General features: G+C 37.0%; 4 protein-coding genes, 1 long non-coding RNA gene, 1 other non-coding gene and 3 pseudogenes across 9 annotated transcripts; 3 read left to right on the forward strand and 6 right to left on the reverse strand.

Annotated features, from left to right (window-relative positions):
- Positions 1–40,584: 40,584 nt before the first annotated feature.
- LOC143611985 (BAG family molecular chaperone regulator 4-like) lies at positions 40,585–46,150 on the reverse strand. The gene is made up of 4 exons (XM_077086076.1): positions 45,755–46,150; positions 41,945–42,195; positions 41,044–41,190; positions 40,585–40,954 (listed from the first exon to the last, which is right to left on the reverse strand). The coding sequence occupies exons 1-4, from the start codon at positions 45,978–45,980 to the stop codon at positions 40,751–40,753; spliced, it is 828 nt and encodes a 275-aa protein (XP_076942191.1). The 5' UTR covers positions 45,981–46,150; the 3' UTR covers positions 40,585–40,750.
- Positions 46,151–50,540: 4,390 nt separating this feature from the next.
- TRNAI-UAU (transfer RNA isoleucine (anticodon UAU)) lies at positions 50,541–50,614 on the forward strand. The gene has a single exon. It is a non-coding gene; the product is annotated as a tRNA-Ile (tRNA).
- An 8,961-nt stretch (positions 50,615–59,575) lies between these two features.
- LOC143611988 (glycine--tRNA ligase, mitochondrial 1-like) lies at positions 59,576–67,549 on the forward strand (annotated as a pseudogene). The gene is made up of 9 exons (XR_013149876.1): positions 59,576–59,986; positions 61,349–61,731; positions 61,827–61,944; positions 62,292–62,486; positions 62,577–62,801; positions 62,880–62,939; positions 63,017–63,097; positions 63,596–64,001; positions 66,790–67,549. The product of XR_013149876.1 is annotated as a glycine--tRNA ligase, mitochondrial 1-like (transcript).
- A 1,722-nt stretch (positions 67,550–69,271) lies between these two features.
- LOC143611981 (6-phosphofructo-2-kinase/fructose-2,6-bisphosphatase-like) lies at positions 69,272–77,304 on the reverse strand. 2 transcript variants are annotated; one of them, XM_077086073.1, is made up of 23 exons: positions 77,111–77,304; positions 75,898–75,961; positions 75,490–75,782; positions 74,841–75,077; positions 74,511–74,720; positions 74,296–74,385; positions 74,084–74,182; positions 73,949–73,978; positions 73,798–73,851; positions 73,447–73,500; positions 71,713–71,790; positions 71,544–71,635; positions 71,399–71,456; positions 71,238–71,312; positions 71,096–71,143; positions 70,879–70,976; positions 70,694–70,769; positions 70,549–70,611; positions 70,374–70,465; positions 70,196–70,264; positions 70,052–70,115; positions 69,522–69,587; positions 69,272–69,430 (listed from the first exon to the last, which is right to left on the reverse strand). In XM_077086073.1, exons 1-23 carry the CDS (start codon positions 77,294–77,296, stop codon positions 69,353–69,355), a joined length of 2,274 nt encoding a protein of 757 aa, XP_076942188.1. In that variant the 5' UTR covers positions 77,297–77,304; the 3' UTR covers positions 69,272–69,352. The 2 variants fall into 2 exon arrangements, with proteins under 2 accessions (XP_076942188.1, XP_076942187.1); XM_077086072.1 differs by having other exon boundaries at positions 74,296–74,388.
- A 13,830-nt stretch (positions 77,305–91,134) lies between these two features.
- Positions 91,135–91,551, reverse strand: LOC143611989 (pyruvate decarboxylase 2-like). The gene is made up of 2 exons (XM_077086079.1): positions 91,387–91,551; positions 91,135–91,302 (listed from the first exon to the last, which is right to left on the reverse strand). The coding sequence occupies exons 1-2, from the start codon at positions 91,549–91,551 to the stop codon at positions 91,135–91,137; spliced, it is 333 nt and encodes a 110-aa protein (XP_076942194.1).
- A 588-nt stretch (positions 91,552–92,139) lies between these two features.
- On the reverse strand, positions 92,140–93,425 carry LOC143611990 (pyruvate decarboxylase 2-like; annotated as a pseudogene). The gene is made up of 2 exons (XR_013149877.1): positions 92,745–93,425; positions 92,140–92,665 (listed from the first exon to the last, which is right to left on the reverse strand). The product of XR_013149877.1 is annotated as a pyruvate decarboxylase 2-like (transcript).
- A 6,188-nt stretch (positions 93,426–99,613) lies between these two features.
- On the forward strand, positions 99,614–100,077 carry LOC143611987 (uncharacterized). The gene is made up of 2 exons (XR_013149875.1): positions 99,614–99,799; positions 99,889–100,077. It is a non-coding gene; the product is annotated as an uncharacterized LOC143611987 (long non-coding RNA).
- A 3,513-nt stretch (positions 100,078–103,590) lies between these two features.
- On the reverse strand, positions 103,591–104,916 carry LOC143611991 (mitogen-activated protein kinase kinase kinase 18-like; annotated as a pseudogene).
- A 13,479-nt stretch (positions 104,917–118,395) lies between these two features.
- LOC143611979 (putative protein phosphatase 2C 25) lies at positions 118,396–121,297 on the reverse strand. Its single transcript, XM_077086070.1, has 3 exons — positions 120,879–121,297; positions 118,996–119,334; positions 118,396–118,902 (listed from the first exon to the last, which is right to left on the reverse strand). The coding sequence occupies exons 1-3, from the start codon at positions 121,251–121,253 to the stop codon at positions 118,561–118,563; spliced, it is 1,056 nt and encodes a 351-aa protein (XP_076942185.1). The 5' UTR covers positions 121,254–121,297; the 3' UTR covers positions 118,396–118,560.
- Between the last annotated feature and the right edge of the window lie 8,466 nt (positions 121,298–129,763).

Here is a 129,763-nt window from a genome sequence, read left to right on the forward strand (position 1 = left end):
TGAAAGTGATAAAAAAAAATTAAAGAAATTTTACTATTTATAGCCTTAGGATCACATAAATTCGTCGTAAAACGTGGAATATATTACCTAGTATCTATTATTTTGTAGATTTGATCAGATGTAAACCTGGTAATCTTCAATGTTCTAATCATAGTCTTACCGTAGGAGACAATATTAACAGAACTAGTAGCTAGAACTCGATCCTCAAGGCCTTTGATAAGAGGCTCTCGGTTTGTAAGACTTCGGTCCTTTTGGCATGGGAAGATTAACTCATTTGAAATTAGTGATGGAAACGTTACCTACATATTTTTTTTTGGAAAGACGGTATTTTATAAAAATAAAAAAAAACAGTCCTAGTAAGTAGCTAGAACAAAAAAAAACGTTACCTATATATTGTTTTCTCTCGTTTTAAAGCTTCTTGCAACATCATTGATCAATTGGAAGTGAGAAGAAGAAACTTCTTACACCTCTATAAGACGCAAACATAGTTCTTCTAACCAAATGACGGTGGAGATATAAAAATTAACCCGGTGCACTTTGGAGAAAGGTTATTTTGTCGTTATACTCTTCGTTTCAATTTTGGCCAACTCTTCCCCATTTCTAAAAAGCAACCGGGCACATGAAACACTGTGGCTAAATTGGGAAATCATTTCGCTTATTTGAATTCAATTTGGGCAATCTTATTTGGAAATAGAGATGGAAAAGATCTTTATCTAAAGCAGAATTTAGAGAGTTAGCGGAGTGCCTTATTTTGTTACAACATGTGGTTCTTAACAATATACCGTATCGTGGGTCTGGTCCATCGACTCCTCTGGATTTTTCGGTCGCCTTATGAAAAAATTGTTATCTGATGCTTCCGTTTTCCTCGTCTCGCTCTTTATGAGGTGGAATAGATGGGTCCCCAAAAAAGTCAATATTCATGCTTGGAAGACGGGAATGGATATAATCTCGACTCTCATGGAATTATCCAAACGAAATATTGAAGTGGACTCGGTTGTTTGTAAACTTTGCGGAGATTACGAGAAATCGAGCAATCACCTTATCTTGTCTTATCTTTTTCGCTTTGTTGATTTGGCAAGGTATTTGCAATTAATGTCATTTGCCCCTATTTATGGTCTCGATTGCAAATTTGCTCAAAATCCATGTATGAGCACTTTGGACCACCGAAAGAACAAGATCATATATGGGATTATTCTTATCGCTAGTTGGTGCATTTGGAAGAAAAGAAATAATCTTAATTTTTTACAAAAACCAACATTACTAAAACATTAGAGAACATTAAGTCGTTGGGGTAGGGGCGGACCCACATAGTGTGGATCGGGGTCCCGGGACACCAATATTTTTTAGAAATTTCTTGAATGCGGTATATTAATTTTTTCAAGGACCATATAATAATTAATAGATGGAACCCTTATTATGAATATCAACTTTGCTGTGATGGTAGCTCCCTCCTTTCTCAACTTAAAGTTAAAGGTCCTTTTTCAACTTAAAGGTCATGTGTTCAGCCTTACTCAATCCGTTTTTTCTCTTTTTTTCCTTTTTTTAAAAAAATATTCACTCCAATAGCAATTATAAACTGGACTATTTTTTCCCACAAGTATGGCATCAGTTGGGATGCAGATTAAATTGAGACAGAAGCATGCACAGTAAAAAAGATTAGCAAATACAATCTCCATGAAACACTTTAAAATTTAAATAACTACAAGATGGAATATATTAGTGGGTGCAAGTATTCCTAAACAACTAATATCAAGTTGGACATGGAATGATTAACCTCTTGCTAATTTTAAACAAAGTTAACGAAATTACAAATTACACTTGTAACAACGAATATAGCCATAAGGGATAAAGGAGAAGTTGGTTGTAGATTAAGACCATTTACTCCCGATTAGTTTAACGACTTTAAGTATTGGTTTGAGTATAGTGTAAAGACGAATAAAGTATTTTGTTTGCTTTGCTACTTGTTCAATAAAAACGGTCAAAAAGTTGCATTTTTAACCTATGAATATCATGGTTGGAAAAAAAAAGAGAGATTGGCTGCTCATGTAGGTAAGCAATATAGATATCACACTTAAATTGGAGTATGGGACCTCGCCCCGACCCGACCGAACAATGACGACCCGAAAATTTTGAGCATCGGAAAACTGGGACCCCAATAAGCAAAAATCCTGGGTCCACCACTGGTTAGGGGTATCTTTGGATTAAAGTCCACTCGCCTTTCAATTAAATTAGGGTGTATGGCCCAGTTTGCACCCTCTTGGTAGTTGAACGCATGCGCAACCAAACTTTTGGGGAGACCTTTATCTCTAAACCTCATCACACCACAATCTAATCGGACGGTCTAATACCTTTTAACATGTCTATATTCTATAAACCAACCCATGAACTACACATTGCAACCTTATGTCTGTCTTCTAGCATGAAAGCAAACACATACATGCTACTTGCACTAACCAATTTGTTTCCATCCTCAATTCAATATTCACACGCAAAAAAAGAGACTTAAAAAAGACAAATATTGGACCATAACATTATTTATTCACAATTACTATATCAAGAAATAAAATAAAAGAACATAGAGGTGTGAAGAAGTTATGAATGATAACTTAGATGGGTACTAGTACTGAAAATGAAGTCCTAGGAGCACCCGTGATAGCTCCGGTTTATTCCGATAATATTGTCCATGATCGGCGGAGCTATGCTATTGACGGTGAAATCATGGCGCTTGTCGTTATTCTTGTATTCTCGGTCTTCCTTGTCTTCCTCATTCTAGCTCCTCATCTCATGAGGCTAAGAAAGAGTAATGGAGATTCGGAATCTAGGTAACGCGTAACATAGCTAGGAGCTTGAATTATGAAGAACACGCGCACGAGTTCATGTTCATATGGTCTTTACTTGTATGAGGTAATAGACAATATTGTTAGATCTATTACTTGTCCTGCTGGTGGTTTATGTTCATGGATGCTTCAGTTTTTCATTGGTTATTATTATATGTACACATTTGAAGTTGTATACATCATATTAACTAACTATAAAAAACTCGGTGCATTACATGTTTCCTTATACTTCACACATATTGAGTCTCTCTGACTTTATCTCTGCAACTTATGGTAAATCTCACACATGAATCCAAACCTTTGGTGGTATGTGTAAAACTTGGAGCAACACCAACTTGAAGGACCCGAATGGTTAATACGAAAAGTATAAGGATGGTACGGAAGATCTCAAGGAACGGTTTGGTGGAGATCCAAAGTTCAGGGACCAAGTAATAACTTGGTATCATAGTTATCTTTTATTTATTACTAAATAAATTAGAAGTCTAGTATGATTATGTTAATATGTTTCCTAGTTTGAGTAGGAGTATGGTATTGGGTGTTATATAAACCCATAATTAGTTTTCTTTTGTTAGATTAGAAAGTATTTTGCTCTTGTATCTATTAATAGAAAAGAGCCGCATAAACGTTTTATGTATATCGTGTTTGGTGTTCTTGGTTCACTTGCCTAAGGTTTAACAAGGACTCACATATATATAGTATTAATGTATTATCACCTTGCACTCTTGTAGTCCGGTGAATCGATCTTTAAGTATTGACACTAGCGCCAATCCCAACTTTCAATTTATTACTGATAACAATTTCAGTCCTATATATCGTGAACTCCGTTTATCTATGATGATGTGATGTGACAATTGTGTGAAAATATTATCTGGTAGAGCTTGAGGTCATAAAGAAAAAAAGAAATACAATGGTGTAGTGTTAGAACTCGAATGGCTTTTAACTAATTTCACATAGCAATTTTTTTACATATGCCGTGTTATTTATGTAAAATTTAACCAAATGTCTTTTAATAATTTTTAAAATGTTTTTAACTCACCTTAACAAACCGAATCAATAACGACTGAATTCCCGTTGCAGCACGTAAACCGCGCTACCTCTAGCTTTCATACATGTTCGAGTCCCGGTTGACCCCACGTGAAGCGCATAGGAAGTTTCCTAGTATCCATCCATTTTCAAAATATTTAGAAAATATTTAAGTGGGACCCAATTTGCACCCTCTTGATAGGTGAACGTGTGCACAACCATTGGTCTCTATCTAATCGGACGGTCTAAAACCTATTGACATGTCTGTTTTCCATAAAGCAACCTCATGTCTGTCTTGTAGCATGAAAGCAAACACATAGATGCTACTTGCACAAATAATTTGTTTCCATTCTCAATTCAATATTGACACTAGAGGTGCACAAATCGGTTTTTTTAAAAAAACCGGTTCGGTTAATAACCGGACCGGTTTTTCTTGGCCTGGAAAAAAACCGGTTTTTAAATAACCGGACCGGTTTATTAACCGGTTTTTTTGGTGCAAAACTCGGACCGGTCTAACCGGTTAGGACCGGTTTAGAAACCGGTAAGAACCGGTTAATAACCGGTTTTTTTAATTAACCGGTTTTTTTTTTTAAATAACCGGTTAATAACCGGTTTTTTTCATAATAACCGGTTTTAAAATTAACCGGTTTTTTCCGTAACCGGTTCAGTAACCGGTTTTTTCTCTAGAACTTGTAACCGATATACGAACCGGCGGTTACTAAACCGGTCAAACCGGTTTTTAAATAACCGGTTTTTGTAAAAACCGGTTTTCGGTTTAAACCGTTGAACCGGTTCACCAACCGGTTTTTTTGCCCATCTCTAATTGACACCATTGGCTTTTGGGGTCCAAAAAAGACAAATAAAGGACCATATTATTCTTTTAACGAGTACCATATATATTACAAGAAATAAATAAAAGGTGTGAAGAAATCAAGAATGATAACTTAGATGGCTACTAGTACTACAAATGAAATCTTAGCAGCACCCGTGATAGCTCCGGTTTATTCCGATATTGTACATGATCGGCGGAGCTATGCTATTGACGGTGAGATCATGGCGGTTGTCGTTATTCTTGTGTTCTCGGTCTTCATTGTCTTTCTCATTTTAGCCCCACATCTCATTATGAGGATAAGAAAGAGTAACAGAGATTTGGAATCTAGTTAACGCGTTACATAGCCACATAGGAGCATGGACTATGAAGAACATGAGCGGACGAGTTCATGTTCTCTTCTTGTACGAGGTAATAGACAATATTTTTATATCTATTACTTGTCCTGCTGATGGTCTTATATATGTTCATGGATGCTTCGGTTTTCCCCAACTAATATTCAGTTGACAGCCGGTCTTTATATGATCATCATATTTGTCATAAATTTCATTTGGTTATTAGTATATGTACCCATTTAAAGTTGAATACATCATATTATTAACCATTTAAAGGACTTGTTATATTAAAATTTAAACTAAACGTTATTATTAATTATAAGTGTAGGGGTCTCGTTGTAATTATTATAATTAGTAGGGTTAATATGTAGTTAATTGTTCTATTAATAGAGAACGATGCCAGACAATTTGTAATCGTATTTTTCAGTATTGTAATTCAAAAATTTAGTTTGTTCATCATTCAATCATGTTGTTCTATTTTATTGTGAATTGTGTGAATTGCCCTCATGATTACCAACATGTTACATGTTTTCTTATGACAAATTTGATATAAAGTATAAACAGCAAGTAAACCAATCCGTACTTCATAAGTTGTTAGTATTATTTTCTCAGTTTTACCAATTTGTATTATATGACTCTTGTCCTACATTGACATGTAAGTATTGACTTATTTGAAACATCATATATCTATATCTATAATATATATAAACGAAAGCTCAAAAATCCTACGTTTCACGATGTGGTCGCTCCTTACATTATCTCAAACCACCAGATTGCATTATTTGTAAATGGAGTCTTCTCATGCATTTGACACGAATTCACGGATATGGGTTTTACCAAACCCAGATATTCCTTAAACGGGTTATAGCATCTCATTAAATTAAAAATTATGTTCACAAAATATTTGATGTAAAAATCCTATAAGATAGGGATATTAAACATTAATATATGATTATTTTTAAAATATATATTATTATAATTAAGAAACAATTTTATGGTAAAAGGGTCTTGGGTCTCACCAAACTCATATAACTTTTAAACCGGGTTATAACATCTCATTTATTTGTGAAACATCTTATCATCAAATCATAAGTATATTCTTAACTAACATACAATAAATAAAATTTAGTTTTGACGGTTTAAACTATTTTTATATTTTATTATTTTAAATTCTCTAGTGTTTTTTTAAGAGATTATAATACATACACACAATGACATTAAAAAGTAATAATAAATGTTAAACAGCCGGTTCCAGGTTTCAATCAAATAAAACTAGTATAACCGTCAAAACTGAGAAAGGAAACCCTTTGGATATGAAAACGACCCCTTTGCTTTAGTTTAGATTTTAGACAATTCTATTGATTTCAAGAGTTCATGAACACCTTACTTCCATATAGATGTACTTTCTAAGCAACAAACTTAAGTCCCTATCATGTTAATATCATGCTTTAACAACCCCTTGTGTACTATTCACCAACATGCATTTTACAATTATAGTGATATGAAAAAACTGTTGGTCATCAATACTTGTTGTTAATAAGAAAAAAAAAAAGTACTTGCTATTGTCTTTTATTGATGTTATCTAAAACATTTTCATATGTGATTTCCAATTTACCATTCAAATTGATCGATTGTTGGTGCAATAAGATTTATATCCAAAAATCCTAACTTTTTTCATGAAAAATTGGCTTTGGTACTGCACATACCCCGCTATGTATTATTACTTTTTATCCACTTAAATTCACATTAAATTTTGAAGTCTCAAAATCAAAGTAGAGTCACACTAGATTCTAATTGAAAAATGTACATCTTAATCAGAGTTATGGTTATGGTTGGTTTTATACTATTAGACCATCTTCAACGCAACGTGCGTCCTTAGGCGCCCCTTAACTGTCACATTATCTGCCACATAAGAGCATTCACAACTCATTCCCTACCGTATAATCACTGATTTTCTCTTTCTTGTTTAATTAAATAATACATTTTATACCTGTGTCATTATATTTTTTCTCTCTTATACTCACAGTCACTTTCAAATAATATTAAAAATTATACGGTATATACAGTGAATTCCCAAATTTAACTTTCTCATATAACATTTCCTCTCTCCTCTACTCACAACCACTCATAACCATACCATATAATTTACAATCGCTCTCACATTATTTTAGGGAAAGGATTTCAATTTCATCTTCAACTCTACAAATATCCTTACCCTCTTTAATTTCCACCTTATCGCATACCCACTACACACAACAATTAAATAAAAGTATTTATTTATTAAGTTTGACACAAGAACGTGAACAATTGGGTGCAAGGATATTTCTTCCCTTTGAATATGCTCCAATGGGGCCTGAAAATTTGGGCACTTTCCACATCATCTTAGGCAACCTCATGGACATTGTGTTGGAGTTAGTCTTGTTATGTACGAGTGCTTCAGAGAAGCCATGATAAAGATAAAAAGAACAGGCGTAACAACTTATATATAATGATAACCGCAAATGTTTTATCTTTTGCAAATAAGATTTCCATAATATTAATTGTACTTTAGTCGCTGGGATAAGTCAAAATAACTTAAGCAGATGTAGATATTCGTTTAAGATTCTAACAACCAAAAATGGGACCCGTATACACAACCCGAAAAAGATTAATCACATAATGAGTTCATAGTGGGTTAAGATTCTAAGGCTTGTGTTGTGGAATGTGGAATAGTATGCAAAAGCTAGTTATCGTACCATGTTACTGTTACGTATGTAACTAGCCATCTTGTTAATTTAAATGTTGTGGGTTAACTAGCCACTACTCTATTAAAATAATAACTAAACTATTTAAAAGAAAAGAAATAACAAAAAAGATAATTTGTGATTGGTAGTCACAGGGGTGGATCCACTAGAATGTTTGCGATGTGCGGTTTAGCACTTGGCGCTTGGCCTCCATGGCGCCTAAAGTTGGGGGGGGGGGGTGTTCATGGTGTCATCATGCCCATGTGGCATGGATGCCGCCTCCACAACCCGACAACCAAAAAACTGACACGTTGAGACAACCCGAATAACACCCTACAATAGATTAAGGTTCCGTTGTTTTTTTTAGAGATTTAAGTCTGAATCTGAATACCACATCTGAATGTTAAGAGGTGGTTCAAATGTCTGAAATCTGAATCATTAAGAGGTGGAGGCTAGAGACGAACCTCTAGTCGTCGGAGATGGAGCCTAGTCTCCGGGTTAGAAGTTAATGGAGGCCGGAGACAAGCGTATGTTTTTTTTTGGGTTAAGAGGTTTTCAGACCCACTAAAAGCTCTTACTGGTTCAGATGCTATTAAGACGCTGAACCTCTTAATGCCAGAAAAAAAACAAACAGCCCCACGTTTGATTACGTCTGACCGAATCAGACGTTTTCCTTTATTAAGAGAAAAGAGGCAAAAACAAACAGGACCTAACATTCTAATAGTTGGAGAACCCAAAAGCACAAAAGATTTGCAAATCCCCAACTCAAACCCATCTAAAGTTCTAAACCACAATTCTATCAAATCGATGGCTTTACCAAATGCAACAACACCTTTTGCAAAATATGAAATCAAATATGACCAAGTATGCTGATGACGGGGGTAGCCCAAGGAAATAATAAAATGGCTGAAACACGTTATGTGACATTCGTCAATTTCGGGTCACTTTTGTTATGTAAACCCGACCCGTTTGTAACCCGAACATTTCAAATATATAACATTATTGGATCTTGTCATTTAAAATATATAAAATATTGGTTTTTTTAATATTATGCATTGTTTGACCATTTAAACATACCCATTTTTATGCAAACCATAAAAGAATCTTTATACCCAACCCTTCACTCCTTCCCTATATATACACACCCATCTTCTTCATTTTACTCTTGCTACATCTCCAAAAACTCTCTCAAAACTCCATAGATTCAAGGTTGTTATTTCTTATGTATTCTTGAAGTTTTGACTTCTCAAGTCAAACTAACTATAGTCTTTCATTCTAACTTGTTCATCTAACATTACTAACTCTTGAATATGGTGGTACAACATATATATAATACACACCCCTTGTTTCCTTTATTTGTTACTTCACCGACTTTGGTTGGTTAAGTTTCGAATGTCATAAGGCAATGCTTCATGGAGAACTTCGTGTTCTTGATATATATTTACACACACATAACTTATTATACATATCACTTATGACTAACTTCTAACCCTTTAGTTTGTTCATCTTATTTACAAGTTCCATGGTGTGGGTTTGTATAAGACTAACCTCGGTTTAACTGAAACTAGTCCAAACCGGAAACCGAACTTTTGTTTACTAGTTTTGTTAAAATAGTTGTTTAAACATGTTTATTGCTAGATTTGAGTTTCAAAAATCATTTTTACAAGTTCTTTGATATTAAGCATATGGAACCCACCTATGAACTCGTTGGGAGATGGAAACCGAACTAAACCGAAACTTCTGCTTAAAAGACTTGTAGTTAACTTTTTTTGTTGTAAAATTTAAGTTTTCTTCATTTATAAACCAATATACAAGTTCTATGATATTTGGGCATGTAGAAACCATCTATGAACTATTTGTGAGATGGAGACCGAACCAAACCGAACTATACCGACTTTTACTCGCTTAAGACACACAAGTGTGTTTTTAGCTATCAAGACTTATATATTTCTTTAAAAAAAAGTTTACAAACTGATTTTAATTATTTTCTTAAGTACTTGGAATAGTTGGATCCAACTTGATCTCATAACATAGTTTGGACCGACAAAACCGAACACTCGCTTAACGTGCGTTGTTAGTTCTAAACAATAGATCTACATACTTGGTTAAGTGTTAGTATGTTTTAATGAGTTATCTCATAACAATTAATATTTTGGAAAGTTGAATTTGGGTTTGACCATTTGTCAAGACCCGAACCGACAACCCGAACTGTGACATCTGACCCGATCCGACCCGACCCAGGTACCCGTTTCTCCGATCCGATCTCTTTCTTTTATGATTTAATATTTATTTATACTTATACTTTATTTTTAATAATAATAATATATTTTCCTTCCCGCCTCTTCCTCTCTTTTCCTTCCCGCCGTCCCGTCCCTCTTCTTCTCTCTTTCCGCCTTCTTTTCCCTCTTGTCGCCGTCCCGCCCTTTAGCCTTGAACCCCCCTTTTTCTCTTAACTCTCCTTGTCCTTTGTTTCTTCCCGCCTAAGGTTGTCTGCGCAGCTCCACGCGCCAGACTCCTTACAAGGAAGCCTGCGTGATGACCAGCTGTTCCAGCGATACGCGAGACGGACTCTTCTCGCAGCGCGCTAAGAATTGTAATCCTTCTCGCAGCGCGCTAAGAACGGTAGTTCTTCCCGCGACGCGCTAAGGATTTGTAGTTCTTCTCGCAGCGCGCTAAGAATCGTAGTTCATCCCGCGGCGCGCTAGGAATTGTAGTTCCTCCCGCGGCGCGCTAAGAAATGTGATTCTTCCCGCGGCGCGCCTTAGCCTTCTCGCGCGCAGCTTTCTCGCGCTAGACTTATCTTTTCTTCTGTTTTATCCAGCCTGTTTGCTTTTGGGATGTCTTATCTTCTGTGCTGTTGACCTGACCTATTTTATGTCTGAAAAGTTACTTTCGGCGCAGCATGCGCACCAACCCCATTGGTTGACAGAAAAAGTGACTGACATTATCTTTTGAGATCTGCTTTTCCATGCTTGACCAGTACCTTTATCTGACCCGCCCATGCCTATTTACTGTTACCTGTCAGCTTTTCCTTTGTCCCCTGCAACTGCCATATCTTTTGATATCTTTTGCTTTTGGAATCTTTTGCTTTTTGAGATCTTTTCCCCTTTTCTAGGGATTGTGTTCCCTAGGGTTTCCTATAAATAATAATCTTATTTTCTTTCTAACACATCACACACAAACACTTAATTTAACCTCCTCCTTGCTCTCTCTGCCGCCTCCCTCTCTGCCTCCGTCTTCCTCCCTGTTCTGCCCTGCTTTTCCGGTAATATATATTATATATAATAATTTACTTATTAAATATGCTAACTTATAATCAAGACTTAAAACCAATCATTAAAGCAATAATCTTATTTATAGGTTAACTTGTGCTTGTTTAAAGTTGATTCTTGCTTTATCTTACACTGCATCGTTTATCAAGTGAGTAATCTCGTACCTAATCCTTTTTTTATTTTTAATGTTTTGGGATGTTCATGTGTTCATACAAACTTAGAGTCTTAAACTTGTTTATGAACTTTAGTCGCGCAGTATCCCATGTGTTGAGGACGTAGACTTGGCTGTTTATTTGTATGTGTGGATCATTAACCGTCTTGTCGGTCTATTCCGCAGTTCTCATGGTACCATTAGATGAACACGGGAGAACAATCGTTTATGATTTTCTCTTTTGTTTACACTTGCACAGTCTTTCTTGTTTGTGAGCTCAATTGTGAGCACTGGCAGTCTATGAATCTTAGAGTTGGTCCCGATCAGATTACACCCTTGTTGAAAACCAGACATACACATGTTGCGCGCAGATTTATTGTTATCTATGTATTGTATTAAACTTGATTTCTCACCAACACGCAAGTGTTTGACGTTTACTTTAACACATGTTCAGGTTTGCTGTAGCTACATTTGGAGCTTGTGGACACGTAGGACGTTTTTACTTTTGGACCTAGATTAAAATGTATCAAGACAAGTTATTGTTGTTCGAATATTTTGCCTTATAATATATTGATTTATGTTGATTTATGTTATCTTGTGTTTACGTTGCGCATGCGTGAATGAATATATTTATTAAATATTGACACCAAATAGTGTCACGAGTAATGAAACAATATGTGGCGCCCCGATGTATAATCCGCCTTTGGTCGGGGTGTTACAGATTGGTATCAGAGCTCGTTGACTTTAGGATAGGTGGTTAGACGTAACGGCCTAGAATACCTAAGAGTCCCTTCTCGCGCATGAGAGAAATCTCATGTTTGCGCGCTTATTGTTAATTACTCGTTATTTATAAATATGCTTGCGCAGACGCAGTATATGATTTTATGATTTATTTCGCGATATTTCGATTTTTGCTGAATTTCGATTTTTATTGATTTTTCTTGCATATTCGTTTGTTGGGATTGAAAATCCGAAAAGTCATGGTGATACATGAATAGTTGATTTTCAATCTCCATTTACGATTATGTTCTGAGGTTGGAGACTTGAAAAGTCATGGTGATACATGAATTGTCAACCTCCAATACTCATTTTCTTGTATATTTTATATTGAGGATTGAAAAGTCATGGTGATACATGAATCATCAATCTCCAATACTCGTTTACTAGTCATTTTAAATTGAGAATTCGGAAAGTCATGGTGATACATGAATTGTCGATTCTCGATTCGAATTTGTTATCTGTAATAAGTTTGCATTCAAATTCATGTTTTACTTTAACTGTTGATGGTATCTAACCCCGCGAAACCAAGCTTTATAAGATTATACTTTGCGCTAAAACCAAGATATTAACAAAAATTAAAACTTTTATAGAATGCCTCCGCTATCTCGCCGTCATCAGAGGAGAGAAGCCTCGCGCAGGCGTAGACAGCAACGTTCCCAGGAAATGGCCGCCGCAATAGCCCAAGCTTTGAGCCAAAACAATACCTCCAGTTATAACATTAAGTCCTTTAACGCGGGTAACCCTCCAAAGTTCACAGGTCTTGAAGGAGCCACCGTGATGCTCCAATGGCTCGAGAAGATTGAAAACACTTTCCTCCATACCCAATGCCCCTCAGACAGACGAACCCTATATGCCTCCAGTGTCCTGGAAGCAAGGGCGCTTACATGGTGGAATGGAGTAGCTCATGCGCGTGGCGCAGAAGCTGCTTCTAGCATGACATGGGAGGAATTCAAGGAAATTCTGACGCGAGAATTCTGCCCTCCCAACGAAGTTAAGCGCCTGGAGGAGGAATTTTGGAATCTTAAGCAATACAGTGGCGAAGCGCGCGAATACGCGACGCGCTTCCATGAACTAAGCCTGCTTGTCCCTCACCTTGTTACCCCTTCCCGCCGAGCCATCGAGAAATTCCTTGGGGGTCTCCCCATGGAAATTCAAGATTCTGTATGGGCCAGAAACCCAGTTACCCTCTCTGACGCCATCGAATTGGCCGCTGTGCTCAGCGACAACCATGTCAGAGCAGGAACCCTGTTCCTGCGGGGAACTGAGAAGACCAAACCCACCAAAACTGTCCCTGAACCCACAGAAACCAAACCAGAACCCTCAAACCATAACCAGAAACGTAGGCGCAGACAAGCCTATGCGCTTACCAGCCCGCCCATTGTCCAGCAACCCACCTATCAACCTCCAGTTTACGCGCCTAACCCACTGTCGACCTACCCAACACCTCCTATAGTCCACAACTATGCCTTAACCAATCCGGCACTCCCTGCCCCGCAACCTAAGAAACCTTACACAGGAACCCAACCCTTCTGCCCAACCTGTAGATTTCACCACCCACCTCAAGTCCCATGTCGACAATGTAACCGATGTGGCCGCGTTGGTCACTCAGCCGAATACTGTAGAGTCCCTCCCGCCAATCCAATTGCGCCAACACCACCAGTCTACCCGCAGAACCCACAACCAACCTACCAAAACCCACGACCCAGATCGTGCTTTAACTGCGGTGATCCCAGTCATTTCCGGAACGCATGCCCGAGGTTACAAGTTCAGATTACACAAGCAAATCCGGTGAACCAGATTTCGAATCAAGTGACGCGCGGACGAGCTTTTAACATAACCGCGCACCAAGCGCAAGCGAATAATGACGTAGTTAATGGTACATTTTTGCTTAACGGATTTTATGCTTCTGTGCTTTTTGATACTGGCGCCGATCGAAGTTTTATTTCTCGCGCGTTTGAGCAGAAGCTTGCGCGACCGCGCAACGATTTAAAAGAAAATTTTTCAGTTGAATTGGCTAATGGCGAAACTATTTTAATTAGCTCAGTGATTAAAGATTGCATGCTTAACCTTAACGAAAACGATTTTCTGATCGACCTCATCCCCATGCCTCTTGGAAGCTTTGATGTTATCATTGGTATGGACTGGCTTACGCATAATCGCGCCGAAGTTATTTGCGCCAAGAAGATGATTCGCATACCTCGAGAAAATGGTGATCTTCATATCTACGGCGAGAAACCCTCCAGTGGTCTTAAGCTTATGTCTTGCGCCGAAGCCCAAAGACTCATGCGGAAGAAGTGTATTGCATCTTAGCTCATGTGGTTAAACCCGATGAAGGAAGGAAGAAGCTTCGTGATATCCCTGTTGTGCATGATTTCCCTGAAGTTTTTCCTGATGATCTTCCTGGTATCCCTCCCGCTCGTGAAGTCGAGTTCCGTATTGATCTTGTCCCTGGTGCTTCCCCCGTAGCCAAATCTCCTTATCGTCTTGCACCCGCTGAAATGCAAGAATTGACAAGTCAACTTCAAGAGTTGACCGCTAAAGGATTCATTCGCCCTAGCTCTTCGCCCTGGGGTGCTCCGGTGTTGCTCGTTAAAAAGAAAGATGGTTCGTTTCGCATGTGTATCGATTACCGCGAGTTGAACAAACTCACCATTAAGAACCGGTATCCCTTACCGCGTATTGACGACCTCTTTGATCAACTCCAAGGTGCCTCTTGTTTCTCCAAGATTGATCTCCGCTCTGGCTATCACCAGTTGCGCATCCGCGATGAAGATGTTCCGAAGACTGCTTTTCGAACTCGTTATGGCCACTTTGAATTCTTGGTTATGTCCTTCGGTTTAACCAACGCACCCGCCGTTTTCATGGATCTAATGAATCGGGTGTGTAGGCCTTTCTTGGATAAATTCGTGATTGTGTTTATCGATGATGTTCTGATTTATTCTAAGACCAAGGCCGAGCATGAGCAACATCTTCGGTTGGTGTTGCAAAAGCTTAGAGCTGAGCAGCTCTTTGCCAAACTCTCTAAGTGTGAATTTTGGTCGGATGAAGTACAGTTTCTTGGCCATGTTGTTAACAAGATGGGTATTCATGTCGACCCGTCCAAAATTGAAGCAATCAAGAACTGGATTACGCCATCCACTCCTACCGAGATCCGTTCCTTTCTGGGCTTAGCTGGTTATTACCGGCGATTCATTTCGAACTTCTCAAAGATCGCTTTGCCTTTAACAGCTCTAACGCACAAAGGTAAACCGTATATTTGGGGCTCGAATCAAGAAGAAGCCTTTCTGACGCTCAAGCGTTTGTTGTGTGAAGCTCCTGTCCTTGCGCTACCTGAGGGTAATGAAGATTTTGTCGTGTATTGCGATGCATCCAACCAAGGTCTCGGTTGTGTTCTTATGCAACGAGGCAAGGTTATCGCTTACGCATCAAGGCAACTCAAGGTTCATGAAAAGAATTATACAACTCACGACCTCGAACTAGGCGCAGTGGTATTTGCCTTGAAGATCTGGAGACACTACCTTTATGGTACTAAGTGTATCCTCTACACTGACCATAAAAGCCTTCAGCATATCTTTGATCAAAAGGAACTCAACATGAGGCAACGCCGATGGAACGAACTCATCAGCGATTACGATTGTGAGATCCGGTATCATCCTGGTAAGGCTAATGTGGTAGCTGATGCACTCAGCCGTAAACCCAGCCAGCTTAACTGTATCTTGCCGCGCACGCAGCTTCACTTCGCGCCGATCCAAAGCAACCTTGAATCGCGCATTCGTGACGCGCAGCGCGCATCCATCAGTAATGGTAACCTTCGCGCCGAGTTAGCGTGTGGCGCGGAAGCGCACTTTGTCCCTAATCTGAGTGGGATTCTCTGCTATCTTAATCGCATCTGGATTCCCTTTGATGAGAATCTTCGCGCTGATATCCTGAGTGAAGCGCATAAATCTCGGTATTCTATTCATCCCGGCGCTGATAAAATGTACAAGGATTTGCGCATTACTTATTGGTGGCCCGGTATGAAAAAGGATATTGCTGTGTTCGTAGCTAAATGCCTGACATGTTCCAAGGTAAAAGCTGAACACCAACGCCCATCTGGTTTGCTCGAACAACCAGAAATTCCTACGTGGAAATGGGAATGTGTAGCGATGGACTTTATTACCAAGTTACCTTTGACAGCAAGCAAACATGATAGCATTTGGGTAATAGTGGATCGTTTGACTAAGTCTGCTCACTTTCTGCCCATTCGTGAAAACTACCGTGTTGAGCATCTCGCGCAGCTTTATGTCAAGGAAATTGTCTGCCGCCATGGTACTCCTTTGAGCATCATATCCGATCGCGATGGCCGTTTTATATCTCGCTTTTGGAAATCTCTCCAATCTGCGCTAGGAACTCGCTTGGACATGAGTACGGCATATCATCCTCAGACTGACGGTCAGTCTGAGCGAACTATTCAAACTCTTGAGGATATGCTCCGATCTTGTGTTCTTGATTTTGGAGGAAATTGGGATTCGCACCTGCCTTTGATCGAGTTCTCTTATAATAACAGCTATCATTCCAGTATTGGTATGGCCCCATTTGAAGCACTTTACGGTCGTAAGTGCCGCTCCCCGATTTGTTGGAGCGAAGTGGGTGAAGCCCAAATCACAGGACCCGAACTTGTTCAAGAGACAACCGATAAAATCGCCAAGATCCGTGATCATCTGCTGACTGCCAGAAGCCGACAGAAGAGTTACGCAGATCGCAGGCGAAAGCCTCTCGAATTTCAAGTTGGTGATCTTGTTCTCCTCAAAGTGTCGCCCTGGAAGGGTGTTGTCCGCTTTGGGAAGAAAGGTAAGCTTGCTCCTCGATATGTTGGACCATTCAAGATTCTCGCGCGTGTGGGAAAAGTTGCCTACAGACTTGACCTGCCGCCCGCGCTCAGTAATGTGCATCCAACGTTCCATGTATCCAATCTCAAGAAGTGTTTAGCCGACGAGAACCTTCACATTCCACGTGAGGAAGTTCAAGTTGATGAATCCATGCATTTCGTTGAGAAGCCTGTTGAGATTATGGATCGCGAGGTTAAGCAAACCAAGCGCAGTCGCATCCCTATCGTGAAAGTTCGCTGGGAGTCCAAGCGCGGAGCCGAGTTTACATGGGAAAGGGAAGATCAAATGAAGATCAAGTACCCGCACCTGTTCTCTGCGCAACCTACTTCGAGATAAATTTCGGGACGAAATTTCTTAAAGTAGGGGAGACTGTGACATCTGACCCGATCCGACCCGACCCAGGTACCCGTTTCTCCGATCCGATCTCTTTCTTTTATGATTTAATATTTATTTATACTTATACTTTATTTTTAATAATAATAATATATTTTCCTTCCCGCCTCTTCCTCTCTTTTCCTTCCCGCCGTCCCGTCCCTCTTCTTCTCTCTTTCCGCCTTCTTTTCCCTCTTGTCGCCGTCCCGCCCTTTAGCCTTGAACCCCCCTTTTTCTCTTAACTCTCCTTGTCCTTTGTTTCTTCCCGCCTAAGGTTGTCTGCGCAGCTCCACGCGCCAGACTCCTTACAAGGAAGCCTGCGTGATGACCAGCTGTTCCAGCGATACGCGAGACGGACTCTTCTCGCAGCGCGCTAAGAATTGTAATCCTTCTCGCAGCGCGCTAAGAACGGTAGTTCTTCCCGCGACGCGCTAAGGATTTGTAGTTCTTCTCGCAGCGCGCTAAGAATCGTAGTTCATCCCGCGGCGCGCTAGGAATTGTAGTTCCTCCCGCGGCGCGCTAAGAAATGTGATTCTTCCCGCGGCGCGCCTTAGCCTTCTCGCGCGCAGCTTTCTCGCGCTAGACTTATCTTTTCTTCTGTTTTATCCAGCCTGTTTGCTTTTGGGATGTCTTATCTTCTGTGCTGTTGACCTGACCTATTTTATGTCTGAAAAGTTACTTTCGGCGCAGCATGCGCACCAACCCCATTGGTTGACAGAAAAAGTGACTGACATTATCTTTTGAGATCTGCTTTTCCATGCTTGACCAGTACCTTTATCTGACCCGCCCATGCCTATTTACTGTTACCTGTCAGCTTTTCCTTTGTCCCCTGCAACTGCCATATCTTTTGATATCTTTTGCTTTTGGAATCTTTTGCTTTTTGAGATCTTTTCCCCTTTTCTAGGGATTGTGTTCCCTAGGGTTTCCTATAAATAATAATCTTATTTTCTTTCTAACACATCACACACAAACACTTAATTTAACCTCCTCCTTGCTCTCTCTGCCGCCTCCCTCTCTGCCTCCGTCTTCCTCCCTGTTCTGCCCTGCTTTTCCGGTAATATATATTATATATAATAATTTACTTATTAAATATGCTAACTTATAATCAAGACTTAAAACCAATCATTAAAGCAATAATCTTATTTATAGGTTAACTTGTGCTTGTTTAAAGTTGATTCTTGCTTTATCTTACACTGCATCGTTTATCAAGTGAGTAATCTCGTACCTAATCCTTTTTTTATTTTTAATGTTTTGGGATGTTCATGTGTTCATACAAACTTAGAGTCTTAAACTTGTTTATGAACTTTAGTCGCGCAGTATCCCATGTGTTGAGGACGTAGACTTGGCTGTTTATTTGTATGTGTGGATCATTAACCGTCTTGTCGGTCTATTCCGCAGTTCTCATGGTACCATTAGATGAACACGGGAGAACAATCGTTTATGATTTTCTCTTTTGTTTACACTTGCACAGTCTTTCTTGTTTGTGAGCTCAATTGTGAGCACTGGCAGTCTATGAATCTTAGAGTTGGTCCCGATCAGATTACACCCTTGTTGAAAACCAGACATACACATGTTGCGCGCAGATTTATTGTTATCTATGTATTGTATTAAACTTGATTTCTCACCAACACGCAAGTGTTTGACGTTTACTTTAACACATGTTCAGGTTTGCTGTAGCTACATTTGGAGCTTGTGGACACGTAGGACGTTTTTACTTTTGGACCTAGATTAAAATGTATCAAGACAAGTTATTGTTGTTCGAATATTTTGCCTTATAATATATTGATTTATGTTGATTTATGTTATCTTGTGTTTACGTTGCGCATGCGTGAATGAATATATTTATTAAATATTGACACCAAATAGTGTCACGAGTAATGAAACAATATGTGGCGCCCCGATGTATAATCCGCCTTTGGTCGGGGTGTTACACGAACACTCGTTAAAAACCCGTTTTAGTATCTTTAGCCTAATGGAACTTGCATTTTAGCATTTTCCCCACCTTATTACTTAACATTGGTTAAGTAAATATTAAGGTTAGATACTTTAACCCGGTTTTGAGCAAACTTACATTTTTTAAAAGGGTTATTATTATAAATTCTTAAATAGTTACATTTTAAACCTTGAACTTTAATTGATTAGTTTTTGCAACAATTATTTTATTTAAAGATCTTCAAGACAACCTTTCTAAATCCAAGACTTTCTTTTATTTAGGTTTCATACGTCAAACTCGTCGTTCCAGCAAATCTCCAAATAATCAATCTTTCAAGTTTATTACTTGAACGTGAGTAACTTCATACCCCGTTTCTATCTTTCATTTTGGGGGTGACATTTCAACTTATCTGAACTAAATGTTTTATACTTGGGTCTTAAACCACAAACGTTGTTGTATACCTTACTTGAATAATTGCTCGATTTGGTGTTCTATGCTTATTTGACTATGTGTTTATCGCTTTTGGATGGTGGAACTATAAATCCTAGACCATTTGGCAACCCCTCATGGCAAGGTGTCGTTAACGTAATGCAATTAACGATAACTATAAAATCCTAAACTATTTGGCAACCCCTTATAGTTGGATGTCGCTAACTTGTTAGCGATAACTATTTATCCAAGTTTATAGCTATTATTTATGGTTTTGTATACTTGTTTTGTGGCTTTTCATACTATATATCTATTGTTCAAACTTATGAATTGCTCACCAACCTTTGTATTGATAAACTTTATTTTATGAAATGTTACAGGTTTGCATCTAGGTTGATTTTGGAGTTCGGCGAAGAAAACGTACAAATACCGTTAGGATATTAGCAAAAATGAACAATATTTGATTTGCTATATTTTATTATATTTTGTTGTATTTGAGTTATGAATATTTGGTTATGTGACATTTTCGATGTTGTGAAATGAAATGAGTTTGTTAAACATTGTCGCTTTAAATAGTGTCATGCGCTTATGAGCAATCGTTGCACCCCGGCATGTTCCGCCGCCTTTGGTCGGGGTGTGACAGATTGGTAGCAGAGCCATGACAATTAAGATAGGTGGTTAGACGTAATGACCTAGAATTGTTATGCCTAGGGTCCTATACGTGTGTTCATACGTGTTTACTCTATCTAATTGTTCATATCGCATGTTTATTTATTAACTTGTTTAAAATTCACCAATATCCTAAATGATCACATATACACACTTTCATAGTATTTCCAAGGTATCCTTACCTTAAAACGCAAAAAGTAGATTTTCATTGTGTTTTATGGATTACAAGATTAACTTGGATTCCGTTGTTTCAAATCCCTTAAAGGTTGCGTTTATTTCGGGTTTGTAGCCATCATAGGAAACGAGAAATTATAAAATGACCATCTGACAAAAAGATTCCAAGAATCGAAGGTGATTTACTTACCTGGGATGGTTGAGTTATAATGCTCGTTTTCTAGGCCATAAATCGTGTTATAAATGTCAATACTTTAAGTAGTCGAATGCGAGCGTTCCGGTCGCCATCCTAATTTTCGGTGTTAAAACAATAGAACTACGGTGATTTCGTGGACTAGTGTTTTGACATGACGTTGTATCTCGATTTATTGTGTTATTATCGTTATTTGAGTCGAAAACATGAAAAAAGTTTCGGTGGTTCGTACACATGTTTAGACTCCAATATGTTGTTTTATAAAACTTTTTAGTGTTGGAATATCAAGTCATGGTGGTTCATGCACGATTTTTCCAACTCTATAAATCTCAAAATCTCAAATTTTTAAGCTTTAAATTCTCAAAAAAAAAAACCATTTACTATTGTTTTCGGTTTTGTTATTTATAAACAAAGTTTTATATTTTATCTAACACTAACATCTTCTCCATACTAACTCTAGGATTCACAAATCAAAAATCGAAATCTTATTTTATTTTATACACCTTTATATTCATTTCCTTTTTACCCAAAAACTTATCCCATTTTCTTTATAATTTTTTAGCATGACTCCGCTAAGACGCCAACCGGGCAAGAACTCCACTCGACGTATGGCCGCCATCATCGCCAAGCAAATGGCCGCTGTGATTCCCGAACTAATAACCCAAATACAAGCAAACCAACCCGCACCCGTTGTTGCACCTATTGAGCCCAAACCCGCATCCTACCCGCTTAAACAATTTACTAGTGCCAACCTGTCCGAATTCTATGGAACCAACTGTGCGACTACGTTGTTGCCGTGGTTCGAATCTGTGGAGAATGTGTTTTTACACTGCGAATGCCCCGAAGAGAAAAAGACAAACTTCGCTTCAAGCATGTTTAGGGGAACCGCCCTAACATGGTGGGGTAGTGTCATGCACCTCCAAGGTACGGATGTGGCCATGGCTCTTCCATGGGCCGAGCTCAAGGCGCTGATGAAGAAATTCTGTTCTAAACACGAGCTCCAAAAGCTTGAGGTAGAATTTTGGGACCTAAAACAAGAAGGTGGTGATAACGCCGCTTACTCACTCCGTTTCCACGAGCTAAGCTTTCTTGTACCTCACTTGGTCACCCCAACCGAACGTGGAATTGACAAATATATTGGGGGTTTACGGATGAAAATCCGGGACTCAGTCATGAGTAGCAAACCCGCGAACCTTGAGGAAGCCATCACGGTAGCCGGTTGGCTATCGGAAAATCACGTGAAGGAGGGTACCCTAACCCTCAAGAAAACAATCGAGAAAGCCAAAACCGAGCCCGCTCCCCAAGCCAAGATTGAACCCGCACCACAAGCTATAAACTACTCCAACTCCTCCCGACACAACAACAACAACAAGAAGAAACCCAAGACTAATTACCGAAACTTTTCCGTCACCCAACCTCAACCACCACAACAAGCCCAAACTGTAAGTCCCCCCGGGGCATCGCCGATCGATACGAGATCCGCACGAGGTCTAGGAGTGCGGAATCCTACTAGACTCGTTTATGGTGTAGAAGACGACGAACATGATTACACACAAACACATAACCGAACAAACACACGAATGGGATAAACACATCTGCAGATCTTTTATATAAAAATCGAAACACTTACATACCAAACATGAAAACAAATGACGGCCGACCCGAGGTGAGCTCTGCCTCGGGCCGTCCCACACGACTCTGCCTCTCGGTTTCTCTCTAGCTACTTGAACTGAACACACAATACTCTAACTTTCTGGATTCTCAAACCTAAACAAGACACGTATATATATATATAAACAACTTCACGGGCTTGGGCCTGTAGGCGAAGTTGTTACAACTTCGCCTAAGGCGAAGTTGTTCTAACTTCGCCTATGGCAGAAGTTGTTACAACTTCGCCTATGGCGAGTTGTTCTAACTTCGCCTATGGCGAAGTTGTCCTAACTTCGTACATCGTATCCGCTGATCAGAATTGCATAGCGACGGTCACAAAATGCACCAACAGACTCCCCTTTGACCGTTGCTCTCAATTCTAACAAACACAAAAGATCATCTGTTACAAACCATGCACCAACAGACTCCCTCTTAACTGATGATCTTCTGTTTGCTCTTCAACCAGCCGTGTTTGAAACTGTCTTGTAGCTTCACAAATCTACCAATCACCCAGCGTCTTCCATATCCGATCTCCCCTTCAGTGTAAGCTTCTCCGACTATATAGATTGAGGTCTTTGAAATGCATGCATCCCCGTGCCTAATTGATCATCTCAACCAATCACGTGAGTACTTCTGACTTCACCAACACGTGAAGTTCTTCTAACTTCACCAACACGTGAAGTTGGGCTCCCTCCACAACTTCACCAACACGTCGGCATACGATAAGGTTTAATCTTCAACTACTCAACATCAAGTGATCAATTTCATATCAAAACCACCTTGACAGAATCTAACACACATGACCATTAATTAATCCGAAGCATCTTCAATCACCAGGGATAACGATCAAGAACATAAACACTTTAATTCCCGATTAAATCCAACTTGTTCCAGAATTTTCACTTTAATAAATAAGCATCACGTTTCAGGATCAAATTCTCGAACGCCTTGAAAATAACATAAATAATATGCACTGACCGCAATCCAGTAATGACGAAAACCTTCAGTTCAATTTGACTTTCTTCAGTTGGTCAACCTCGAACAACAACTATTTCATTGCCCACAAACACCCAAATATGTGTCAATATCCAGTTTCAATCAATATCCCATTCACAAACTCAACTCCATATCCAGAGTTGACACGTATTTGTTCACACGTAAGACCAAGAGATAACAAGTTTCACTCGTTGACTGAACAACGTCTTCGGTCTCACAATAATCGTGTACACCTGGCCATACAGACGAAAACTCCAAACACTTTTTTTTTTTTTTTTATCTTCGCCTGAAGTCAACTTCGCCTAAAAGTCAACTTCGCCTGTTCTTAACTTCGCCTGGCAGATAACTTCGCCTGTGATAAGCGAACTTGTGAGGTAGGCGAAGTTGTGAATAACTTCGCTTACCTTATATCTTCGCCTAAACCCTAAAATTTAAGCGAAAACTTCGCCTGAACCCCATAACTTCGCCTGCGGCGCTGATCGGCCAGAAATACATCAGAAACGTGCCAGAAACACCAAAACGCAGATCTCGAACCATAGCATAAGAGCCAAGGCTCTGATATCACTTGTAAGTCCCCCCGGGGCGTCGCCGATCGATACGAGATCCGCATGAGGTCTAGGAGTGCGGAATCCTCCTAGACTCGTTTATGGTGTAGAAGACGACGAACACGATTACACACAAACACATAACCGAACAAACACACGAATGGGATAAACACATCTGCAGATCTTTTATATAAAAATCGAAACACTTACATACCAAACATGAAAACAAATGACGACCGACCCGAGGTGAGCTCTACCTCGGGCCGTCCCACACGACTCTGCCTCTCGGTTTCTCTCTAGCTACTTGAACTGAACACACAATACTCTAACTTTCTGGATTCTCAAACCTAAACAAGACACTTATATATATATAAACAACTTCACGGGCTTGGGCCTGTAGGCGAAGTTGTTACAACTTTGCCTAAGGCGAAGTTGTTCTAACTTCGCCTATGGCAGAAGTTGTTACAACTTCGCCTATGGCGAAGTTGTCCTAACTTCGCCTATGGCGAAGTTGTCCTAACTTCGTACATCGTATCCGCTGATCAGAATTGCATAGCGACGGTCACAAAATTCACCAACACAAACTCTTCCCCAAAACCGAAAACCTTATATTGGTAACTCCCCACTATGTAACACTTGCCAACTTCACCACCCAACGAACTCGCCGTGTCGCCATTGTACAATTTGTAACCGATTTGGTCACTTCCCCAACACATGCCGATCCACCCAACGAAACCAACCACAACCAACCTAACCCACCAACCCAACCGAGAAACTTTCCACAAAATGCCCAAAACCGCTATGCACCATACCCATCAAACCAACCCCAACAACCCCGAGCTTGCTTTAGTTGTGGTGATCCCAACCATTTCCGCCAAAATTGCCCACGTTTAGCTTTTGCCAACCAAGCTCAAACCGTAACCATACCATACTACCAAACACAAGCTTACCAAGTTCAAACTTACCAACCCCAAATTCCCCAACTCATTGCACCACTCATCCAACCCATCCAAACAATCCAAGCACCACCTCCACCTCCACCTCCACAACAAGCACATCAAGTCAACCATGGTAATCAAGGGCGGGCGTTTATGATGAATGCAAATCAAGCTCAAGTGGCAAACGATGTTGTGAACGGTATGTTTTTGGTGAACTATCATTTGGCTTCTATTTTATTTGATACCGGTGCCGATAGAAGTTTTATTTCTTTGAAATTTGAGTCGAAACTTGCGATGCCTCGAACTAAACTTTCCCGACCGTTCTCTGTTGAAGTCGCCAATGGCAATTCTATTACCATCAATTCCGTCGTCCGCGATTGCTCTCTTATTCTTTCTAAGCATAAATTCTCCATCGATCTCATCCCGATGCAAATGGGTAGCTTCGATGTCATAGTAGGCATAGATTGGTTGTCTTTGCACCGTGCCGAAGTCGTTTGTTTTGATAAATTCATTCGCATTCCGCTTGTCAACGGCAAGGTTCTTAAGGTCTTTGGAAACACAACGTCTCGAAGGCTAAATCTCATGTCGTGTGCTCAATCGCAAAAGTACTTACGCCAAAAGTTCGTTTCGTTTTTAGCTCTCTCGGTGACAAAAGACAAAAAGGAAAGGAAGATCCAAGATATTCCTATTGTTCGTGATTTCCTTGATGTCTTTCCCGATGATGTTACCGGTCTTCCTCCGGTTCGTCCGATTGAATTCCAAATCGATCTTGCGCCCGGCGCGATGCCGGTGGCCAAGGCTCCTTATCGTCTAGCTCCGTCGGAAATGCAAGAACTATCAAACCAACTCGAAGAACTTTCCGATAAAGGCTTCATTCGTCCAAGCTCTTCTCCTTGGGGCGCTCCTGTTCTCTTCGTGAAAAAGAAGGATGGTTCGTTTCGTATGTGCATCGATTATCGAGAACTCAACAAACTTACCATTAAAAATCGTTATCCATTGCCACGTATCGACGACTTATTCGACCAACTTCAAGGCGCAACTTGTTTCTCCAAAATTGATCTTCGATCGGGTTATCATCAATTGCGTGTTCGCGAAGAAGACATTCCAAAAACCGCTTTTCGTACTCGATATGGACATTTCGAATTTTTAGTTATGCCCTTCGGGTTAACAAATGCACCCGCGGTGTTTATGGACCTCATGAACCGCGTTTGTAAACCATTCCTTGATAAATTTGTTATTGTCTTTATTGATGTCATCCTTATTTCTTTAAATCCAAAGCCGAACATGAACATCATTTGCGTTCCATTCTCGAGCTCCTTAGAAACGAACAACTCTATGCCAAATTCTCAAATGTGAATTTTGGCTCAAGGAAGTTCAATTTTTGAAACATATCGTAAATGACAAAGGTATCCTAAACTATTTGGCAACCCCTTATAGTTGGGTGTCGCTAACTTGTTAGCGATAACTATTTATCCAAGTTTATAGCTATTATTTATGGTTTTGTATACTAGTTTTGTGGCTTTTCATACTATATATCTATTGTTCAAACTTATGAATTGCTCACCAACCTTTGTGTTGATAAACTTTATTTTATGAAATGTTACAGGTTTGCATCTAGGTTGATTATGGAGTTCGGTGAAGAAAACGTCACAAATACCGTTAGGATATTAGCAAAAATGAACAATATTTGATTTGCTATATTTTGTTGTATTTGAGTTATGAATATTTGGTTATGTGACATTTTCGATGTTGTGAAATGAAATGAGTTTGTTAAACATTGTCGCTTTAAATAGTGTCATGCGCTTATGAGCAATCGTTGCACCCCGGCATGTTCCGCCGCCTTTGGTCGGGGTGTGACACGTTATCGCTAAAAGGGTTAACAGGTTAAAAGCTTCGTTTCCCGCCCAAACTTATGTAAACAAGTACCCGCGTGCTACAGTACGATGTCAAATCACTGTTCTCCTCTGACCAAAGTACATACTCAGATAAAGTATTATTATTTTAAGCTATGGACCAACGGTCCAAGCCTTCCCGCCCATAAAGGTTAACTCTCTATGCAAACAAGAGGCTAACTAGTTTAGTTAACTGAACTAAAAGGCTTATATCTTCTTCATATAAATACATAACTTAGCCTTAAACACAAACACAACAGATTTGGGCAGATAACACCATCTCCCAAATCTTCTCTTCTTCCTTGAGAAATATGCTCTTAGCTTATTTCTTTCTTACTTCAATAACTTCATAGCTTCACCAAGAACATCATTCTAAAACAGATTCCAACCATCACGGTTCTTGATCCTCGGTGAGCTATACCAACAAACAACTAACTAGTGAACCTCCTTCTACGTTTTGCAAACGTAGAGGGACACCACGACCTGCGTTAGGCTAACATGAACCCTTGAAGCCTCTTAGCCTAACCAGTCCATTCACTATCATTGGTCTTATCTTTGTTGTAGCAACAAGTTGGCGCCCACCGTTGGGCTACGCCGCTTACTTTAAAGACCAGTAGTGTAACTCCATCACCATGTCAGAAGGTGGATCTCCTGGAGAAGTTAATCAAGTGTCAAGAACACCGACACCGAGTGCCGGCCAAGAAACTTCGGCAACTGCCTCGATATTTTCCACTCCGGGAGGAACTTCGACGGGACCTTTGTTCCTCGATTTTTCACCTTTTCGAACTCCAACCCCTTCACGATCTGGAGTTCCTTCTCCCCATGCAGGAGTCATAAACACCCCGGAACGCGTCGACTTGACGCTAGAAGGGGTATCACGGAATTTCTTGCAATTAAGACATCTCCTTAACCAACACGTGAGCCAAGAAAGAGAAAAGGGGATAAGAATAAGGCTAGATTATGACGAATCAGAGCCCTCATTGTCGCTCGGACGTCCACCTTCCCCTCCAACCAGCTCACGTCCGGCTGTTTCCCTTTTTGAAGTTGGTCCAAGTGTAACCTGTCAACCCTTTAATCCATCTTCCTACACCTACGGGAGATCAAGCCCAACGGCTTTACCTTTGTTCACCTCACAACCCCTTGGACACGAGACCACTCTCGACCAAATATGGTGGTCACCAGTTTCAAGTGCTCCTCCTACAGCCACTACGTGGGAGCAGGCCATGTCGGTCTTGCCCTTGGCTCGAAGTGCAGCGATGGGCACTTCCATGGGAGCAAACCAAACAACAGCAACACCCGAAAGCCTTCAAGGCTTTAACCTCATGCCTCAGATGATGGCTCAAATGATGGCACACTTCCCTTGGACCCAGCTCATCAACCAAGCGCTGGGTACTCACCAAGGGACAACAAGTCATAATCCTGCTGTGAGGCTAGATGAAGATCTTGCAAAGCCTTACAAGCCCGGTAACTTATCATGTTTCTCTCAAAAAATCGCCGATTATGATTTCCAAACAAAAATCAAGATGCCACCCCATATAAAAACGTATGATGGGACTGAAGATCCTGAAGACCACCTCCAAGTCTTCACTGGGGCAGCCAGAATTGAAAAATGGTCCCATGCTGAATGTTGCTTGATGTTCATGCAAACGTTAGTCGGATCGGCAAGAATATGGTTCAACGACCTTCCTGCACAAAGCGTTCGAAGCTTCGACGATCTGAGCAAAGGCTTCTTAGCCCACTTCTCACAACAAAGAAGGTTCGTCAAGGACGCCACGGTCATTTTTCAGATAAAACAAAAAGATGATGAAAACCTTCGAGACTTCATCGAAAGGTACAAGAAAGAAGGGTTACAGTATGTGGGAGCTGACGAAAAAATGAGGGTGGCAGGCTTCATGAACGCCATCACCTCCAAGCACCTCATAAGGGACTTTAACAAGTGCCTGCCTAAAACCCTTGAAGAAGCTCTTGAACGAGCCGAGGCACATATTCGAGGCAAGGAGGCCGTTGATTTTAAAGAGCAACGAAAAAGAGCTCCTAGTTGGCGAGGCAACAGCCCCAACCGAAAGAGAGGAAACTACAATCCCTATGATAAATATCCAAGAAGCTCAGATCAACGAAGGCCTGAAGGTCGGCACCCTCCAAGCAGGGAAAAGACTGTGAACTTCAAGCCTTAACCAAAACCCCTCAGGAGATCCTTGCTACCGAAGAAGTAAAACACAACTTCTGACCTCCTCGACCCTTGCCCGAGAGCAACAAGAACGAAAACTCCACTCAGTTATGTGAGTTTCACGATGAAAAAGGTCATCACACAAACGATTGTTTTCAACTCAAGAGAAGAATTGAGGAAGCCGTTAAGTCTGGAGAATTGGCTAATTTGGTGAAAGGGGTCAAAGACAAGATGGCTGAAAGAAAAAGCAAAGAAGTAAATATGGTGAATATAGACCAAGGTATTCCCCACAAACGACAACGCTTGGAAGCTTGGGAGCTTCAATGCATCTGCTTCCCACCGCCTCAAGGTAACTTACTCTCAAATCCTCTAACGGTGGAAGCAAACGTGGGAACACTCCAAACAAGCAAAGCCTACATCGACACAGGGGCGGCCACAGAGATCATGTATGAAAGATTCTTCAACCGGTTGAACAAGGAAGAACGTTCAAGGCTTCAACCCTCAGAGTCATCTATAAAAGGTATCGCCGACGTACCCTTGAAACCTTTAGGCCAGCTAACCCTTGATGTCTGTTTTAGTGAAGGCAGGATGAAGAAAACCAAACCACTTACTTTTGTAGTTATCAACACACCTTCCAGCTATGATGTAATCATAGGAAGGCCTGGGCAATGTGCATTCAACATGGTTGTCTCTGTTGGTCAAGGTGCTGTGAAGTTTCCCACCGACATGGGAATTGCAACCCTTCAACCTACCCAAGAGGTTTACGCGGTTGAAGGGGAAAGCTCTAAAAGAAAAGACGAAGAACAAGGCTTAATCATAAACCCTAAGTACCCTGAACAAAAGGTACGGGTAAACACAAGTCTCTCCAAAGAAACACTTTCACACCTTGAAAAGCTGTTGATGAACTACAACGACGTTTTTGCTTGGTGCCCGGAAGACATGACAGGCATCCCTCGAAGCATCGCAGAACATGAGCTGAAAATACCTCCCGATGTTAAGCCTGTTGTCCAAAAGAAATGGAGCCTGGCTCCAGAAAGAAGCCTGGCAGCATGCCAAGAGGTTGAAAAGCTTGTACAAGCCGGGATCCTACGTGAGGTCAAGTATCAATCTTGGGTGGCTAATCCGGTCATGGTTCGAAAGCCTGACAAGTCTTGGAGGATGTGCATCGACTTCAAAGACTTAAACAAAGCATGTCCAAAGGATTGCTATCCCTTACCCGAGATGGACCTCAAAGTTGACTCTCTAACCGGCCATCCTTTTAAGTGTTTCTTGACGCTTACAAAGGTTACCGTCAGATCCTCATGAAAGTGGAAGACGAGGAGAAAACTGCTTTCCACACGGATAAGGGTATTTTCTGTTACCAAAAGATGCCCTTCGGCCTACGAAACGCCGGTGCAACCTACCAACGTTTAATCGATAAAGCATTTGCTAGCCAAATTAGCAGAAACTTGGAAGCTTATGTTGACGATCTAGTAATCAAGAGCAAAACCGAGCATCAAATGCTCGAGGACATACAAGAAACCTTCCAAAACTTGAGAAAAATCAACATGAAGCTTAACCCGGGAAAGTGCTCATTCGGGTTCGAAGAAGGAAAGTTCTTGTGACACATTGTGGGAAAACAAAGTATAAAAGCTAATCCTAACAAAGTCAGGGCTGTTCTCGAAACCAAATCTCCATAAAGCAAAAAAGAAGTGGATAGTCTGAATGGAAGGCTTGCAGCCTTGAAGCGTTTTACCTCCAAGCTTGCCGAGAAGTCCCTACCCTTTTTCAAAACACTAAAGGGTTGCACCGACAAGAAAGATTTCAGGTGGACGGAAGAAGTAGAAGAAGCCTTCAACCAAATGAAGCAACACTTGGCTTCACTTCCAGCTATTGCAGCCCCTGAAACGGGAGAATTGATCTCTGTCTATCTCTCAGTTGCTGAAGAAGCATTAAGCGCGGTTCTAACCATCAAACGAGACAAAGTTCAGGTACTCGTTTATTTCTTTAGTAAAACACTAAAACTGGTAGAGGTCAAATATCCTCCTCTGGAAAAACTTGCTCTGGCCTTAATTCAAACAGCCAAAAGGCTTCGAATGTACTTTTAAGCACACCCTATACAAGTGGTCACTGACCAACCCATCAAAAGTGTGCTTGAAAAGCCGGAAAATTCAGGCCGATTGGCCAAATGGGGTGTGGAACTAGGTGAACATAACATTACCTATGTTCCAAGAAAAGCTATCAAAGCCCAAGTCTTGGCAGACTTTATTGTAGAAATTCCAAAGCAAGTCATTCCTGAAATACATACAACTGCCACTGAACCTTCTGACCCTGAAGCCTAGAAGCTTTTTACCGATGGAGCTTCCAGCATCGAAGGGTCAGGAGCAGGGCTTGTTTTAATCAACCCTGAAGGGTTAGAATTCACATATGCTCTTCGACTTGAATTTCAGACCACCAACAACGAAGCTGAATACAAAGCATTGATCGCTGGTCTGAAGATTGCCAAAGAAATGAAGATCCAAAAGTTGCAAGTATTCACAGACTCGTTGCTTGTTTCAAGTCAAGTCAATGACAGCTATATAGCCAAAGAGCCCAACATGAAGAAATACCGTGAAAAGGCAAAAGGGTTGATGACCACGTTTCAAGAATGCACCATCAAACAAGTCCCAAGATCACAAAACAAGATAGCCGATGCCCTGAGCAAACTAGCATCCCTCACTTTTGCACACCTCGCCAAGAAAGTACTGGTGAAAGTGCTGCAAACTCCTTCGATTCAATTGGAGGTTCAAGATGTAATCACTAAAGAAGGTCCCAATTGTATGACTCCCATAGAAAGGTTCCTCAAGAATGGTGAGTTACCTTTGGACCAGACAGAGGCTGAAAGGGTTCGAATCAAATCCAGGCAGTATGTGTTGCAAGGAGAAACGCTCTATAAAAAGGCTTACCTTGCACCACTATTGAGATGTGTGGGCCCCGAACAAAGTCAATATCTGATCAAAGAGGTTCATGAGGGTATATGTGGAGCTCATTTCGGGCCAAGAACAGTGGTTGCAAAATTAATGAACCTCGGATACTTTTGGCCCACCATGCACCGAGATGCAACAGAACAACTCAAGAAGTTTGAAGCTTGTCAAATTCATGCACCGGTTCCCAAAAGCCCTAAACACGATCTAGTCCTCATCTCCTCAGCTTGGCCATTTCACAAATGGGGAATGGATATTTTCGGTCCATTCCCACCGGCCAAGGGTGGGGTAAAATTTTTGCTAGTAGCCGTCGACTACTTTACCAAGTGGCCTGAAGTCAAACCACTTGCAAAAATAACAGGCAAACAAGTCATCGACTTCGTATGGGAAACCATCATTTGCTGTTATGGGCTGCCAGAAGTGTTGGTCACGGATAATGGAAAACACTTTGCTGAGAAGCCTTTTAGCACGTGGTGCAAAGAATTCAGGATCACTCAAGTCTTCAGCTCAGTCGCATACCCACAATCCAATGGCCAAGTTGAAAGGACGAACAGAACCATCGTTGAAGGAATCAAAACAAGGTTGGGAAGGCACGACAGCAACTGGCTTGAAGAACTCCCAAACGTTCTTTGGGCAATAAGAACAACCGAAAAAACAAGCCACAAACGAACACCTTACAGCCTAGTGTTCGGGTCGGAAGCTGTAATCCCGGCCGAAGTCGGAGTTGTGACTCAAAGAACACTCAACATGGACCTCGAATCAAACAACAACGAGACCATGTTGAATTTGCAACTCCTCGAGGAAATTCGTGATCAAGCTGCCATTCAAGAGGCCAAATACAAGCAAAAGATGGAAGCTTATTACAATGCAAGAGTGAAGCATGAACGCTTCAAGCCTGGAGACCTAGTACCCCGAAACAACGAGGCCAGCAAAAAAGAAAATCAAGGAAAGCTTGGCCCAAAGTGGGAAGGACCATACACAATCCTCGAAGCCCACATGGGTGGATCCTACAAGCTGGCCGACGCAGAAGGCAAAAAGCTTCCAAGACACTGGAACGACAGAACCCTTAAAAGGTTCCATGCCTAGTCAAAATGTAAAAATATATTTCAAGAGATGTACAATTCTCCTTTTTGTGAAACAACAACCTCTTGAATGAATGATAAACTTTTTGTCATAACTTGTCTTTACTATCCTATAATCAGGTTGAAAATCTAGCAAGAAACTCAATGGCAAGGGCCATGTAAGGGGATGAGCTCCCAGGCCACATCGCTCAATAGGTTCAAGGGTTAAATAGACCTATATAAGGGGTGAGTACCTATATCAATCCGACTCCATGAGACTTAGAAAGTTTTTCAACTAAAACTTGTCTCATAGACAGGTCTGAACAGCCTACACCAATTCGTTCCTTAAACTTCAAAAAAGTTTACGAAAATAAAAAACATACACTAAGTAGTGATATAAAGGATAGCCAACATGTGCTTTTTACCTAATGAAGCCTTGAAGCCAAAAGTGACTGCAACACTAAAACTTCTTAAGGAAATTTAGCTAAAATCACATAAAACTAACAAGACAAGTAATCAACACACAAATACATAGAACATCATAAGTTCACAAACAAGGCCATTCTAAAGCCATAAGCTAATAGCATCCATACATAATAAGCCAATTAATGCTAAAACAAGGAAACCACATGGATTCCCAAGAAAATGTTCAAGGGCCGTAAAGGCCAAACACAACCACAAGGCAGAAACTTTAAGAGTTCCATGCCGAACCTACATTGTTCAAGATTACATAACATTGTTTTAAAAAAGTGCTAAGAAAGCTACGAATAAAGTATTTAAACATCATAAACAGGCTTTGAGGTACTAGCCTTACCACCCTTAGCCTTCTTGGATTTCTTGACTTGTGGGACAACATCAGCAACAGCCGAGCCTTCAAGGCTTGCCACATGAGACCCGTCGCTTCCCCCAGATAAAGTCTCTTCACTATCGCCAGAAAGGGAACGTTTTTTCGACAGGGACTCAATCACCTCTTTGGCAACCTTCTCATCAAGGTCAGCCGGCTTCAAACCCTGCAAAACTGAAAGTGGTTTACCATAGCATGATGAAACTGCACCCACATAGGGGTAAGTAAGCATTTCCATCGCATGAACTGAACCGGTGAAAAGCTTGTAGACTTCAAGATTGAATAAAGGAGATTGTTCCATAGGCTGACCGGTTTCGTGATGATGGAAGCCTGTAATAAAACCTAAGTGCTTTCCATGGCCTAGCAGCTTCGTATAAACGTCACCCAGCACCGAGTTAAACTCCTTAGAATGAAGCAAGTAGGACACAACCTGCTGAAACCCATGCTCGATCAACCACTTGTTATCTTCAGAAGTCTGAGTAACCGAAGCTTTCAAGCGTTCCTTCTCCATCTCGAAGGCTCTCTTCTGCATCTCAAAAGCTTCACGGTCAGCACTCAATTTGGCCCTATCAGCCTCCATGGCTTTCTTCAACCCTGCCATCTCAATCTCGTGACCACGAGACAACTCGTCAATTCGCTTCACATACATCTTCTCCTTCTCAGAAAAACCATCAACATCTTTCTTCATGGCTGCCATAGAGGCCTTCATCTTCTCCTTCGTGTTCATAAACTCCTCATACTCCTCCATACCTTTCCTAAAACGGGTGACACCTTCTGCCAAAAGGGCAGAAACGTTGGAATAGTTCAATATCAACCGGGACAACAAGGAGTCACCTTCCATCTTGGAGATAGTATCACGAACCCCCGGAGAAGAAAAATGGGCTAAAGCATCGGCACAAACTTCAGGATCCTTGAAAGTATCCCCAACCCTGACACTACATTCGGACACATAAACGGCATTACCATCCAACCCTTGAACGACTGGCATCTCAACCTTCTTACCAGTCGGCTTCTTCTTCTTAGAAACCACCAACCCCTGTTCCTTCTCAACCTCCATAGTTGGACCCTGGTCCTCAGAGGCTTGTATGTCATCGCTAACCTCAACTGGCTCATGAGAGGATGAGGTAGCAACAAATTTCAAGAAACGTCGTGTAGAACGACGAGTGGAAGATTTTGGAACGGTGGTCTTGGTGAACCCTTTAACATTTGCAACCCCAGCATACGCAGCATCCTCAAATCGACCCTCTTTCCCTCGGACAACCGAATCCTCCCCGACAACAGCTGCAACATCAGTAAAAGCAACGTCGAAAGTATCATCACTCTTTAAGAAGTCCAAAGCATACATGACTGCAAACACAAAAGAAATCCATCAACAAAAAATCAACAAGGTAAACCAAGTGCGAAATAAACAAACGCATACCCTTATTATCCCTCATAAGCACAAGATCCCGATTAGGCTTATCCCAAAGTTTGCTAATTCCTAATAACACAAGAAGATGTTCGGGGAGAGGGCGAAAACGTGAGGACATGTTCTAATGGATTTCAAAAAAGCCTCGTTCAACTCAGACTCGGCCGGCTCCGGTTCATTTAAAACGGCTTCTGGTTGTCTCCAGACAGGTTTAAACGGAAGAATAGAATCAGAAACAAAGAAAAACCGGTCCTTCCAAGAACCGAGGGTCGTAACCGCCGAAGAAACCAAACATACATCAACCTTGGTATGCTCGAACGTGTACCAATCACCATTTTTCGCTAAGCGAAAGAAACGGCGAAAGTTCAACAGCGAAAGGTTATAACCTAGGGCTCTGCACAAAACTTCAAAATGCAAAACCCTAGCGAGCCCTAACGGATGGAATTGGCCAAAGGATATACGATAATACTCCAAAACATTAAGAACAAAAACCGAAAAAAGGTGTCGGAGGTTAGAAAACTCGAAATGACGGCAATATATAGCGATAAAACCCGCCGGACAACGATCGATGGAAGAGTCGACCGGCGGAGCAATCGGCTTGTATTTTAACCCTATCCCCCATTCAATACAAAACGATTCGACCTCCTCTTTGGTCAATCGGGAAAAACTAATCGGAAGATACTTTTTGGCAACCATAATTTCGAAAGAAAGATGAAGGATCGAGACTAACCTGGTAATGGATCGAAGGAAACTTGAAAGTGTTAATGGTGGAAAGTGTTAAACAAATCTGGAAGAAAGTGAATAGTTATTTAGTTAATAGATGAAAAGCAGTTATTGGAAACTGCAATCTGACAGTTACAATCATATCAACTGTCACATCAACAATTCAAAAAATAACCAAAACTGAACAAAGCTTCGGAGCCTTCAAGCCTTAAAGCCTTTAAGCAATAAACAAAACGTGTGCAAAAGTCAGAAGCCCTTGAACATACTCCTCAAAAACCTCTGACTTGTGGGGCTGATGACGGGGGTAGCCCAAGGAAATAATAAAATGGCTGAAACACGTTAACGCTAAAAGGGTTAAAAGGTTAAAAGCTTCGTTTCCCGCCCAAACTTATGTAAACAAGTACCCACGTGCTACAGTACGATGTCAAATCACTGTTCTCCTCTAACCAAAGTACATACTCAGATAAAGTATTATTATTTTAAGCTATGGACCAGCGGTCCAAGCCTTCCCGCTCATAAAGGTCGACTCTCTATGCAAACAAGAGGCTAACTAGTTTAGTTAACTGAACTAAAAGGCTTATATCTTCTTCATATAAATAGATAACTTAGCCTTAAACACAAACACAACAGATTTGAGCAGATAACACAATCTCCCTAATCTTCTCTTCTTCCTTGAGAAATATGCTCTTAGCTTATTTCTTTCTTACTTCAATAACTTCATAGCTTCACCAAGAACATCATTCTAAAACCGATTCCAAACATCACGGTTCTTGATCCTCGGTGAGCTATAACAACAAACAACTAGTGAACCTCCTTCTACGTTTTGCAAACATCGAGGGACACCACGACCTGCGTTAGGCTAACCTGAACCCTTGAAGTCTCTTAGCCTAACCAATCCATTTACTATCATTGGTCTTATCTTTGTTGTAGCAACAAATGCCATATAAAGAAAATCAACTTTTGTTGCACGAAAGCACAAAACTGAAAATATTTCCATCTCATCCCCCCCAAAAAAGCATAAAAAATAAAAAGTACAAAATAAAAAAAGAACTTCCAATTTGTCACAAGATTTAAATCAATAATCATACAAGCAAGCAAAAACCATTGTTTTATGATTATAAGTGCACTTCTACTTCGAACAAAAACCATGTTTTAGGTAATAATTGATAAACAAAACCGATCAAGAAAAATGAACTTGCATATTTAACGTAGGTAACATATTGGATCAAAACCAATAAAGCCCACTACGGTACGAGTTTCCTCCCTTATAAATAGAGGGGACACTCCCTCATTTGGGATCACTCCACTTGCATGGAACTAACCATGGCAATTCATCTTTTCTTACACTCTAGGGCCAAGTTTCTCCTTCTCCTTTATGCTAAGGAAGCAACATCAGGCTGAGGCATTGATATATCTTAATTGTTAAAATTAGTCGGTAAGTGCTATTTGTGATGAAGATGATCATGGTGTAAAGATTGTATAATTATATATGGTCGCCCTAGTTAGAATCACCAGTAAAATGGTATCTTTAAGAACGACAACTATATTATATGACACTATCAAGTAAGCAACTATGTAGGATGATACATCAAAATAAACTCTTGTGACACATTAATCATAAATTCTTGATAGTGTTGAGATACAATAGCCTGGAAACCTTCATAAAATCTTGATAGCGTTCCCCTTCAAAAAATTGGATATAATGGTGAAACCATGGTGAATTAATCATAGCGAGCACAATTACATAGTCATATCCAATGCCTTTATTTCACTACGAGAGCTTATACGTTGAATCTTGAAGGTGAATGGTGGATTATGTGTTTTAATGTGAAGACGAAAACTTTTATGAAAATACAATGTCCTCTTGTTCCGAACAATGCGTCGTTCTCAATGGATGCGTCCATATGTGTGTGTCGTATAAAGTAACTATGTATTCGAAGTAGGGGAGTCCGTGGAGCCTCAATGCAGGTGATGGTGGGTGGGTGAAGGTGGCTGATTTCAACGATCCAAACTTGGTTACAACACACTATCAGTATTTTCTTTTAGACGAGGAAAATTGACTTATCATTTTGGATTAGAAAAAGAATTCTTTCAGAAAAGTGAAGTCAAATGATATATTTTCTTTTAGATGAGGAAAATTGGCTTATCATTTTGAATTAGAAAAATAATTCTTTCAGAAAAATGAAGTCAAATGTTATATGTAAAGATTAAGTTAATCTGATTAACCTCAATTCTCTTTTGACTTTTTCCTTCTCCCTTAGCCTGAATCCCAACTAATTTTAACAACTCTTCGTGAGTAGCTCAGTCAAAGCTTCAACTTCCTTCTCCATAAACCTTGATCCCATTTTTAATAGTTGACTCAGTAGTTGCAACTTAAAAAAGCAGAAAAACACAAGCTTTGAAAAAGTCTTAGTCCTAGCCGTAAACGATGGATACTAGGCGCTGTGCGTATCGACCCGTGCAGTGCTGTAGCTAACGCGTTAAGTATCCCGCCTGGGGAGTACGTTCGCAAGAATGAAACTCAAAGGAATTGACGGGGCCCGCACAAGCGGTTGAAAAAGTTGACCTTTTGACCTGTTTGAGGGTTTGGTCAAAACAAAGATGGTTAGCTGAAATAGAAATCTGACTACACGTCGTTTTAAATATGTTTTTTTATCATAATCTCTGCGAGTGTGAATACAATTCAGGGCGTCTACTAAATTTATTTTTTTTAGTATGGTATCACTTAGGGGTGCCAATTGTGTTGGGTTGACGGGTTGACAGTTTGCGGGTTAACACATTGAAATGTGCAACGCGATTTTAGTCGGTATCAACGGTAATTAAAAAATCTTGCACATTGTCATGTCGATGCGAATTTAGTCGATATTGGGTCACACCATTAGAATAAAATATATCGTCAACACCCATATACAACAAGTTAACATATTTAAAACCACAAAAAAGTGTGTGTGTTGCAACGGCGAACCAACACAAATTAGACAGTAACAAAAAAAACACGTTTTGTGGGCGTCAAACCGACACAAATTTGGTATTTATCAATGGTACCGGTACTAAATTGCAAACATATGTTAATAAAGCCCAAGTTATAATAAAATAAATAAAAACAATATAAAAATAAAATTATAAAGTGGCAAGGCAGGAAAAAAAATTCTGAGATTGGCCTGATATTTTTTCCCGAATACCCAATTGATTCAGTTTATTTATTACTTGCATCGACACTAATATCAAGGGGTGTTTGGGATTTCTTATTTTTGCCTCCTTAGAGCATTCTTAATTCATTATCTAAAATTGTCAAACTCATATAATTTATGGTAAATTTTAAGAAAACCATCAAAATCACATCTCCAATCCATTCCCTATTATATGGATGAGTTATACGGCAACTAAAGTAAAAAAAACCTAAATATAGGGACTCACTTTTGATCCATACCATATAATATATCACATATCTCTCAATCACCATTTACTATATAACAAGACAAAAGAGAAAAAAAATAATAAATTATTAATTTATGTCGGGGTGTTTTGATGTCGGGGCGCCTTGGGGTGTTTTGATGTCAGGGGCGCTTCCCACAAAAGGCCGGAAGCAGAGAAGTAAGGATGATTTGAAAGACATCATTCCCTCCACCATTTTATTGTAAAACGCCCCTGTAATAACGTGACACAATGTGACAAGAAAAAGTCCATGCATAGGAGCTTCATTGAGTACACATGGGCAAAGTGGGGTAAAAACCTTAAAATAAGCAATCCTGAACTTATTAGATAAACACAAAGGGTACGTGTAGTGGATGTAAAATAAAAAATACCTCCTTATTTGCACAATTTGTCATTGGACGAAACCTTAAATCACGATGGAGAGCATGTCCATGAAACCCCACAAGAAGATGCAGATGAAACCCCACGTACAACAGCTTCCGTTTAGTTTGATAGAATCCGAGATACTAACCAGACTTCCTGCTAAGTCCGACGTAGGTCGTTGCATGTGCGTTTGCAAACAATGGAAATCGTTCTTATCCACACCCGCATTTGCCCGGATGCACCTCAGGCGCCACGGAACCATCAACGACTATAAACTCGTCCTATTCGACGACCAACTCCGCATCATTCCCCTCAACAACTATGTCCCTGACCCTAACCCCACCCGTAACTCGATATTTATTTTAGCAACTTTGCATGGATTGGTATGTTTATGTTCAACGGAGTCTAATCAGCTAGTGTTTTGGAATCCATTGACGCGTGCCTACAAGAAGTTGTCACCAGGCCCGACTTTATATTTTTCCAAGGCTTTTTCTCTCAATGCTGTCGGTTTCTATATGGACTCGTCTAATGATTACAAACTTGTATGTGTGATTGTGGCTAATATCTTTGGGGCTTATATTTATTCACACAGGTTGGACTCGTGGAGACCCGTTGGATTTTTGTTTGCTCGTCTAGAGCCTTGCGTTTGGTCTTCGGCTACTTTGTGTGGCCAGTGCCTTTATTTTACGGTGAGAGCTTATACGTTGGATGCTAAAGGTGAATGGTGGATTATGTGTTTTGATATGTTGAGACTCTCGTATCGCCCAATCCTTGATTGATTTCCTTTCCGGTATATTCGTTTAGTTTTGGCTTTCTGCAAACTGTCCTTTCATTTTGGTTTTGTTTTTAAGATGACTCATGTCAGTTTTGAGTTCATATTTTCATATATTCAGTTTATTTTCTCAATTTGTTGTTAACAGTATCATGCTAGATGAAAATATTAATAAATCCTGCAAAACTTTTTATTAATCAAATACTTTATTCAAACTGTATACCACAACAGACATTCACAAAGTATGATAAAAAAAAAAAAAAAAATCTTTCTTGAACTCTACCAGATGAACAGATAAAGAGTGGTTTACCACACAATCAAATCCACACCTTCTTTTGTCTATCAAGTCCCAACCTTTATTCACTTTAACACTTTGTACATCTTCCTACAATAACCATGTGACTATAAGCAAAACACGTTTACCATTCATTCAAACCGCTCCCAGTCTTTAGTTATTTTAGTCGAATTTTGTACATGGTTAGGTGCATTTAGGCTCCCAACTCCAGAATCAAATGTTTCCCATTTTGTCATTACTGAAACCGTAGACACGCTGCGTTTGTCAAACCGGTTTGTATTCATGGTCAACTTTAGACCGTCAAGAATGTCGGCAAAGCCTTGTACGCGATGCACCTGTGAAAAAACATCATAAGATTTTGTAAAGAATTTAACTTTCAACATAAGAAAGTAGTATGTTTGACTTTTATATAGTCAGAGTCAACCTCGATTCGCCTCTGAGTTCTTGCTTCTCCTTCAGCCTCAATCCTATCCAGTTTGAGCAACTCCTTCATGAGTAACTCAGTCAAGACTTCAACTTCCTTCTCCATAACCTTGACCCCGCTTTTAACAGATGTCTCCATGGCTGCAACCTATAAAAGCACAAATAGTCAAGCCTTGAAAAAGTTGACTTTTTGACCGGTTTGAGGGTTTGGTCAAAACAAAGATGGTTAGCCGAAATAGGAATCTGGATCCAAAATGGTTGCATATTAATAAAATTAGTTTGTTGAACGGTCCGTGAACCGTTTGGCGGGAAGTTCATTTATTTAATAAATGAACAAACATGAACAAAACTTTTTGCTCATTTAGTTAAACGAACATTAACGCATGTCTCGTCTATTCATTTATGTTCGTGAGCGTTTGTTTATGTTCATTCATTTAAAGTCATTTATTTGTGTTCGTTTATGTTCATTCGTTTACGTTTAAAATATGTGTGTTCATTTACGTTTGTTTAAGTTCATTCGTTTTCATGTTCATTTAATTTTTTCAAGCCCGTTACAATTTAGTCAAGTTTTATTATTTTTTAGGTCCTACTCTCCTACATACTGATGTTCATGTTTTATTTTAATTGGCGTTTGCTCGGTTATGTTCGATTATACCGTTCTTGTGTACAACTATGTTCGCTCTTTTATGTACGTTTGTGTTCGTTTACATTCACGAACAGTTTATTTATACTATTAACAAACGAACATGAACACGTACATTTTTTTAACGAATGAACGAAACAAGAAAACCTCGTTCGTTCAACTATTCGTGTTTGATCGTTTGTTCAGTTAAAGTTATACGAACACGAACATGCCTCGTTCGTGTTAGTTTAAAGTGATGTAAGCCACACGAATGACGAACCTTGTGTGAGAGCTCATCCACTTCGGTTCTAACTTTCATAACCGAGTCAAAGGCTTGTACATTAGCATTGTTCTTGCCGATAAGCTTTCTCTCTTTGCTAGCAGGATCTTCCAATAATATGACTTTTGACATGTCCTTTACACCAGCCATATCTAGGCGTTCATCATCGGCCTTTTCTTTCCCTCTAAATAATAATCTTTGATCCTTTGCTTCTAAATTGATCATACGCGCAAGAATCTTTTTTAGATCGTCTACATCATAATTAAACCAACATGTTGACTATATTAATAAAGATTCATATGACCATCTAAGGAATGAATGCAATATAAGATCAAGCAACTTTGATCTTAAAAGTCAAACGGTCAACAATCGGTACACAGTCAAGATTCTGATGCTAACTTGTGGAAAAGAATGCCATGAATGTTTGCAGGGTCTACGGTTAAAGCCAACAGTTACAACTTACAAGCACACCCAACTCTAAGTCAAAACAAGAAAAGTCAACAATAAAAAAATGAAAACACAGAATATGAGTAATGATCAAAGACCAACATCAACAACCATCATTCAAGATAGCATTTTTATTTAAAAATTATATAAATATTCAAAATCAAAAGAACCAACAACCGCAAACCTTATACAAAATGACCCAAAGATAAATTCTTTAATTAAAAAATTAGCATATTGCAGTACCAATATCAGTGATCAATCACAACTAATCCAAGATTAATCAAAGATGAAATCTTTAATATAAAAAGTAACATATTTCATTACTCATTAGATCATATTCTAGGGTTAAATTCAAAAACTACAAGCACAGCTAACTGTAAGTCAAAACTAGAAAAAGTCAACAAAAATGAAAAAAACAAAATATAATCTAAATGATTAACAATCAAAATCCAACATAAACAATCCGCAATTAAGATAACATTTTTTTAATTCAGAATCAAATGAACCTGATGCAATTTCGAAAGCGATCAATAGCTCGAGACACTTTATGATAATCAAAGACGATAATTGAACCAAAGGTTCCAAGAACAAAGTTCTTATTAATTCATAATCAATCAAAACTAAATAATGCATAACCTTAAACCCTAACTTATACTAAAATAAAATGAGATAAACTTGGAAACAAGATAAACACAAAATATTAAAAGATAATAAAAATCAAATTTTAAATAAGAAGATGCTCCTGCATCATACTCCCTATCTTCGAAAAACTCGTCCTCGAGTTTTGCCTTCGGACCATACCCGCCTGGATCAAAAGGAACATCAACCCGCTCCTTATCTGTTGACACCATGACCCGCCCAAACACCTCAACCTCATGGGTCGTCTCACCCGGATCTAAATTTGTACCACGTGGGTCTATCGGGTTCCCAAGCTTCTCCACCTCATTCTCCTCGGCTTCGAAAAAGACTCGTCCTCGAGTATTGAGAATGTCAAAACGATTAGCTACTTGGACTTCTTTTTTATTACTATGCATTGGATTGGACCCAAATTGGATTTTCGAAATTAATGGCTCTTTACTTGTATAGCCATCAAAATTATGAGAAAGTTTATTAGTAGCAATGAAGCATTTTCCATCAAATTGATAATCATATCTAAATTGAATTCCCACATTCGTAGGATTTAAAGGAGAATATTTTATGCAATCTATAATATTAAAATTATTAGCATTATTATCGGTAAGTGTACCCATAATTTTAACAACCTTCCTCTTCTCATCAATTTGAAAATTTGACTTCATGCCATATCCCATATTTTGCGACAAATTGATCGGACATTCCAAAACCCATTCCACACCCCTAGTAACCACCGGATCACCACCAGTAATTCCAGTTACACCACCAGTTGCCTCCTCACCACTAGTAGCCACCACCGAAGAGATTACCACAGACGGAATATGAGACCCGATAGCAGTCGCCGCACCATCTAGAACCATTGTATGAAATTCTTCCTCATCGCCGTAGTTATCAAACACGGGTGGCGAATCCCAGCTAAAATCACCACCGGAAGGATCCGCAAATAAACACTCATCTTCATCATTGTCGATTTCGTCTTCATCAAAGACAGGGTTGTCTCCCGACACACTTTCTGGATATATTGGTTCTAAGAACCAAGGTGGAGGATGGCTAAACGGCTGCTGCTCTCCATCGCCACCTTCGTCCCAGACGACGGTGCTCGACTCGGTTTCCGCCTTGCGCATCTCCCGTTGTAACTCAAGATCGCGGACTCGTTTTCGGAGTCGTTGAATCTTTTCAAGATCGTGGACTCGTTGGCGGAGTCGTTTGATCTTATTAAGATCTCGTGGGTCGGAACAAATTCCACCGCTGCCTCGGTCGGCGAATCTGCGAACAGGACGTTGATCTTCTCCACGAGCACATGAATAGAAACCCATCCTTTCGTTGCCTCTGTCGGCGAATCTACGAGGAAGAAAGTGTTCATCTTCATGTCGAGCCATTTGAGAACCAAAAGCTTTGATACCAACTGATGCAGTTTCGGAAGCGATCAATGGCTCGAGACACTTTATAATAATCAAAGACGATAATTGAACCAAAGGTTCCAAGAACAAAGTTCTTATTAATTCATAATCAATCAAAACTAAATAATACATAACCTTAAACCCTAACTTATACTAAAATAAAATGAGATAAACTTGGAAACAAGATAAACACAAAATATTAAAAGATAATAAAAATCAAATTTTAAATAAGAAGATGCTCCTACATCAGAACCAACAACCGCAACCCTTCAACATTACTCAAAGATGAAATCATTAGTTAAAAAGAGTAACATGTTTCCTTAATCACTTACATCATATCTAGAGTTAAAGCCAACAACTACAAGCACACCTAACTGAAAGTCAAAACTAGAAAAGTCAACAAAACATAAAATACAGGATACAATCTAAATGATTTATTATCAGAAAGACAGAAACCAACATCAACAACCCTCATCCAAGATGGTATTTTTTTAATTCAAAAACTATATTAAAGATTCAAAATCAAAAGAACCACCAACAACCATTATCCTAGTTCAAGATTAATCAAAGATGAAATCTTTATTAAAAAAATAATATATTTCAGTACCCATATCAGTGTTCAACCACAAACCAAATTCAAGATTACTCAAAGATAAAATCTTTATTAAAAAGTAACATATTTCATTACTCATTAGATCATACTCTTGGGTTAAAGTCAACAATTACAACTTACAAGCATACCTAACCTAACTGTAAGTCAAAACTTAAAAAGTCAACAAAACATAAAACATAATCTAAATGAGTAATGATCAAAGACAAACATCAACAACCCTCTCAAGATTACATTTTTAACTCAAAAATCATCTTAAAATATTCAAAAAATTAAAACAAACCTAATTCAAGATTACTTAAAAATTAAATCTTTAACAAACATTTCAGCACCCACATCAGTAATGAATCCAATTCCACAAAAGTAAAACTAAAAAAAAGTAACATATTTCATTACTCACTTAAATCATATTCTTGGGTTAAAGTCAACAACTACAAGCACACCTAACTGTAAGTCAAAACTAAAAAAAAGTCAGCACAACATAAAAACACAAAACATATAATCTAAATGATTAATGATTAATGATCAAAAACCAACATCAAATACCCTCAATCAAGATTACATTTTTAACTCAAAAATCATCTTAAAATATTCAAAAAATCAAAACAACCCAAATTCAAGATTACTTAAAAATTAAATCTTTAACAAATATTTCAGTACCCATATCAGTAATCAACCCAATTCCACCAAAAAAAAAAAAAGAGTGACCAGAAAACTTACCAAAAGTTGAAGTTGAAGGCAAAGAAATATGATGATGAAAAGAATCATGTGACACTATAATATTAATAATCTGAGCAGCAGCACAACCCGGATCCGACCCGGATAACCTCTTCTGTACAAGCATACCACCAGGTCTTACTTCCCAATCAATAACACCACCTTGAAGCTGTTGCACAGTTGGTGCTTTTGGCTTGCTTCTTTTTGAAACTAGTGTTGACTTTTTCATGGTTCTTTAGCTTTGACCACCAAAAAGAAATGGCAAAAAATAATATTATTATGAAAGTGGTAAAAGGTGATGAATTGAGAGGTGGAATTGAATGAGAATTTGGTTGAGGAAGAGAAAGTGAAAGTGCAGATGACATGAAAGTGACTTACCACCAGTCCACCACCTGGTTATTGGTTTTATTAGCGGTTGTTGGTCGGTTACTGTATGCACACTTTTATATATACTTCCTAAAGAAAATGATAACTAATAATAATAATATTATTATCATGGTAAATTTCTATGAAAGGTCTTTTTTTATGATGACACACCCATGCAACTTTTTGTACATAATTAATTTACATTAAAATATTGAATATTTTGTATAATAACAATTCAAAAACAAAACCAAATAATAGAATCAATAGTTTTATTCAAAGCTTAGCTTATTAAGGTGTAGTTTGTTGTTTATTTATCATCTGTTTTGATATAATCACTACCTTTTAAATTAACATATATAAAAACAAAAAAAAAATTTGTTTGTAAATGAGTCGAGCCTGAAACACCGAGCCAAGGTAAGTTCGTTTGCTGGCTAGCTTGCTTACTCGTTTAAATAAAAGGCTAAATTTTGATGTTATACAAATTATAATTTCTACAAACGTGAGGTGGATTTAAATATCTGAAAATGCAAGATAAAGATAGATTTTATTGTTAAGATAAGACAAAATAAATTTTAAAATAGTTTAACTTCATATATTAAGTGTGTGTAATCTTTAATTAGTCTTATAGTTTTTTTTTAAAGAAGCATGGTACATTATTTATTGTTATATATGATACTTTATTATGTAATGAAAGTGAGATATTATAATCCTTATCGTTTTATTTGAAACTAATCGAATGAGTATTAAATAATGAAATATCATATTCAATAATGGACCCATTTAAAGATCAAGACAAGATTTTTATTGTGATGTGTATTTTCTACGATATAATTTGAATGATTATGGTAGAATTTATCAAATTCTATAACATAGGATGATAACGATATAATATTTAAATAAAAAATAAAACAAGGTTAATTTTTGTAATAATAAATAGTGATCATCTAGATTTAAAAGGTGCATTGTTTCTTCTAAATATCTTTCTAAACACATACAACAACTTAAATATTAATTTCCTGAAATATTTGTAGCATCAGAGTGTACACTTTGGGATTATAAAAATTGCCTAATGGCATGATGAGGTCAATACATGAGAGGTGATCATGAACACCTGATGATTATGCTTGAAGCGATAACCTTTCAAGACCTATGGATTTTTCATGCATAATTTGATGTCATCGATTCTGACAACAATCTCAACGTCCTCTATCAATTGTCATACTCAACAAGGTTGTATATGGATTCACACAGAAGTGTCCATTTGAGGTAAACAAAGTACAATACAAGCATAGATATTATATTTTGGACGAGATAAAACCAAGCAACATTTATGAAATCATTTGCTTATTCACAAAACAAGTAAGATTCAAGACGACATGAGAGCAAGAAAGAAATGCGTGGAACAAACATTTGGTGTCCTAAAGACTCGATATGCTATTCGTGTATGGACAATGCATCCATCCAAAATTTATAATGTATGCTTGCATTATATTGCACTCTATTATTTTGAAAGATGAAGGTGTTTGTTTTAAATATGTAACCGATCCTCAAACCAATGAATAAATAGAGACTAATATTCTTAGAATTTTGTGTTGCAAGGAAAGCCACAACGCCCTTCAATTGGAACTTGGGGAGCAAATGGCAAACACCCACATATCCAATCTAGACGATGTAAATCAATTGTTTTATTCTTTTTTATGTCTCTTTTTATTTAGTATTTTATTGTTTTATTAATGAAATGATTTTAAAATAATATATTCTAAGTTTAAAATAACTTTATGTTTAATAAAATTTATTAATTTTGATTAATTATGGGTTATTTAATTAAAAATGGTTTAAGATGGGAGAGAATGGATAGAGAACGCTGATGAAATGATGACGTATGAGAGAGAGGGTTGTGGGATGGGAGCGGTGGGATAGACGCATATCCACCGCCTTAAGAACCAACTCAGATAAGTGCCTATTGTAATTCGAATATTCAAAGCTTCATAAATGATGAATTAACTACAAATCATGAATTGTAATTTGAATATCCAACGCTTTCTTTAGATCAAAATCCGTAAAGATGTTAAATTCCGTTTCCAACCAGAACTATTTTTTATACATGTAGAGGGGTGATTTTTAAGCAAATTCTAAAAAATTTGGTCTTTTGTCCAAAAAAGAAAAGAAAAACAGCAACAAAACAAAACGTTAACGGTGATTAGCAACACCAATATATTCATGCTTTTTTTTATTGTATAATTTATCATATAGACTATAGAAGAGTGGTGTATAATATATCTACGATGTACAAATTAAATCATAGCCGCTAAATGATGACGATACTCTTTCATATACAAGAAGAAACAAAATAGGAGAAAAACTCACATATGATCAACGATAGAAAGCCATATAAATAAGGTAATGGATATTTATGGAAGTTACCTTATTGACTGCTAACATAACTAATACCAATCTAATTACAAGGAAATAATTACCAGGTACAAAGATTGCTACAATTGGATTGACTCCGCGATCGCTATTTGTTACTCGAATTGACAAGGACAGGAATCGGAGAATGCGAATTGCGTATAAAGTTGGAAAATCAAGAAAAAAATGCGAGAATATAAGTTAATAACTTTGGGCCTAATCTACGGAGGCCCAAAATTAGTGAGTTTAAAGCCCTTTATTTTATTATTAAAAAAGTAGGCCCAACCTAGTATATAATTCTATACGTAAGAAAGCAAGCGTATTAAATAGTCTTAACCATAAGATTTAACCAACAATTTGTTTATCATGTGGAATTTTGTTAGTTTCATGGTTTACATGCATCAAAAATATGTCTAGTTTGGACATGTATACTAGTGTTAGCTTTGTCTTCGTATCTTGGTATGTCCTATGTTTTCTGTTTTTCATTTCTTCCTAGGTATCCCACCCCTACTTTCTATGAGAGAGATTATTTATATGTTTGTTTGTTTACTTTTTAATTTATTTTTAATTTGGCTCATGAATTTTGTTATACCATACATTTAGACGTAAGAGAACAAACATAATAAATAGTCTTTAACTCTTAAATCATTTTTGTTTACGAACAATTTGCCTCTTGAGTGGAAATTTGTTAGTTTCATGGTTTAATTTAATATATAGATAAAGTGGGTTTACGTCCCGTTATAAGCAAAAGATGATTTATAGGTGTATGAACTTGGTGTTAAAAAAATATAAAGATAAAGTATGAGCCTCTTATCAGTCATGTTTAAATTGTCAGTCAACAAGATTATATTACACCTACTCATTTCTAATAAATGCGACATGATATGCATTTCCTTTTTTGTGTGGTACAAGTGCTCTTTGGATAAATTATTAGAACATATATAAGTATTTTTATATACTAGGTTGACTTTCATATATCGACTGAAGTATATACTTAGTGAACTACTTATGTATGTTAATTTTTATTGACTAATTTGGGTATATAATATATAATTATATATTATTAAAGCTTGCAAAAGAACTGTGTTGAAATAAAAAGTTTATACAAAAACTCTCCAAGTCAACAGAAGAGTAACAAGTGAATAAGTCGATACCAAGACAAGCCAATGGCAATTTGTTGGTCGTCATGACTTTGTAAGTAACCCACTTACTGTTTTTTTGATAAGTCTTGGTCTTTCAAGATGACTACTTTAAAAATCAAGTATTTAAGTCTCTCATTAAAATAAAAGATTAGGTTGATGGATAGTGTGATAGTGTTTACATAGTTTTAAGGTGAACAATGTAAAGGTCTTATATATCGTTGAAAATTTTAAAACTTTTGGACCCTGTAAGAATTGACTATGTGTTGTCGCCCATCATAACTTGTTGCTATCCGTAAAATCAAGTCTCTTCTTTTTGAAATTTATACTAGAGCAACGCCATTGAAACCATTTATAGTAATCAAAATCAAGTCTTAGTGAGTTCGAGATTCATGCTTTCCTTGGATTATTCGCTTGTGCTAGAATCAGTTTGTTATTTAACATTAATTCATATTGAATTGTAACGGTTATAATTAAACATCGACAAACTTAGTGCACGACCTTGTTTAAGTATGTGACAGCGTAGAGCGACAATAGCTTCATACCATGTAGTCCACGCTCCATGGTTATTGAGAAAGTTATTAATTGCAGAGAAAATGATCCAAACGAATAAGTATAATATTGAAATTTGTTAACATTATAAAAAAGTATAGAATAAATTGAAAAAGTATAGAATAAATTGGTTAAATGGGTTAAATTCATGAAGTTAAACAATGTCGACATGTATGTTAAATATAAAAAGTTAAATAACTTAAAAAGGTACAAAATAATAATATAAAAAGTGTAGGAAAAAAATATACAAAACTACAAATATATAAACTAATTAACGGAAAAAATTCAATGATAAAGTTTATTGATTCCTTAAAAAGTAAAAAGGTCCCGTAGCTCAGTTGGTTAGAGCGTTGGTCTTATGAGCCGAAGGTCGCGGGTTCGAGCCCCGCCGGGACCATAAATCAATTATTGTTAATTTTTGAACTTACTCTCTTATTTTTGTATTTACACCTAAACCACCCCAATGATATAAAATTCTCCAAATGTGCACAACTGAACTACCATTTCATACACACGTCCAATTTAAGCATAAAACCAATGAACATGAGTATGTGTTGGAACAACTTTTTTTTCTTTTTTGTGCGAAAACTCCGAAAATGTCCCTTATTATCGCTTTGTTCAAGGTTTTGTCAAAACATATCAATATATCATATATTTCTCAAATGTTCATCAAATATATTGTCATCCCCTCCTTTAAATCTAGTCTAACTCGGATTTTCTCATCTCGACAGACAATGATATAAAAAGAGGACCAATTATCCAAAAATTATTGAATTAAATTAGATGGTGGCCGATGTTTTAAGGATGTGAAAAGGACTTCTTGTTAAAAGACCTTATTAACTTATTACTTTTTTAAAAGAAGTTTAAAAAAAATGTTTGGATTCGCTTATGTGTTGGAGAAACCAAAATGACTAAAAAGGACACTCTTTTTTTAAAAGAAGTGTAATAGGTTTTGAGGGGTAGAATGGTGTAATAGGTAAATCAAACCCATTAAGTTAATAAGTTAGAGATTCCTAACTTTTCAAAACCCTTTTATTTTGCCTTGTCCATAAGTTAAAACCCATAAAGCCTTATGGTTTGCCAAACACCTTATACACCTTATTAACTTTTCAAAAAATTTATAAGTTATAAGTTGATGAAAATGAGGAATCCCAAACACCCCCTAAGTTTACCTTGAATATCATATTAATATAATTAATATATTCTTATTTGCTTTTTTTTTCTTTTGTAGCTTTTGAATTTTATGGTTTTATATCATTCTGAATAGTCCGTTGTGACATGCTTATTGTTATATATGTGTCGGTGTAAATATTTACTCAAAACCGAGTTGAGTCAACTTTAAATCAAATGTTCTGACCTAAAATTTACCAGACTTGATTTTAAGTAATCTTTGTGTTTGTACGTAGATAAAAATAAAGGCGTCATATAGTTGAAATTTCGTAAGACTATATTTTTAAGCTAACGAAAAACAAAATCTAAGTGAAATTAAATGTAATAATAAAATATTCATGTGAAAATTTCACAACCGCCCGTCGGTTCCACCATTATTTGAAAAAAATGCGAGTCAACTGTATTTTGACATGTGACATAATGTGAATAGGCGAAAAAAAATCATCTAGCATATTTTAGGGTCGGGTCCAACGACATAGGCATGGAAAGATTGGGAATAGAAAAGTTAATGGTACAGAACTTTAACATGTGTGGTTAAAATGGGTGTTTTGAGAATTCTCTTTTTATCTGTATATCTAACTATCTATATAATGGCATACAATGAAATCACACGTGTTGTTATCGGGTCGTTTCTTCATTCTCTAAAGCCATCAGATTGCTTGATTTCTAAATGGAGGTTTCTCGTGCATTTGACCTGAATTCACGGGTATGGGTCTCACAAAACCCGGATTGTCTTTAAATGGGTTATAACATCTCATTTATTTGTGAAACTCTTTTATAATCAAACAATAATTTTCGCGGGTCACGGGTCTCACCAAACCCGGATAACCAAACGGGTTATAGCATCTCATTTATTTGTGAAATAACCCCTTAATCATCAAAGAATAATTTCCGCCGATTATAGGTCTTACCACCCTAATTTAATTTAATTTATTTACATGTTCTTCGTTGCTGGTCTATCATCTCCATCGTCGATTAACTTTCGATACTACTCACCATCGTCAACTACATCAACCGCCCCTTTTCATTAGACAAATATTTGTGTGTATGTTTTTTGATTTAAAAAATCAACATGCTCGTGTTCGTTTACGTTTGTTAGTTACAAATCTAAAAAACCTGCACATCTCAATTAAAAGAACCCAAACGCTAAAAAATACGATGAACGTAATAAACTAATATATATGCATTAAATTAAAACAAAACTACGTTAAAAAATAAAATAAATCATCATAAAATAACTAACAAATTAAAACAAAAACTTAAATAAACTCTCGTAATAAGTAAAAAATAAATAAACTCTCGTAATACGAGAGGATCAAACTAGTAGGTAATATATAGATAGGTCATATGTGTTTAACAAAGTGGTTGTAGACTTGTAGTATTAATAAAAGAAAAGCTTTAAAAAATCAACTTTATATAAGTTTTATGAATAAAAATATGTTTTTATAAAACTAAAACATTAAAAAGTTTGGAAAAAATAATGGCCCAATTACAAATTTTGTCCTTTAAAAAAAGCCAAATTACGGTTCGTGTCCTTTACTTGCAGGCGGTGTCCTTTAAACTTTTTTTTCCTACAAGTTTTGTCCTTTACGCTAACTGGGTTAGAAAAAGTCAGTTAAATGCCCTCACGTGAGACGCATGTGAGGGCATTTTTGTCCTTTCTTATATCTCCGCAACTAAGCCTCTGTATCACTCTTCCCCCTCCCTGTCGATCGAATCAATTCCCGGCGATCAGAAACCTTAAACCCTCGTGTGTCCGACGCGACTAATCAATTAGGGCTTCAATCAATTGCACATCATTCTCAGAACTTAAACACGTAAGATGGATGATCCTCCTCATCCTCCATTCTACATTCGTGAAGCTGATGAACAATCAAATGCTGATGCGTTTTATGGTAAGTTAAAACTTTAGGGTTTATAATTGGGTTTATTTAACTAACAGCTGTTTAATCTTGTTTGTATAGTAAATAATCCACATTTGTTCACGATCAAGATGCACCATGGTGGCAGTTTCACTAAATTTCCAGGACGGGTTTATAAGAGAGCCGTTGTCCATTATGTTGACATGCTAGATATTGACAAGTTTTCAGTTCACGAGCTTGATCGAATCTTGCTTGAATTATCCTATCCTACAGATAAGGTTAGATTCTACCATTATGTAGTACCGGGTTCAGATTTGGATTGGGGGCTTAGAGCTTTGGGAAGTGATGATGATGTTAGGGGATTTGCTAAGTATATTGGAGCTTTTAATCAGTTAATGAATGTGTATGTTGAGCATGAGTTCACCTCTGTACACACATACTTCTGCTCAACCTCAAAGTTTACCATTGAAGAGATAACAAATGAGGAGTTTCTTGCAAGCGAGGTCGTACTAGATAAAGCAAACTCAGTTAAGAAAATGTTGTTGTTGGAATGGCAAGATAGCACAAATGAGGTAGTTGTGGAACAAGACAAACAGGATGCAAATGTGAATGTTCAAGAAGAGAATAATGTTGGTGTTGTTGAACAACAAGACCAGATTGATATATGTCATGAGGATCCAGAATTTGACCCTATGTTTGGAGAGGATGCTTTTGGTGTGCAACCTACAAATGAGGTGGAGATTGATTACAATGGTGATGTAGATGGAGGTGGGGATGGAGGTGGATATGGTGTGCAGCCTACAAATGAGGTGGATATGGATTACAATGGAGGTGGGGATGGAGGTGGGGATGGAGGTGGATATGGTGTGCAGCCTACAAATGAGGTGGATATGGATTACAATGGAGGTGGGGATGGAGGTGGGGATGGAGGTGGGGATGAAGATAGTGAAGATTCTTCAATTTCAGATGAAGAAAGTGGAGATGAGTCTTCAAGTTCAGATGAAAGTGGAACTGATGATAGTAGGGATTCTAACTATGAAATGAGAGATGAGAGTTCTGATGATGATGAACATCTAGAGGGTTGTCCAGTTAAGAAACCAAAGAATGTGAAGAAATCTAAGAACAAAAAGAAATCTAAAAATGTTAAGAAAACTAGGGATGGTGATGAAGATTCAGAAAGTGATTCAGATAGTGACTTCAACTATGAAGATGGTGAAATACATGATGTAGATGTAGATATGAGGGATTTCAGACTGCATACTGATTTTGAAGTTGAACAGCAGGATGCAAATTGTGTTTTGGACATAGAAACGGATGATGTGATGTTGGATAATGATAGGATGTATAATGAGAAACAAAGAAATGAGGGGGACATGGATTATCTTTTCCATGTGGGACAAGTTTTTGGTACAAAAGCAGAGGTGAAGGATATGATCAAGGCACATGCAGTTGAAACAAGAAGACAAATTAGGATAAGAAAAGATGATTTGGTAAGGGTCAGGGCTGTGTGTGAAGGAGATATGGAAGTGCAGGGGGGTGGATCTAGCAGTGCTAATAAAGATGAGGGACCAGTCCAGAAAAGTATTGGGGGTAGGGGAAAAAGGAAAGACCCACTTGCTATTAGATGCCCTTGGTTACTGTTGTTGTCATACCAAAAGAGAACAGCTTCATGGAAAATTACAAGGTTGATAAATGAACATAAATGCCTTCAATCTAGGGAAATTTATGCTTGCACAGCCGGGTTCCTCTCAAACCATTTGGTTACTGATCTTCAAGATGACCCAAAGCTGAAAGTTAAATCCATCAAAGAAAGGTTTCAAAGGAGGTTTGAAGTTGGTGTGTCTGAGATGAAAGCTTATAGGGCAAAGATGTTGGCCAGGGAACATATAATTGGAAATTTCAAAGGCCAATATGGGTTATTGAGGGATTATATTGAAGAGTTGAAGAGGACTAATCCAGATACAACAGTGAAGCTTGAATTAGAAGAATGCTCAGATCCAACATCTGAGACAAGACAATTCAAGAGGATATACATCTGTTTGGGGTCTTTGAAAAAGGGGTTCAAAGCAATAGGTAGGGATCTGTTGGGACTGGATGGGGCTTTCCTTAAAAGTGCTTGGCCTGGTCAACTTTTAACAGCAGTTGCTCTAGATCCAAACAATGGATACTACCCTGTTGCATATGCTGTAGTTGAAGCTGAAACATTGAACTCTTGGGAATGGTTCTTGGAATGCCTTGGTGATGACTTGGATATAAACAACAGATCCAAGTTTACCTTTATGAGTGACAGGCAAAAGGGTCTTATACAGGCTGTAGATAAGTTGTTTCCTTCTGCAGAGCATAGGTTTTGTGTGAGGCACATTGAAGATAACCTAAGAACACTCTTTAAAGGAAAGCTTTTAAGGGATGCTCTTTGGAAGCTGGCTAGATGTACATCACCTACACAATATGAGAGAGAGATGAACAACCTAAAAAACTTGAACAAAAGGTGTCATCTTTGGGTATCTAAGATCCCACCAGAAACATGGTCAAGGTCACACTTCTCTGGTAAGTTTTTAATTTTGTATCCTTTATTCTCTCATAACTTTCAAGTTTTGTCCTTTATCTTTTGTGTTTTGTTATAATAGGTAGAGCAATGTCTGATGTGTTGACCAACAACATGTGTGAATGTTTCAATTCAAAGCTGGTAGATGGAAGGGACAAGCCTATTATCACATTGCTGGAATACATCAGAGAATATGTGATGAGGAAGATTGTTACTGTGTTGAAGGTAATTGATAGGTCATCAGGGTTACTAACACCATATGCTACACAAATTATGGAGTCAGTGAAGAAGGAAGCAAGCAGGTGAGTTGTATGTGAATATTTACTTGTCTTGTAAATGATGTGAATGGTTTACATATTTGGATGATAGGTACTCTGTGCATTGGAACGGTGAGGATCATTATCAGGTAACAGGTCCATATGGTGATCAGTGTGTAGTGAACATGAGCACAAGTACATGTGCATGTAGGAGATGGGAGATAACTGGGATACCTTGTAGACATGTGGTGGCATGTATTTGGTTGAAGGGTGCACATGACAGATCTGTTGGCAGGCCAGAAACATTTGTCAAACCAATTTACACAATGGATAGGTGGAAGGCAGTGTATAGCTACAAGGTGTATCCCATCAATGGTATGAGTATGTGGCCCACATCACAAGTCCCAATCCAGATCACAGCTCCTAAATTAAAAAAGCAAACTGGAAGGCCAAAGAAATCAAGGAAAAAGTCAGCAGTGGAAAGGGAAGATGGTGGTTCAAGGAAAAAGTCAAAGGTTGATGCAAAGGGCAAGGGAAAGGCTGTGGAGGGTGAAGGCCAGAAAGTGAAGGCAGTGAGAAAGACAAAGCCAAAAGGATCAAACACTTGTGGGACATGTGGTCAAAAGGGTCACAACAAGAGATCATGCATGAAAAATTTTGCAGATTAATGTGCCTACTGTTTGACTGTTTTTGTAGTTTTTATGACTTTATGGTATGGATATTTTTATGACTGTTTTTGCAGATTAAGTTGTTAGACTTTTTTTGAAGTTTTTCATGGTATGTATTAAGTTGTTATGGATGTATTAAGTTTTTCATGTAATGGTTTGGCAGTTTTTACTTATTTGCAGATTGTGCATGATGTGCAGATAGATGGATGTGTAGATAGATAGTGCACAATGTGCAGATAGATGGATGTGTAGATAGATAGTGCACAATGTGCTAGATAGATAGTGCACAATGTGCAGATAGATGGATGTGTAGATAGATAGTGCACAATGTGCAGATTGTGCATGATGTGCAGATAGATGGATGTGCAGATTGCAGATTGTGCATGATGTGCAGATAGATGGATGTGCAGATTGTGTATGATGTGCAGATTGTGCATAATGTGCAGATTCTGCATAATGTGTAGATTGTGCATAATGTGTAGATAGTGCACAATGTGCAGATTGTGCATCATGTGTAGATAGTGCACAATGTGCAGATTGTGTATTCAATCCATCCAAAAGTCCAAAATAAACTAACCAAAGATTCAAAATAAACTGATGATACATTGCTTAAAAGGGATCCAAAATTACATCCAAAATAAAGTCAAAATACATAATACTTAAACTGCATAAAGTCCTAAATTAACTAATAAAGTCAAAATACAAATAGTCAACAACTTCAAATTCAGTCAACTAGTTACATTTTCATTGCAATTACAATTGCAATGAAAATGATCCAACTAATGACCAATCTGTTCTTCATCTTCCTTGCTTGTTCTTTATAACTCTCTAAACTTTGTTCAACCTTGTTTTTCGACTTCAATAAGCCCGGGATAATCTCCAATGCCCGTTCACACATTGGTGGGTCACGCCATCCAAGAAAGGGGCAATCCGATGTCTGGAAAAGAGGAGAAACATGAAGTATAAACAATTGACTGGAACTTAAATCGAATTACACACTTACCATGTCCGGACAAGAGAAAAACCGACGACCTGGATTTCTATCAGTCCATGAAGTTCGAACAACTGCTACCTTGCCACAAACACAGTAAGCCATCATCAATTGAGCCCTGGTATTTGAATTTCGCATCGAGCCCTAATTGATTGAAGCCCTAATTGAGTCGCGTCGGACACGAGCCCTAATTGAAGCCCTGATTGAAGCCCTAATTGAGTCGCGTCGCCGGAGAATTGAATCGATTGAAGGACACACTGATGGAAAAGAGGGGGAAGAGTGATACAGAGGCTTAGTTGCAGAGATATAAGAAAGGACAAAAGTACCCTCACATGCGACTCACGTGATGGGATTTAACTGACTTTTTCTAACCCAGTTAGCGTAAAGGACAAAACTTGTAGGAAAAAAAAGTTTAAAGTACACCGCCTGCAAGGAAACTTAGAAAAGGACACGAACCGAAATTTGGCTTATTTTAAAGGACAAAATTTGTAATTCTGTCAAAAATAATTGAAAAGCATAAAGCTCAAGCTCTCCACATCATCTTTTGTTGCCAAATGGATATAGGGCCCGCTAATGCGTAGAATCTATGGATCGTGGGGGACAAAGACTTCTTGTTATTATGATATATTAAAATAACGGTTATGTTTTTGAAAATGGAAGCAATTAGTGAATGATAGAATTGACCCAACAACCACTACATCCTATAGTCACAAAAATCATAATACAAGGGTCGGTATAACCATAAAATGTCCCCATTAATATTCTATAGATAAGATTTATACTATTATAGATAGATATATCATACATGTGACTTTTAGTTTATGATATTATTCTAGATTCTAGATAGTGTTAAAGTTGTAGTAGTTAAGTTTAATTCTCTACTTATTAATCATGGTATATTTGGCTATGTGCATCTCATTTTACTTATCAGATTAAGATAGATACATACCATCTTTTCTCTTTAAATTTTTAACGTCAACCTTCTTCTCTCTTTCAATTTCCCTTAGTCAAGTACTTTTTATGTATATACGCTTCCAAGCCCTATTATGTACATAACCGATCAAACTCACCTACTCGGCTAATTTAAACAACGTTAGAAACCTCATGCACCTTTACGTCCTGTATGAATTGTTGGTGGTAACAACTAATTCGGTAGATGTTATGTTATTGATTATATGTTTAATCGTTAATTTATCATGTTTATTCTAAAGTCATCCATTGTTACACATACTTGGTTTATCATGTTATTTGTCTTCACTTTACTCTCTGTTTCTTCAGCGTTTCTAACATCGATCGCACATTATACACACACACACACAAGCTGTGAACTTCCGTTTCATGAATTTGACACAAAACTTTAAGATATTCATCTTTTGGCACCTCAACTTTACTTGCAAACTTTGATTTATCCATCAACTTCAATAATAAAACCTTCGCCACAAAATTTACAGCATAAAAGAACCAAACCGATATCAACCAACTTCCCGTCACGTACCTACCACGACATGCGGTAGCCTTCGAACATATAATGCATTTAACATGCTCCACCACCGGGACCAGCACAACACACGAGTAAAAAGCACTTGTTGCTTCTCATCTTCTTTTGATTATGTAAGTTGTAACAATAATATTTGTTAACTATAATATTTGTTAATGCAATAAAATAGGTGCACAAAGCAAGTATTTTAACAAAAGTAAAGAACCGGGTCGGGTAGAAATCGGTTCCGAAAACAGTCAAACATTTGACCAGATTTTTTCGGGTTTTTTATTCGAGTTTCGCGTGGAGACATGTCGGGTTTTGACCCGGTACAATTTATTGAGAAACCGAAACTCAGTCCGTACCCGCGGAATAAACCCATAACCATAAAACCCTAACCGTCGTCACTCTCTCTCCATTTCCAACCACCACCGAGGACTCACTCCGACGAGCACTCGCCGCCAAGCAATCCACCATCGATGCCGGCGGCACCGCCATACGCCATCTGAAATCCTCCGGCGCACCGAAATCTGAGATTGACGAAGCCGTGAAAGCATTAAACGCGTTAAAGCTCGAAAAGACGTCAATTGAGAATCAACTCAAGGCTTCCATTTCCGGTCACACTATTAACGGTTCCGGTATTAGCAGAGATGAGTTCCGTCAAGCGGTTGTTAATACTCTGGAACGGCGGTTGTTTTACATTCCGGCGTTTAAAATATATAGAGGTGTTGCTGGTTTGTATGATTACGGTCCTCCGGGCTGTGCCGTTAAGGCTAATGTCCTTGCTTTCTGGCGTCAGGTATGTAATTATTGTTAACTGTATTTAATTTGTGAAATGAAACTGTCTATTGATTATTATTATTATTATTATTGTAAAATGTGATTTGTGAAATTAGGATATGATCAATTACGATAGACAGATAATGCCGAAAAATATCGGATATAGGTCAGGGATTGATATTTGATATATCGGTTATTTTAATATCATGCAGAATTTATATGTATAGTAAATTAACATAACAATTCAGTATACTCTCCTACCATTAACAATTTAATCTTTTGCAACTTGCAAAACGCGTAACAAACAATTGTAGCAAGTAGCCAGTAGGAACTGATTAAGACTTAAATCACTAACATTAAGCACTAAATGTTGACAATTAAGACTTAAAAAACTTATATCGGGAAAATCGGTGGTGTATCGATCCAATATCGGTCAATATCATCGGTATTGTCGGTACCAATATTTTGATTGATATTGACTGCATAGATGATTAGTCATACATATCAATTTGGGTAAATTTGACATCTAGAATAAAAATGTAGGCTAAATGGTTGTGGAAATTTGGGGTAAGGAGTGGGCTGCTTATAAATTTTGCAGCCTAAATGTGTTCACTAATTCATTCTGAACCTGATTTTATTTTTATTTTTAGCTCTAAAAGTTGTCTACTGTTAAGGTGTACAAAAGTTTTATTAGTGTACACTGTACAGTTAGGGTGTGCATGGTTTGGCTTGTGGGTCGGTTTTGGCTAAAACCGAATTAAAAACTGATACTTTGGTTTTTGATCTTTTGAAAAGTGAAAACCATTTGGTTTCGGTTGTTCTGGTTTTGCCATTGGCTAAAACAATGAATTTGGGCCTAAATTATTTCGTTTATTAATTACTAATTGATTATTATACATTTGGGCTATAATAGCCGAGTTACATATTTATTTAATTTTATAAATTACTTAAATTATAAAATGAAAATTTATAAATTCAGTTCGGTTTTTTCGGTTTTTATTACATGCAAAACCAACACCAAACGTAAGTTCGATTTTTTACGAAAACATAAAGCTTAACCTTTGGTTTTTGTTTTGGTTCGGCTTTCTTTGCTTGCTTTTTTTTCTGAGTTGGATAACTTTTTTCGGTTTCATGCACACCCCTAACTGTACAACATTACAACTACTAGAGTCATCATGGATTTTGATTAAGAAGTATAATAAATTGTTTTTTCTTTGTCATTGATGAATAAAATACTACATGAGTTGAATATTTGGATAAAATTCCTGTATATTTTTTTTTTATATTTTGTGTTTGAAAGATCTGAGTGCATAGTAAAGATTTCTATCTTTAGGAGATGTTACATATAGGTACCTAAAATTGTTGTTTAACGTTTTGTCAGCATTTTGTGTTGGAAGAGGATATGCTAGAAGTTGACTGTCCGTGTGTGACCCCTGAGGTAGTCTTGAAAGCTTCTGGTCATGTTGAAAAGTTTACCGACCTTATGGTTAAAGATGAGAAGACTGGTAATTGTTACAGAGCTGATCACTTGCTTAAAGATTTCTGTAAGGATAAGCTTGAGAGTGATCTGACTATGAGTGCTGACAAGGCGGCTGAATTCAAGCACGTTCTTGCGGTTCTTGATGATCTTTCTGGTGAACAACTTGGTGCGAAGATCAAGGAATATGGTATAGTGGCACCAGATACTAAGAATCCTCTTTCAGATCCTTATCCATTTAACCTTATGTTTCAGACTCAAATTGGTCCATCTGGTGCGAGCACCGGGTCAGTGATGTTTTGTTACAACTCATATTTGTGACAACTTTACTTTTTTGCACATTTTTAACTTTGTGCGACACTTTTTCTTTGGTATTATTCAGGTACATGCGCCCTGAAACAGCACAAGGTATATTTGTTAACTTTAGAGACCTATACTATTACAATGGGAACAAGCTTCCTTTTGCTGCTGCTCAAATTGGCCAAGCTTTCAGAAACGAGGTCATTTGCTATCTTGAGAACTTGATTCCAGATTTTTGTTTTTCTAAATTGATTATTTGGAAGTTGATGTTCTTGTAGCTTGCATCATCTTTCTATCTTATATTCTTATGCAATGAGAAATGCTACAATTACACATTCTTTACAACATTTGAGATTCAAATACATGTGGACCATCATTTTCTTTTCATTTGGTTTGGTTTGTAAAAAGTACGGAAGTGTAGTATTTTGTCATGTGCAATATTATTCTGTCTATTTCGTCTTCACTATATCATCTACTACTTATTCAAACTTTTGAAATGCTTTTAAAGTAATATGTTGGAAGTTAACTTATGTTTTGATCTTTTCAGATATCTCCTAGACAAGGTCTTCTACGTGTCCGCGAATTTACCCTTGCGGAAATAGAGCACTTTGTGGACCCTGATGACAAATCACATCCAAAGTATTCTGAAGTTTCAGACCTTGAATTTCTCATGTTTCCAAGGGATGAACAAATGTCAGCGCAGTCTGCAAAAAAACTTCGTCTCGGTGAAGCGGTTTCTAAGGTTACTTTTCCCATCTATTCAATGTTAACTCTTTTTTTAACATAATGCCGTATAAACATATTTTATATGAAATTGTTCAACTTTCTACAGGGAATTGTTAATAATCAAACACTTGCATACTTCATTGGGAGAGTTTATCAGTTTTTGACACGGTTAGGTATTGATAAAAAACGGTTGCGGTTCAGGCAGCATCTTCCAAATGAGATGGCTCGCTATGCTGCAGATTGTTGGGATGCTGAAATCGAGTCTTCTTATGGTTGGATTGAGTGTGTTGGGATTGCTGATAGATCTGCATATGACCTGCGTGCACACACAGTAAGTAGCTTATTATTATGTTTTTGAATTTAGTTACTTAAATGCACCTTTTGTTTATAAACTACATTCTTTATATAGGACAAAAGTGGTGTAGCTCTTGTTGCTCAAGAGAAATTTGCAGAACCAAAAGAAGTGGAGGTAACTACTGTACTTGTTATTTCACCTGTTTAGTTTTTTATAATTGAGGCGGGTGCTAATATTTGGTGTTTTTTTAGAAACTGGTTATTACACCTGTTAAGAAGGAACTTGGCCTTGCATTCAAGGGTAGTCAAAAGATGGTGGTTGAAGCACTCGAAGTAAAGCAATTCATCTTTTAGATCACTTCTTGCAGAATCAATAACTGGAAAGTCAGTAAACTGTATGGTTGTTAACTGTCACTTTTGTTGAGATAAAAAGTTACATTAACTTATTATAAAAGAATTATCCATAGCACAGTTTTTTAACCATATATAGCACATTATAAGTATTTGTATATTAGTTAAAAGTATGTCCAAAACTAAATCTGTCAAAATTTATTTTATTAGTTTTTGTTATGTCTTAAAGATGTTTGAAAAATAAAGTACAAACTTAAACTGGTTAAACCGTCAACCTGCAAATTTGACAGGTCAACCGAAGCACGGTCCATTTAGCTAAACGTGTCTGACCGAACTGATCTGAACCCATTTAAACTAATCCCACAACTTCAATTTTCTTGTCAGATTTGTGTCATGTCAGAATGTCAATATCGTGTTACCAACTCGCTTTTTTGGCCAAATCCTAGTTAAGTTTGAGGATTTAACTTGTGGTTTTTTTAGGCGATGAACTAAAAAGAGGCTATGGATATGAAGGCTGCTTTAGAAACCAAAGGGGAGGTTGAATTTGAAGTTTGTACTCTTCAAAAAACAGTTAAAATAAAGAAAAACATGGTGACAATTGCAAAAGAAATAAAGAAGGAACACCAAAGAGTTTTTACACCTTCTGTGATTGAACCATCTTTTGGCATTGGACGAATTATTTATTGTCTCTATGAACACTGTTTTTACATGAGACCAAGCAAAGCTGGAGATGAACAGTTGAATGTTTTCCGGTTCCCCTCTCTTGTGCCCCCCATAAAATGCACTGTTTTCCCATTAGTTCAAAATCAGAAATACGAGGAAGTCGCCAAACAGATTTCTAGATCTTTGACCGCAGCCGGAATTTCAAACAAGAAAGATATAACAGGTATGTGTTGGGTTATGAAGGCCTTTGGGCCGGTTTTATTAGAAGGCCCGGTTTTGGCTCCTAATTATGTTTAACCCTAATCTTGTTTATTATATATATCCCATCATGTAATTGTAATCTTGGTTCTGAGCTAATAAGAAAACCTAGTTGCAGCCCGTGGACGTAGGTCCCCTCGCGGGGACCGAACCACGTTAAATTCTTGTGTCGTTTATATTTTCGTTTATGTGTGTTTATCGTTGTGCATGTGTGTGCTGTTTCGCTTCCGCGCGCCGCTTTGTTCCTAACAAGTGGTATCAGAGCTTTGGCTCGTTGTTTACACACGGTTTTGCACGGGTATCGATCGAAAAAAAAAAAAAAAAAAGGTAGAAGAGGCTGGTTTGAGAAGGGCTGCTACAGTGCCGCCGCTACAGTGCCGCGGTGAACAGTATCCGGCATGAACAGTGTTTCCGGCCGTGAACAGTGATTCCGGCGGTGAACAGTATTGTCAGAGATCTTCGTTTTTCTGGTTAACAGGGCTGTTCGGGGCTGTTTTTCAGGGCTGTTTGGGACGGTTTTCCGGGTGATTTTGCAATTAGAATTCCTGTTTTGGACTTCTTGGAGTTGCAGGTTTCACTCGGGCGTTGCAGGTGAAGCACCGGGTCGGGTGTTTCGGGTTTTAGGGTTTTTCTTTGGAGGTTGCTCGGCTTCAGGGAACCGGGTTTTGTGAAGACCATTTAGGTTCGGGTTCAGATTTGTTTGCAAGAGATTAGTCTGAGTACTGGTGATGGATAAACTTGGAGAAAATGGAACCAGCGGGTGTGCTGGTGACGGCATAAGTGAAAAAAAAATGAGGTTAGTGGCAAGTCATGTAAACTATTGCTCGTTTGGATGATCTTTCGGTTAGGGTTTGAGTTAACTGATCGTGTGTACGGTCATAGAACCCTTGGTACCCGCTTGATTTTATGAAAGTTCTACTGTTGTTATAGCTGTTTGCCTGTTAGCTGGTTCGAAACTGTGATTATTACTTCTTGTTCGTTTGGAATTGTGAAGTTATATCTTGTTTGGTGGTGATCAGTGGTACACCATTTGAGAGGTTCATAATCTCGTGTTGGGTAAAGTTATTTGCCGGGATAGTACGAGTGGGGTTCATCTCATGGAGTGTTGGTGTGGCATGGGTTGGGATAACAGAAACAGTGGGAGCTGGGCATAGTCGACTTGTTAGGTTGCGTAGAGGTGAGACATTTTAAGGGTCGATGTCGAAAGGTTTGGAATTCTGCTTTTGAGAATGTATCTGGGGTTGATGCATTGGGACTCAGTGAAAGCGGTGACGACTCTTGGGTTCAAGATTATGGTATGCTTTATTTCTTGTTACTCACTTCAATGAAGCATTGTTGAATCTTTTAGTTAAAGACTTTGGAAGATACGGTCTCTGTATCGTCGGAAGAAGTGAACCAACTTTCGAGTTATAAAGTCTTGGCTCGCTGAATCAGGTAGAGCTAAGGGGTTTCAGTTTGCAGACATGAAGCCTGGAGCCACAGTGATGTTAGCTTGAGCGTATTCGGAGGTCTGAACATGTTCGGGGTTTTGGTAACAGTGGGAGCACGCGGTGTGTTCTAGGTTTATTTCCAAAGGGACGTTGAGTTCGGAAGACTGGGAAATCCGAATGTGAAAATCTCTCCTGGTATAGTCTGCTGATTTGGAGAGTGTTTATCCTCTGGAAGTCTTTGAAGCCGGTTGTGTGAGTAAGTGAGGGTCGGTTAAGATTGAGGATGAGTCATTGGCGAGTTTTGTCATGGCTGGGTCTGGGATGACCGGATTGGAGTTCTCGGGAGCTTCAATAGGCCTTTCAGGTAACTGATGAGAAGGGCGGATGCAACCAGGGTGTGGATTGGTAGAAATCTTAGTTTGTTCCTAGAGAACTGGAGGCTTGGAGAACTTCTTTTGTTGAAGTTTTAGCTTGTTCTTGGAACTGGAGGCTTGGTAGATTTCTATTACTGAAGATTACTAGAGTTACTGGATGAATGAGATTGTTATATTTACTTGGATGGCAGGCTGGAATTTATCGCAAGGCCTTCAAGTGGGAGATTGTTGGGTTATGAAGGCCTTTGGGCCGGTTTTATTAGAAGGCCCGGTTTTGGCTCCTAATTATGTTTAACCCTAATCTTGTTTATTATATATATCCCATCATGTAATTGTAATCTTGGTTCTGAGCTAATAAGAAAACCTAGTTGCAGCCCGTGGACGTAGGTCCCCTCGCGGGGACCGAACCACGTTAAATTCTTGTGTCGTTTATATTTTCGTTTATGTGTGTTTATCGTTGTGCATGTGTGTGCTGTTTCGCTTCCGCGCGCCGCTTTGTTCCTAACAGTATGCCATTAAGTTTGTAAGATTTTAGCCTTTTTGTTTTTTTATGCATTGGTATCTTAAATCAGGGGTGTGCAAAAAAAAATCAGAAACCAAACCCGAATTATTTGAAATACCTAATCTGAAAGTTCGGATATCCGAATTTACGGGTTCACATAGTAATTTTAGAATGTTTCGGATATTTTGATATGGAAATTATGCGATTATTTTTTTAATTTATTAAATAATATATATTATAACTCTAATGGTGTTAATTGGTTGGACTTGATTGCAACGATAATGAAAGACCAGGGACTGAAATAACAATTTTTAAACTATTTTTGACAAACGGCTCAGACGAGAAAACCGCAATTTACTTTACTTAATATCTTATTATTACAACTCCAAACAATAGAATGTAAAATGTGAACAGGACCCTAATATGTTAGCGTGTCACCATTTGTAGGTACATCAATCGGGAAAAGATACGCAAGAACAGATGAACTTGGTGTGCCATATGCTGTAACTGTGGATTCCACGTCATCTGTGACAATTCGTGAGCGTGACAGCAAGGATCAAATCCGTGTGAAGGTGGATGAGGTGGCAGCAGTGATAAAGGACGTATCTGAGGAGCGGTGCAAATGGGCTGATATTTTGCAGAAATACCCTACTCACACTTCAGCTTCTGCAGATGAGTGAAACTAATCCGATTTATTAAGTAAATTCCAATTTTTTTTGCTCTTAATACACAACATATTGATTTTTCAACGTTGTCTTTTAAAACGAACATTTAGTTTTTTTTTTTCTTTTTGGTCATTTTTGAGCAAGACTTGCGTTTAAATGTTTTAGAATGTTATTAATTCAGGCGTTTTTTGTGGGTCCTATTTATAATCAAGTCTTTATTTATACATAAATTCTATAGATGATGCACAAATTGGCCGTATGTTGGTTTGGTTTGGATCAGTGTTTGTTTATTTATTTATGGGCCGAGGCTGGGACTTGTGAGGTTTATGACTAGGGATGTAACCGCACCGGCCAGGGTCTTGTTCATGATCGTTCGTTAAGCTTTTATCGGACAAATGAATGGTTTACGAACTCTCAAGGAACGGAATTTTTTATTTGTGTTCGTTCATTAAAGAAATCAACTTGATTTTGTTAATCGATAATGGTCATTGTCAAAGGTTTGGTCCGGCGACCAAGTTTGTGTTGGGTGTTTTTCTTATTATTAATTCATATGTTAATTTACATTAAAACTAGTGATACCTTCAAATTTGTTTTGCTTCCACGGAATGGTGGTTGGAATTATCATTTGAAAAATTACAAAGCGGGAAGTCGATAAGATTGTAACCAGGGCTTTGTTTGACTACCTTATCCAATGGCTGGTCATGAGCCGAGATAGGGTCATGTCGTGCTTGAAGTCGTCTATTGACTTTGGCTTGAAAGTATACAAAGTGTTTTCGAGCGAATATTTTTTAGTTTCTTTTGTACGAATCATTCTTGGTTTTAAAATGTATGGGATGCAGTTCAAAAGCCATGCCCGGACAGTAACTGAAACGAGTCTTGGTTTTCATTCTTGGTTTTATTGATGTGGCCTGATGCGGTCTTAAGCGTGAAGTGGCATTTTTATGCAGTTGATAGAAGTTGGACATATCGGACAGTAACTGAAACGGGTCTTGGTTTTCAAATCTGATTGAACAAATATGGCAATTGGTTTGAGCAATGAATTTTGAGAATTTTAGCAATTTATAGATTATTTGTTGAACAAATCTGATCAGAGTTGACGAGTCATGATAATATCTTTTAAGGTTAACATGTTTAAACATTATCTATAATTAACTGTTATTGATTATTGATAAAATATGATCCTCGTCCTTATTACACGTCGGCTTTTGAGATCAACACACATCGATCAAAACGCCTTTTCACTTAATTATAATATTTTGCTTTAGATTCTAAAATTTATCTTTTAACATGCCAAACTTTTATGTAATTGTTGGTGTTATGAATTATCAAGAGGATATATGTAAAACCCCTCAGTTTTTATATATGTTATGCACTTCGCAGTACCTTTTCCCATGCCACCAAATAATGATAATTTACTCAAATTTGAAGTTATCAACCCCAAATTAACAATAATCATGGCAAGCATTGTCAGCCAAGTGAACATACCCATCAACTCTCAAGTCTCAACTGATCAATCTTTTTTGAATGCATGTTGATTGATGACCGAACAAGTGTGGACATTGATACATTTCTTCAACGGATCGTTTTGACATGTACTACTTTTAAAAAAACGTCATGACTTGTTGATCCCCCTTGCTTGTTTGCCAAATATTCATATACTGAATAGTGTTTTGACAACACACATTTGTGTCACTTGGGTCTCACAATTCTACATATACATTGTGTTTCTGGGTCACATATACCAATGCTAGAGGTAAATGATTCGAGCTCAGCTTGTTTTAATCTCGGCTAGGCTCGCGAAAATATTTGTCAACTCGTCTATATTATATATATTATTATAGAGTAATCCCTTATTTTATTATCATTATTATTCATTATTATTTTTATTATTTAATGTTTTTATCACATAAGCAACCCACGTCGTCGGAAAACTACGGAGCTAGCTATCTGTTGGCATGAGATCGTTCGAGAAAAAATGTGTTTAAAGTTAAAACTGTCTAAACATTTCCAAATTTGGGATTTGATCCGACTAATAGGTCAAAGTTGGAATTATTAAAATCCAATGACCCTTACTATTTCATGATTTTAAAGATAATAAAATATAAGGAAATCATTGAAATTTTAAATTCTAAATAAAATACAAAGTCTATAATTTATCAAATTTCTTATAAAAGTTAATGTTATTGTTTCATGTTTACTCTTGAAACTTTTAAGGTAAAATGAATATATTTTGTTCAATTGACATGAAGGAAGACATCCACAACTAATAAAGGAAATCCTTCCATTGACAAATGTTTTTTGAATTCCTACATATTCCCATAATTCCTTCAAACTTACAAACATGATCAACCCATGAGTTTGTATCGTTTCTCCTGCACGCCCGTCACTCCCATTTGTATCTCGATTATTGTATGAAGTGGCATCTGAAATCCACAATAATTTAACTAAGTAATCGCGTTTTCAAAGGTTACAAATCTAAAACAAATGATCTAATTTTTTGTTGTTGTTGTTTACCTCTATGTGTGGAATCTCTTTCAATGGCCTATCAGCAAAATATGCATATAAAGCTCTTAAAACAGCCTGCAATGCACAAGTCCATTAAAACCCATATTTTGCAATGCGCAAATTTTTCAATGATGAGCTGGTTAAAGCGTCATTTCCAAACGCGTCGGGCCAGGTCCACCAAAAAGACCTTTCTTGCCCATTTCTTTTAAAAAAATTATAGATAATACTGTTAATACAAACTTATCTATTCAAAATACACTTTACAGCCCATTCGACCCATTTACAAATCTTTCAACGGATAGTTGGGTAACGTGTCTTTTACAAACGGGTCGGGCAAAGCCTACACAAAAAAACTTTTTCGTCCTTTTTGTTAAAAACTTGAAAAAATTAATGCCCTAATTCCCCTAAACATGACTCAGAAACTATATTAATTCATGTATTAAAAATACACTTTATGAACCCGTTTGACCTATTTTCTTTTTAATTTGTTTTAATTGACCCGTTTGTGGAGGTAAAATTATGTGGGTGCATTGTCTGACCTGGTGAGAAACGACTACAACGGGTGCACGTTGTCGTTCAAGCTCGATAATAACGGGCTCCAACCTGTTACATACACAAGACGCATACTTAGGATTTGCTTAAAAAGTCAAACTTAGATTTTTCTTAGTATAAAAAATGAATACCTTTGTATCACATCGAGATATGACTCTCCACGAGGATATCGATACCTGAGTTTATCTTTCTTCCTTGACCTTCAAGAAGTTAAACAAAAGACCTTAAAATGAAAACGTATATAATATGCTCATACATGGTAAAAAAATTGAATATGAACAAAATAATCGACATTTTCATTAAACATACTCGTATTCATCAGGCATATTCTTCTTTATTTCTTCATAAGTCATACCGTCGCATACACCGGCGTTTATCTCATCAAGTGCGCGCCATTGGATCTACAAGAAAAGGTAAGCAAAGTATAAAAATAATAAGTAACCAAAGAATCAATTTATCTGATATAAAAAGTTAAAAAACTAACCTTTGGGAATCCAACAATTTGATTTGCCGTAATAATTGTTCGTTGCAATGTGCTTGTCCATATCTAGGTCAAACACATAGCATTATCAAAAGTCATGTTCGTATAAAAATACGCAAACTAAAGTAAAATGAGTACAAGTTCTTACAGAAGCAGCCCGTTCATTTTTTAGTCGCTTCTCGACAAAATTAGTAAGCTTTTTGGCATAAAGCTCCCCGGTTCCACTAAAAAAAGTCAAAAGATCATAAATGCGTGTAGACAAAGCAATAAAAATTTTCAAATCATTGTACCTGCTTTTTGTTACAAATAAGATAATTAGAAAAAAGAATAAACCTTAAGGGAGTGTCACCGCCGATTCTTGCTCGCACGTTATCACGACTCTCGCCATGTCTTGTAAGAAAGATTGGTCTAGGTGTCAAATGTGTATTCACCTGCAAGAAAGTGAATCAATATAATGCATTTAGCTCTATTTTAATTTTAATATTAAACCATAATTCAAAAATTAAAATAGGATGGAAAAAAAAAAGATTAAATAGCTTCGTTCATATACCAAGAAAAACACAATCCGCCCTGGAAGGTAACCACTAATGTTGTTCACCTAAATAATTTGTCAAGAAAGATTAAGATGATATTATCATTTTATGATACAGTTAATGTGGAAATTCGATTAAATGAAAAAGAAAAATACTTACTTGTATCTGTCCTCCGTGACCACTAACCATATCGATCATTTTAATATATGACCCTTCATTAACTGGCTCATAAATCTAGTGACAAAAATATATATTATATATCACAATAATAAATAATTTATATAACACTAACTAATGTTTTTAAAATAATTTCTGGTTACCTTCTCGTAATTATCAAGTCGCCGTTTAAAGTCCTGATATCCCGCTTCAAAATCTGGCCTGTAAAATAATATACAAAGTTAGTCCATATATATAAAGTTGTAAATTTTATAATTAAAAATTGTGATTTTTATAAAGTAAGCATACTCGTCAGCATAATCCGGACTCTGTTGAATCTTGAGTCGTATATTTCTTTCGATTATCTGGCGGTCGTTACAAATTGTTTCCAAAAATATGATCTGTGGTGTTTGTTGAACAATAACCAATGTCAACAACTTAGAATATCATTCATTAATTTGAATAAAAATAACTTTGCCTTGCATTTGCCTTCAGCCATTTTTATAAGCATGTTTCTTCGCTCACTAGTGCTGTTCGTGGCATCAAATATTCCAACCTACATAATATAAAAACATTTTTACCATCCAAAATAGAGATGGCGATTTTGGCTACGGCTGTAAATGAGCCTGGGTGGACTCGGGCTCGGGCCCAGGGGCGGACCTAGCATATAGTTAGGGGTAGCCTCCACTACCCCTCAACTTTTCGTCGGTAGTACAAATTTTTATATGTTTTGGTCGGTTTTCGTATTTCGTTACCCTTGAAAAAATATAACGTTACCCCTGCTTGTTTAAAGTCCAACAAAATTAAAAGCCGAAACCAATTAAAGCCCAACCAAATTTAAGCACAAACTAAATAAAACCATTTGTTTGTTTTACCCATATGCTTAATTAAACGTTTGGTCTAGGCCAGACAATCTCATTCAACAAAACAAAGTTTCATTCAGTCATGGCTTACACCCCACATTGCCTCGACCCCCTTCAGTCATTCACTCATCGTCCACAGTTTGAATTCTATTTGTTCAATTTAGGTATTCTTCTACTTCTAGTTAAAATTGTAATTGTTTATTTGTTTATATAAATTGTTAATTTGGAATTGTTTATGGGCAATTAAATGAATTTTTTTTTTTGAATAGTTAACTTTTTTTAGTTTTTGTTGTCTACAGATATTGAACCCAAGACCTATCCCTCCAAACCTAGGTGTTTTAAAGGCTATGGCAATGGAGCATAACCCCACTGGTAGCAATTGAATGATTGATTATGGTTTGTTGGATATTCAGATAATTAGGAACTTGAATGATGAAACAACAAAGTCTTATTAACAATATTTTTTTAAATGAAAATTACAAGAAAATGATAATATCGGTCCAAAGGCAAGTTAAAAAAAACTATTGTATGAAATATCTATTAAAAAAAACTATGGTTACATTGTAAGGAATACGGTAAAAAAAAATTTTGAACGTTACCCCTGAGATTATGGTCTAGATCCGCCACTGGCTCGGGCTCAGCTCATTTACAAACCAAGTGCAGCCGGCTAAGCTCGTTTATCTAAACGAGCTGAAATGTTGCGCTCAGGCTCGGCTCGTCAAAAGCTTGAGCCAGCTCATGGCTTGCCATCTGGCTCACTTATTTTTAAAATTTTATGTTTTTAGCTTATTAATGTATATTAAAACTAAAAATTATAACTGTAACACACATATAATGCAGAATTTGTAAACTAAATGATTCATGATTTATAGTTTTATACACGCACACACACACATTAAAATTTGGACTTTACTTCTGAACAAGCCAAATTAGAACGAAAAATATTAGAATAGCTTACACACACACACACGTGCAAGCTTGGCTTTAATTTAAACGAGTCGATTTCAAGCGAGCTGCGAGCTTTTTGAACAGCCCTAACTTTGACCCATTACTTATAAATGGCTCAAATATGGACTGTGTTTTAACTCAAACAGGTTAAATCAGAAAGTTCACCTAAAATGGGAACGGGTCAAACGGGCCAGATTGAAAGTTGCCCAGAGTCCATTTTAGTCAATGATTTAGGTTATATATGCAATAATACTGTTTTTATAATATTAGCTATTTGTAAAAAAATTGGACAAAAGAGTTTGTGGATCACCACAACCCAATCCAGCCCAGCCCGTTTGACATATCGATGCCATCTGTCATCTTGAACAACAAAGTGTGAAACATCATAATATAGGACTTACTTGGCCACCTTCTTCCATCCAAGTTGTCATGTCATCCATTGCCAACGCTGCTACCTAATTCCATTTAATTTATCAAAATATTTCCACAAAAATATATTAACTTTGTACAAGAAGGTTCCATTATCAAGTGAATGAATCTTAATTGTTATTTGTAACTCTTTTTGCAGCCAAATCAAGAATCACAAATACTTGTGTTATAAAGATTAATACTTTTAAGTAGAAAATAAATGAACTATGAACACCAGGAATTCGATACAATTAGAATTTAAATGTTTTCCAAATAACATTTAATAAGCAAAAATGTCAAGGCATGAATTAATACTAAAAATTAAAATTTTAGTCGACATTCACCTCGTTTCGGGCTTCCATGCCTTCTGGATTATCACCCCGAAAAAAATCAGCACTCTGCATCAAATAATTGCAATCAAATAAGTTTAACACCGGACTACTAATGAATAAATAATAAATATATAATAAAGAACCGATGCAACATCGAACACACCTGGTTAGTTCCATGCTTGAGTCGTCGATACTGTTACATCACATAAAACAATCAGGCAATTTATCATTATCCACATGGTTTATATTAATGATGAATAAATGATATATAATATTGAAATAATGAAAAAGCACTCACCTTGCCAACATTGAAGTGTTTTGTGTCGTGGCCTAACCAACGAAGATACCGTGTAAGTTTAGCAGCAGTAAACGTTTTGCCACGAGCGGGCAATCCAACCTACCAAATATCATCAAAATTTAAATAAAATGAAAGAGTTTCGACCCGTTTGCGTATGCACGGGTCACTTCGGGTTATGTTTTATCCATAACGGGTCAAACAGGTAACATTACCAAAACAATTGCCAGATGCATATCTTCTTTCGGTCCAAGCATTAGATCAGCAACAGCTGCAGCTGCAACGGCCCCAGCAGCCGCTGGCATCTTCTGATAATGATAATAACAATAATAATATTAATAATATTCAAATTTAAAACAATATTATAAGTGAAACAATACCATATTACAAATATTATTATTATTTATTTTTATTTTTATTTTTTACAAACCTTAGCTCCTGAATCAGGTTTACCATAACTGGTCAAAGTATGTGCACTTGCTGATTTGATCATCCGAGGTGACCCGACACCTCGATCCACATAAAGTCCTCTGTGACTATCTTGTTTTTGTAACGATGAGAATGTACCAACAGATTTTGATTCAACCATGCCAGGTGGATGAAATAGCTTAGGTGGGTCCGGGATAACGATTTCAATTTCCTATTCACAATGAATGGTAAAATAATATGAACAATTAGATCATTATACTTTCAAATTTCCAACAATATAATTTTTAGTGGATATTATTAGGATATGATTTGAATAAGATAAAGTAATTACCTTTATGGTTGCAGGACGATCACTAGAAACACTTGTACGATCATTAGAAACACCAGGACGATCGTTAGAAACACCTGTATGTGTATCTTTGGTTGACACATCAGCATTGGAAAACACACCACCACGTTTTAAAGATCTTGGAGTCTCGGTCAAGTTAGCAGCATAGACCGTGGTAGTTGGGGGGGCCGGAACTAAGTATTGTTCCAGATCAAGTTCCAAACTGGTTGAAGAGCCATTCTGGATATACAAATTTCAAGAATTTAAAAAGCAATTATTAAAACTTTCATTTTCTTGGTTACGGGTCAAAACGAGTAGTGGTTGACATGGCTGAAACGGGCCAGTTAGGATTGGGTTGACCAGTAAACATTTTTTTATATAATATAATTTTTGTGTTGGTTATTATTTCAAAAACAATATTACCTTTTTAATTCTACTTAGACCAAAATTTAATCGTTCTAGTTGACATTGGATATAACGGGCCAGTTAGGGTCGAGTTGACCAGCAAAAAGTTTTTTTTTGTCCCTTGTTATATAAAAAGATTTATGTTTTAGTCATGATTACAAAAACAATATTACAGTTTATGAGTAAATGGGTCAAAAATGCCACCTTTATCTTAAAAAAAGGAATAAAAAATTGAAAAAAGAAGTACCTCGGCACCTTCGGGCAATGAATTTATGCTGACATCAGGAATCCCGCGAACAGTTGAGGGTTCAAGATTTTCTTGATAAGCTCTCCAACTAGCAGCAAGATCAAACGGTGAAACCCTACTGGCCTTAATGAACACTTGATATTCAAGAATCTCATCTGCATTAAGCTTAAAAACCGCCAATCGTGCGACCCCTTGTAAGGTATCACCCATGAACTGTCTGTTCGGGCCTTCTTCTTCTATGCATGGTACATTGTTGTATTTGGGCTTCAATAAGAACTTGAAGTCCAAGGTTTCTGAAAAAATAGCAAAATAGTTAGTGGTATAAGATACTGCTAGTTCATTTGCTTTAACTTTGAAGTCAAACCTTTTACAAGCATAATATTGAAAGAAACAAAGAACTTAAATTACCATGATTAGGAGGGACGACAAAACTTAATTCCCACATTGAGGTTGACTCGCGTTCCATTGGAAGCTAAAAAATCAAGAAAACTGTCAACGTTCAAAAAATGAACATAAAATAAGGACTGTAAATAGGTTTCACGGGAGGCTAGAAACAAGAACATTTAAGACTGTAAATGGGTTCCTTGGAAACTAGATACAAGAAACTTATCAGGATACGAAACATGAACAATGTGAAAGACGATGAATTTGCTACAATATACAAACAAATTATCATAATTAGGAACATGGGTATTGAAAAAGATTATGTATAGGTTTCAATAAAGATATAAACCAAAAAAATTATAAAACCTAGAAACATGAACGTTGCAAAGACTATAAATTGGTTGCATAGAGGCTAAATACGAAAAAAAAGATATATATCATAATCAGATTCATGGGTATTGAAATAGACTATATAGGCATGTAAACGAACCGAACGCCACGAACAACGGTATGTTCGTGTTCGTTCTTTTGACTTTAAACGAACATGAACAAGGTTATGTTCGTGTTCGTTCTTTTGACGTTAAACGAACACGAAAACAAATATTTGGTGTTCATGTTCGCTTGTTTAAAAAATGAACATGTTCGTGTTCGTTTATTTAATATCTAAATGAACAGTTCACGGACATAAATGAACATAATCGAACAAAGATTAACAAACATAATTGAACATATATGAACCTACTTAGGTGAACACAAACAAACATATATGAACAAACATAAACGAACGTTCACGAACATAATTGAACGAACCAGACATGTGTTCATGTTCATTCGTTTACTACATAAACGAACATAAACGAACTTCCCGCCGAACTTTCATGAACAGTTCACCAAACATTCGATTTGTTTACAAACCTAAGACGACTTTCAGTGGAATCTAGAAACATGAAAATTATAAAAACTAGAGCCTAGAAAAATAAGTTACCAGCAAACTAGATAGCAAAAAGTAATCAAAATTAGAAACATAAACATTGATTACAAAAATACAAATTGGTTACTATAGAGGTTTAAATTTAATACAAACATATTATCCTAATTAGGAACATGGGTATTGAAAAAGATTATATAACAGGGCTTTATCTTTCAAGAAAACCAAAACCCACAAACTATAAGTTACATTGAAGGTAAATACACTAAAAACTAGCAGCAATGAAGTGTTAATTATCATAAAAATTACAGCTTTGGATGTATCCCAAGAGCCAACAAGAGGAACAGAGCCATAGACATGAGGAACAAGGTCTCCTTTGAGTTTATAGTTCTCCATTTTCAAAGAGACATAGAGTTGACCACCGCCATGGTCGTCTTTCTCTTCTGCACTGCCGTGAGAGCTGCTGTCAAGGTTCCTTGATGTACCAGTTCCCATTGTTTGTTAAGACTTGACTTTGTGTTAGTGGTTTCAGTGCAATTGGAAGATAACCCACATAGGTATTTTATGTGTTGAAATGAAACAAGAAAGAAGAAGAAACAAGATTGAAATTGTGAGATGGAGGTTTTGATAAGAGTGTTGAGTGGTGGTGTGTTTGGGCTTGGGTTGGGGTTTTAGATGTGGGGCCTACGGGTTTACAGGTGGCGTGACGCGGCGTCAGCCCGCAGTATTGGTTGGTTGACGTGGTATCGTAGGGTGGTCAAGTTCTAGTCATGGGCATTTCCTCTTATTTAACTTCAAAGTGTTAGGTTAGTACCCAAGCAAGATTTAAGTTGTAACATGTAAATAACTCCTTAGAGGTGACCTTAAAAATTAAAATAGAGCTCTCAAAACACACCTAATATTAAGACTATATTTGATATCAAGAGCTCGATATTCGTCCTCGTTGCTTTATGTTACAAGCCAAACAGAATAACTAATCCAAAAGACTAGTTTGATAGGCGAGGAAACCCATTTGGTTTATAAACCCTACATCAATTGCCCATACAACCGATGTAAGACAAGTCACATACCTTGCAATTGTTTCAGTCCGTAACAGTACACCCTTCTTAAGGGCCAACGTCCTCGTTGGTCACGGCTGGCTCACTCCATGCCACCACTTCGAGTCCTCGTTGGTCACGGTTGGCTTCCTCCAGGCCACCACTCCGAGGTTGGGTCTGATACCAATGTTACAAGCCAAACAGAATAACTCAACCCAAAAGACTAGTCTGATAGATGAGGGAACCTATTTGGCTTATAAATCTCACATCAATTGTCCATACAACCGATGTGGGATAAGTCTCATACGTTGCAATTATGGGTGACAATCTTGACCCAAACCCCTTCAAATAGGTCAATTTGAGTTGTTTTAAAAATTAAATGAGTTGGTTTGGGTAAAAAATTTTAATTAAATGAGTCAATATGAGTCATTTGAAATTCCATCATTTTATTTTTTGGTCAAAATGGGTCGATTTGTTCAAAGAAATAAGTGTCCTAAATAAATGTGACAGGTTTCGGATCGGAACGGGTTTTCGTACAAGACAGGTTTCAGATCGGAATAGGTTTCAAATTAGATTAGGTACGGTTCGGGTTTCAAGCCAACACGAGTTTTCACCCGTGACGAGTTGGGTTTTGGTTTCTTTTTGGTCGATTCCGGACTCGTTTTTGTTCGGTTTGAATTTTAGTTATGTTTTGATTGTTTTTTTCAATTTCGATTGATGTGGTCCGGTTCAGTTCGATTCTCAAGGGTTTTTTTATGGAACGATGACAACGTCGGAAACAATTTAGTGTTTTTACTTTTTTTGTTTATGATTTATATTTTGAGTTATAATTTTTTTGTTATTATTTTTGAATATTTTTTTGAGGGTTTTTAATCTTAATAGAAAACCTCTCAGAAAAAAATTCAAAAAATAAAAAATAAAAAAAAAATCATAACTTAAAATATAAATAAAAAACAAAAAATCTAAAAAAAACCAAAATGTTTCCGCCACTATTCTCGTTCATAAAAAAAACAATAACTCAAAACCCGGTTTGATCCAGACCAAAACAACCTTTTTTTTATTGACTCGTTCTGACCCAAACTCGTTTTAACCCATGACTCATTTCAACCCATGACTCGTTCGACCCGGCCAACCCATTTGCCACCTCTACTTGCAATTGTTTCAGTCCGTAACACTCTACGTATCAATAGTGTACTTGCTTCTCATAACTCCAATTAATGATATTAAATATAAAACCAAGAAAACATAGTAGTCTATAGGACAAGAGGGTATACACCCCTCATCGGTGTGAGGGGTCCTCCAAGGAAGTAGTCTCAGGAAACAAAGGGATTTATAGTGTTTTTGTGTAATTCTGCGAAAGCAATAAACAAGTTAAAATGGGAAGGTATTGGAGATGGTCAAAAGATGGGCTTTTGCGCTGACAGTTGGGTTGGTAGTATATGCCTTAAAAGAGATTTATCCAAATATTTTCAAGTTGGAAAAGGAAAAAAAAAGTGCAAAGTGAAGGAAATATTTTGATATTTTGGAGATTGGGTGGTAGCTATGGTTGGACGTGAAACTAGCACGAAAGCCCAAACTATACAATAGTTAACCGAGTAGTAGAAGTGTTCTCATTCGGTGAACACTGCTCCGTGGAGTGAAGGGTCTGACTCTTGGGTTTGGCTAGGTGATAAAGAGGGCGGGTTCTCAGTTAGTTCACTTAAAGGTTTAATAGCAAAAAAATAAAAATATGGGTAATAATTATATTATGAAGTCGAGTAAATGGGTTTTGGCGAAGTACAACATTCATGCTTAGAGGACGAAGATAGATAGATTACCTACTGAGGGAGCGTTGGAACGAAGGAATTTAAAGGTCTTGGATAATAAATCCGCTTTGTGTGAGGTGAAAGGCAAGTCGGCAGACCATATAACTATGGATTGTGGTGTTGCGGTGGTTGTTTGAGATCACATTAGTCGTTGGTGTAAAGTGTCATCTATTTATGGTTTTTCTGTTAGAGACCTTTTAAAGCTTCACAAGTCCATCAAGCTTGGAGATGTAGAGAATGACACGCTTCATGAGATCAAAGTTATTGCTTGTTGGAGTATTTGAAAAGCGATAAATGATAAGATGCTCGGAGGAATTGAGGTTAAAGCGGAAGACATTATCGGAGACATAAAATCTTTTGGCATTTGATTTAAGAATAGATCTAAGTGTAGATCGATAAGTTAGTTAAATTGGTGTAATTTTATTTTCATTTTTGGTTTGATTAATAATATGTTTCGGTACGGTTCAAAAACTAAAAAATAAATAATATGTTCCGGGTATAGTAACCGATCCATCTTTAACCCAGCCCAGCAAAACAAAACCCGCTAGGGTTTCACTATAAATTATAAACATTCATTACCGTTATCCTTCACTTGCTGCTGTAAGAGCTCTGAAATCCCGTCGACTTCACCATGAGAGCTAAGGTAATTATTATTATTATCAGTTACACAACACTTACTCTAATTCATTTCAATTTCGCTTTAATTAATTTAACAAACTTTGATTATAACAATAATAATAATATTTGTATAGTGGAAGAAGAAGAGAATGAGGAGGTTGAAGAGGAAGCGTCGAAAGATGAGACAACGATCCAAGTAGAAAGAACCACATCTTTCTTCTGGTGATGATTCACTGTTTTAATTAATGTTTAGTTTCATTTGATCTTTGAATTATGTACTGCTCTTTGATGATACATTTGGCTATGGAGTTTTGTTACAACCCTAGTTTTATTCAATTTTGATTATCTTATTTTATTGTTATGCAATTGAATGAGTTACTTAGGTTTTATGGATCTGATTATCAAATCATCATCCAATTACATAAACCAAATATTGAGAATTTACTGAGTTAATTTATAATAGAGGTGCAAACGAGTTGAGTCCGAGCTAGACTAGGCTCGATTACCAAATAAATTGGCTCGTTTTGACTTACTAGGCGCAAGTTCCAACTGTTTTGACTTGGTAGACCTCGAGTTTGGCTTGTTTGGTGAACTGTTTTTTTTTTAAGCTTGGCTCTAGCTCGACTGGTTTATTATTTATTATATATAATTATGCAAATATATTTTAATTAATTTGGATGAAAAACGTTAAAACGAGCCTAAGCTTGGTCATGCAATGTAAAATTAATATGTAAAACTTAAAATAAACAAGGCTCGAGCTCGAATCTCAATAAGTAAACGAGCTTCGTTTGAGACCCGGGGTTGGCGATGGCTTGGAAATGCTTGTCTCATTTCAAGTTTTTATCGATCCTAGATCAAGCAGCTTGATATGTTTGCACCCTATTTATGTATACATTTGGTTAAGTAGTTTTGTTGAAGCCTAATTTTTCAGTGTTGTAGACTTTATTAGGTGCTAGTCGGCCGGTGAGGTATTGGTAGCGATTAACCGGGAGCATTCTATTGGAATTTTTATATGTAACTAGGTTAGAACCCATGTACGACACGGGTGGAAATATTGAAATTTTCGAACAAACACATGTCATTTGAAAAGACAACATAAGTTGTTATATGTTATTCGGGACGACAACATACTTTAAGTTGTAAATAATATTGGTACGAAAACCAATGGTTGTGAAATACAAAGATAAACCCAAACAACATTCAAATTACAATCTTTGAAAATATAATCAAAAGTTAAAAATGTAAAATTCATAAGCTACTAAAAGACTTCCTTATAAACCAGATTTATTCTTTATTTGTAACTTTGTCTTCTTTGTTTAATATAATAATTTTAACACCACTCTTCACTCTTGATAAAACTACATAGAGTTGTCTATGTGTAAACACCGGGTCTTTGAGATAGTCAACTCTTGCTAGAGATTAACCTTGACTTTTGTTAATGGTCATTGCAAAATATAATACAACTGGAAAAAACTACTTTATTTTCAATTTAAACGAAAGTTTCTTATCTGAATGTGTTATACCACAACGAATTATATAAGTGTGACAACCAGTATTAGTACCTGAAATAACTTTTACTACAACAAAACGCTTACCCAAATTAATTACTCGCAATCTAGTTCCATCACACAAACCGTTCTTCTAATCCATATTCTTTAGTAACATTATTGGCACATCGACTTTTAGAACCAATTGAGTCAAAATAATTTTGGTCTTTTTGGTTTTATTTAGCATAATGTGTATGAAAATTTTAGTTCAAATTAAAATATAAAAAAATAATCTGTATGATCTTACTTAAAAACCAAAAAACTGATTTTTTATATGGACCACGACTAAATTTGTGAATTTTGTTGCAAAGTATGGAAACAATATAAGTTGTGTTAACCAAGTATAAGTAAAAAAATAATGGAGAAATATCTTTGCGCCTCTAATTAACATAAATTGATTCGTATACACATCTTAATTAAAACACATATTTTAGTTGGTTTTAAGAAAATAAAATAGGATTGGATAACTGAAAATTATGTTTCGTATCATTTCTAAAAAAGAAAATAGAAAAAAGAAATGTGTGAATATACATTCAATGTTATTAAAAAAATGTTTATAAAAAATGTATAATGTAGTTAATAATAAATATAATAAAAATCGTTTATAATTTTCTGTTAAAAGTGCATAATTTTTAGTTAATAAAATATTAATTTTTATTTACTACATTTTAGTTAATAAAAAATACATTTTAATACAATATATTGTATTAACGCGTTTAAAATAAAATGTTACCGTTCAAAATGCTAGTAAGTACTTCTCTTGGTGTTGAAGCTGCACGTTTACAAAAAATACATTATTAAAAAACATTTAAAGGGTAACTAAAAAAATATTAAAATGACTAACCGTTTGAATTACCCCTCTTATTGAAAGACATTGATTGACCAAAAATTACGTTTTCGTTAATTTGAAGACATCTATAATAGAATATAATATGGTTATATATGAAAAAGATGAACAGCGTAAATATAAAAACAGAATTTTATATAGTATGATGTTTCAATTTTGCTGACTTAATGAAGGATTTTAATCCACAAAACATAAAAATTAGAATACCGGGAAACCAAGTACTATTAACTTTAGTGACAATTGTAGGTTATTTATATTTGTTGTTCATATAGATATTAAAGACATGAAAATTAGAAATATTACACAAGAAACAACAATAACACAACTCTCAACTGGATATGAAGACTATCGGTTAACTTGAATCGACATAGATTATCAGAAATTCATTTATGTAAAAGTATCTAACCCACCAATATATTTCTATAATAGTCGCTCATGTTACACATAGATTAAAAACATAGAAACAACCATATGCATATAGACAACCATCAAATTTCATAAATAACATATTAAACCAACACAAATATTTTAGCATTACTTTGTAACCAAAATATTAAACATTTAGATTGTATGCATAAAAAGTTAATACTTACACAAACTTACTATACACCTAAATTAAAAAACCAAACGAAGACATGAACATGTTGTCATCATATTAGCCCACCATCAACTTCTTCGACATTTTATTAAAAAAAAGTCATTTTGCTTCACAATATAAAAAACAAAATAAATCATAGCCACCTGAGTAAATATACAACTAAAGTCTTAGGTATTATGAGTTTCATTTCAACATTAATAAATAAATAAAGGTATATTTTATTATAAATTATTTTGTAATTAAACTTTTGTTTTATTTCGATTCAAAGACATTTTAGTTAAATGTATTAAGTTAAATCGAACCAATAAATTTTTATTCTACTAATTTCACCAATTAAGTATAACTACAATAATACAGAGATAATTAAAATTAAACCAGTTAATTTTTATTATATTACATAGAAGTCATTCCCAGATTAAAATTTTATTAAATTGATTGCAATCTGCAGTAAATTATGCTTCAAACTATTTAACATCATTACTTTATTTAAAATTAATTTCATTATATAATTCTTTTTTCAATTGTATACAATAATATTGACATTTATGCGTAATTAAAAATTGTTCAAATACAAAAGATGAAAACTATGTTGAGATTGGAGACTATTAAAAACTACAAAAGAGTTTTCAAATTCGATTCTTAAAAACAGAAATAAATAAATTTATAAATGATTGGAATGTATCATTAAAATTAAAGATGATGATTATTTAGCATAAATAATCAATTATAGTGAATATCTAAGATTATATGTGTGAATACCAAGACGATTACAAGTAAACTAATAACCCACAACATTCGTCTCATTTATCCAAACAGTATAAACTTTGAAATGAATGATGAACTTTGTATTGCGAATCTCTTGGACTTGGCTGCTACAAATTCGAAATATTTCTAACAAATGCCAAACTGGAAAAAAAAATATATAGTTAGTAACTTACCATCAAGGAAAACAATCAATTTTTTAATTGAAATGTCTAACTATTAACTTTAAAAGGTCATATTTGTTTCGGTAAATTATATAAATTCCATACACTTTCTTTTGAGTTAGTTTTTCGTGAAATATTGTTCATGTCTGGCTCATATTTGAATTTTGTTAGTTTCAAGAGACAATGAGCTATGATTATAAAATGGTTATCGAAAATATGTGTGGTTTATTTTAAGCATGCATCTTGACATTTAAACATAATTATAAGTTGGTCAAATAAAAAAATTGAACCTCTGGCTAACTAAAACACGTAAAATTCATTAATAATAATAATGAATCTATAGAGTAATAAAATAATTCTAAAATAAATTAAAATACTATACAATCAATTCTGTTAAATGATTAATAATTTCTATTAATTAATTTATATTATTCTGCATTTATTATTACGTAAGTATTTTATTTTAATTGACATTAAACATTATTTTAATATATAGGCTTAATTACCAGAATTGTCTATTTAATAAAATATTCGAAGATTCAAAATATGGTACAGCATAATAAAATATATCGTATATCTTAAACTAAAAATCTTATATTTCTATTTGTCTATTATTATCTTATATTATACATGAATATTATATTATCCATTCTTTAGTAAACATCATTTTAATAAAGAAATACAGTATACACATAGGCTTAATTAATTGTATCATATCCCGTATAATAAACATCCTTTGAAGTTAGTTTATACATTTATTTTTATTTAGTTGACTCAATTAAAATTTTCAAATTCATATCCCGTCTCTATTAAAAATTATTTTAGTATATAGGCTTAATTAGCATACATTATTTTTTTATAAAGCTAAACAAATATTATTCTAGGCTTAATTATTTATTTTATTGTTACTTGGGTCTAATTTTAGATGTATGGTAATTGACAATTCATATCAGTTACCGAAATTCATTTAATTGATATGATTAATTATATTAATGGTAATAAATATCAATTACTAACTTATTCTTGTACATTACTAATTTTATGCTCTATCTTGAAATATGGCATGGATTTAAACATATCAATTTTAATTATATTGTAATTAATCGTGTTTAAAACATAATATCACCTAACCTAACTAAAACACGTATTATAAGAATCTTTATAAAAACAAAAATACATTAACTAATTAACAATAATAATTTATTGGTTACCTTAATTAAAACACGGTAATTAAAAAATTATAATAAAGACATATTAAATTGATAAAATATATTAAAGATTCTATAATGTACGTGAGCACCGTATTATTAGCTGTATAACATATTTTTGTAAACTTCATATAAGTGGTCAAGAATTCGAATTTCAAAATGGTTCAAATAAATAATTTTTATTATTCATTTAAGGAATTTAGTTGAAATTGACATTAAATTCACAATAACTTGAAATATTTAGAAGAAACTAATAATTTTTTTATTTAATGCATGAATATTGAATAATTATGAAATGAGTTTATATTTATGAATGGTATTCAAAAAAATAAAAAGGGTTGAAAAAATTTAGTCAAATTAGGAATGAGAATTATGTTTAAATATGTAAATTTTATTTTAACCTATTCAATATAAATGGTCAAATTGAGTCAAATCTTTAATTTATTCAAATTGTTGTTATTTAAACATATTCAATATAATCAAATATATAAATGTTATTTAAACCTATTCAATATAATTGGACTTTGACCAACAACAATATAAGATTGATTATCTTACTATAGATAATTTAATGTATTATAGAATAATCAACAAAATTTATTTCAGGATTATACAATAATCAATTAAATTACATAAATTGTGAAAAATAAATAAATACATGAATATTAACATAAATATAAATCAATATTAAACAAAAATAAAAGACATTTTATCAAACAATTCTCAATCCATGAAATTAGCTATACCGAGTTGGGGACAATAACCTGAAATGATAAAATTAAATATTAATATGAATATTAATATCACATAATAAATATATTATAAATTATGGAAGATTTGAATCATGTGAAAAAATGTAAAATTGATGTTATAACTTACAACCGGAAAATTTGAATCGCGTTACCGGAAAAACTAAATAGTGGAGATCTCCACCGAATCTTCGATTTTGATATATAACCTAAAAAATTATAAGAAAAAAATCATATAATTATTAATATAAATACAAACAAAAACGGAAAATTATCTGTTTAATACTGGATTTTGATATAGAATCTAAAGATATTATAACAAAGTAATATTAAAATTAAAATAAATATAAAACCTTACCGGAAAACGTTACCGTAAAACCGCAATAACTTCAACATATCAATTCAATCTTGGATTTTGAATTACAACCTAAAGAGATTATAAAAAAATCATATAACAATTAAAATAAATATAAAACATTACCGGAAACAATAGAACCTTACCATAAAAACTTATAACAAAATCGGTCATTACCGAAATATAGAAGACGGTTGAGGAATAAGCCAAGAGAGAGAGAGAGAGAGATTAAAATGGTTAGGGATTTCAATCTTGAGATTTATATAATGTAAATGAGATGATTTGGTAAGTTTTTGAATTCTTATAATAATTAGAATAATTAATATCATAATTACATTAATAGGTTAGTTATGATGTTTGACCCGATTTTAAAAATATTCAATAATTATTAATAATCATTGATTGTCTAGTATTTTAATTTATTTTAGAATTTTTTATTCATATGAATTATTAATAATCATTGATTGTCTAGTGTTTTAATTTATTCATATGAATTATTAATAAAAATACTCAACATAATATAATTAATCAGTATTTAAATAATTAATTAATTCATATAAGGTGTGGAAAAATAAGTTACTAATTTGGTTTTAATATAATTGAAAAGTAAAATCAACACCATATATTTAAATCAATATTTGCTGAATTTAGAATCATTCAATGGGTCAACATCGGTATTTATAGTAAAAATGTATAGTAAACATTAAGGATGCTTAATCAAATCCTTAATCAAATGATATACCACCTTTAATTAAAATATACAAATTCCGTAATTTAAAATTCAACTGTAACATCCCGAAATTTCAAAGTGATATTAATTATAATACTTACTAATAGAGGGAAAGTTTACTCGGGTTGTCAGGAAATAAATAATAGAGTAGGAGTTGGTATGAGTCGGGCTAGTGTTGGATTAATGGAGACGGGTTAAATGAGAATGGGCCTTAGGTCCATGGGATTTCAGGGATATAAATATCCCCTAAACCCAAAAATATCTTCATTTCCTTACTTTCTACACACACACACTCCAAAAACACACACACACCATCTACACCGCCGCCAGGCCGAGGAGAGGAACGGGCAGATCCGAGAGAGAGAGAGAGAGCGATTAGTGTGTTAACAAGTTAAAAGAGATCCAAACAAGCTTAAAAAGGTATGATTCTTGATCTTTGAAGTTTAAAGATCCAAGCTTTTTAGTGTATAAGCGACCGAAAATGGTCGGGAAGCGTAGTGGGTGATATTGAACCATAGCAAGGGTGTTAAAATCGCTCAAAATGCTGGACAGAAACCGAACAGCGGCTGATCTGGACAACTTCGCCTGCAACTGGGCAACTTCGCCTTCAAAGCGATGAACTTCGCCTGCAAGCTAAGTTCGCCTGATGGCAACTTCGCTGTAAAGTTAAGTTCACCTAACTGGTAACTTCGCCTGAGGCCAAGTTCGCCTGATGACAACTTCGCCTGAAGCCAAGTTCGCCTGATGGCAACTTCGCTGTAAAGCTAAGTTCGCCTAGCTGGTAACTTCGCCTAAAGCTAAGTTCGCCTAAGGTTAACTTCGCCTAGAGCTAAGTTCGCCCGAGGTTTAACTTCGCTTAAAGTCAAGTTCGTTTAGAAAATAAATTAAAAATCTAATGAAAAATGTGTTAAGACAGTTAATGGAAATAAAATTTTTCCAAGCTGACCTGTCAGCTCGACCCCAGCCAGGGGCTCTGCCCCTTGGACCCTGCTAGGGGTTGCCGCCCCTAGACCCCGCTGCCAGGGGCGTTGCCCCCGGACCCCCGTTCGTTGTGGGTCATTTAAAGATAGAAATACATTATGAGAAGTGATAGTTAATTGATACGCATATTTGTTATACAGTCAGCCGTGCACAACTGAAGAAAGGGATTACGATTAACGGTGAACGTAACCGTGTTCAGGTGAGTTTCTAGCCCTATTCCTTGTTATGTTTTCGGGGCTGTGTGCATACTCGATGTGTTGTTAATACATTTATCCTAAGTGATAAGTGAATGCCATATGTGATATATGTGATGGATATGAATGATTACTTGTCGGTACGCGAACGATCTTCAGATATTGCGCGTACTGTCAGGTTAAAAATAAAGATACGAATATTATATATCGAAGATGTATGAACATTACAAATGAATACTTGTCGGGGCGTGAACGATCTTCGGATGTTGCACGTATCGACAAGGGGTATGGTTGTTAAATGAATGATGTAAAGAACGCCTAGAGTGTTCTTATGCTATAATGTAATTATTGTATATGTGAAGTATGTGTATACAGGTACACGAATGGTATGTGAGTCCTACGTTCGACATAGTAAGTTAGGGTGGCGAATCCCTCTAACTCCTGTTGGACATAGACTTGGCAGGTGATGGCATAGTTAAGGACTGCGAGCCTTATACGTGATGTAGATAATAGATGTAAGCATAGGAAAGGACTGTGAACCTTATACGTGCTGATTTTGTAGCATAGGGGAGGACTGCGAACCTCGTACGTGTTATGAATTAGGTTGCAACATAGGGAAGGACTGCGAACCTTGTACGTGTTGTGGATGTATGTCAGCATAGGAAAGGACTGTGAACCTTATACGTGCTGATTTTGTAGCATAGGGGAGGACTGCGAACCTCGTACGTGCTATGAATTAGGTTGCAACATAGGGAAGGACTGTGAACCTTGTACGTGTTGTGGATGTATTATGGTATAGGGAAGGACCGCGAACCTTGTACGTACCATAAATGGTGAACATAGGTAAGGACTGCGAACCTTGTACGTGTTCACAACCTTGAGTACGGGTATAGACGGCGGACTATGAACGTACTCTCGGTAGACTGAGGTTAGTGATTGTAGATATGTATGTATGTATGGTAGCAAGTATGTACGTAGAACAGAATGGTAACTAGTGAAGTATGGATATGTATCTACGGATATGTATGTATGTGTATGTATTGTATGGCGTTCGATTAACTAGAACTCACTCAGCGTAGCTGACTTTTAGTATGCACGCAGGTGAGCTGATTATAGAGTTAGCATGAGGATGACACATGGCATGGATTGAACGGCTGGCATCTGAAGAAAGAAGTAAAGATGTTTTAAATATAAAGTTTTGTGTTATGGTATCAAAGAAAAGATTTAATGTTTTATAACAAATGATTGATGTTTTATATCCCGCGAAAAGTTTTAATAAACTCTGATTTGAAGAACTGTGTTTATGAGTAAATCCGACGCTAAAGTAGGGCTACCGGGTTCGGGGCCAAGTTCGCCTAATGACAACTTCGCCTGAAGCCAAGTTCGCCTGATGGCAACTTCGCTGTAAAGCTAAGTTCGCCTAGCTGGTAACTTCGCCTAAAGCTAAGTTCGCCTAAGGTTAACTTCGCCTAGAGCTAAGTTCGCCCGAGGGTTAACTTCGCCTAAAGTCAAGTTCGTTTAGAAACTAAATTAAAAATCTAATGAAAAATGTGTTAAGACAGTTAATGGAAATAAAATTTTTCCAAGCTGACCTGGCAGCTCAACCCCAGCCATAATTAATAATTAATTAGAATATAGAAATTCCATAATTAAATATTTCCTTTTGTTAGGTTATTAAAAGGTTTTAAATTAAATTTCAAAATGGTATATATGACGAAATTCACGTTTGTGGATGGTTCTTATTATTTTATTCCTAAAGGTTTGCTTAATGATATTTATAATTATTCGAATAGAAATGCTAAATAGTAAGTACCTTGCCTAAATAAATGAGTATTTGACCTGTGATGAAATAAATTTTTAATATTATATAATTTAGTAGTGATAATTTCGTAAATATCATTAATTGTCTAGAAATTCCCTAAAATGAATTTAATTAGCCGGAGTCAAAATTATGAATTATAATTATTAATTTGAAAGATAATTATAAAATATTCAAGATTAAAATTAAATTAAATATGAAAGAGAATAATTAATGAAATTTATTGCATCTTATTTAAATATATTTTTGATTTATTTTATTAAAATGAAAATTAGAGAAGTGTTTAATATACATGGAAGGTTTAATCAACAACCAATAGGAATAGGGAAAATGGTCTTAGAATTGCTTTAATAGTATAGTTTTTTTTGAACTGTCAACTAAGTAACGCCGGGTACTCCGTACGCGGCCCCCATTGGCTAAAGGTAGCCCGAGCCGGCCACTAGTCCGGACGGACGGAGCCCCTAGCGGTCCATCTATTGAGGGATTCACCGGATAAAACCCGACCCCACGCCCGCCAAACGGCACGACAGCGAGGAGCCGGTAAAACCGGGTGAGATCAGGACTCGAACCATGGTAAGCCAGGATCATCCCTCATATCTCCCATATAAATTAGTGGTAGTGAAGTTTGAACCCCTACCTCTCACCAGTAAAGTTAGATTTATATTTTGAAATATGTTAGTATATATAAACACACATATCTTTATATGTGCGATTTGGACCGACTGGTGCCGATTTGGCCATCTCCGACTACTGACTAATCGTCGACTTTTCAATTTTTCCAACACTGCTAATTTTATTCAGAAAATGATATCCTGATTTTAGCATTATGCCATTGAATGAATTACTAAGTTTTATGGATCTGGTTATCAAAACATCATCATCATCATCATCATCCAATTACATAATCAAAGATATTAAATTACTGCGGATTAGGAGACCGACTATTAGCCGAGCAGACCCTTGATCCCCATTCAAGCAGTTCTTTGCTGGTATCATCTTTATGAACAATCACTTCTATGAAGCACAAATGATCTTCTTTCTCTGTTGCTGTTGCTATTGCTTCTATCAGCTCCTCTTCACAGTTTACCTGTCAAATATTAATAATATTATTATTATTATTAGTTAATTGCTAACTGAGTTCTAACTTCTAATTGTTATTAAGATTGATTACCTTTGCAGTCCAGAGATTGCCTTCACCGTTATGGAACGCTTCTATGAGGCCTGTGTAGTTCCAGTTCTTGATCAAGTTGTAAGGCCCGTCGTGGATCTCTACTTCGATGGTGTAGCCCCCGTTGTTTATTAGGAATATTATGCTCTTTTGCTCGATTCTTATCATTGTTGACACGTCTTGTGCTGTTACCTATACATGCAGGTGACGGTTTTGACTTGTTTACTTGTTCGTTAGCCGGTTTGGGCTATGTTTTTGTATCTAACGGGTCAAACAAGTAACACTAAAGGGTGGCATTTTTTGACACGACACAGAAATATTATATTTGGGTTGGCATATGTAATCAGTTTATGAAACAATCATGTTACGGTTAACTTGTTTGCTAAACTGGTTGATTTGCCAACCTTTTTAGTTAGACAGGTCAACCTACCAACTTGTTTAGTTAAACATATCATCCCACTTTACAAGGGGTGCAAACGAGCTGAGCCCAAGCTCGACTAGGCTCGAGCTCAGCTCGTTTAGTTTACCCAGAGCTCGAGCTCGGCTCGTTTACTATTTATCAATTATTTTTTTATATAATTATAATTATTTTTATATATTTTTTTCTATTATAAATTTATGTATAAAATAATATATATTATATAGTTATTTTTATTTATTTTTTCATAACATTATATATATATTAATTAATAACTATTAAATATATATTTTAGAAAAGTATATAAATGACAGGCTCGCTTAGGCTCGCGAGCCGGCTCGAGCTCGATAAGTGAAGCTCGGGCTCGGGCTCGTTTATTAAACGAGCTTACTTTTAGGCTCGGGCTCGATTAAGCTCGGCTTGATCAAGCTTTTTAACGAGCCGAGCTCGAGCAGCCCACTATCCCAGTAACTCATTTATGACCTGTTTTTTTCAACCTACCAACTCTATTAACACATCCCGTTTAATGCGTTTAGACAAATGAGCTAAACGGGTTGTGTTCGGGTTACACAATTTTAAGTTTGTGGATTAGAATTATTGTTTTTGAAACGAATAAAATTACGGGTCGTGTTTGAGTTGGACAATTCAGCTTGTCAACCCGTTAAACTGTCACAATTAACACTCTTAGGTGGCACGGATCGACTTTATAGAACCCGAACTAAGGTAGTATAGGTATTTTTTTTTACCTGAAAACTGCCATCCCCAATGCAAGCAATAACCCGCTTGTCGGGTATAGACTGGGCATAGCCAAGAAGCGCACCGACAGACCACCCAATCGAGCCATACTGCATTTGGAATTCGTACCTACACGAGAAACACAAAGTTCTCTCTGTATAAATCACAAGAAACTGATCTTTACAATAATATTTGATAATTTTCATACCCGCATCCTTCGGGCAGCTTCAACTTCTGACAGTTAAACCATGAGTCACCTGTCTCTGCAAGAACTGCAGTGTCACTGGTAAGCATTTTCTGAATGTGTTGGAACAGAATATTGACCCGGTAACGGGTCATTAGGTTCTGGTGGGCTTGGCAGCCCATCGGGCACAAATATCCGATGGTAATTCTCGTAAGCGGTAGTGTTTTTAGTGATCACTTTCGCGAGCTCTTCAAGAAAATCTTTCATCAAAACAGTTCCAAAAGCGGGCCCGTTACCAATAACCACACGGTCCGGCTGGACAATTATAGCCTTTTCTTTCTTGAGTAACAATGAGTAGCCAACCGAACTATAGTCGTTGAAAATGGGCCCCGCGAACAAATAAGCGTCCGCTGACTCAACAATCTCACTACAAAACGAAGTCCCGACCGCACCCCAATAGGTGCCGATAAAGTGCTCATGGGTCTCGGGTACCATTCCTTTACCCGATGGCATTACAGACAATGCATATCCGCTAGCGTCTGCTAACTCTGCAAACGCTTCCTTAGCCTTTGCCACCCGGAGTTTTGGGCCGCCAACTAATACAGGCTTTACCGCCTTGTCCAAGAAGTTTTTTGCCTCCTCAACAGCCGCGTCTAACTCTGCCTTGTTGCTCGAGCTGCAGGAATCAGGAATGAGAATCAACATGTGACATGTCTACATTAACTTAAGAGTAAGGGTGTTAGGTGTAAACGAGCCGAACCCGAACATAGTTGCAAGAATTCACATGTCTACTTCGACTTAAGAGCAGGGGTGTTAATGAAGCGAGCTCGACTAGTGTTGAGCTCGATTTCTAAAGATTGAGCTTTACCTGTGAGTGGTTTTTCAAGTTCAAGTTTGACTCAGACTCGACTCAGTTATTTATTAATTAACTTATATGCATTTACTAATCTCGTGAAAATAACGTTAAAAGTGGCGGAAGGTTAATCAGGCATCATTTGGTGGCGTTGATAGCCGAAAGACAAGGGTACATGCACCAATCAGCCGGTGTCCCGATGATTGAGTGCTATGTGCCTTATGTCCAAGGCTTGATGCAAAACTACTTTCGAGCCGAGGGTCTCATCGGAAGCAGCCTCTCTATCCTCATGGGGTAGAGGTAAGGCTGTCTACATCTTACCCTCCTCAGACCCTACCATAGCTTTGCTATTGGTGGGATATACTAAGTACGATGATGATGATTTATATATTATATATATGCGTGTGTGTGTTTATTCAATTATAATTTTATATATAACATGATATGTATTATTCGATTATTTATCATAAATTTATATATAATAATTATTAAATGAAAATTAGATTACAAATAAGCTCGTTTGGGCACCCAAGCTAGATCTAGCTCGATAAGTGAAGCTCGGGTTGGACTTGTTGAAAATGAAGTTGTATTCAAAATAGGGCACCGTGTTTGCGACGAACCTGATTTTGATTGAACAACTTCGATATCGATATCCATATTATTTGAATCCGTACCGGTATATTTTTTTTATATATTTCAATTGATGTAGACATATCTTGATATCTTTTTTAGAATATCACAAATTTATTTTTTGGGTTTTCTTTGTCTTTTTCTTTAGCAAGTACCAGTACCGTAACTTAACAATATCGACCGAATGCTCGCTGCAACTCGTGGGGAAATCCGGCTAGTATTATTTATTTAATTATATCTTTATTTCGTAAAATATATATAATTAATTTATACAAATAGCATGATTCCAAACTCGTTAAATTTGATTCGACTTAACCATTATGCACGTTAACCTCAAGTGAGTCGGCTCGTTTACACCCTTATTATTTGGACACGTTAATGAGCATATCGTATAGTGTTGATCACCTATTAACGAGGGAGAACGGGATCGGATCTCTGCTGAAAGTAGGATGAGGAATGCCGGGCAAATTGCAACTAATGCGGATATAAACTGGCTTGCTTTCTTCAAGGGCGGTCGCGATCGCCCTATCTATTTGTTCATGCGCGTCTTCCAGATGACTAATCACTGCCTATGTTATTTTTCATAAATCACAAACAAACGTGTCTAGTAAAATCTCATTATATATATAGCGTGTCCCCACTGGGACCACTGACTAAAAAAATAATATGATATAATATAATATAATATAATAAATTCCGTATGTTTTACCTGCTAACAAGTAATGGTTTGAAAACACCTATACTCCTGGCTAAAGTCCGGTATCCCAATCGTATGATGAAGGATCCGGTTGGTCCCGAAATCATTAGAATTCGGGCCACCAACGATACAAATAACGGGGAGGTTCTCACTATTAGCATCGGCTATAGCATTGATCACACTCAAGCCACCAACAGTGAACGTGACCACGCATGCAGCCGCGCCACGTGCTCTAGCGTAACCATCGGCTGCATAGCCCACATTGAGCTCGTTACAACAGCCGACGTTCTTGAGGCGTGACTCGGCAATGCCGGTACAAGGAGGGTGAGGTTGAAGTCTCCTGGGACAGTGAAGATGTCGGTAATGCCTATCTCGACTAGGCGATGGGCAAGGTGGCGGCCTAGTGTGGCTTCCTTGTCACCGAAACCGATACCGGCATCATCTGCTCCTTCCATTGTTGTGGTTTGGGTTGGAGAATGGTGTGTGGAGGTGTGGAAATAGGGTGGAATAAGGTGGTGAGTTGAGTGAGATTCGAAGTTGTAGGGAGAGTGTGAGGTGGTGGTTTAAACTTGTTCCTTGTTAATAGGACTATTATTGGTGAGGTACCGGTTTAAACGACATTTTGTAATAACAGTTATTACTAGTTAATCAAATAATAATTCAGTTTGATTTGTATGCACAACTTTATTACATTCCATCAATATAAATAGTAAAAACTAGATTTTCACCCGGCGCCGGGGCAATTAGTAAAAACCCGAGCGTTGTGTCGGTGAGTTGACACGAATTCATTTAGTATCGTTTACGTTCTTTACGTTATAGACATCATTGGTAAAACCTTAGCGTCCAAAAAAAATATATTCGTCAAATTAATATATAAAAAAATAAATAAATTGTTAAAAATGACGTTTGTTTGGTTGGAAAACATGGGCGGTGATAAGTGTCGTTCTCGGGCATTGAGGCGGTAACCGGACATTAATCCGGTCGGTTTCGGCTACGTTTGTTACGATACTGGAGCGAAAAAAGAAAAATATATATATAAATTGAGTGGACCAATGGGGTGATGCCGGTCGGTAAACTTGGACATTGGTAAAACTGAACATTGTAGGTCCCGGGCGTTGAGACGTTGAGTCTATACGAATTCAGCCGGTTTTTGTCACGTTCGTTATAAAATCGAAATTAAAACAAACAAAAGAAGAAACAAAGTTATCATTTGACTAGCTTCCGTTATGTTCGTTACGGTAGCAAACCGGAAAAAAAAGAAGCAAAATAATATGGGCAAATAAGGTGCCGCCAAGTGGCCCAATGGCTGCTTAGCGGCACCAAACTTTCCATTTATATATATTAGATAATAGATAATAGATAATATTGTCAAATTTTAAAGTAGGTAACTCTAAATATGAACGAACACATTTTGCTCTAAAGTGTTTGCGTTATAATAAATTCACATAGCTGCAAAATAAACGTTATTGAAATTTTTACGCGAAATCCGTTCCAAAAGTTAGTTTTCGGCTAGATAAATATTAATCCTGGTTATGTAACATGGCTCGTCTCTTCAATCTAGGATTTACATACATGTGAAAAGTATTTTACTCTTTGTTTTTATAGAAATTAAAGTTTTTTCGTTTTCATTAAGCTTTCAGAGCTGTAAAATAAACGTTACTAGAATTTATTCGTAAAATCCGTTACAAAAGTTAAGCTTTTGGCAAGAAAAGATATCAATCCTGGTTGTGTAACGTGATCCGTCTCTTGGTTCAAGGATTTACTGACGTGAAGAGTATTTTAGTCGTTTTACTTGCGTGGCATTACTGGTATATGCTTATATCATTTGATAATCCTGAAAAGTTATTGTAACGTATTTAGTATTTACTTATTTAGTCATAGTCACATACTCACATGCGTATGCCTTTGATTACATTTGAAGCGCTTAAAGAAGACTGCATTTTCCACCTTTTCCTCCTAAATCATCTTCTATATAATATTGAACCACCCATTCTTCATTTTTCACTCTCAATATCTTTATAACTTTACTAATATTATTTGTTCTTCATCTTTTTAAGCATGTATAGATCATCCTCAGCCACCATGTTCCGCCCTGACGAGCATGTTCTCGACGTATCTCAAGCACCAAATGATAACGTGTTGACTTATGATCCAATATCTCCTGATGGCACAAAGAAGGAACACTACAAGTCACCCAAAGAAAATGCTATACACCTCATTCCTGTTGTTTTGCTTCTTTGTGGTTTTGTTCTTTGGTTCTTTTCTCACCCTACTAGTGAACTCAAAAGAAACTTGCTAGTAGCATAATGTAACATGGTTCTTTGAGGTTAAAAATCGAGCTCAGAAGTTAGTTTTATTGGTGATTTTCAAGCCATTTTTTATTACTTTTTAAATTCTTAATTTATTTTTGGAACGACCAACTAAGTAACGTCGGGTACTCTGTACGCGGCTCCCATTGGCTAAAGGTAGCCTGAGCCGGCCACGAGTCCGGACGGACGGAGCCCATAGCGGTCCACCTATTGAGGGATTCCCATTGATAAAATCCAACCCCCACGCCCGTCAAACGACACGACAGCGAGTAGCCGGTAAAACCGGGTGAGATCAGGACTCGAACCTCTCATATAAATTGGTGATAGTGAGGTTTGAACCTCATACCTCTCACTAGTAAAGTGAATGCTCTACCATTGAGCCACGTCCGAATATTTATAAAAATCAACATGACAATTCTTCACTATTTCTCATTAGATAAAACCAGAAATTAAGTATTCTTTAAATACTTCCTTTTTAATTTTAAATGTTTGTTTAAATTTTAATAAATATTTGTCTAAAAGTATAACGTATGTTGAAGAGATAAAAAGTCAGTAAGATTAAAGATTTGTTTCAAAAAAGTAGTCACATGTTATACAACATCATCAACTAAAAACTAAAACTTAGGGGTGTTTGGGATTGCTTATTTTCACCGGCTTATAACTTATTAACTTTTTGAAAAGTAATAAGGTGTTTATGATTGTTTATATTGTGAGAGAAAAAGTTTTATAAGTTACAATATTGTAACTTATTAACTTAATAAAAAATTATAAGGAGGTAAAATAAGGAATCCCAAACACCCCATGAAACAAAAACTATCAAAAACTATATGCATATCCATACAACGAACTAAATCAAGATCGTGTTTAGTTTGATCAAACATATGTTGTTGCATTGTTAAACTTCATATTAACAATACTAACTAAAGCCACCATGAGCTAGCTCAGGTGGTTATGGGGGTTTTCTTCTTTGAAGGTCCTCGTTCAATCCCTAATAAATGCAACCACTAGTAAGGATTCAAACTTGGGATAAGAACAATGTTGCAAAAGTAAGTTTACAAGGCCAAATACTCGCTACAAAGTATGGTGCCAAGAGAAGTTTCTTTAACTCCACCTAGTTATTAAGAATCAATCAAAGTTGGTCAACCTTAGCCAGAATCACATATAGTCGGACAACTTGGGCTGATCCCGACTTAAAAAAATAAACATTATTCGTATTTCTGTAATATTAAAAAAATATAATTTATTAATTAATGATTATCAATTTTTAGAATAATTTTTGTATTTAAAAATGTATTTATCTTATTTAAATTGATATTCACTTATTGTGTTATAAACATTAGTAAACTTATAATATTTGACATATTTATAATTTTAAAAAATTAAATTGTATTATATTTACCATTCGAGTACTCTCCGAGTACCCCCTAAGTACTTTGAGTACACCCAACTCCCAATCAACCGCCTAGTGACTTTTACAACCTTGAGTAAGAACGATTGAAAAGTGGTACGAACCTTTGGGCGTGATAGTGTGACATAGCTGACACTAGAGGTGCACAAATCGGTTAACCGGTTAACCATAAACTAGTTAATTTGGTAACAGGTTTTTTTGGCGGGAAATAACCGGTTAGACCTGTTTTTCGGGTATGGTAGTAACCGGTTTTGACCGAACCAGTTAACCGGTTTTTAATAAAATAATAATTAAAACAAAGCGGTTAACCGGTTTCAATAATACTAACGGGTTACTAACAGACGATTAGAATCGGTTAATAACCAGTTAGGATTGGACCGGTTACTAACCGGTTAGAAACAGGTTTTTGTGTGCACCTCTAGCTGGAGGTGCACAAAGCAGGTATTAGAAAAACCCGGGTTCGGGTATGATCGGGAATTGAAAAATCGGGTATTATCAATGCCCGGGTCGGGTTCGGGTTCGGGTCCGGGTATTGCATTTAAAAACCATACCCTATGTATCGGGTCCGGGTTGGGTACAGAACCAGGTGTTTTTAAAACAAGGTATTTGAATACCATATTTTCGGGTATTGAAAAAACCAAATTTTCAGGTTTAATCCGGGTATAGATTGAAATTTTTCAGGGGTTGCACTTTTTATAGGTATTTTTCGAGTATTTTTCAGTTATTTTTTGGGTATATATCGGGTATTTGAAAAACCCCGTTTTGAGTATTGGAAAAACCTGGTTCCGGGTATGGAACTGGTTCGGGTTTGCGGGTAATACCGGGTACAAATCGGGTCCAGTTCGGGTTCGCGGCCTAGTACCGAAATGCATACCATATCCGTACCCTACGGGTAGGTTCGGGTACAGGTATTAAAACCCGGGTATAATTAAAACCGGTTCAGGATTTTTATTTCGGGTCCGGTTCCGGGTTCGTTTTTTTCACCTCTATCCTCAAGGAAAAGAAACAACACTTACTAAAAAGACAAGTTGTTGTATCTGGGCCACGGCCCAGAAAACTTAATCCGGCCCGGTGAAGAAAACAAAACAAGCTAGGGTTTCACTATAAACCGATCAAAAACATATCAAACTCGGCCGCACTTGTTTACTCTGAAATACAGTCGTCGTCACCATGAGAGCTAAGGTAATTATTTTCATCAATTACATAACACTTACTCTAATTCAATTTCAATATTTAATTTTTAACAAATTTTGATTATAATAATTTTGTAGTGGAAGAAGAAGAGAATGAGGAGATTGAAGAGGAAGCGTCGAAAGATGAGGCAACGATCCAAGTAGATCAGCTGTTGAAGTAGATCTTACGGTGTCGTTTTACTGTTTTCATTTATGTTATGATACATCTGGTTATGGAGTTTTGTTTAAACCTTAATATGTTTTAATTTAAAGATGCTTTGCTGCTTTTATCACTGTGTTTTTTTTATTATAATTATAATTTAATTACTTAAGTATGGTAGTGATTGTGCTCTTTAGCTTATGATTTGAAGCAGATTAGGTTTAAGAAGATATGATTAGCTTTGCAAATACATATAAGTGAAACAATTACAGGTTTAAATGTTTTAGATGTTGTCCATTGATGTTATCGGTCTAATTGTGGTTTTACATCTGCTAGCTGATAATTAAAATTTCTAAATATTGTTATTAAGGTTGATATTGATTAGTTTTAAGGCTTTTGTTGTGTTAGCTTTTGCATATGAATCTAGGACAGTTGTTTTAGTTCCTGATCAAGTTTTAAGACTCTTCTGAGGTGCAGTATTTAGTCTTTTTCTTTGTTTTTATCGGTGTTAGGAACTGTTACGACAAGGCTGAAAAGATTTACTGTTCCGACCAAAAAGCATTTAAGGTTTAAAAACCATTCCTACTATAGGTGTGGCTAAACCGTTTTTGGAACTTGAATTAGTTTGTACATAGAACTGGCTTTTTAGTTGGTTAAGAATACTACCAAACCGCCAATTTGTAATCTGGTTGGGAACCCCTTTGCCTGAATCCAGCAGGTCAAAACTTATAAAAATCAAAATCGAAGAATGTAACGTTTTAGGGTGGGTTGGTCAGTCTTCTGGGTTGAGTTAGTTTTAGGTTTCGCCAAGACCTATGAATTTCATAGCCTAGGATTTTTTATATTTTGGTTTTTACATGTACTTGCTCGAAATCAACCCTAAATTATTATAGAAACCAAACTGAATATGCTAAATGAGTCTGATTTTGGGTCTATCCTAGTTCAGTTCAATAGCTACATGAAAGACCATAACTTTTTTGGTATTCAACATACTCTGTTTAAACCAAGTTTTTCATTAATACGCTCACCATGTAGCTAAAAACATCAAGATTATATATGCACAAATATGCTCAGCTTAAGTAGTCATGTTCATTTTGAAAATGATAAAGGGTTTCAAACATGCTCTTATATAATACCGGACGGGTGTTGTGGCTTTTGTGGTTTGACTGCTAATCTGAGCTAGTCGCAATCCATGATAACAGCTTTGGATTTGTACATTACACAAATATGATTTGATTAGATAAGTGTTCAAGATCGTGTGTTTTTGCTGTTGAAGTCATTATCTTATATTAAGAGAGGTTGTAATGTAAGATAGTTTAGCAGAAAAATAAATAAATTTTTAAACTCTACTAACTGCAGACGTCATATGAATTTTAGATAACTACTAACCCAAATTTGAGATCCAACCAAAACATCACTCAATTCCAAAAGAATCTATTTTTAAAGAAAGTTCGTGGAAGTCCCAAATCAATTTTCTACTAGTAAATAAACGTGCACGAATCTTCCTACAAGTCTCATTGTATAAGGTAATAAAGGTATCTAGAGCTTTAATAATTGGTGGTTAGATATATTTTAACTTCCTTGAGGATAAATATAATTATGATCTACACCTCTTACAATAATTAAATATCAATTTTATTCACAAAATAAGAGAATTAATTAATGACATGTGATTAAGGAGCATGATACTATGATTAGGTGGGTGATTAGCTGCTCCCTTCACAACAAACATGTCTTACAAACACCAACTCACCACCAATCCACCATGCCACTTCAACTATTATAATAATACTACCTAAGCTGGCCTAACCCATGAATGTATTGGTTATACCAATAGATCTTAATAATTTAATGACCAAAGAATTAAATAATGTATAACATTTGGTTTTAAGAATGTTAAATCACACAAATACATAAAAGATAAATCTATGATCTATCAAACATTGTCCTTGAAACACTTGTATATCATAAATATATATATGTAATTCTAAAAGTTATGTTATAGTATATTATCTTAATTATATATATAACATAAACATCTAAATAAAAGTTCCTTTTGGTATTCAAATCCGTATCTAAAATTTCAGATGCAAAAACAGATATCCAAAATTTGAAAGTATTGTAGTTTTTCGCTCGTAGTTGGCGCATTCACTTAGCCATAAATTCGCCAGTGTTAGAAATAAGGATAGTCTCGAACACATGTGTACTTAACACACTAACATGCAAAAGAAATATTTCTTTACATCCAAATTAACTAAAATGACTTGATAACAATAAAATCATCAACAATGTGTGTATGTGTGTCTGAGAGAGTATATAAGAATGTTTAAATTTAAAATAGAGAACTATAATAAACAAATAAACACTTATACCTATTGTTTTAATGATACATAAACATTTATACTTATTGCTTTAATCATGGTAGATACGATCGTTAATTGCTTGTACTGTTTTACAATCATTCTCTTAATATTGGTCATGTTATGTACCTTTCTTTACATACAAAATTCATTTTGTTCTTCATAAAATATAGAATGGGATTGACTCATTGACACATTTCATTTTAAAAATGGATAAGAACTAGGACGAAAGGTGACGCTATATTGGAAATCTACCCATGGATTTGATTTCTAGACGCATGTTGGGTTGTCTTGGTTTAGGATAATGATAGCCATAAAAGTAATTCAAAAGTGCATGTATCATGCAAAACACTACAAAAGTTTAAAGGGAAAGCTTTGGAGATTGTTGAAGGATATATATAACTTAAAAGGTTTTATAAGTATTTTCATAAACATATGATTGCCTTGTAAAAGTATATATAAATATATGGTGTTATCTTCTTTGTTAAGGCATATTCCTTCGCCACATTCGTTTTTGAATGTTTGTCATAAAGCAACAGCAACAGCAACAGCAAACTTTCAATAGGCTTGTTCTTTGTTCAATTTAATATTTTCTCATATTATATATGTGGGGTAAATACTAAATAATATCCAAAGAACTAGTGTACAAAAGGTACGAAGTTATCAGAAGGCAACACGTGTTTTCAGGTCGAGTGGTAACTTCGTCCACGCTGTAATTACGCACATAGCTATATGATCACACAACTTATACGAAAATTATGCATGTACATAACACAACTTATATGATGATTGATGATTACACAACCTATTTTTGTGATTACGCATGCATATAATCATGCACATTATACGCACAAAACATGAGTTTTTTTAAAAGTTGATTATTTTAAGAAAGAAATAACAATATTGTATTAAATTAAAGAAGACTAAATGTTCGATTTTATATTGTAATTAAAAAAACCATCGTGTAGAATAGTTACAGGCTTTTGTGAAAATGAGAGAACCTTAAAAAGAGTCAATAATAGTTGTAAGCTATACGATTTTTACCCCTTTTAACATTTTTTACACTTGAAAAACGATGTTGTCACGCTACTTCTCATCAATTAACGGATAACAATATTGTATCTTTTTATAAGTGTCAATCATATAATATTTCAATTCGTATATGAGTGTGCCAAATCACCACCCACCCACGACTCAAAAGTCAAAAGGGTAGATGCCATTGCCAATTGCCCAATTTGACATATGACTTGTATCTCATCATACAACTTTACAAATTTTAATTTATAAAACATTCCACGTGTAAATCCTTTTATGTTTAAACCCGAAGAAGACTAGGCATTCAAGTAACCATTGCGTGTACCGAATATATTCAATAATTTTCAAATTAAACACAATCATCCCAAACATATGTACAATCCAAACATAAACATACATGTAACTATAACACCTATATACATCAACACTATCTCTATATATCCCATCCACAATAGTACCACACGCTTCACTACTTGTACTTTGATCACTTTCAATGTATTCCCAATTTACCCCCTCAAAATATTCCCACTTCGGATATGTCACGTGCCGTACCACCTCCCACCCTTCCGATTCCCAAATTACCCCTGAACTTGTAGCCAATTTACCAATCCTCATTTTCGCGTCAGATTTATTCATTTTAATAAATTGACAAGTGTCAAGTTTGGACCCGTTTAAAGAACTTGAGTTTGAGTCAGACCAATCGAATACACATCTTGGAGATAATTTATGACCGTTGATCATGATTTGCAGCGAGGATTGTAATGTGCAGGATAACAGAAACGCGTGCTGTAGCAGCTGATCACAGCTCCATCTTTCACTACGACGTCGTTTTAAACACTTATTTAAAAAGTCACGTAAATCATCAGGTACCGGAGATGGAATCTCCGGCACCTCATCGGAATATCCTATTCGTATAAGAGTGTCAACTTCTCTGTCCTGCCATGCTGGCTTTCCGGTGATCATTTCAATAACCGTACACCCTAACGACCACACGTCAGACTCCGATCCGATATACTCGCCTCTAACTACCTCCGGCGCCATCCACAACGGACTGCCACGTGTCACCGTCACCGCCGTCGTACCACCAATCTCCACCGCGGAACCGAAGTCCGCCAGCTTCGCCGTCGCCGGATTATCTCCGATCAACACATTCGCGCCTTTTACATCACAATGAATAATATTTCTGCCATGAATGTAGCTCAATGCTGACGTAATACACCACGTGTAATTCCGAACGTCCACGTCACTAATATATTTTCTAACCGCCACGTCAGTAACGGTTCCACATGGCATGTACTCCAGTTCCGGTACACGGAACCAGACTCTGACGTCACGTCATCATTGAGATAATCAATGACGTAAGGTGACGTCAGAGTTTTTAATATTTTGATCTCGTTGTCTAAACAACGGAGAAGCTCCGTGGAATTTTTGTTGACGGATTTGACTGCTAACGTACGGCTAGGATCGGATTCATTGACCGCGAGATTGACAGCACCAAATGAGCCTTTACCGATGCAATTCAGTCGGTACCAGTTAGGTTTATCTGTAGTAGTGTGATTTTTCATTTATGTAAAATTGTGTAATTTTGAGTTTGTTAGGTTACTTGGAGAAGTTGGGTTCATGTCTTGGAGATGTATAAAACATGAGGAGTGCAACTTCTTTAATTATTTACCACTTTACTTGCTCTTATCTACTTCCTTCACCAATGACAAAAACATATTTCAATAAAATATTCCAGTTCAGTTGTTTAACGGCTTTTTTAAATAAGTGAGTTTATTGGTTTGAGTTTCGAGAAGTGAGAGAAAATTTGTCTTTCTAAAAGAAAAATGAGCTAAAAGTAATATAAATTTACTTATTACTGCTTATACATCTACACTTCTGATTAGGGGTGCAAGAAATTGAAAAAATATATTCGCAACAGAAATAAAAAACAATGGTTTGGTTTATGTTTTTGTAAAAACCGTAGTAATGATTCGGTTTTGGTTTTGCTTGTAATAAAAATCGGAAAAACCGAACCAAACCGAATTTCTAAACTTTTGTTTTTTTATATTTTATATTAATTAATTAATCATAAGAATTTAATAAATATGTAACTCTAATATTTTTGATCAAATGCATAATAGTCTATTATTTTACAATAAACAAAATTATTTATATCTAAATTCATTATTTTTTGTCAACTTTTTTCGACCTAAAACTTTCAAGCTCAAATGGCAAGAACCAAAAAATACCAAAACCGAACCGAAAACAAAACGAAAACCAAAATTGAACGGTTTCGAAAACTCCAAAAACCGAAGTTTTGATTTTCGGTTTGATTCTAGTCAAAAACCAAACCGAACATCACCACACATACCCCTACTTGTGATACATATTCATGTTTGTGTATCTTTTGTATATATTTACTCACTTGATTTTTGAAGTGTTTGTGGGGATTCAATTATTGATCTTCTAGCTAGAGAGTTTTTCATTGGGTTTACAACCTTTCTCATTCTCATGGCTTGGGAAGATGCAATACGATACCACAATACCATTGAGACCACTTCGAACTAGAATGATCTACCTCATGACACTATTGTATAGGTCCAAATCCAGTGTATCTTTATAGCGATATCATGCGATAAGCCGATAACCATCAAAATATAGATAACACAGCATTGATATCCAAAGCATTATAATGTGTTAAGAGTAGGACAGAATTGATTTTAATGTATGTCCATATGTATTAATGTATTCTTGTTTGATATGTACGACTGATGTTCGAAATTTCAACTTGAGTTTTTTCGTTGTTTGATTTTTTGTGGTGTACGTGCAATATATTGTTTAGATCAGAGTTGTAGCTTGCTGTCACACATGTATGAGTACTCCAACTCCAATCATCAAATATAGTGTATGCTTGCTTTATAACAGAAGACAATAATTTATTTATATTAAAACCTAGTGTACGAGTACTTCAACTACAATAAATTTCTTCAAATAATTTTTTCATCCCTTTCATTTCAAGATTATCCATCATCGAATTGGTTAAACCTTTTTGGATTCAATGAACCTAATTGGGCGGTTTGTATCATAACTCATTTAGTGATTATCTTTTCACCTTGAACGTTTGAGATTCCTTCTCATCTCAACTTTTCGGTTTGATCGATCTCATGGTTCACCGCTCATCAAACCATTCAGCTCGTAGGAAATCTCTATTTGGATTTGACACAAAATGAATAATTGAAACATATATATAGTTATATACTATCAACTTATCAAGCTCAAGTTGCGTAAACTCACTTCGATCACTTTCACATATTTAATTTCTCATATTTCATTACCCTTTAAAACATTTGTCACACTTACACACTACAATTCAACTTCTTATATATGATTACATTTCACATTGTCAATCAAAGACTCGTAAATGATCACAGATCATATGAATTAATTCTCACGTAACATAAATGTGAGTTACATAAGTCTATCCCAAATCAATACGAAAACTACATCAAGTCAAATAAATGTGCTCAAATGGTTTTGCTAATAGTATGTCCAATACATATGCTTTATAAATATACAAAACACCTCTTGTCATGTGAAGAAACACGAATCCACCCCTCAAGGTCTAACACGTTAGTCCGAGGGTTATGGTTAAGTATTCTACACGATGGGTTATAAAACCTTCTTCGCGCAGATGAGCGTATCCTGCAAAACAGAAACACCATGAGCTCGTTACGAGGAATGGGGGGGGGGGGGGAGGGATTCCCTCGTAACCACCCTCCGGCGTGAGGATCAGTACTTGATAGTACGAGATAATGTAATTTGATAGTGATAGTAGGAGAAAGTAGATATCCCTTACGGTTTGGGAGTTTACTGGTATTTATAGCCGGAGGAGAGAGAGTGTGACCAATCACCTTGTCAGGTTTTCCACCAATAATATTCTCCACCCGTGCGGTCGTGGTGGTTGGTGGAAGTTGGTGGGCATCATGGCCTTTTGACAGGAACGTGGTTGTACTGTTTGTACCGTCCTTTATGTGTTGTTCAATCCCCATTGGTTTGGTGTTTATCCCTATGTGGTCTGTCACCTTTTTGTCCCCATGCCGGTGGGACCTTTGTATTACCATTCCCAAGTGTTGGGTTTCGTAGGCCTTTTCGGTGTAGGCCTGGTTTATTATTTGAAGTCCAAAGGGCAGGCCCGGCCCGGTTTGGATTTCTTGTTTAATAAGATACAAACCCTAAGTGTATCTCTATATATTTGATGTCGTGTACTTGTAATCGTTGTCACTCAATAAAGATATACCTAGTTGCCACCCGTGGACGTAGGTCAGTTTAGACCGAACCACGTTAAATCCTCGTGTCATTTATTGCTTTCGCGTGTGTGTTTTATCCTAACAAGTGGTATCTAGAGCTTAGGTTCAGGATCACACGAAGAACACGGGAACCAGCCGAGTCGCCGCCAAACCTTCTGCCGCCGCCACCCTACTGCGCTAGGGTTCCGCCGCAGCTACGGTTTTCCGATTGTCGTTAGGGTATACGTCGCCGCTGTTTCGCCGCCGCTAAACCCAACCCGACGATCACGACTAGGGTTCAGTCGAGCACCGCATCACCACCCTTTGACCACCATCTTGTGTAATCTGATTTGTCGCGTTATCCTTGGATTGCCGCTTCTTGTTTTTGATCCTACTGTTTGCGATTGACAAGAAAGAAGTTGTATTGTTGTTTCTTGGAGTTTACGTGCATGAAAAGAAGATTACTATGATATTATTATTTTATATTTAGCTAAAGTATTGGCAGTTTCGTTTAGATATAGTTATTCGGTCGAGACCGTATTTTGCGCAGAACGAGCCAAGAACAGTTGAATCAAGATTCTATTTTTCGTTGAAGAACAGTTTTAAGTCAGAAGAAATTTAAAGAAACTTAGAACCAGTACCAATCGCGTTTGTCAGGTTTATCGCTTCAGTTTATATTTTCAGTTTCTGATTTACAGTTCGTTATTCCGCCGCACGTTTAAATAGGTTGTTTTTTAACAGAGTTTAGTAGAACAGTTGTTAAGTTCAGGCTCGTGCCATTGCTGTGTTTATCTCTGTTTTATCCAGTTTTTCGTTTAGTCATTGTTATGGCAGAAGACGAAAATGTTTTGATACAGAAATTTGACGGACAGAAGTTTGGTTGGTGGAAGATGCAGATTGAGGCGCTACTTTTTCAGAAAGACTTAGATGTAGTGTTTGAGGATGAAAAACCAGAAAAGTTGTCAGAAGCAGATTGGAAGAAGTTAGATAAGAAAGCTAGGGCTTGTATTATTTTGTCGTTGTCGGAAGATGTGGCGTTTAACGTCATGAAAGAAACCACATCCTGTGGTATGATGGACGCACTATCCAACATGTATGAGAAGCCTTCGGCAGCGAATAAGGTCTATCTTATCAGAGAGCTATTGACAACTCGAATGAAAGAGGGTGGGTCAGTTACAACGCATATCAATAATCTTAATTTGAACCTCTCCCGCTTAGTGTCCGTCGGCATTAAGTTTGATGATGAAGTTCAAGGTCTTTTGTTGTTATCCTCTTTGCCCGACAGTTGGTTGCAAACAGTGACTGCGGTTTGTAGTTCGTCTACAAAGATTACTTTTGATGGGATTCAGGATTTGATTCTTGGAGAAGATTCAAGACGCGGAAATTCAGGTGAATCATCTAGTGATATATTAGTCACAGAAGGTAGAGGTAGGGGAAAACAACGAGGCGGTGGGAGTAGGAAGATGAGTCAGTCTAGGACTCGTAATGATATTGAATGCTGGGGTTGTAAAGAGAAGGGACACTTCAGGAATCAGTGTCCAAATGGTAAGAAAGAGGTGAACGTTACAGAAGTCAACACTGCAGAAGAATGCCCAGAGGATGAGTTTTACGTTCTTAGTGTTGAGGATAACGTTGATGCTTGGGTAATGGATTCTGGTACATCGTTTCATGCCACTCACTGTAGTGAAACGATAAAGAATCTAAAGTTTGGGGATTTTGGAAAGGTTCGACTTGCGAACGATGATATTCTAGAGGTTACGGGTATGGGAGATGTTGATTTGATAACTTTAGCCAGTACTTCTTGGACTTTGAAAGATGTTAGGGTTATTCCAAGTTTGAAGAAAAGTTTGATTTCAGTTGGGCAGTTGGATGACCATGGTTGCGATGTTAAGTTCGGGAATGGGCAGTGGAAAGTAGTCAAAGGGAATCTCGTTGTTGCTCGTGGCAAGAAAATGGGTTCGTTGTATATGGTCGATATGTCACCGAAAGGAGTGGATCCAGTTTTGGTGAAAGACATAGTCCGGTTCACAGAATCTCGTGGGCAGAAGAAGGTTCGTTTTGCAAGTAACAAACCTAGAGCCAAAGTAAAGATTCAGGATGAACGAGCTAGGAAGGTTAAATCAGCCAGAGGACATCGTGACAGTGGGAGCACAGGTCGTGTTTCAGTTACAGTTCCAGGTCGACAGTGGATTAAGAAAACCAGTATTCCGGCTGTAAAAGTTTCTCCAGTGGATTACTTGCTGAATATGGAGAGTGTTTGTTCTCAGGGTATCTTAGGATCCGGTAGTTTGTTTCAGTGGGATCCGGTAGGGACAGAGAATGGGTCAGGGGCAGTTTTAGCCGTGACTGACGTGTTGGAGCTCCGGGGAGCTTCAACGGGCCTTCAAGTTAATTGATGAGAAGGCGGTGGCAACTAGAAGTTAAATGTTTTGATTATAAACGTACAATCAAGAGTGCAGACGAGAGTACTCAAGGCCTCTGAGTGGGAGTTTGTTGGGTTTCGTAGGCCTTTTCGGTGTAGGCCTGGTTTATTATTTGAAGTCCAAAGGGCAGGCCCGGCCCGGTTTGGATTTCTTGTTTAATAAGATACAAACCCTAAGTGTATCTCTATATATTTGATGTCGTGTACTTGTAATCGTTGTCACTCAATAAAGATATACTTAGTTGCCACCCGTGGACGTAGGTCAGTTTAGATCGAACCACGTTAAATCCTCGTGTCGTTTATTGCTTTCGCGTGTGTGTTCGGTTCGTGTGCTTGTTTAATCCTAACACCAAGGTGCCAGGAAAAGTTTTATATTGGACTACACTCTTTGCGCTTTGCACTACGCCTGGCGTTAGTGACACCCGGCGCCTAGTGTTCCGCCTAACGTATAAACTTAATGTTATACTTTGTTAAATGGTGGGTTTCATACCCTTCCTCTACATCATGTTTATAAAAGTTTTATGTAAAGATCGAGTTTGTGATAAGGCCACAAGGCATGTGGGCAAGAGTTTGGGTGAGTGCACTGCACACTTATATATCCATTCATCTTTAGCAGTATTTTAACTATAATCTTATCATATCTCCATATATATACACACCCTACTACAATTAGATAAATCTATGTTCATATATAAATATATAACCCAATTTTAATGTAAAAATCATATGTTTTAGGCTTATAAGTGCCCTAAACTAATATAAGAGAACTTAATTTCTGATAAGCAGTCCGTTTTTAAGAGTTATCTTCTGAGTATTTTCTCTCATTATGTGACCGTGTTATAATAAATCAAATTGACTATCAAACATGTTCTACCTTTCAACATCTATCATGACTATGTATTTTGGTATGTTTATGTGTCTAATGCCTAATGACGAGGTAAAAATGATTGATCGGGTTTTAAGTTGTGATTAATGAATTTTAATCGTTTAGTTACGTTTAACCGTGAATAATGACCCAATGATAGTTGAACTATACCGAAAATATATGAACTATTTTCTGATTAACAGTACTTAAATAAACTACTTAATCGTTAATGTTTTAAGCTATATATAATTGATCCAAAAAGACTCATACATACCCCAATTTATATATATTTAGTACTAATTACGTAATTATTCACATTTTTAATGTTATATATATAACCTTTTATTTCGGTTTTGTGGTCAATATTTTCGTTTTATTGAATGTGTAAACCAAGTGTATTAGACTGTTCCATTGCCGTTTTGGATTCTAGATGAATGAATCCTTGGCCCCCAAGTAATTGAAACTATGGGCCGTCATAATAAATATGTTGTTTATAATTGAATATTAAAAACAGACTTAGAAACTTCGGAAACTTTCAATATCAAGTCATCAAATAATTGACTTCTTCGATTGTTTCCTTTTGAGCAGGTAAACCTTCTATCGACTTGGCATGCCACTAGATTTACAAAGACTAGAATAGTAGTTACTAAGAGTTCAATTAAGTTCATGATGCAACGGGTTTAAAAGGTCTTGCATGAAAACTCTAGAAACTTAGACACAATCATATTAAATAGACTATTATAACAAAATACTATCAAGCTCTTGCGTTTTATGTTGGAATTTTGGGACAAATAATAATACTGTATATATTAATATTTGTTATTAATAAATTAATATTTAATATGTTCAAAGAGTAAATATTAATGTGATATCAATACTCTAAAATATGTAGTTGACAACTTAAATATTGGTGAAATGGAAAAATAGGTTGTCTCACACCGGTAGAATGATAAACTTGTGAGTTGCTTATAAATAAGAGAACTCACAAGATTATATTCTTATATGACTAGACACACCTGCGAGCTTGGCGATGGATGCAATGTGACGTTTTGATGGCGCACTTTGCATCGTTGCAAGCCGTCTTAATATTTTTGTGGTGTAGTGGGACCAGGACATAAGACAAGTGTCAACTCCTGGTGAGCTGAGTTATTAGTCATTGATATGTGGCAGCATCAGACATGGACTCACTTGCATGTGTAACACCTCATGAGACATTTGTCGTGTGTGTGACTCGTGTTGACAAGGGTTATATACCTGACTCTGGGTGTGACAAGTGTCATGGGGAGTCATATAGAACCTGCTATATATAGCAAGTAGGAGTAAGAGATGAAGATAACAACCATATCATCCATGACCCACACACCCAATGGTTCCTACGATATCACACACATCAGACCTGAATTCGATTCAATTCCAAGTCTCTTGATTCTGAACTCGCGTGTCAACTATAGTTAGGGTGTTAGGGTAATCCAGGGAATACACACTGCTTCACCCTGCACGGGCTCGCGAAGGTGACACAAAATATGTTTTACGGGGTCTCTGTTTAACAGAAATCCTCAGCCACAATAGGGAACTTTACTTTCCTCGGTCTTGTAGCTAGGAGGGTGTATATGGCTTTCGATGGTCAAGACAGGTTCACCAAGAGAATGACCATACAAGAAGATACAACTAGGAGGTCATGCTCGGATCTCAGTCAACATGAGCTAGACGAAGGTCAACGTGGTTCTGGTCCAGTTTAACTCGTCGAAGGTTGATCAAGAATTAGTTATTAGAGTACAAGTTAAGGACCTTAGTATGATTCAAGTTTGATGCATATGTTGTAATTTAAGTCATTTTCATTTGAATGTGTATACGGTATATGTACTACAATTCCCAAGGAAACATAAAGAGTATATTTGTTTGTTTTATTAATATTATTTAATTAAAGTGACTCACTTCATACATTTTAGACTCGTCTTGGTCATGATTTAAGACGGGTTTCAGTCTCAATATTTTAATAACATTACCAGCTTTCTATGACCATAAGGGGTTGATAAGTTTAGTTTTCCGTCGAAAAATTTTTTCGGCCAAAAACGTTTTTTTTTTCGGCGACTTCTAACTAATGTCGTGTTAGAATTCTGTTCCCAACGTATTGTTGGGAATAAACATGTTAAAAAGGTGAGATTGTCCTCACTCATGTCATCAGTTAAGACTTTTATTTACCAATAATGAATCGTTAAGATTATTTAAAGTCAATTTCCATATTTATATATTCACTTAATCCATGGTCTACATCCAATTATCCAAACACCATATTAATATATTTTAATTAGGTGTAGATACAATTATTGGTGTTGATAACAACATAAAAGGCTGCACACTTTGCGTTGTCATTTGGCACTCGTGGTGGCGTGATGTCAAGCAGCAAACGTGCATGATTCCACCATGATCCCAAATCTCAACCCCACAACTAATTAAAGAAGTTAATTAGGTCAGTATGGTAATTTTAGACATGCATGTATACATATATAGTTTATTTATACATAGTTTTGTTAGGATTTAAACGCACACACGAATCAAACACACACACGAAAGCAATAACGAACACGAGGATTTTATGTTGTTCGGTCTAAACTGACCTACGTCTGTGGATGACAACTAGATATTTCTTTTATTTAGTGACAAATATTTTGAAGCCCTTTGCACTTCAAAAAAAACCGGGTCAACAAGGCCTACGAATCCAACATGTTTGTTAACTAGGTAAGTATTAAGTTTTTATTTGGTTAAGACAAATGAAGTGTTGTACATAAATTACCGAAACAAGATGGGTACAACATGATAGAAACAGTCAAAAAGAGTCTTAGTATGCGTTAATTTGATAGATCATCAAGTTCAGAAATTTATATGGGTCATAATATGTTATAACATCCTTATTTCGTATAAAAAGATGACCACAAATTTCTATGTTGATTATATACTCATTACGGCCAATTTGATTTATACATGATGGCATTATATTCTCTATTTAAACCGTAGTTTGCGGTTTTCTCCCTCGCTATGTGTACGTCTCGTGTCGCTAGAATGGGTTTTCACTCTAACTAGCTATAGGTACGTCTCTTGTGTTGCTCACGCATCTATGTGACTTTATTATATCACTTACCAGATTTAATATAATGATTCATTATTCATGGAATCATGGATTCGTTTTCAAATGCAATGGATGAGATTTTTTTTTTTCAAAATAGGAAATTTGATGCAGTGATAATGGTTTGTAGAAGAAAGAAAAAATAATAGTGGTTTTTAGGTGATCTGTCATTTGAAATGACGGATCTCTGATTAAATATAGAGGTTGTCAGTTTTTGTCGAGTGAGTTTTACAAGTAGCCGGTGTTACGCCATTTGAATTGACGAATGTGGTACACTTTTAGTGTGATCTAACATTTGAAATGATGGATGTCAAAACGACACTTGTCATTTCAAATGGCAAGCATAAGCACAGATTTGACATTTGATTTGACAACTCTTAATATTTATTTTTCTTTTTATATTTATTGTATTAATGTGTTTACCTTTATTTTAGTTTTTAAAAGACTAATAATTAGTATTATTTATAAAATAATATAATTAATTGTTAAAAATTAATTAGTATTATTAAAAATACTAATTTTGTTTTTACTTTTATTTATTTTACTTTTATTGATTATCTATAATTAATTTGTATTATTAATTAACATTAATTAGTATATTAATCTTACTTTTAATTAATAAATTTAATATTAATTATTTAATTGAGTTCAGCCATATTTTTTTCGGTAGGGTTGTTTTGATAAAATTAAGTTCCGGTAGTACGGGTACTGTTCATTCTTGTCATTTGAACATTGAGTTCTACCATTTCAAATCTGGGTCAGATTTAATTGGTACAGGTACTGTTGATACTTGTCATTTGAACACCAAGTTATTGTTATATTTGTCCTTTTAAATTATTTTAGTTTTTATTTATTGTAAAATGTATGTTTCAGATCCTCTTGTGTATGCATGGATCGATAAAGATTGTTAACCACGTGACCTGTACTTTGGGTGTGTTTGGGATTGCTTATTTAAGTGAAAAAGGACTTTTTGCTAAAAGAACTTATAAACTTATGAATTTTTTAAAAGAAGTTTTCAAAAAAATGTTTAGATTAGCTTATGTGTTAAGGGAAACCAAAATGACTAAAATGGACATTCTTTTTTAAAATGAGTGTAATGGGTTTTGAGGGTTAGATGGGTGTAATAAGTAATTCAAACCCATTAAGTTAATAAGTTACACATTCCTAACTTTTCAAAACCCCTTTATTTTGCCTTGTCTAAAAGTTAAAATCTATAAGGCCTTATGGTTTGCCAAACACCTTATACATCTTACTAACTTTTCAAAAAGTTTATAAGTTATAAGTTGATGAAAATAAGGAATCCCAAACACACCCTTTAAACAAGTTAATTGAATCTACATGTTTTACGCTTCACTAGTTAGGAGTTCTCATGCAAATGATGAAGTTGTTTAATCCTTTTACAAGATATTCAAGTAAATATTATAAGATTTTGCCAAAATACAACATTATGTTTATTATTTATATTGATCTTGTCACATATACACGTATATATGTAATGGATCTATCGTGTTCATACTAGATTGTTGCCTTGTTGGTTCTTTGGGTAATCTTGAGGCAAGATCTTCTACAACTCGATTGTAGTTGAAGGCTTGGACATTATTTTCACATGACACCCCATATATTCCCTATGTTTCTACATCTCAATGACATTAAAAAGTAGTGCATTTTTAATGTATTGTATTTGATTAAATAAGGGTCGCGACACAATTTGTTTTTCGTTTACCTATCATTTCTATCATTTTATTGTGATCATTTGGAAACTCTATTATAATTCAAATTGAAAAGGAAAAAAGAAACTGACTGAATGGTTCTTTATTTTATATTATTATAGCGGAATTAAGCTATTATATATTAGTAAAAAAAATTAGTTCAAACAAGCCATCAAATGCATGTCACAACTCGAATATTCGACCCGGTAGAGAACTAGAGTTGACCCGGCTCTAAGATTTGTGGATTTGATATTGACAACCAACATCGATTATGCTTAAGTGAAAATCAAAAAGACGATTGTGTAGATCAATATATAAATAGGTATATGCTCTCAATTGAAAACGAAAAGGGTTTTCTTTATCATGTTGCTCACATAACTATAGGGAAGTATCTATATTATGGAAGGGGATGCCTTCTCAAAGGTCGAATATAGATAATCTCAATCCAGTTACATCAAATTGTCTCAGATTCATCATGTTATAGGTAAATCAAGCTCATTAGGCAGTTTAATTACTAGATGATGGCCCAATCAAACTAATTCAGTAGCACACTTGTACTTGAAAAGTTAACTAGCTATGTTATAAAATCAAGTTATATGATGATGAATTTTCATGTTATAATACAATTTTTAACCAGGCTATATTGGATTATTAGTCTGTGTTTAGTAGTAAATCAAGTTCACCAAGCAACATGCTTAGATTAATGACCCAATAATTGTGCATAATAAAACTTTATTGTAAAATGGAACCCAAGTCACTTCCTAAATCATCCATTTTCGAAACCAACTCGACTAGGATGTAAGGGACAAATTGTGCACAAAAATGTCCAAAATCTTTAAAATGATATTTATATAGATCTTGTATATGTATAATGTTATAGATTAATAGTCTAATAGTGTGTGGAATATCATGTATTATTAGTTAATTATACGAAGACATTATTTGTGTACCCCAAGATGAAGCTACTTGTAAGTTTGCAACATTCAAAGTACCTGTTCCTGGGTACGAGTAGTTTACTTTGACTTAAAAGTCCATCTACATTGAAGCCCATGACTTCAATTATATAAGTTTACCAACCAACCAAAAGAATTTTCTTTAGTTTTTGTATTAATAAAACAAAAATAAAACCAAAAAATAACAATCAGAACTGTCTAAATTCAAGTTATGGTATTTAAGAGAATATTAATCTAAAGATATATATTTGTTTAATAGCTTTGTGTTTGTTTGATTGTTAAAGAATTAATATCGAATATTTGTCATTTATTGATTTAAATATATGTTATTAATATAAGTTAAAATTTTGAGTTAAGTATCTGTAGGATTTATTAGTTTACGTAATATGTGTTATTGGTCTTTACTAGCAATAACCAAGATGCACATCTTGTTTAGCTTATATGAAAAACGTAAAACATCGTGACATTGAAAAAGCACTAAAAATCGTGTCTAGTCTTATGACAGATCTACAATACTTTTAAACTTTTTTCAAACGATCAATCTTTTTAAAACACATTCTTCAATTTTTCATATTCTTAAAGTTATTAAAATTCTTCTAGGAAAAGTCTTAAATTATATAAAGTTTATACAAATTTGAGATTGTTTTTAGAACTTCACAAAATTTTAAGTTCACTAAACTTAACTCAGTTTTTATATATAATGAAAACGATCAAAACAAATTCAATATCGCAAGGTCCGCACGTTGGTCCTTTACCACCTTAAAGTGAAGCAAAAATCGTGACAAGTAGCGTTATAGACAGGCCAATTTCTTGTATGACGACATAAGAAAAAGCGAAACAACATAACTTATACATTTTGTGAATCATAAAACAGGATTTTATTTTTAGGTCTTTTTCATATGCTTAAAACTTGGCCAAAAACATATGCAACCTGGCTAAAAAAAATAATATCAAAGTAAGCAACGACTTTTAACATTTCAAATATAGACATAGACAGATGTAAGTTCAACCAATTGGAAAACACCATATAAGAAAAGTCGGCTAAGAAGGCTGGAATTTAGCCTGCATAAAATGCATAAAGAACATTTAAAAGTATAACGGGTCTACAAAACAGTCATTCTAATAATACACGTGTAAAGCCGGTTTTGCTTATTTATCCTTCTTTGATTGAATAATTTTGTTCGGACTTGGACATGTATAGTTTTAAAATGCTAAAAGTCAATGTCTATTTTGTTAATTTTTTGAGTAAGATTATCTATTCTAATGTTTTTTCCCTTACAAAAAATCTATAATTGCCGTTATAAATGAAATAATTAATAAATAATGGCTAACATATTTCATAGAGTCTGAGATAATGATTTATAAAACTTAAGCTATGGTCGTCATCCTACCGTTACTTGATGTGACGGCGAATGTAGTATTGCTCGTTTGCGGCTGATGGTGACTGTTAAGTGTTAACGGTGTTTGAAATGGCCATAATAAAATAATAAACCACGGGCTTTCACAATGTTATTGACTTAGTAAATATAATTATTTTGGATATGACATCTTATTCAAGTTGAAACTGGTCGGCAATTTCGTTAACTAAACCACAGAAATAGTCAATTCTTTTAGATGCTTGACGACTTCCGAATTGTTATTCATTAAAATAAATATTATTAACTCTTAATCTAAAGTTTTATTAATATATAACATAACATAGGTTACATGTAACGTTATATACAAGTAATAGTTATGAAAAAATAAATGAATCATGTTATTTAATGTAAGATGTATCAAACAAGAGAAAAAAAATGTCATGACTATGAACAATGTAAATTAATAATCTGTTCGGTTTTGTTGATAAAATTCGTAACGAAAGAAGTACGAATATTATTAACAAAACCGACCCAACTGAACTATCATCACGCTAGCGTCGTCGACGGATCCTTTGGAAGCCGAAAGTTCGACCAGTTTTTTGCAAGCGGAAACTGGTTTCAAATTATTATTACCTACACAAAACGGTCTAGCTAAATCGACCGCTTCTTGATTACTCACTTTGTCCCATAACCCGTCGGAAGCCATGATCAAGAATTCATATCCGGCCTCCATTTTGACTACCTTTGACTCGGGCTCGGCTGTTACCCATTGCTTAAGGCTTCGGTCCCCGATCCCTCTTGAAACCACTAGTGACCCGAGAACTCGTGAAACACCACGGCTAGAATCAACATACCCACCCTACAAAACCGGACGTAACACGTTAGTAATCGATTAGTAAACGAAACGAAACACATTGTGTTATGTATTTAAAATCTTAATGAAGGTGCTTACGAGTGATTCGATTCTGAGCTTTTCGTCTTGTCTTGACGGGCGGTGGTCGTTGGCAAGGGGCGTGGCGGTGCCGTCAATGCTCACCACCGCACGACAATCCCCCGCGTTTGATACTACGAGGTTGTTGTCTCGGATAATGGCGGTCAAGCAACAAGATCCACCACGGTGATCTTGTTTCAGAAACTGTGAATCTGTGTTCATGTAACCTTGTTTAATTGCTTCAATAATATTAATTTCACCCATTTTTTCTACTTCTTTAAAAATGTTCTTGTCAAGATTCTCTGCTACAAATTCAGCTGCCTTTGATCCACCGTGTCCGTCATAAACACCAAAAAACGCCTGAAAATTAATAAAACAAATTAATATTCTTTCAAATAAAAAATACGACAAACCTGACACACGAGACTCTCTAATTCGGTTATTTGCTTGTCCTTGGCTGTTACGGGAATCGTGGAAACATCCTCTTGCATTGGGCCATGCGTACGTCATGTCCAAGTGGCACGAGACTCGCGCAGCGAGTCATGTGACATTAGGCCACTTGTGCATGACATACACATGACCCGATGCAAGAGGCTGTTTTCACGATTCCTGTGACAGTCAAGGATAAGCAAATAACCGAACTAAGCAAATACTATGACTAAGTTTTGGTCTGGCATAACCGAAACAAATCCGCTAACAAAAATTCAAGATCTTGGGCTCAAAACCGAACCGAATATAACCGAACAAATAAGTTTTATATATAAAGGGGGAAAGTTAACGTATAAATGGAATTAACGTGCTAAACGTGAGAATCAAGTAGTAGAGTAATTACATATATATATATATATATATTTATAAAAGTAAAGTAATTATGTAATTGCATCATAGAGTAATATATAACTACTCTATCACATAATTACTCTACTTGTATATAAAATTACTCTACATGATTCTCGCGTTTACCACGTTAATTTCATTTGTACATGATCCAAACCCCCTCTCTCTCTCTCTCTATATATATATATATATATGTATATACGCCCTGCTTGCGGTGCGCGCATATAATGTATATATGTGTGAACCCTCGGGTGGGCAAAAGTAAAATTGCACTAATTTTGATGTTATTTTACTAATCTCGTAAAAATAACGTTAAAAGTGGCGGAAGGTTAATCAGACATCATGTGGTGGCGTTGATAGCCGAAAGACAAGGGCACATGCACCAATCGGCCGGTGTCCCGATGATTGGGTGCTATGTTTGTCTACATCTTATCCTCCTCATACCCTACCATAGCATTGCTATTGGTGGGATATACTGAGTACGATGATATATATATATATATATAGGGTAAGGATCCTAAGAGAACCCTTTGCAAATTGAGAACTTTAAGAACCATTTTGGACCACTAAAAACACCTTTAAAAAATATTTAAAAAAATCATAAAACAAAAAATAATAAAAATTTTAAAAAAGTAAAAAAACCAAAATTCTTATATTTCATTCCGGTTCATTAAAAAAATAAAATAAAATGAAAAAATAAAAAAAAAGTCGTATTATACACATATGTATAGTTTTATATAATTTTTAGTTACGTAATATACACATATGTACAGTGTCATTTATCTTAAATTATACACATGTGTAAAAAAAAATCATGTAAATGTACATATATGTATATAGTATACATATATGTATATAATTTAGCTAAACCGAGTTTTTTCTTTTATGAAACCGGGATGATAAAATAAGAATTTTGGTTTTTTTTACTTTTTTTATTTTTGTTTTTTTTAATTTTATGAGTTTTTTTATTTTTGGATTTTTTGTGATACAAAATGATTCTTATAGTTCTCAATTTCAAAAAGTTTCTCTTATGATCTGATCCTATATATATATATATATATATATACCTGTTTGTGGCGTCCATTAAGATGAACAACAGCTTTAAACCGATCTTCCATAGCATCTCTCTTCCCCTTCTTACAATAAACCGAATACCCATCACCCTCAACCACCACCTCCTTCCACCGGTCTTCCACCACCGGCGGCCTACCGGAAAAACAAACCGAAGCCACTGGAATAGCCAACTTAGCCGGTCTTTTCCGTTTCGAAAGCGTAGGATTAGTAGAACACGAACTGGGTCTTCCGTCGTTGGAAACCTTGACTGGGTTCTGAAGCTGAAACTTGAACGCCGGCGCCGGAGAACAGGATTCCGGCGATGATTTGCAGTAAATGGATGAAGATGGAGAGAATACTGGCGAGTTTGGGATTGCAACGGTTATCATATTGAAATGAAATGAGACTTGTTTTGTTTGATTTTGGTTATAAGTTTTATTATAACGTTTGGATATTGTGAATAGTTTTGTGATGAGATGAATACGTGTTGTGGGTGTATTTATAGGAGGTGGTCAAAGTGGGGTTATGACGGTCGTACGTGTTCACAAACTGTTACTTTTCGTTTGGGTTTTTATTAGAGCTTCCTTGTCTATTTCCATATAATAATTATTATTGGGTAATTATGTTGTTTTTTAGAACGGAGACTGAATTTGTGTGTTAGGTCCACGTACTTTTTTATTTTGAGAGTCTCGTTGTTTTATTCTATTCAGATTATGTTGTTTTAATCGGGTTTACGCGTGTTGCTGAGTTTGACTTGAACATTTCACTAGCTAATTATGTTGTTAATTTAAATATTTTTTAGAGTTAATTGCCCGTTTGCCCCCTGTGGTTTGTCAAACTAGCACGTTTGCCCCCAGTGGTTTCGAAATAGCACCATTGCCCCCTGAGGTTGTTTTTTTAGTACCCGGGTGCCCCCAAACATGAACGTCCGTTAGTTTTCACCGTTTGGTGTCAGAAAGTTAGGGTATTTTCGTCTTTTCACCGTTTAGTTTGTCACCGTTTGGTAGCTACTCATAATTGCAGAAAATGGAGTGTTGGAGGAACCAGATAAGGGTGTTGGCTGGTGGTTTGAATTGATGATGCAGCAGGTTACCATTTGGTGGTTTGAATTGATGATGAACCCGGCTTCTCTATCATCGGAATTAACCAGCGGCCGGTCCGGTGGATGGGTTTAACGTTGTCGGGGTTCTTTTTGGGAACCCTAGGCGGCGTTTGTGTTAGTCTCCACCACCGCCGCGTCGCTTGGTCTCACCACCGCTGTGTAGAGAGACGGAAACGTAGTCGTCGCCGAGCTATTGCCGGCGGCCTTCCAGCCGTCTATGGCGGCGGCGGACGAAAACTATGTAAGCCTGTGACAACATTAAACACCTACTTGAACCAGACTCTCCCTTTGACTAGCTGCGTTCTCCTCCACCAGATTAATATTAAGAACGACTCTCGCCACCCATTAAGTGCTCTAATCTGGTAATCACCATTCTTTGTGTTCATTTACCTGCTGTTGTCATCAATTCAAACCCCCAAATGGTAACCTGCTGCATCATCAATTCAAACCACCAGCCAACACCCTTATCTGGTTCCTCCAACACTCCATTTTCTGCAATTATGAGTAGCTACCAAACGGTGACAAACTAAACGGTGAAAAGACGAAAATACCCTAACTTTCTGACACCAAACGGTGAAAACTAACGGACGTTCATGTTTGGGGGCACCCGGGTACTAAAAAAACAACCTCAGGGGGCAATGGTGCTATTTCGAAACCACTGGGGGCAAACGTGCTAGTTTGACAAACCACAGGGGGCAAACGGGCAATTAACTCTATTTTTTATTTGTTTATTTAAAAGATATTTAAACTTTTATCTTTTTTTTTTGGTTTATTTGGAGAATTGAAGGTATCCGGAGTTGATTTTAAAGTTATTATTGGGATTTTATACGGCTTGGTGGTGATCCCCAATGTCATTCGTGTTCACAAACTATATATATATATACATTTAACTTATAAAATACTTTCTCATGGTTATTAGTAATTTTTGTTAATGTAATATCTAAACAATGTGTTCCGTTTTCACACAAACTATACGAATTATATGTGTAATAATCCTTAAAATCACTCTCCGAGCTTTTAGAGATGAGGCCTTTTGGCGAAGCCAAGTCAATTTCGGGCCACCAAACCCTGCAACTGATGAAAAGGCCCTATGGTAGTAAAGGGAAGCGTGTACGTTGTCACACTCTCTGCCTTCCAAAGGTGCCTAGAGAACAGGCCAGGCACACCAGAGCGACGACCCGGGAGCGGATTCCCCACCGCCGGGGGGGGGGGGGGGGAGGAGATGGCCATCTCAAGGCACATCACGACCTACAGGCCCGTGAAGGCAACCCGATTGGGAGTAAGAGGATCCATAGTACCTGCAGCCTCCCAGACTTTGTCTTCATCATTTTTGAAAGCGGGGGGAAGGGATCTTTTTTCTGCAACGGAAAAAAAAAAGTTTACCGACCTCTTTCAACAAAGGTTGTCTTCGATCTCCTGGTGGTTGGAACATGATCGCATCATTGTTAAACCACTATCACCGACTACCTTCTCTTGCCCGTTGAAGAGGTATGTACCCGCCTCAACACCGAGCAAGGCGGGTCAACCCACAAGATAAACACATTATGAAGGCACAAAGCCAAAACCTATGCGCATGGCGCATACAAAACATGCTCAGGCATCATATGCCCAGGCACACATATGCTCGCGCATCACATATGCGCGCGGCGCATATCACATGCTCGTGCATATCACATCTGCCCAGGCACACATATGCTCGCGCATCACATATGCGCGCGGCGCACCAGCGCGCGGCGCATATCACATGCTCGTGCATATCACATCTGCGCATGAAATATCTGCGCGTGAGAATAAAGAGAAGACCTCGCGCATCCTCAGGATGGGCGCATATCACACATGCACATAATCGACCTCGTCCTTATCCAAATCAGGATTAGGGCAACCTTGATTGTGCACGTCAGACAACCTTCCAGAAGGCATCTTTTTAAGGAATAAGAATATGCTGATGTTGACAGCTGCCAAATGAAAGGTCGACAACTCAGCATGACACATGTGTTACCACGTGATTACAACCAACGAGAAAGCGCCAGGTGTCCCAGAGGACACGTGGCGCAGTGCGATTGGAGGAGGCCAACGAGGTTGAGCCTAATCAGTGGAAACCCTAGCACTATAAATACAGCATCAACTCCACTTTGATGGACACATTCATACTCAATCATTGACAGTTACAGACACATTGATTCACATTGAAGCATATTCAATTACATTCACTGACAGGCAGCCCTAGTTAGTTACTTTCTCATACACAGAGAGAATCAGAATAATCAGACAGAGTAATATACAGTATTCAGCTATTAAGCAATACTCTCCCAATTCCCTCACTCTCACATTATTATCTTCTCCTACACATACTTATTCTCACGCCGGAGGGTTACCCCAAAGAGGACCCCTCTGTCCCTTTCTGAGGGGTAAGTAACGGCGCTGTTCATTTTGTAGGTGGAAGAACACTGATCCAGAAGAACCATCGGTGAAATAGTATAATCACACCCGAGGAAAGTAGATCTGCTACCAGTGAGTAGATCCACGTTTCTTCATTGGCGCCATCCACTGTTACAAACGGCAATCAGATCTAATCAGATCTACAAAAAAATCAATCACCATGGTTTCTGGCGTTCATAACATTGATCAAGTTCTGGAGGATATTGAACGTGGGGACGTTAATGAGGGACAGCAGTTCCTGAGGGGGCCGCGTAATTCTACGCGCCCCACCAGTAGCCATCCCTTCATCACAACTCCTCACGGGCAGACTGAAACTCCTCCGGACGATCTCACGTTACAAAATCCTGCTGGCGCGAAACAGAAAGGACCAATGGGTCCAGAAGAGGAAACAAATGATCCGAATGAATGGCTCATAAACGAGCAGCGGCGTCTACTGGAAAAGTACAATGAAATGGTCAAACAGAAAAAGCTAGCCGACCAAACACAAAGGCAAGCGTTTGATAAGCAGACTACAAAAAGGCCGCGCGCGCCGGAAGAAGGACATTCTGTTCACACTGCACACACTGAGTTCAGTGATGAAGAAGTGCATAGCATGAGGAAGACACGGGATACTCATGCAGGAGGCTCACAGCTCCGCGCGCCTGTGAACATGGCGCCTGGAGCCAGAGCAGATCTAGATCTGCACATGCCGTACAGCCCACCGGTCAGAGGGCAAGTGGACGTAACCACACCCTACAGACCAGCCATCCTGGTAAAACACTCAAAGTTTACTGCGCGCATCGCGCAGGCTCCCATCCAGCACAAGACCAAGATGCCAAGTGGTCTGGGCAAATATGATGGCACAACAGATCCAGATGACTTTTTGCAAGGTTTCTATAACACGGGAAACCTAGAGAGCTGGACGATGCCAACATGGTGTCATATGTTTGCTCGCTGCCTCACGGGCGCAGCGAGGGTATGGTTCGAGAGCTTGCCGACTGGGCAAATTGATGGGTTCGAGGAACTATTAGAAAAGTTCCAGGCCCACTTCGTACAGCAGCGCAGGCATACGCGCGATCCTGATGACATCATGCACTGCGTACGCAGGAATGATGAAACGATTGAAGATTACATCACTCGTTTCAATCAGGAGTCCCTGGCAATCGGGGGTATAACTGAGCAGCTCCTGCGCGTGGCCTTTATACAAGGCGCGCGCAGTGATCAACTCCGCCGAGCTCTCGTAAGCAAAGATGGTATGCCCACCACTTGGGCAAAATTAATGGAACCATCGCGAGTCTTCGCGAGAAATGAAAAACAGATTGCCCAAGACAGGGCAAGAGAAAGAGCGCATCAGGCTGAATCACCGCGCAGCAAAGAGAAGAGGGCCAAACAGAACTCTGTATGGTCCAGGTTGCAGCCAACAAGTTTTTCTTCCGCAGAAAAGCAAGTGCAACCAAGCTCACCCCAGCCCCAAAAAGATGTTCGTAGTCGCGGGGAGGGTGACAAGAGGGAGGGCGGCAGAGGTCTGCTTCCCTCACTAAAACACCTTCACAGGTGTTAAGTACTGAGAATGTCCAATTCAAGCCCCCAAAGCAACTACACTACAAGGGACCGCAAAACAGTGGCAAATATTGTGAATTTCACAAGTCCCCCGGCCACAACACCGACGCATGCCATCATTTAAAGGATGCGATCGAGAAGGATGTAAAGTCAGGCAGGCTGGCTCACTTGGTGAAAAACCAAAGAATAGAAGATGAGCAACCGGAAGGAGCCTCTGCCATCAAGAAATACAAAAGAATCTGTGTGGCTGAGGGGGGACGACAAGGGCAGACATCAAAAAAGAGAAGCGCGCAAATCAACGGAGATTGGCGCGAGCAGCAAGTTATCTTCCCAAGAATCAGGGGAGGCCCTTCAATAAGCAGTCCTCTCGTCATCACCACACACATTGCTCATTACGAAGTGTCAAAAGTCCTGGTGGACACTGGAAGTGAATCTGACATTATGTATGAGCAGTGTTTCAGAAAGTTAGACCCGGCAGACCAAGCGCGGCTCGAAATTGTGAACGCACCAATCTGTGGTGTTTCAAATGAAATCATCCATCCCCTTGGTCAGATTCAGTTTGAACTAACTATGGGGGATGATGAGCACAAGCGAGCCGAAGTTGTCAACTTCTTGGTCTTGCCCACCACGTCATGCCACAATATGATCCTGGGTAGGGGAACGATTGCCCAATTTAATGCTGTACCGTCGCCAGCGCACGGCGCATTGGGGTTCCCTACACCTACAGGCGTAACATTTGTTTACCGCGATCATTTGTGCGCAGTGACAAGTGCGCCGCGGGAAGGGAGAATGAAACTTCCAATGGCGGACAATGCGCCAGAGAAGTGGATTTTAAACCCAAAATTCCCAGAGCAAACGGTCACAATTGGCGCTACCATTTCAGACGAAACGAGATTGAGAATGAAAAGGTTGCTCACAAAATACACGTCGGTCTTCGCGTGGCAACACTCCGATATGACTGGGGTCCCGCGAGACTTGGCGCAACATTCTCTTAACACGTTCAAGTCGGTGGAGCCAATTGCTCAGAAAAAGAGAATCATGGGGGATGAAAAGGCGAAGGCCATGAATGAGCAAGTCGAGGACCTGTTGCGCGCAAACATCATCCGCCCGATCCGATACCAGACGTGGGTAGCCAATCCTGTGATGGTAAAGAAAAGCAACGGGTCATGGAGGATGTGTATTGACTTCAAGGACCTCAACAAAGCATGTCCGAAAGACTGTTACCCCCTCCCAAACATCGACGCAAAGGTGGACTCCGTGGCGCCATTCAAGCTCAAATGTTTCCTGGATGCCTACAAAGGCTATCACCAGATTCAAATGGCACCACAAGACGAAGACAAGACTGCCTTCAGAACCGACAAGGGTGTTTTCTGTTACACAAAAATGCCCTTTGGTTTAAAGAATGCGGGCGCAACCTATCAGAGACTTATGGATTCGGTTTTCAGTGAACAAATCGGAAGAAATCAAGAAGTCTACGTTGATGATTTGGTGATCAAGAGCAGGGAGGAGAGACAAATGCTCAAAGACATCGAGGAAACTCTTCAGCGCCTAACGGAAGTTAACATGAAGCTCAACCCGAGCAAATGTACTTTCGGCGCGGAAGAGGGGAAATTTCTTGGTGTAATGGTTACTAAGGATGGTTTCAAGGTGAACCCTGAAAAGGTGGAAGCCATCCTTGAAATGCCTTCACCATCCACCATGAAAGAGGTTCAGAAGCTGAATGGTAGATTGGTGTCAATCAACAGGTTCCTAGCGAACCACGCCAGCAAATCTACTCCATTCGTTAACACTTTGAGGAATTGCTTGAAGAAGAGCCAATTCAAGTGGACGCCTGAGGCTGAGCAAGCTTTCAGTGAGATAAAAGAATGTCTCATAAAGCTGCCCGCGCTCACAGCTCCACTTCCTGGCGAAACCCTTACATTGTACTTGTCAGCTGGAGACCGCGCCATTGGCGCAGTATTATTGGTGGATCGCAAGGGGATCCAAACGCCAATATACTATGTGAGTCGGGTGCTGACAGACCCTGAGACGCGCTATTCCATCATGGAAAAGTTAGTTTTGTCACTAACACACGCGTCGCGCAAGCTTCACAGATACTTCAATGGTCATCCGATTGAAGTTCTGACAGGTTACAACATCCAGCAAGTCTTGCGACGCCCCGCGCTCTCCGGAAGGCTGACAAAGTGGGCGCTGGAATTGGGTGAACACACGATCACTTATAAGCCCCGTCCAGCAATAAAGGGTCAAGTTTTGGCGGATTTCATCACGGAAATCCCAGAGGGAAAGATTGAAGAAGCTCAGCGCGAGGTAGACCCTCCGCGAGCAAATGATGAAGAAGATGTTTGGAGGCTATTCACTGATGGAGCCTCCAACAGCGAAGGGTCCGGCGCAGGCCTCAAACTGATGGACCCTGAGAATCATGAATATACTTATGCTATTAGGTTGGACTTCAAGAGTACCAACAATGAGGCCGAGTATGAAGCCCTGCTGGCTGGTCTGCGCATTGCGCGCAAGTTTGGAGTTAAAAGGCTAGAGGCCCATGTTGATTCTTACTTGGTAGCTGCACAGGTCAATGGCTTTTATGATGCCAAGGAGAACACCATGCCTCTATATCTAGAGCAGGCAAAAAAGCTCGTTGAGCAGTTTGACTTCTTCAAAATCATACACATCCCGCGCAGCGAAAACAAGTCCGCTGACGCGTTGAGTAAGATGGCATCAACTAATTTTGATCACTTTGGCAAAGATGTCAGGGTGGAAGTGATGAGCAACCCGTCAGTGCAAACGCAATCTGTCCTTGTGATTCATACAACCCCTTCATCCTGGATAACTCCAATAATGGAATTCCTGAAGGAGGGGAAGTTACCGGACGATCGCGCACAGGCGAGAAAGATAAGACACAAGGCGCAGAACTATGAACTACTTGACGATACATTATATCGACGCTCTTATCTTGGGCCGCTCATGAAATGCTTGGATGCTGAGGAAGCGAACTATGTGATCAGAGAGATACACGAAGGAATCTGTGGAATTCATGCTGGCCCGCGCATGGTGGTTGCCAAGGCAATGTGCGCAGGCTACTATTGGCCAGGCATGTACTTGGACGCTTTAAAAGAGATCCAAAAGTGCAAAGCATGTCAGAGCTATGCGCCAAACACCATGCGGCCAAAGAACAACTTGATTCCGGTAACCTCAGCATGGCCTTTCCACAAATGGGCAATCGACATTGTGGGTCCCCTACCGCAGGCGCCTGGGCGAGTAAAATTTTTGGTTGTGGCAGTAGACTATTTTACAAAATGGGTTGAAGCCAAGCCACTAGCGAAAATACACAGCCGAGGCAATGAAGCAGTTTATCTGGAGCCACATCATATGCCGTTTTGGCTTGCCCATGGAAATTGTTAGCGATAATGGCAAGCAATTCACTGACAAGAAGATTTCCAGCTGGCTCAAAGAATTGCGCATTAACCAAATTTTCACTTCAGTCTATCACCCTCAGGGGAATGGACAAGTGGAACGCGCAAATCAAAGTTTGTTAAATGGGCTGAAGAAAAGGTTGGAGGGAGAATCCCATTCTTGGGTCGAAGAGTTACCTAATGTCCTGTGGGCGCACAGGACATTAAGCAAAACTAGCAATGGCGAATCCCCGTTCAGCCTAACCTATGGGACAGAGGCTATGATCCCAGCAGAAATTGGATGCCCATCCCATAGGGTACTCATGATGAGCAAGACTGATAACGAGCGCGAAAGAAGATTGGACCTCAACTTGCTTGAAGGGCGCAGAGAAGCGGCTATCATCAATGAAGCCAAATACAAGAAAAAGAT

The sequence above is a fragment of the Bidens hawaiensis genome, unplaced genomic scaffold (assembly GCF_021521415.1).
Source record: "Bidens hawaiensis isolate Kalapana, Puna unplaced genomic scaffold, B.hawaiensis_p1.1 tig00032863_1, whole genome shotgun sequence".
In the NCBI taxonomy this organism is placed as follows: domain Eukaryota; kingdom Viridiplantae; phylum Streptophyta; class Magnoliopsida; order Asterales; family Asteraceae; genus Bidens; species Bidens hawaiensis.

Coding starts and splice junctions, on each gene's coding strand:
- LOC143611981 (XM_077086072.1), bottom strand. CDS start 77,296: ATGGGAACTGGTACATCAAGGAACCTTGACAGCAGCTCTCACGGCAGT. Junction 70,977..71,095: donor GGCGGATTGTGTTTTTCTTG/GTATATGAACGA, acceptor ACTTTCTTGCAG/GTGAATACACATTTGACACC. Junction 70,612..70,693: donor AAAATGAACGGGCTGCTTCT/GTAAGAACTTGT, acceptor TGTTTGACCTAG/ATATGGACAAGCACATTGCA.
- LOC143611989 (XM_077086079.1), bottom strand. CDS start 91,551: ATGATAAGAATCGAGCAAAAGAGCATAATATTCCTAATAAACAACGGG. Junction 91,303..91,386: donor GCAATCTCTGGACTGCAAAG/GTAATCAATCTT, acceptor AATATTTGACAG/GTAAACTGTGAAGAGGAGCT.
- LOC143611985 (XM_077086076.1), bottom strand. CDS start 45,980: ATGAAAAAGTCAACACTAGTTTCAAAAAGAAGCAAGCCAAAAGCACCA. Junction 42,196..45,754: donor GCCTTCAACTTCAACTTTTG/GTAAGTTTTCTG, acceptor ATTATGATGTAG/ACGATCTAAAAAAGATTCTT. Junction 40,955..41,043: donor GAACTCAGAGGCGAATCGAG/GTTGACTCTGAC, acceptor GTTTTTTCACAG/GTGCATCGCGTACAAGGCTT.
- LOC143611979 (XM_077086070.1), bottom strand. CDS start 121,253: ATGATAACCGTTGCAATCCCAAACTCGCCAGTATTCTCTCCATCTTCA. Junction 119,335..120,878: donor TTAATGGACGCCACAAACAG/GTATATATATAT, acceptor ATTAATTTTCAG/GCGTTTTTTGGTGTTTATGA. Junction 118,903..118,995: donor AGCTCAGAATCGAATCACTC/GTAAGCACCTTC, acceptor CCGGTTTTGTAG/GGTGGGTATGTTGATTCTAG.